At 42.8% G+C, this 144,179-nt stretch overlaps 1 protein-coding gene across 1 annotated transcript; it reads left to right on the forward strand.

Annotated features, from left to right (window-relative positions):
- The first annotated feature begins 561 nt into the window (after window positions 1-561).
- LOC126455491 (UDP-glucosyltransferase 2-like) lies at window positions 562-106,423 on the forward strand. Its single transcript, XM_050091242.1, has 7 exons — window positions 562-650; window positions 16,393-16,571; window positions 32,574-32,752; window positions 50,519-50,978; window positions 70,315-70,537; window positions 83,937-84,156; window positions 105,944-106,423. The coding sequence occupies exons 1-7, from the start codon at window positions 563-565 to the stop codon at window positions 106,224-106,226; spliced, it is 1,632 nt and encodes a 543-aa protein (XP_049947199.1). The 5' UTR covers window position 562; the 3' UTR covers window positions 106,227-106,423.
- The last annotated feature ends 37,756 nt before the right edge of the window (window positions 106,424-144,179 follow it).

Below are 144,179 nucleotides of genomic sequence, written 5' to 3' on the forward strand. Positions count from 1 at the left end.
AAAATTTTTCAAAAGCTTTTGAAGCTACAAATGCTTCACAGAAGTCGTTTAGCATACTTGTGGATGTAGCACTTCTTCCTGGAGTGCTAGTCCGACTAAGTGTGTGAAAGAACTGTTGTGAAGTTTGTGAGGTAGGAATCTACTGAGGTTCTACGCTTTATTCCCCGTCCGCCACCCAGTTTTAATCCGCCTGGGAATTCCAGACCAGCGCATATTCCGTTGTAGAGTGAAACTGTCTGTGTTATTTTGATATTTTTTAGCGATATGTCTGATTTGTGTCTAACTGGATGTCTCACTGTTTTAATTTGACGCCGATTTACGCTCTGGAAAAATCACGTCAGGTTACTCTTCGCACAAACTCTGCAAATGGTCTTGTAGTGTGAAGTGTCGTAATCGCAACTATTAGTGCTAGTTCCGATTTTGGTCACAGTTCGATTTCTCAGATAGTGGTGCCAAACATCTCGAGTCGGCAGACTTGGCTTAGCGAAGGCAAGATATGCAGAGTCACTGTCACGCGTATACCACTCCACATCTGCTATCGCGGAGCCGTTGAGTGAAGGATATGTCAGTAGCGTGTAAGCAGATTGCGAGACGCACATGTTCTAGCCTCGTGTGCGACATCCGGTCCAGCATGGCGTTCACCGTCTTCGGTAAGGAAAACAGTCTCTTCACTCTTGCACTAATATTTATTACGCATACAAAAGCTCGTTGTTTTTGTGTGGCGCATGCCACCGGCTCAGATAAACATAGCGTGCAATAAACTAGAGCTACAGGCTATGTGAGTCACCTATCTCTCTATTCCACCGCTGTACTTAACGCCTTAAAGTGCGAACAATCAGTGTGATTACATTTCACTCCTACGCTTCACCCCTGTTGTACACAGATCTATATTGTTGTTAATGAATTATTGCTCGCTGAACATCACACAGTATTCATATTCTTTTTGCAAATTAACATCCAGTTAATACTTAACTGGTAAATACGCTCTGATTGTAAACTTCACGTTTATTTCTTTCATTCTTGCTCCACTCGTTGTGTTTACCTATACGAAGCACAGTAACTCATAAGCTACTTCTGCGAGTTCACAATTAAACTGTACTGCATTCTCGTGATCTCTTAATTTTTCTCAGTGCGGTTTGTTAATAGTGTACTTTTGAGTCTTTTGCCGAGTTGCTGTTTCCATTTCATGCTCAATGCTTCGACGACCGACCCAGTTGCCTTTTTCAGGTTTTGCGAGTTTTACTGCTGCATGTACTCGCTGCTTGGGCTCTAACCTGTCTCTGAACTATAGTTGGGATCGCGCCGCTATTTAAAGCCCAGTTCGGTTCCCGGTGTCCTCTATGCCCTATCATGCCATTTTGTTTTTCAAAGCTCGCACTGATATTCTGCGAAACTCCAATTCTTATAGTGTTTTTCAACTCTGGTGGACGTGATGGTCGACAGTAATTTAATAATGTCAGTGCCAGACCTCAAGTGCTTTTTATATTGATACCGACTGTCGGTTCATTAGATTTATAAGATCTTTATTTCGATAGATTCCTTAGTTACGCTGTTCCAGAAACTTTACGTTTGCACCACGATACCACCTTCATCGTATTTCATTTCATGATTATATTTGAGGCAGTTCTCGGCGACAGCTGTCTTCATTGTCGTTTTAGTCGGGTGTGTCGCTGATGTTCCTTGCATCTCTCCTCGACTGTGCTAATGGCCAGCCCCACATAAGACCTGCCACGTTCGCATGGAATTTGATGCGCACCCAGCTTTCGTGGTCGTATATCGTCATTAACATCGCAAAGGATACTTTTTATCTAAGTTGAAGATAGCGAAATATACAGGGTGGTCCACTGATAGTGATCGGGCCAAATATCTCACGAATTAAGCGTCAAACGAAAAAACTACACAGAACGAAACTTGTCTAGCTTGAAGGTGGAAACCAGATGGCGCTATGGTTGGCCCGCTAGATGGCGCTACCATAGGTCAAACGGATATCAACTGCGTTTTTTTAAATAGGAACCCCCATTTTTATTACATATTCCTGTAGTACGTAAAGAAATATGAATGTTTTAGTTGGAACACTTTTTTCGCTTTGTGATAGATGGTGCTGTAATAGTCACAAACATATGGCTAACAATTTTAGACGAACAGTTGGTAACAGGTAGGTTTTTTAAATTAAAATACGCAACGTAGGTACGTTTAAACATTTTATTTCGGTTGTTCCAATGTGATACATGTACATTTCTGAACTTATCATTTCTGAGAACGCATACTGTTACAGCGTGATTACCTGTAAATATCACATTAATGCAATAAATGCTCAAAATTATGTCCGTCAACCTCAATGCATTTGACAATACGTGTAACGACGTTCCTCTCAACAGCGAGTAGTTCGCCTTCCGTAATGTTCGCACATGCATTGACAATACGCTTACGCATGTTGTCAGGCGTTGTCGGTGGATCACGATAGCAAATATCCTTCAACTTTCCCCACAGAAAGAAATCCGGGGAAATGAGATCCGGTGAACGTGCGGGGCATGATATGGTGCTTCGACGGCCAATCTACCTGTCGTGAAATATGCTATTCAACCGCACGCGATCTATGTGCCGGACATCCATCATGTTGGAAGTACATCGCCATTCTATCATGCAGTGAAACATCTTGTGGTAACATCGGTAGAACTTTACGTAGGAAATCAGCATACATTGCACCATTTAGATTGCCATCGATAAAATGGGGGCCAATTATCCTTCCTCCCATAATGCCGCACCATACATTAACCCGCCAAGTTCGCTGATGTTCCACTTGTCGCAGCCATCGTGGATTATCAATTGCCCACTAGTGCATATTATGCCGGTTTACGTTACCGCTGTTGGTGAATGACGCTTTGTCACTAATTAGAACGCGTGCAAAAAATTTGTTATCGTCCCGTAATTTCTCTTGTGCCCAGTGGCAGAAATGTACACGACGTTCAAAGTCGTTGCCATGCAATTCTTAGTGCGTAGAAATATGGTACGGGTGCAATCGATGTTGATGTACCATTCTCAACACCGACGTTTTTGAGATTCCCAATTATCGCGCAATTTGTCTGCTACTGATGTGCGGATTAGCCGCGACAGCAGCTAAAAACACCTACTTCGGCATCATCATTTGTTGCAGATAGTGGTTGACGTTTCACATGTGGCTGTACACTTCCTGTTTCCTTAAATAACTAAATATCCGGCGAACGGTCCGGACTCTTGGATGACGTTGTCCAGGATACCGAGCAGCATACACAGCACACGCCCGTTGGGCATTTTGATCACAATAGCCATCCATCAACACGATATCTACCTTTTCCGCAATTGGTAAACGGTCCATTTTAACACGGGTAATGTAGCACGAAGCAAATACCGTCCGCACTGGCGGAATGTTACGAGATACCACGTACTTATACGTTTATGACTATTACAGCGCCATCTATTACAAAGCGAAAAAAGTGGTCCAGCTAAAACATTCATGTTTCTTTACGTACTACACGAATATGTAATAAAAATGGGGGTTCCTATTTTAAAAAACGCAGTTGATGTCCGTTTGACCTATGGTAGCACCATCTAGCGGGCCGACCATAGCGCCATCTGGTTTCCCCCTTCAGGTAGACGAGTTTCGCTTTTTGTAGTTTTTTCGTTTGATGCTTATTTCGTGAAATATTTGGCCCGATCACTATCAGTGGACCACCCTGTATATCCGTAGGAGCCTACCGATCATTCCGGATATTGAGAAAACATAAGGTCGAGAAGCGATTTTTGATTGTTCTTCCTCGGTCTCAGTCTCAACCTCTTTCGGAGACGTTCTTGATTTTGACTGCAGTGCCCTTTAAATGTGATGACCCGTGTATCCACTCCTTTGGAACACTATTGGTGGGTGTTGTAACTCTTCGGCAAGACTGTCGAGTTGTATGGATATTCTTTGTGACGAATGGTGATGGCACGAGACGTGGTCATACATATTAGTGGGGGTATGGTTTCTTATTAACGCCATAACCAGCAGGTCGCTCCATGCTTCTCTTAAGTGACACGTCGAGAAAAGATACGTTTCACTCTTTTCCATCGTGAATTTCATATCACAATGAATGGAAACAGAATTTTACCCGTAGTGGATGCTGTTGAACTCCATGGCTGTTCCTTTATAGGGTGTAGAAAAATTTCCGCTACCAGTCTCATTAAAATATTTATTCGTCACACGACTGGTTTCGGGCTTGTGCCCATCCGCAGGTGTACATGGACATGTTTTTATTGCTGGAGATCACTCTTTGAATACAAAGAAAATTGGAAAATTATTTGCTATGACTAAACAGTTACAAGTGGGACAACTATAAGTGGTAAGGCAACATTTGTCAAAAATGTATCTGTACATATATAAAAACGAAGTATCCTTATTATAATCATGCTGTGGCGACAGTTTCTCCACTCAACTGCACATTTGTTACCATTTTCACGTCCATGTTTCAGTTTCTGAAATTTAGCTGTATATTTCACTTCTGTGTCGTGAACTCATGATATAAACTGTGTTTACATGCAAACATGCAAGTTATGGTCAAAGAACGTAGACGTAGGAGGTTCAAAGATGTTGCTCACACAGAAACATGTAGGCTATGGTAAACATACTTAAACATCGGAAGTGCAAAGATGTTGTACAGATAGAAACTTAAAAACCTATTATTACTTGCGAAATTTGAACCACATTATGAAATTTTGACCCACATTTTTGACAGAGAACTTAGATCTAGGAAGTACAATGATGTTATACATATAAAATTACACGAAAATGACAATTAAGAATTGTGTTTGCAATATGACTTTTACAAATTACGATAATTACAGTTGAACTGTTGTATGGATGCTTCGTCTGATTTCCATAGCATATTACTTTGTTATTAGATATCAGAAGATAATGAGTTTTTGATTTGGAATATTTCATGAAATATGTGGAGATAAGATTTGTTTGCAAGCTCCACTTGTTCATTGAGAATAAGATGTGGTGAGTTAGAGCTGTGGACGTAAATTTCTAGCTCTTCGAGCAAATTAATTTTCTTTCCTTTGTTGACAGTGTGTAGTATTTGTAAGTTGTCTGTAATGGCTGTGTCTGAGTGACCACGGTTTCTTAGATGCATTGCGAAGGTAGGTTTCTCAAAGCTGTTTAGCCGGAAAGCATCCATATGCTGATGGTACCTTGCAGTGAAACTCCTTCCAGTTTGGCCTATGTAGAACTGTGGGCAAATGTCAGACAAAACTTTGTAAATACCTGATTTGTGGTGGCATTGTTTATTTGTCTTACTGTTGTGGATTTTGTGCTATTGTAGCTTCTTGTTAGTGCTGATAGAAATTTGAACACCAGTTTTCCGAAAGAAGTTGGCAATTTGGTGTGAAATTTTAACTATAAAGAGCATGCGCTCAAATGTGTTTTCTGCCTTCTTGTGAATCTGATTTAGGTGTGCATTGTTTCTATTTGATTTTGTTGTTAGGTTTATAAATTGCATCTGGGTTGTATCCATTCCTATGTGCAATTTCTTTGTTAATGTTAATTTCTTTTTCTACAAGATACCAAGAGCATATGGATGCCTTCCAGCTAAATAACTTTGTCAAATCCACCTTTGCAGTGCATCTAAAAGGCCATGGTCAGTCAGCCACAGCCATTATAGGCAACTTACAAGTACTACACACTGTCAACAAAGGAAAGAAAATTAATTTCATCGAAGAGCTAGAAATTTGCATCCACAGTTCTAACTGACGACACCTTTGTCTCACCGAACAAGTGGAGCTTACATACAAATCTTATCTCCACATGCTTCATGAAATATTCAAAAACCAAAACTCATTATCCTATGATATCTAATAACAAAGTAGTATGCTATGGAAATCCGACGAAGCAACCATACAACAGTTCAACTGTAATTATCGTAATTTGTAAAAGTCATTTTGTAAACACAAGTCTTAAATGTCATTTTCGTAACTTGTAACAGCTTTCAAAATTTCATGTGTATAACATCATTACTTCCTATATAGAAGTTCTCTGACAACAGTGTCGCTCAAAACAGTTCTGTCATTTTCGTAATTCGTAGTAGCTCTCAGTAATTTCATATGTGTAACATCATTGTACTTCCTCTAAAAAATATGGATCAAAAATTGCATAATGTGGTTCAAAAACTTCGCAATTTATAATAGCTTTTTAAGTTTCTCTCTGTACAACGTCTTTGCACTTCCGATGTCTAGGTTTTTTTACCATAGCCTACATGTTTCTGTATGAGCAACATTTTTGCATCTCCTATATCTACGTACTTTGTCCATAACTTGCATGTTTCAATTTAAACGCAGTGTGGCACGAGTTCACGATACAGTAGTGAAATAAGCAGCTAAATTTTAAAAACTGAAACATTGACGTGAAAATGGTAACAAATGTGCAGCTGAGTGGAGAAACTGTCGCCACAGCGTAATCATAATAAGGATACTTCATCTTTATATAAGTGCAGATATATTTTCCACCAATGCCGCCTTGCCACTTATAATTGTTCCATTTGTGTCTGTTTAGTCATCAGCAAATAATTTTCTTCGTATTCAAACAGTGATCTCCAGCAATAGAAACATGTATATGAATGTATAAACACTTGAGGATGGGCACAAGCGATAAACCGGTCGTGTGACAAATAAATAATATTGTGACTGGTAGTGGGAGTTTTTCTACGCTCTGTAATGAATGGAGTTTAAATGTTCCAGGGAATCTTGAAACATTTCAGCTCCATGTGGCCGTACTCTAAATGTGTCGTCCACGTAGCAATAGATATACACTGCCTGATAAAAGTACACTGTTTTAGAGGTTCCCAGTTCACTCAATATTTATTGTTGCAACAGTGTATAAGGAATACGTGGAATGATTACATTTACAGAGCCAAAGCACAAGTGGTTTTGTGCTATCGACTCATGCTGAAACCCTTATTAGTACGTGTTGTAGCCACCATGGGTGGGAATACGGACACTGTCTCTGGCATCCAGTCGATCGTATAGATGGCGAATACTGTCCTGGGATACGTTATTGCGCGCCTGCCCGACCTGTTCAATTCGTTCTGCAAGAGTTGATGGTTGACGAGTCACACAAGGCATTTCTCATTCCATCACATCCCACACTTGTTCGATTGGAGACAAGTCTAGGGACTGGGCTGCCCCGATAAGTTACTGCGCGTCTTGCAGAGCACGTTGAGTTTCACGAGCGTTATCCTGTTGAAACGACATATCACCTTCCTGTTGCAAGAACCGCAAAAGAACGGATCTAACAACGTTCTGCACATGCTGAGCACTGGTTAGCGCCCTCTACAGAAACACCTGAGGTGAACCCCAGACGACTGGCCTTGAATGGGGCCAGTGTTTCTTCGTCGAATGCACTACGAGACAGCACTCACCAGGTATACATCGTTCGCGCAAATGACCGTCACTTGCGTTCAGGCAGAAACTGCTTTCTGTTTTCCCTCTCTGAAGTGATACACTCAAGGCACCAGTCAAGCCGTGCACATGGATGCTATGGCGTGAGTGGGAGACAGGCTAGAGGTTTACCCCGTAGTCCCACTGGTAACAACCGATTCGGAACAGTTTGTGTTGATACGTCTGGGCTCACAGATCATCTTGTCTGTGCCACTGCTACACTTACAATACGACGATCCTGGAGCGTGTGTATGTTGCGTGGTCGTCGAGAACCTCGTTATAGATGTCAGAATTTTCACGTGACCAATGATACCAGCATCGTTGCACAACTGATAGAGCACGTCCAACTTGAGTGGCAAGGCCATAATTTGACCCTTTTTAAATTTGTCTGGTTGGCTGTAGGAAGCCCGAGTGCGTCTCCCTGGCATGGTTGCCTACTTGCGTCACATGTTTCCACCAAACTGAGCCTTCTGGCTGTGAGCATTCCCTGATAAAAGGTAGATACAGATGGCGCTCTCGTAGCTGTACCACTACTCACTCAGGTGGCTGACAACGTTGAAACCATTATCAGTACATACACGAGGGTAAGTGAAATGAAAACCTTAAATATGTTTTTAAATATTATTTATTGTGCAGAAGTGGTACAAAGCTGTATCACTTTTCAACGTAATCTCCCCCACGCTCAATGCAAGTCCTCCAGCGCTTACTAAGTGCATAAATTCCTTTAGAAAAAAATTCTTTTAGTTGTCCGCGCAACCACTCAAGCACTGTGTGGCGTACCTCTTCATCAGAACGGAACTTCTTTCCTCCCATTGCGTCTTTGAGTGGTCCAAACATATGGAAATCCCTTGGGGCAAGGTCTCGTGAGTATGGTGGATGAGGAAGACACTCAAAATTGTGGTTGTTGCAACTGTTGTACTGGCAGTATGGGGCCTTGCATTTTCATGTTGCAAAAGGACACCTCCTGAGAGCAATCCACGTCGCTTTGATTTGATTGCAGGCCGAAGACGATTTTTTAGGAGATCTGTGTACGATGCACTGGTAAAAGTGGTCTCTCTCTAGGCATGTAATGCTTCAAAATGACGCCTTTTTCGTCCCAAAAGAGAGTCAGCATAACCTTCCCTGCTGATGGTTCTGTTCAAAACTTCTTTGGTTGGGTGATGAGGAGTGGCACCATTCCTTTCTCGCTCTCTTCGTTTCCGGTTGGGGGAAGTGAACCCAGGTTTCGTCTCCAGTAACGATTCTTGCAAGGAAGCCATCACCTTCTCGATCAAAGCGCCGAAGAAGTTCTTCACAAGCATCAACACGTCGTTCTCCCATTTCAGGAGTCAGCTGACGTGGTGACAATCTTGCAGACACTCTGTGAAACTGGAGCACATCATGGTGTGCTGACCCATGACTAATCTGGAAACATGCTGCAATGTCATTCAGTGTCACTCGGCGGTTTTCCTTCACTATGGCTTCAACTGCTGCAGTGTTCTGTGGAGTCACAACTCGTTGTGCCTGACCTGGACGAGGAGCATCTTCCACTGAAGTCACACCATTTGCGAATTTCCTACTCCAATCGTAGACTTGCTGCTGTGATAAACATGCATCGCCGTACTGAACCTTCATTCGTCGATGAATTTCAATAGGTTTCACAACTTCACTACGCAAAAACCGAATAACAGAACGCTGTTCTTCCCTGGTGCAAGTCGCAAATGGGGCGGCCATCTTTATACTAATACTGCGACGGTATGTATGCATCTGAACTATGCTGCCGCCTACAGGCCATTCTGCGTGCTGTTTGTAGCACGCTTACCAACTTACAGGATAACAGCGCGAAATTTCGATTTGTTATTACAAATTTAAGGTTTTCATTTGACTCACCCTCGTACTACCCCCATGTGACATGTTGACATCAGATCAAAATCGATGTCGTCTTTCCACATGTAAGACTTTTTATCCCCGGCAGTGTACATTGGTTTTAACTTGGCGGATTCTAGTGCCTGTGCTTCAAACAGTACACTGTGTAGGTGTGGCACGATAGGAGATAACGGACTATTCAATGGTCGAACTTTTCCGCTATTAGTTCCAAGGTATCAGAAAGATGAGCGCTCGTGAAGAGGGAGACTACTTCTAAACTGACCATAATACCATGATCCTGATCCGCAGTTAACTTCCACGGTGTTCAAAGGCACCGTAGTGGCGGATGCGGGTGTTCGAACGTCCACACATAATCGCTGAGCAAGCATTTCAGGTACTTTTCCAGATGGCACTTAGGTGCCCAAACATTAATAACTCTTTTATTGTTTGTGTACACCACGAAGTGGTGTCACTGTTACTCGTTTCTTAAGTCTTTTCGATTTTGTCAGTTGGATCGACATTTATCTGTCTGTATACAGCGTCATAAAAAAGATCGAAAATCATCTCATTGTAGTCCACACGAGACATTGGAAACTTCCCTTGTCGGCTGGCAGAATAGCACTATCGTTGTTATCCTGAGGATTTCTTAGCTCTACTCGTTTGCCCTTGAAGATGATTTTAGCGTTAGCACTTTGGGAAGTACTAAACAGGTTTCGCGGCGAACCTCTTAGTTGCTTCCCGGAGCGAGACGCGCCACGACATGTTCCACTAGCTGAAACAAGCTGCATTTTGGTTGGGGTGCGACATTTATCCGTTTAGTAAGGACGTTCACTATATCCACTTTAAGATTCTGATCAGTGAGATTAATTAGGATGCGGTTCCCTGTGTCTTGTCTTGGCTTTTTGTGCGGGATATCGAATTTTGCTTTCTGGCGTGCATACGTTTTCAGCTGCATTAACTGTGACTGTGATCATGTTGTGTTGTCAAACCACTTGTGGGAATCTGCAGAGTGTTCAGCCGATATGTAAAATGTAAACAACTGGGCGGAAATCCCGCACGCAAATTATTACTACTTTCTTTCAATGTGTTGACTATGATTTATCTTGGTCTCAGTTTTAGGGCTACTTTCAATGTCGCTACACTAATTTCTTCCGTTCGTTGTTTTTGTTTGAAAATAACAAACTCAGCAGGAAGTTGTTTAGGTCCTTGAACACTTCCTCCACTACAGCTGAGAATAATTTTGTTGATTTGTAGCCTCCCTGCGAATTTAAAAAATTAAAATGTTGTCATAATCTGCTCATTATGAGCCATGGTCTTATGTTCAAATTATCAAACAGACAATGTCCTTGGAGAAAAAAGATCACAGAGTAAAGATTTAACTTGATAACTCAATTGTTGCGTTCAGAAGCTCTACATCTGGAGGCAACATAACTCAGATACGCAGTTATCCAGACTAAATTCATGCAGTATTGAAAAATGAGGGCACTTAACGACTTACAGCACCCTTAATACATAATTCACAAAATCTACGACCGATATGAACATAGATTTGTCTTTCCTTAGCCGACGATCGGGTCGCTTCCGGTCTGCGACTGGTTTCAATCTGGCCTGTGGAAGAAATGCTGCATGAACATAAAATGAATGTTTTCTCAAAAACGCGTGTTTTGGGGCATAATTTGCTGTCGTGGCATGTCGGGGGAGGCGTGCCTTTCATAACAGTGTGTTACCCATTATGCGCTAATGTTATGGACACTGTAGTTTTGACTTAATGCGCTAGGCGAACTGTTGTGTCATGTGGCATGGCAGCTCGGGAGTTTAAGTGAGTATGTGAATCAGGCTCTCCGAATCACCAATTGTGGTACATGTCAGTCTTAGCTTATCTTCAAAGTCGTAAGGACAATAATGCCTCACCTGTTCCAACATTTCTCCCAAACTGATCTTCCCTGACATCGGCTTCTGCCCGTTTTTCCATCCTTTTTTAAATAATATGACAGGATTTTGCGACCATTACTTATTAAATTGATAGTTCTGTAAAATTTCTGACCTGACAGTACCAGCTTCCCTTGGAATTGAAGTTATTATATTCTTTTCGAAATCTTAGATAATTTCGTCCATCTCATAAACCTTCCAAACCAGATGGAATAGTTTAGTCAGGCTGATTCTACCAGGGGTATCAGCAGTTCTGAAGATTCATAGCTCTGTCAAATTCTTCAGGCACAATTATATCTCCCATTTCTGGCATTATACAGGGTAGTCCATTGATCGTGACCGGGCCAAATATCTCACGAAATAAGCGTCAAACGAAAAACCTACAAAGAACGAAACTCGTCTAGCTTGAAGAGGAAAAGCAGATGGCGCTATGGTTGGCCCACTAGATGGCGCTGCTTTTTTAAAAAAATAGGAACCCCCATTTTTATTACATATTCGTGTAGTACTTAAACAAATATGAATGTTTTAGTTGGACCACTTTTTTCGCTTTGTGATAGATGGCGCTGTAATAGTCACAAACATATAGCTCACAATTTTAGGCGAACAGTTGGTAACAGGTAGGTTTTTTCAATTAAAATACAGAACGTAGGTACGTTTCAACATTTTATTTCGGTTGTCCCAATGTGATACATGTACCTTTGTGAACTTATCATTTCTGAGAACGCATGCTGTTACAGTGTGATTACCTGTAAGTACCACATTAATGCAATAAATACTCAAAATAATGTCCGTCAACCTCAATGCATTTGGCAATACGTGTAACGACATTCCTCTCAACAGCGAATAGTTCGCCTTCCGTAAAGTTCGAACATGCATTGACAATACGCTGACACATGTTGTCAGGCGTTGTCGGTGGATCACGATAGCAAATGTCCTTCAACTTTCCCCACAGAAAGAACTCCGGCGATGTCAGATCCGGTGAACGTGCAGGCCATGATATGGTGCTTCGACGACCAATCCACCTGTCATGAAATATGCTATTCAATACCACTTCAACCGCACGCGAGCTATGTGCCGGAAATCTATCATGTTGGAAGTACATCGCCATTCTGTCATGCAGTGAAACATCTTGTAGTAACATCGGTAGAACATTACGTAGGAAATCAGAATGCATTTCACCATTTAGATTGCTATCGTTAAAATGGGGGCCAATTATCCTTCCTCCAATAATGCCGCACCATACATTAACCCGCCAAGGTCGCTGATGTTCCACTTGTCGCACCCATCGTGGATTTTTCGCTGCCCAATAGTGCATATTATGCCGGTTTACGTTACCGCTGTTGGTGAATGACGCTTCATCGCTAAATAGAACGCGTGCAAAAAATCTGTCATCGTCCTCTAGTTTCTCTTCTGCCCAGTGGCAGAACTGTACACGACGTTCAGAGTCGTCGCCATGCAATTCCTGGTGCATAGAAATATGGTACGGGTGAAATCGATGTTGATGTAGCATTCTCAACACCGACGTTTTTGAGATACCCGATTCTCGCGCAATTTCTCTGCTACTCATGTGCGGATTAGCCGCGATAGCAGCTAAAACACCTGCTTGGGCATCATCATTTGTTGTACTTCGTGGTTGACGTTTCACATGTGGCTGAACACTTCCTGTTTCCTTAAATAACGTAACTATCCGGACACTTGGATGATGTCGTCCAGGATACCGAGCAGCATACATAGCACACGCCCGTTGGGCATTTTGATCACAATAGCCATACATCAACACGATATCGACCTTTACCGCAATTGTTAAACGGTCTATTTTAACACGGGTAATGTATCACGAAGCAAATACCGTCAGCATTGACGGAATGTTACGTGTTACCATGTGCTTATGCGTTTGTGACTAATACAGCGCCATCTTTCAGAAGGCGAAAAATGTGGTCCAACTAAAACATACATATTTCTTAACGTAATACACGAATATGTAATAAAAAAATGGGGGTTCCTATTTAAAAAACGCAGTTGATATCCGTTTGACCTATGGCAGCGTCATCTAGCGAGCCAACCATAGCACCATTTGGTTTTCCCCTTCAAGGTAGATGAGTTTCGTTTTCTGTAGTTTTTTCGTTTGATGCTTATTACGTGAGATATTTGGCCTGGTCACTATCAATGTACCACCCTGTATACCCATACCCATGACAACATAAGTGGACTGAAACCTCCGATTTTTGCTGATTTGGCGTGAATTGTTTGTATGTAACTTATTTTATGAGTTGCTTAGTTAAACATAAGACCTGTAACTTTAATATGTCGGAATGCTGAGAAATGCGACAGTAGATGTGCATCTTTTCACTTCAGTGTCTCGCTTGTTGTACAGAATGGTAAGGTGAACTGAGCTACAATGTGGTGTGGCAACAGTCATCGAAGAAAGTTGAGCATGAGTTGAAATGGTTAGCGAACAAGTGTACAAAGTAAACAGAAGATTAACTTGTACTTTTTCAGGCGTACAAAGACTCATTACAAATAGTGCTGCAATAAGAATCCAGCTATCGCAGTGTAAACTTCGATGAGGTTTGCTGTACTAAGTGCAAATGATAGTAGTGTAGCAATGAGGTTCCAAGCGCAAGTGGGTTGAGGCGCTGCTGCTGGCCACCCCATATCGTGGCAGCAGAGGGCGCTCATGGTACAGAGCCACTGGAAGTGTGGCTCAGTGAGCATACACCATAGGATCCACCAGATCCCAGACGACCACTACAAGCAATTCCATTGCCAACATTGACGAACCTATGGTATCGATTTGTGATCCCTCGTCACTTACCTGTATACCATCACTTACAAACTAATTTATGCATTCATACAAAACCCATTAAGTACATAATAGATTAGCAACTTATCAGTCGTGAAACAGACAAGAGAGTCTTTGCAGTTCTGGAGGTTACAGACAGGGATGTGGAGCCATTCCAATTGTAGTGCCTTGGCCAACCGTGCTAGGAAATTGAAATTTGTGGTAAGTTCCTATGGGACCAAACTGCTAAGGTCATCAGTCCCTAGGCTTACACACTACTTAAACTAACTTACGCTAAGGATAACACACACATCCATGCCCGAGTGAGGACTTGAACCTCTGATGGGGTAGCCGCACATAGCTGTGCTAGATTTCTCAGTTGAAGACCCATGGTGCGAACAGCCTGATTGTGGTGGGTCCACAGATACTCTATTGCGCTTAAATCTGGGGAGTTTGGTGGCCAGGGGAGTACAGCAAACTCATCCTGGTGCACCTCGAATCACACACGTACACTTCTAGCTGTGTGACACGTTGCATTGTCCTGCTGGTCGATGCCATTGTGCCGAGGAATAACTAACTGCATTTGAGGCTGGACATGGTACCAAAGGATAGACGTACACCAGTGCCAATACACTGTATCTTCCAGAACGACGAGATCACACAGAGAATTCTCCAGATCCTAACGCTCCCTTCTCCAGCCTGGGCTGTGACCATTGTTGCAAGGCGTTTGCTTTGAGATATTTGACTGCTATGTAGCACATCACGTGATTCATCTACAAAGGCCACCTATGAGCACTCAGTGGGCGTCCAAGGCGGTATTAGCATGCAAATCCCAGTCTTCATCGCCGATGAACGGCAGTCCGCACTGGTGCGTCAAGCAGCTGCCTGCTGCAGGGGCCCATCCGCATTAACATTAGCTGAACTGTCGTTGTGGAAACGCTGTTGGTAGCCTCTTGGTTCTTCTGGACAGTCAGCTGCTCTACAGTCGCACGTCTATTCGTCGTTCGCATCTCCACGATGCACTCGACCAGTACACAATGCTGACCTTCAAGCTTCCCTCAAGGGCTAGAACCACCAGTTGACGTTTGTGAAAACAAATATGTATCTACAATAACGGACAATATGACTGGTCGCAAGTTTGTTTCACCTGTGAGAGAGTGTCTCAGAGATGGTTACAGAAGCGACTGTCACACGTTTGAAGACAGACATAACTATCCTAAGGAAGCCTGCTTACGAAGTTTGAAGAACATACTTTAAATGATAACTCTAGGAATATACTACAATCCCCTGCGTATCGCTCACATAGGAATCGTGAGGACAAGGACTAATTACAGCACTCATAGAGGCACTTAAACTATCATTCTTCCCATGCTCCGTACGTGAGCGGAACGGGATAAGGCCATGACTGGTACAATGTTACGCGTCGTCTTACATGCGTTTCGCGGTTTGCGGAGCACTGATGTGCATATAGATATAGATGTATTTGTAGCGGACATGACAGCATGTCGAGATTTAACCAATTTTGAACGTAGGATGATAATCGATGCAAGATGCATGAGTCAAGCATTCAAAGATGACGCAAATATTCCAGTTTTCTAGTTTCATATCGTGCAGGACGGACCTGCAGGACGGTAGAAACAATGTTTCGATGTGATTTGACAACTGAACAGGCGACCTCAGATGTCTGAAGGAGTGAAGTCACTTCACCTCTGCAGTGCTATTCCGAGCCATCGGCGGTGTACTGTGAGTCAGATCGCCACTGATTTGAATCTGGGGAACCTGTTTTCTACCAGGACTACACCAGGTCAAATGCACCCATAAGGTTTCAGTATCTGAAGACTGAACACAAAATCAGGTGTCTTCCCATGGCCACTCAGAGTACTTTTTCTCTTAGTGCAGTACGTAGCTCACAGAAACAGATGTCCAGAAACGTCATCAGAAAGTTGAAGTTACTAAAGAGAACCGCTAGCGCTGGGCCACCTTTTCTGCAGAAAACATTTGCTTGTACGCCCCTCTGTCCTGTTCAGAAAGGCGTGCATTCTAGGCGGTGTAACGTCCTTAATTCCGTCACGCCTGTTGCATGGAGTTCTGGCTGCACTGCGACACGGGCCAATTCACGTTTGCTGCCTGTAACTTCAACACTATACCGTCGTTGAATTTCTTTTGCGGCGTCAGCTAGTGTCATTAATTTCTGCCTCAAGACACTACCCACAAATCTTCGAGGTCTAACAGAGTGTTTTTGTTACACCATACGTATCGCTATATAAATTTTCTTTCTGTAATGACCTCTGACGAGATTACTAAATTTCTAAAGGCGACGAATCTATTGTAGACGTGTCTGTTTTGCTGCAATTTTGCTCACGCTGTAAACTTTTATTTAATTGTTTCAGAGAACAAACTTTTCCTGTTTGTTGCGTTGACGTCGCTGATAAATGGATGCGTCGCCTCCAAGATATTGGTGGTTGTTCCAGCGCCTTCCATCAGCCACCAAAAGCCGTTCCATATCTTGACAAAAGCTCTGCTGCAAAGGGGACACCAAGTAACTCTATTCACTGCAAATCCTATGAATGTGAGTTTAGAAAAATTGATAACTAGTCGAATCGAATAGAAACATTAACACTTGGTCTTGCTGTATTGTTAACTGGTAGAGCTAACAAAAATTGTGCCACCGATACAGAAACAAATTCTCATCGAGAGTGCTTCGCGATTCCATTCTATTGTTCCGGAGGGGTAGCCGCCTCAGTTGACTTTTTCCTGCCAGCCTTCGTACCGGGAGGCTATAATTAAAGTGCAGATACTCACTGAGGTCCAATGTGGGCTGTAATTATCGTGTGGCAGCGAACTTGGTAGATATGCTAATGCTTTAATGCAAAACCGATTTACATTGAAAAAAAAAACAAAAAAACAAAATAGTAGTTTCAATTTTGGCCACCAAGTGTAAATCTGGCGCTGTGCAGCATTTCGTCGACGTCTCCAGTGCTCGTGCGGAACAAATTATGTAAGCGGAGGTTGATAATGAAATCAACATTATACCTTTCTCACTTGTTTGAATTTTCCTTTCCACGTCCCATTCCTAAACCATTGTATCCGTAAACAGTTATATACGTCTTTCTTGTGTTCACAGGGCCAAATTAGCACCTGGTGGCCAAAACTGAAACTAATCTTTTTCCAGCGTAAATCGGTTTCGCATTAACGCATTACAATATCTACAAAGTTTCGCAGCTGTGCGGTAATTACAGCTCAGACTGGACCCATGTGAGTAGCTGCACTTAAATTATAACCACCTGGTGTATGGAGAAATGTTTATGAGAGATGTATATATATTATGAAAAACGTTGGTTTGTTTGGTATATATAACAGAGTATTTGTAATATTTACCACTTGGAGCAACTTTGCGTGCCGAGCATAAGATGTTTTCCTTGGTTTCCGGAAGTTGTGGTATTATTGACTAAACATAAGGCGAAGGAGTCGGAAGCAGCTGTCTGCCAGAGAGGGAGAGAGTGTTGTGTCATGGCAGGGAAAGGCGTGGATGGCGGACGTATCCAAGATGAATTCTTAGTCATGTACTCAGTATTCTAATTCGCTTTCTCCACCACAATTAATTTAAAGATATTTTACTAGGAATCTAAAAGAGTAATGGTTATGTTATTTGAAAAAGTGTTAGAAGTGTTTAGTATGGTGCATGAGAATGTTGACAAAGACAGTGTTGAGAAAGAGTAATAGTTCATGTTAGTTCGAGTGTTTCTGCGTTATTAAATGGTTTCAGTCTAATTGGAAAATACCCTCTTACTGATTTATGAAATATCTCACCGAAGTTTAACCTCAATGATTAAGTGATAAACGTGTTTGCTAAAAGTTGCACTTTTATACTGTTACGCCTTGCACCATTGCGTGCAGAGTGTTCAGTATTTTTCAAAAAGGATAAAAAGAAGCCATTTGTTACAGCAGGTTAATAATTAAGATAAGAAAAAATGCCTTGCAGTAATTTATTACTTCCTGTCGTTCAGTACATCATTATTGCAGCGCAGATTGAGCAGAGTCGAATTATCCGTTGCCAAGACAAGAAACAGTTGTAGGGTCTAAACAAACCTCTTGTGAGAATATTAGACCCATTTTACATCATCAGAATTTCATGTAAATGCAACACATGCGTTTCTTTTTAACTGGGCATAGCTTTCTTATGCACCCACCATCGTCTGTGCTTGTTCACGAGAAAGTACTTTAGAGTATTACTGAGAACCATTCTCAACATTCCGTTACAGCTAGTCACATGCACCTAATTATGTTTGTGTTTCAGAGTAAGGTAGCAACGGTGATTCTAGATCAGACACTGTAATCGTAATTTAAAAGTATTTCCTTCCACATTGCTACCAAGAGGTTGTGGCACACATACACAGTTTCCAGTTATTAAAAGTAAAAGTATATTAGTCTCAGTTTCAAGCGTTCCCATTCTTATGTGTTTAACACATAGCATGGCCTCGAAGTCTTTGCACGCAATAAGTGCAGGGGCAGTTATGCATATATCTGTGTATTGACTCATCAGTCTTCTGACTGGTTTGACGCGGCCCACCATAAATTCCTCTCCTGTGCAGATCTCCTCATTTCCGAGTAGCACGCGCGCACACTCACACACACACACACACACACACACACACACACACACAAACGCGCGCGCACGCACGCCCAACGGTCACATTTATTTTTTTGTTATAACCCAGTCTCTGCCTTCCCCTACAATTTTTACCATCTTTAGATCTCTCAAGTACTATCAGAGCTATTCCTAGACATATTAGCACAGCCTATATTCCTCTCACTTTTAGTCAGTTTTTTCACAGGTACCTCTCGTTGCTGAATATTATCTCACCAATCCACCTAACTTTCAACATCCTCCTACAACACCACATCTCGAACGCTGCGAATCTCTCTGTTCTGGTTTTCCCACAGTCGATAATCGCCCCCATACACTGCTGTGCTCCAAACGTCTATTCTCAAAACTGTCTTTCTTAAATTAAGGCGCATTATGTGCAATGTCATTATCTTTTTTGGCGGGAAGACAAACAGGAAACGGAAATCTCATTGAAAACTGTGCTTGGGAGAGTTACAATAACCGCTAGTTAATCCAATCACTCAATAAAGATAACAGAAAATGAGAGAAAATAGTAGCTACACGTACTTCCCAAGGTTTCATTACTTAGGAAAGACGTGGTAGATACAGGAAAAAATTGCGTGTTTAGGTAGTATTGCCAAACAGATTAACATTGAACTGATATATAATTTCTTCATGGCACATTTTACACTGTCAGTACCACAGTAAATAACACTGTCCACTAAAATACATAATTATGTTACCCTTTTTTTCTTTTATGACGTTTCCAACTGACAGTTTGTGGTAGTTGTTGTTGTTTTACTTTGTTTGATCCTTTCCTTAAACGAATGTTTCTTTCTCAGGCGTCTAGTGATGAACTATTGAATGTCAATGTCTGTGTCTGTCAAATTTCTGTTGTTGTATAAAACACTGGTAGCGCGTTTTGTGCAAATAGATCAAGGCTTCACGTTTCTTTGGACTTCCCAATACACACTTGGGGTATGGAGGGGGGTGGGGGTAGCGGCGGTAGTCTATGTGTTCCAGAAGCGTATGATATCAAAAAGAATTATTGGTTCTTTTTCCCATTTTTTGTCCTGGGACAGCCGTATCCTTTGGTGATGCTAATGATTTTATTGCCAACATCTTGAACTTGACACCCATGTCATCGGTGTTGTAATTTGCTCCTTAGTGGAACTTTGGGCGTCATCTTCAAACTCTGTTTTGAAAACAACAACCAATTCTGGGTCTCCAGATAACTTTTCTCCGTATACATTCAACTGAAGAATGCTGTAGCTAACGACCAAGAACTTGAGGAAGAATTTTTTCCTCACCTAAAAACTCAATTAACATTTTAGCTTTTTCGTGTAGTATCTAACCAGTCACAGGCATGCCTTTTTCTCTTGTTGGGTGGACCAAAGGTAAAGAGTTTTGTCTATTTTTTTGAAGTCGGATGTTAGCAGTATTTTTCTACGAAGATTATTCACAGTTAGCTCTAGAAATTTAAATCCCGACTTCAGCCTCCTCTGCAATGGTAGAAAAACCAGGTCCCCAATTGGCCACAACAGTTTTCAATAAACTTCCTTTTTCAACTACATTAATAGCACCTAATTTACCAGTGCAAGTAATTACAACACGTTTCCACTTAGGCCCGTTTCACACTGGGACACTGGTGACGGTCGGCACTGGCGGTCACCTGCAATTGTGGTGAACACTCCTGGATCACCAGTGTCTGACACCGCAGGTATTGCCAACTGATTAGTTACTGAGGTGGACTTTAGCGAGGAGGACCTTTTGTTAGTACTTCTAAGCAGGAGGACGAGAATGAAGACAAAATGATTATTACACATACATCCACTGCTACATGATCGGCTGGAGAAATGATTGTTTTATACTCTTTATATAATTTGAGGATACGTTAACTATTCAGTGATTGCAGGGCATGTCACCTTGTTTAGTCTGCTGGTTGGTTGTACCGGTTCCAAAACAGACATTCAATTTCATCTGCACAAATTTGTGGTGAAGCAAATATAGTTGATGAAGAAAGTGCGAACAACTGGTTGCTGGAATTAAACCGAGTGAGGGGAGGTATGCCTCGTGTGATGTGTTTAACATGGGTGAAACTGGGTTTTTCTACAATCTTTTTCCATATCACACCCTAGGGATAAAAGGTGATAAATGTCGCGGTGGAGCACGAAGCAAACAACGTGTGACTGTTGTACTGTGCTGTAATGCCGATTGCAGTAAGGAGTTTCGTGCCTGGGCTATCGGTAAATCCGAGAAACCACGTTGTTTTAAAAATATAAATATGGACACTTTACCTAGCATCTACTCTCACCACAAGAAAGCTTGGATCGATAGCACATCATTTCGCAAGTGGCTTCTTCGTTTCAACAGTCGAATGGTTGCTCAAAATAGACATGTTCTTCTTACATTGGACAGATGTACTGCCCATAACGTTCATGATCTGAACCTATCCAACATAAAGGTTCAGTTTTTTCCACCCAACGCCACAATCCGCCTTCAGCCTTTGGACCAAGGCATACTCTCTCTCATAAAGAGAGGTTCAGTTTTTTCCACCCAACGCCACAAGCCGCCTTCAGCCTTTGGATCAATGCATAACCTCTCTCATAAAGAGAGCTTATCGTAAGCGACTTGTAAGACTTGGAATTCGTGCTGCTGAAAACAATAGTGCAACCCCAAATTGGAATCTGCTTGACGCAACAAAAGCCATCGCAGCAGCCTGGAACTCAGTATCACCTCATCATATAGGGAAGTGCTTTAACACAGCTTGGAGACATAGCAACACTGAAGATGTCCAAGAGTTAGAAGATGCCACTTCACCTGATGAATGGACAGTTCTCCAGGACGTTGCGAACCCTGGGATTAGTTTCGAAGAATTCATTAGTGTAGACGACGATGTTGCCGTATGTGCTTCTGTGGAATCGGATGTGCCAGAAGCTGTGAACGAGGTGCAAGAAGGGCCATCAGAAGAAAGTGACGAGGAAGAGAATACGGATACCATTCCACCTACCCATCAGGAGATGTTTACAGCCCTGGTCTGTTTAGAACGGTTCGCTTCAACATCCGACGTCACTGTTGCGTTTACGGACGCTGTCATTACAACTGGTTGTGAAATTACAAAATATTATCGTTCCCATGAACGTCGGCGAACCATGACCGAATTTTTTCCAAGAAAGTAACGTACATAATTTGTGAGTACTTGGATTTTACAGTCACTTTATACTGTTATAAGTCTACAATAACGTGACTGATAGTGTAGTGTATTACACATTAGTGTACTGCTGCACATGTATACTTATTAAAATCTGTGTTTTTCACTTAATACGAATTTTTTTAACACGAACTCCTGATTTTTCGGTCCCTTCGGATTCCTGTCAACGAAGTTTTACTGTGTATCGACTGGGTTATAGGTGATGGTACATTGAGAAGGATCACAAACAGTAGTAGATGATCTGCTGATTTAGGTCGTATCGATATTTTGCTGTAAGCGTCTGAGAATATCGGAGATATGCTTTTTGCCGATATATCGATAACAAAAAGACAATATCGAATGCCGATATTTTGATTTTATATCTTTTCACAGTTTACGTTAAATATTTGAAATTGTAATAGAACATAATTGTACTTTCACTGTGTGAAGGACTCTTACCACTTTTTGAGCTTTCACCAGTCCAGGCTTTCTCTTTGACTGTGCAAAGCAAATACGAGCACAAATGTGTCACACAAAGAAAACGTCCGATTGTACTGGGTGGGTGAGGGAGGGGGGAGGGTTTGCTGTGTGAATGGAATAAGACGTTTTCCGATGTGAAGAAATAGCTCACCATTTACGTAAAAAAAATTAACGCAATTACTGTACTATTTCTGAACATCAACGTTCTTCAAAAACAATTGCTGAAACCGACAAACAAAAATCTAAATGGCAAGAGTGATGGTTGCAGTGGGCGGAGACGTGTGATTGGAAATGCTGATGTAATCGGTGCTCGGCGCTACCAACAGAAACTTCTTCGTTTAATTTCACCACGCAGTTTTGAGACTAAAACTGCTAGGTCGACGGCGTGTGCAGAAAGGAAAAAACAGAGAAGTGGACATAAAGTGTTGAGGACAAATTCGATATGTGACGGAACCGAAAGACAGACGCATTGGACATCTTTTATTGTGGAACTTGCATGAAGTTACCATCATTATCACTATCACCAAACGTAAATGTGCATCGTTATGTGTGTCGCGTGAGCAGCCGCGCATACAGAAAAACCTCAAGGAGGGGGCGCAAGAGATGTCTTGAGCTACCTTTACTTTTACCGCAATAAAAAATAATCAAGTCACATGTAAAGTTTAAGAAAGTTTTATTTAAAATGAACATACACATTTACAAGACAATGCAAAGTTATCGCGTCAGTGGCAGCTTTCAAACTGACTACGTGGCAGCGACTCTGTTTTGAGAACAAGCGATGCCAGAATGTTCGCTTCCAAACTTTTATGGAGTGTGAACAAATACCTACTTGTGAAAGCGACAAGCTAATATGTACCTTACGGCGAGTAATATAAGGGCGAGTTTCCAATGATGATGTCATCCGGCAATTTATGTGTGTGGAAATTTTACTGTCTATTCCGTTCCATTCTAGTACATTCAATAGGGGGCCTATATAGTAACAATGCGTTTTTAGAAATCTTCTCGGAAGTCACTATTACCGAAGATGTACGCATCAATAGTATTACGAGTTAGGTTTGAGAAATTATTGTTATTAGTAAAAATATTGTTAAGATACTTGTAACAGTATTTTTGCTGAGAAATTATTATGAATTACTATTATCAGTACTTCAAAATCAACTAATCACTATCACTCTTGACTAATTTTTGCATTTGCACTCGTTACAACTAGAAAGTTTTACTTATTCATTGCTGCACTGGATAGCCACGTGGTCCAAGACGCCTTCTCACAGTCCGTGCGGCTCCCTCCGTCGGAGGTTCGAGTCCTCCCTCGGGCATGGGTGTGTGTGTTGTCCATAGCGTAAGTTAGTTTAAGTTAGATTAAGTAGTGTGTAGGCCTAGGGACCGATGACCTCAGCAGTTTGGTCCCACAAGACCTCACCACAAATTTTCAAATTTTACTTATTCATCCTTCAGTATTAATATTTCTGCTTCTGAATGTAAACTGTCTTCCTATTCGGCGAATAGTCCGTATTTGTAACGCTACGTATCGAAGGTTCTCCGCACAAGAGAACAGTAGAATACTCGCGACTTTTCTCGGACAAATTCCAGACAGAATAACGTATTGAGATCACTAGAACGGCGGCGACTTTTCTCGTAGGTATGTTAGCCATCTATGTGCCAGACAGAAACGTATAAAATACGATGACGCGGACGCGCCTACTACACAGGAAAGTACAACTACTCGATAACTCGATTCAGTCGAGTCAACAGACGAAAGAAACGAACGAATAGCATGTTGGCTGAGTGGAAGGGGCGGCGCAGGTGTCAACGCGGGTGTCCCCTTGGGGGTGGGTAGCTGATCCACAGTGCACAGTTCATTTCCCAGCCGTGAATGGCTTCAGGTGGCAATTGGTGAAGCTCCTTGCACGCCCCTTGGCAGAGAGGGAGAGAGGGGGGAGGGGATGCGGGGATGGGAGAGGGAGTTTAGCGTGACAGGAAGTGAAGTGTATCGTATCGGACACAAAGAGGTATGCACTCTGAACTCTACTGTACTGTACACCAAGCTTCATTCATCAGGCTAAGTGTCAATCAGAGGCACACTTCCTATAATTTTCCTAATTCAACGTATCTCAGAGAGGAAGTTGTGTTAAAACTGCGTAAATTTCTTAGTCTTATCTTCTTTAGTCCCTTATGGGGTGAAGTCCGTGAGTTGTAAGCTCTGATACACCCAGCATCGTAGCTGTATCCGTGCATTTTCTTTTTCACCCAACAATCTTCTGACTGGTTTGATGCAACCCCAACGAATACCTCTCCTCCGCCAACGTCTTCGACTCAGAAGAGCACTGGCAACATAGGTCCTCAATTATTTGCTGGGTGTATTCCAGTCTCTGGCCCCCTTCTAAAGTTTATGCTCTCTACAGCTCCCTCAAGTACCATGGAAGTCATTCCCTGAGTTCTCAATAGATGTCCTACCATCCTGTTCCTTTTCCTTGTCAATGTTTCCCATATGTTTATTTCCTCTCCGATTTTGAGCAAAACCTCCTCATTCCTTACCCTATGAGTCCACTTACTGTCTGTAGCACCGCATCTCAAATGCTTCGATTCTCTCCTGTTCTGGTTGTTCTTCAGTCGAAGTTTCACTATCATACAATGGTGTGCTCCAAACGTATATTCTCAAAATTTCTTCCTCAAATTTAGGCCTATGTTCTATTGGTCAGGAATGCCCTTTTTGCCAGTTCTTTTGATGTGCTCCTTGCTCCGTCCATCACTGCTGCCTAGGTAGCAGAATTCCTTAGCTTCATCTACTTCGATACCATCAATCCTGATGTTAAGTCTCTCGCTGTTCACATTTCTGCTGCTTCTCATTGCTTTCGTCTTTCTCCGATTTAGTCTCAGTCCATATTCTGTACTCACTAGACTGTTCATTCCATCCATCAGATCCTGTAAGAACAACGTCACTTTCACTTATGATAGCAATGTCATCAGCGAATCGTATCATTAATACCCCTCCACCTTTAATTTTAATTCATCTCCTGAACGTTTCTTTTATTTCCATCGTGTCATCTTCGATGTACAGATTGAACAGCAGGGCCGAAAGACTACATCCCTGTCTTACACCCTTTTTAATCCGAGCACTTCTTTCTTGGTCGTCCGCTCTTACTATTCCCTCTTGGCTGTTATACATGTTGTATATTACCCATCTCTCCCTATAGCTTACCCCTATTTTTCTTAGAATTTCGAAGGTCTTGCACCATTCTACATTGTCTAACGCTTTTTCCAGGTCGACAAATCCTATGAACGTGTCTTCATTTTTCTTTAGTCCTGTCTCCATTATCAACCGCAACGCCCTTGCGTAACACAAAGTATTTCTCCATCTCCTTCTCAAATACGTCTCTAACTATCCAATAAACCAGAGGTGCGGCAGAAAAACCTGATTGGTTTTAAACGTTCATTCGCCAGACAGCCACCACGCGGTTCCGTAATACAGCGCACCATTGCAGGCAGTGTTCTCTGAAGTTTAGCTGTTGACACTACGTTGCGGCAGTAGAGGAATTTACAAAAACCGAGTCTATCACAACTGCACGAAGCACAAGTTTCGACGAAGGTTTGGTCGACGTGATGCCGCTAGCCGAAATACTCTGATACTACGTGTATAGAAATGGCGTCAAGATGGAACTGTGAAGGACAGTGAATCTGCAGGCAGTCTTCGTTCGGTACGTACACCGGAAAATGCGAACAGTGTACGAGATGCGACCTTGCAGTGGTCAGCACGGCAGCAAGCTATTGCTCTTGGAGTGGCGGATACCAGGGTTCGCCGTATCGTGAACAAAGATCTTCACTACCATGCGCACGAGCTCCTAGTTGTTCACTACCTTACTGAAAGAGACAACATGACGAGACTTCAATTTTGTAAAGAGCTCTTGGAACTTCTGCTAGTTGTAGAGACCATTGTGAACACTATATGTAAATTAAAGGGTACCACTGCTGTCAGCTGCAGTGGAACATTACTCGGTATCAGTGGCGACGAGTGTACCGGATCAGGATTCGAAGCCGGGATCTCCTGCTAACTAGGCTGGCGCGTTAACCGCTGCGCCATCCGGAACACGCTGTAAGAATTATCTTAAAACACCAGGGTCCGCAGCTCGTGGTCGTGCGGTAGCGTTCTCGCTTCCCACGCCCGGGTTCCCGGGTTCGATTCCCGGCGGGGTCAGGGATTTTCTCTGCCTCGTGATGACTGGGTGTTGTGTGATGTCCTTAGGTTAATTAGGTTTAAGTAGTTCCAAGTTCTAGGGGACTGATGACCATAGATGTTAAGTCCCATAGTGCTCAGAGCCATTTGAACCATTTCTTTGAAAACACCAGGAAGAGACAGTAACCTTTTCAAAACTTAAGAAAACAAGACGTACTCACTAAAATTCAGGTGTTAAACACGGGTGAATGCCCCTCCCATAGAAGATTAGCACAAAACGAGGCCAAATAACATCATATAGATGTTTGTTAATTTTTTCAAAGGGATAGCCCAGTACTCTTTGCCAAGTCAAACACTCTTAGAAATATACTAGAGAAAATAGATGATTATTAATTCCTAATGGCACTTGCAATCTTTAATTCTGGCATAACAGCAACGAAAACAGTGTAATGGTTCACTCAGAACTTTAAAAGAGTCCAACAAATATTTCTTACAGAAGAGTCTAAAAGCGGCAGAGATGATAAACAGGTAGTGACAATAAGTTGGGGCTCCAGCGTGATTAAATAGAACTCGTGCAGACAATTGTAACTCACCGTCAGGATAGAAGCATGTTTACGAAGCTCATTAGCAAAGGAATAAACTACTTGCAAAATTTGGTTCAAATGGTTCAAATGGCACTGAGCACTATGGGACTTAACTGCTGAGGTCATCAGTCCCCTAGAACTTAGATCTACTTAAACCTAACTAATCTAAGGACAGCACACACATCCGCGTCCGAGGCAGGATTCGAACCTGCGACCGTAGCGGTCGCGCGGTTCCAGACTGTAGCGCCTAGAACCGCTCGGCCACTTCAGCCGGCTGCAAAATTTCTTCAAGACCTAAAGCATTAAGGATACACACCTTAAAACAGTCAAAAATTACAGACGCACACGGGCTTTTGCACGCTGAGGACGAATAACTAACAGCGACGAAAGTTCTCAAAGGTACTCACCCGGAATAATGCAGAAACGTGAAGGCGGGAATGAAAAAGTCAGCACCTCCGGCTTCCTCCTGCATGCGTGTAATGGATCTGCACCCCAGTGGGATGTCTGACGGAAGAATTCCACGGAGAGACTAAAGGCCAATATCTGCCTGATGGCCGGACAGTTTCGTCTAGTTCCGTTTACGTTGCCTTTACTAACCGTCACCGAAGCACACCCCACGTGCTCGGGCTACACACACTGTAGCGAGCCTCACAATCCACAGATCTAGACTACGCTACCACAATACAGCAAACTGATCTGCTCCCCATTGTAATGTCTGACAGGAGAATCGCATGGAGGCTAACGACGAATGTCTTCTTGCTGGCCAGATGCTTTCTCCTTGATCCGCTTGCCTTGGCTTTACTAACCGTCAGAGAAGCACACTCTACGTACTTGGGCAACGCACAAGACACAGTACCTCGTAATCCACAGATCAGGCCCACGCGACCGCAAACAGCAAACTGATCTGCTCTCCATTGCATTTTCGGGTGGGAGAATCCCACAGTTGCTAACGAGCAATGTCTTCGTGACGACTGTACGGTTTCACCTTCATCTGTTTACATTGCCTTTGCTAACTGCCATCGAAGCACGACTCACCTGCTTGGATTACACACATGGCAACGAACCTCGGAATCCACAGAATGGGCCCACGCGACAACAACATAGACGGACCCAACATTTACTTTCTGCTGTCGTTTAGCCGCTGTCGTTCCCCTCTCCTCACTCCAAGCATCTCCAATCCCAAATCGCTCCGCGCCGTCTTCACAGACTATGCCTGGCGCTCGCTTCCTTTAGCCGACGCAAACCATATCCAGAGTGTGACGGGAGGAATCGAAACGCGGTATGGCTCATGGTTCCTGATGTTCCAGGATGCACCGTATCATACTACGCCTTCCTTTAAGTTGTACCATAAATTGCTTTTCTCTTTTATGTAGCTGCTACAACAGTATTTTAGAGATTCTGTGGAAGCCTAGTGGTAAAGCACGGCGGGCATGGTATGTTGACATGCTGCTTGCTGCAACGAAGTTGCTTCTTCATGCTGAGATTGGCCAGGGTGCGCGCTGCATTCCTGGCAACACGGCAGAAAGGTGTTGCCTTGTCATACCGAGCCAGGTAATTACTGTACCTTCAGGCCATGGAACTGTGTTGTACATGGTTTGGAGCGTTACCACATCACAACAGAGCTACTGACTTGTACATCAACTCACCAATTTAATTTAAAGTAAGAGCAATACGGTAACAATTCCAATCCCAAAGAAAGCAGGTGTTGACAGATGTGAAAATTACCGAAACATCACTTTAATAAGCCACGGCTGCAAAATACTAACAAGAATTCTTCACAGACGAATGGAAAAACTGGTAGAAGCCGACCTCGGGGAAGATCAGTTTGGATTCCGTAGAAATGTTGGAACACGTGATGCAATACTGACCCTACGACTTAGATTAAGGAAAGGCAAACCTACGTTTCTAGCAATTGTAGACTTAGAGAAAGCTTTTGACACTGTTGACTGGAATACTCTCTTTCAAATTCTGAAGGTGGCAGGGGTAAAATACAGGGAGCAAAATGAGACTGGGTTGCAGCCTATCCCCGATGTTATTCAATCTGTATATTGAGCAAGCAGTCAAGGAAACAAAAGAAAAATTTGGAGTAGGTATTAAAATCCATGGAGAAGAAATAAAAACTTTGAGGCTCGCCGATGACACTGTAATTCTGTCAGAGACAGCAAAGGACCTGGAAGAGCTGCTGAACGGAATGGACAGTGTCTTGAAAGGAGGATATAAGATGAACATCAACAAAAGCAAAACGACGATAATGGAATGTAGTCGAATTAAATGGGGTGATGCTGCGGGAATTAGATTAGGAAATGAGACACTTAAAGTAGTAAATGGGTTTGCTATTTGGGGAGCAAATTAGCTGATGATGATGGAAGTAGAGTGGATGTAAAATGTAGACTGGTAATGACAAGGAAAGCGTTTCTGAAGAAGAGAAATTTGTTAACATCGAGTATAGACTTAAGTGTCAGGAAGTCGTTTCTGAAAGTATTTGTATGAAGTGTAGGAATGTATGGAAGTGAAACGTGGACGATAAATAGTTTAGATAAGAAGAGAATATAAGCTTTCGAAATGTGGTGGTACAGAAGAATGCGGAAGATTAGATGGGTAGATCACAGAACTAATGAGGAGGTATTGAATAGAATTGGAGAGAAGAGAAATTTGTGGCACAACTTGAATATAAGAAGGAATCGGTTGGTAGGGCATATTCTGAGGCATCAAGGGATCACCAATTTAGTATTGGAGGGCAGCGCGGAGGGTAAAAATCGTAGAGGGAGACCAAGAGATGAATACACTAAACAAATTTAGAATGGTGTAGGTTGCAGTAGGTACTGGGAGATGAAGAAGCTTGCACAGGATAGAGTAGCATGGAGAGCTGCATCAAACTAGTCTCTGAACTGAAGACCACAACAACAAGAAGAGAAGTATGGTAGTGCCTGGTGGGGACGGAGGGCCACTCTGGGTGACGAGGGGACTTGTACCAACTAGCAGCCGCTATCAGTTCGGCCCTTCACTATGTCAGTGTCATCCCCTGGAACTGATCCCTCTCCTGGGGCAATGCCACTGAGAAGGCTTCTTCTTGGTCCACTGCCGCAGTAGCATAGTCCTGTCCAAGGGGGCCATGTGTTAGCCCATGGGCAGTGCAACTGCACATCTCACCCCTCTGGTGCGGGAGCCGTGGCTTCTCATGACGTTCGTACGGAACTTCTCACTGAGAGGCCGGCTTTCCCTACCAACATTCCGGCCATCAGCAGAACTGCCGATACTGTCAGTCTGTCAAGCAGCTTGCCATACTGCGTCGCGGGTGGCAAAGATGGACAGTGGTTTGGGCAATACTTGGTGCACGTTACAGCCACAAAGCGTGTAGCTGCTGTCAACGCCCCATACGTAGTGACCGGCCACTTGCCGAGAGGGGCATGGCCGCTGCGCCGAGACGTCCATTTGTAGCTACACAAGTCATAATAAAGAACTTACCTTGTTACTACTGTTTCCCTGAAGCTTCCACTGGCCAGCATCCTCATCTCGACCTCGAGCCGTCGTCCATTCCAGTGCACAAGAAGGCCGACACCCATAGGTCAAATTCACCTTCTTTAAAATCATCTTTAAATTGGACTCAACAGTTTCGATATGTTGTGCGAAAGATCTTTTTGGCGGTATTAGAAGCTAATATTAAATAATACTTTATCCTGATGCGACTGATTACAGCAAGCCGCTGTGGTCGAGGGGTTCTAGTCCCTTCAGTCCGGAACCACGCGGCTGCTACGGCCGCAGGTTCGTATCCTGCCTTGGGCATGGATGTGTGTGATGTCCTTAGGTTAGCTAGGTTTAAGTAGTTCTAAGTGTAGGGGACTGATGACCTCAGATGTTAAGTCCCATAGTGCTTAGAGCCATTTGACTGATTACGACATAACACCGTTAACTGGCGTAGAATATCACTACAATGAATCTCTCCAATTCCATGTGTGATTTTAGAGCGCTCCGAATAATGCTTTCTGGAATGGTGACATTTGTACTAACTTAAAACCAGAGAAGAGTTTGCGGATCAAAAAGTGTGTACACGTTCGTAGCGTTTTGGTTTCGCATGTTGCTATTTCTATCGTCATTTTTTATTTGTAGTTTACTGTTCCTATTAGAGTTTACATATTATCATTACGTCATTTTAAGATAGTGACTGGAGCTGTGTACGCTAGAAAACAGAGTGCCAAGTGGGGAAATCGGAAATTTTCCGACATATTCTTCTATTTGACTTCGTACAGGGGTGACAGCTGCGGAAGCAGCCGAAAAGATTTGCGCCGTGTATGGTGTTAATGCTATTCGACAGAGCAAAGCAATAAAATGGTTTTCTCGTTTTAAGGAAGATCGTTTTCAAATTAATGACTCTCCACGTTCAGGAAGAACTTCCGGGTTTGGCGAACATAGTTTAAACGCATTAAGGCACAATTGGCTACGTCGCTGTTCTCGAGAACCGGCAAATGTTATGAAAGATGACCATATCACCATCGTGCGACGTTTTCTTGCAGTGGGGAAGGTTCAAAAATCGGGTGGAGGGGTACCGCATGCTCCAAGCCAAAATCAGAAAAATCAGCGGATGGTCATATAAACATCTCTGCTTGCTCGTCATCAGTTGGTTCGTGAACAACACCGACCATTCCTATCCTGTATCGTTACTGGTGACGAGAAATGGTGTTTTATGCTAACAAAACGAAAAGAATGGTTGTGTCCAAGCAAAGCAGCATCTCCCCGTACGAATGCCTGCGCGGCCACAAAATAATGTTATGTATCTGGTAGAACAGCGATGTTGTGATGTACTACGAATTGGTTCCCGGAGGTCTGACCATCACTGCTGTCACCTATTGCCGACAACTGATACGTCTTACAGACCCAACACAATAACAACGACCAGGAAGACTGCGTGAAATGGTGTTACTCCACGATAACGCCCGTCCGCATTCTACTGGAGCGACAGGAAACACTATACGGGTCTTGGGTTGGGAAGTCACTCCGCACCCAGCCTATTCGCTTGGTCTTGCGCCCTCAGATTTTCACCTTTTCTGCTCTCTATCAAATAACCTCCAAGGAACTTATAATGCGTTCCGAACATGGCTCAACGAGTTCTTCGCCTGAAAACCACATGATTTCTACATTCGGAGGATAGGAAAGTTATCCCATCGTTGGCAGACTCTTGTAGACACCTTTTCTGCTCTCTATCAAATAACCTCCAAGGAACTTATAATGCGTTCCGAACATAGCTCGACGAGTTCTTCGCCTGAAAACCACATGATTTCTACATTCGGAGGATAGGAAAGTTATCCCATCGTTGGCAGACTCTTGTAGACAGTGAAAGTGAATACTTTATTGACGACTCAAGTCTATTATATGTATCTGTTGTGTTCATTGAACTTACTAAAACGTTGCGAACTTATTCAGCAGCCCAATAATTTTTTTTTATATTGTCCTTTTAGTAGTAACCTTTTAACATTTCTAGTATTTTTTCTCCTAAATCTAATTTTAGCATTTTTTTTTTACCTTTTCTTCTGTTTCATTCACAGATGTTGCACGAAAACCTGACGGAGATCGACCTATCTGTAGGCTACAAGATATTCAAGGAAGTGGACCTGGTAGAGGCGGCTAGGCAGACGCCTGTGGAGTCCCTCCCACTCATTCGAGAGCCTGCAAAAACTTTTGTTCGTTGGCAGCTTAGCGAACCCGCTGTACAAGACTTCATCAAGTGGGTATTTGCCATAATTTACAGTAACAGAGACGCTTACTTACATTAGCACCGTAACTCCACACGTAGCTTGGGCTGCATTTCGATTTCCTACGCTTTTCCTGCTGGGGGCTCCTCGGAAAAAGTCAGTTTGCACCTACATTCTTTAGTAAGGCAAAAGGCAGGTTGTTGAGAATTACAAGATGATAATTTATATATTACAGCGAAAAGTATCTTTTACTGAAGCTGCTATTTTAATTGTTTCAGTTAAATTATCTTTTGACACTTAAAAAACGGCAGTGACCTGTTTTTGCCTCGATAAATAGCAAGGAAGGGAATCGAACAATAATGACCAGTGTATTTCTGCAAACCCATCTGCCACCGAAATGACTTATGAAATTTATTTTTTTCAAATACAGTCATACAGCCTACGAGCAAGAACCTTCCCAGTATCTGAGCTGGACACGGACGTGCTACCAGTCAATGTCCATGGCATATTACTTTTCTCCAAAATGATATTGAAGTGATCTGAAATCTCACCTTCCAGAATACGTCTTAACCAAACACGTGAAAGGACTGGGCCACGGTTTTAAGTACTCATCATTCACCATTTGACGAATTTTGTTATCATTAAAAAATACTCTATATACCAAGATAAACAATTTCTGGTCCAACTAAAACATTCATATTTCTTTACGTACTACACGAATATGTAATAAAACTGGGCATTCCTATTTAAAAAGAAAACGCAGTTTATATCCATTTTACCTATGGCAGCGCAATCTAGTGGGGCAACCATAGCGCCACCTGGTTTCCCCCTTCAAGGTAGACGACTTTCGTCCTTTACAGTATTTTCGTTTGATGCTTATTTCGTGAGATATTTGTCCCGGTCACTATCAGTAGACCACCCCGTATACCGCGGCTGCGAATTCATGTGGAACAGGCGGCGAATTTGTGAAAGAAAAGAAGCCGACACGGCTCAGATAGCTCTGTTTGGTAAGGAAGATGAGAGTTCAGTTTGAGAAGTTTCTCTTTTCTAGTTGTAGGGTTGGGGTGCGAGATGAAGAACAACTGTCATCCTCTGCCTTTGCTAGGTACGTCCTTTCATACAAATTTTTGAATAGCAATTGTCACTGTGAAAAATTCGCTATTTTACCTACATCGTACATGTGTAAAAATTAATTTGAAATGTTTATTTTTCTGTCATTTTTGCATATGTGGAATCACGTCCCTAAATAGGTTTTTCCCAGGTTAGAAATTTGTCATTGCCTGCGGCCCTATGGAGGATATGAATGAAATTCTAAGGATTTCATTCATTCGTTCTTTCATTCACGCACCATGTTCCGCAGATCCCAGCAAGAAGTAGAGCCTTCAGAGTTGTATAACGAGTCAAGGTACACATTAAAATTAGAAAAGGTATCATAGAAATCTCATCTGTGTACTGTATTAACAATGTACTATTACTATACTGCCTAATGCTTTGACATTTTTGCCATCGAAATTTAATCGAGTAAGTTAGTAAGGAAGCTGATATTCTGGGTAAAGAAAGCTAGCCCTCTAGTTTTACTACAGCTTAGAGCTACTGTATTTGCTGTTAGTAGACGTTTAGTCAGTTAGTTAGTTACAAGTACCACAGAGCAACTGAAACATTGTTTTATCGAAATGATGTGGCACAAGCCAATTTACATGACATACGATGGTTGGAACTTTAATAGTGGCAACTATTTATTTACAGCTTTTACAAAATAGAGACGTGTTTCAAAGATTTACTGACCTTCAAAGTAGTCACCAGCGTTGTGTATAACCCGTTGCCAGCGATGTGGAATTCGTAGGATACTCTTAGCAGTGCCAGTTGTGTTGACAGTTCGAGCGGCGCGGTCTATTGCCGGACGAATTTGTAGCAGTTCTGAATCGAACGCCATGAAGTGTTTTCTTCAGTTTAGAAATCGAGTTGAACTCTCGAGGGCTTAATTCAGGGGAGTATAGTAGGTGGTATAGCACTTAGCTGCCCCATCAGTCAAACAAATCAGTAACAGCATGCACTGTTACGTGCTTGAGCATTGTCCTGCAAAATGATGGTCAGGTCCTGCAGAAAGTGTCATCACTTCTGTCTCCATGCTGTTCATTTTTGAAACACAACCTACAACCAGCTTAGAGACAGAAGTGATGCCACTTTCTGCAGGACCTGACCATCATTTCGCAGGACAATGCTCAAGCACGTAACAGTGCAAGCTGTTACTGATTTGTTTGACTGATGGGGCTGCTAAGTGCTATACCAGATACTGCAATCCCCTGAGGTAAGACCTCGTGACTTCAACTCGATTTCTATAATGAAGGAAACACTTCATGGCATTCGCTTCAGAACTGCTACAAATTTGTCGGGTAATAGACCGCGCCGCTCGAACAGTCAATACAACTGGCACTGCTAAGAGTATCCTACGACTTCCACATCGCTGGCAACGGGTTATACACAATGCTGGTGACTACTTTGTAGCTCAGTAAAACTTTGAAAAACATATCTATTTTGTAACGGCTGTAAATGAATAGTTGCCACTATTAAAGTTCCAACCCTCGTATGTACATGTTTAGCGTCGACATCAGTGAACACATTAGCTTTTAGACCAACTCGTGCACTCCAGAAAATTTTGTAACTGAGTCATGACGAGTAAGACTGCTTCAGCTATATGCTAAATCTTTATTTCTGATCCAACTAGTTTCGCAGCGTTAGAGCCACATCTTCAGGGATACAGATTTATTTCATAATTTATTCCAAATGCTAAGTTGTAGACTTTGTCCTTTTGTGATAAAACTTTTTAACCGTCAAGAGGTCGTGAGTCCAATTCAAAACAGAGTGAATGCAGGGAAAATCATCTCGATACCGAAAAACTAAGGCCTAAACGAACTAATTGGTCACTGCGGACCTCATGTTGTCACACCGATGCCAAGCCTTAGTTTTCCTGTATTGGGATGATGTTCCCTGTACTCTATTCTGTTTTAAATTGGGCTACCGATCTCTTGACGGTTAAACAGTTTTATCGCGAGTGGTTATCTACTGCTTATCACTTGGGATAGATTATGAAATGAACCTTTATCCGTGAGGCCGTGGCTGTGACGCTGCGAAACTAGTTGGATCAGAGATAAGGGTTTATCATGCAGCTGAAGTGGTCTTGTTTATTGGTTCATTCAACTGAAATTATAAACTAGTTTTTTTTTAAATATTTACTTGATTACAATCAAATTATTCAAGGAAAATATTTTTAAATCTTTAAATACTGCTTCCTATTTGTAGTAGGGCAGAGTGTTATACCAGAACGATAGTACACCTAGGAACATGTAATATTTCCCAGTCGAAGTTTCGGTCTAGAAACCGTTTACAGAATCACATGCTGTATAGCGTACTAGAGACCATCCCAAGCAGTTTCTAGTTTTTCTACCGTTTTTTCTGTTGTGATACACGAGGTATTACGCAAAGACCATATCGTGGCGGTTTTAGGTGGGAAGTGGTTCGAAGTATGGTTGCATAAGATACCCGTAGAGGTCGGACCTGAACTACCACTGCCAACCACAGCAAACAATTGCGCTGTAGCCACTACCAAATTCTGTGAGTTCTCCAATTTACTTTGCGTTATGGATTGCTTGTTTTATTTTCTTATTTTAAAGTGAGTGGTGATACTAAGCCTGGTTCTTAAACGAATTTCTATGCGACTCTCACCACAACAAAAGGAATCACTGATCCCTAATGACGGTCAGGTCTGCTTTCGTGGAAGCACACAACACGGACGTAGGGAGGCGGGGCTTATTCACCCGCACCACTCCTCTCGCTTGGGTTAGCCTTAAGTTCTCGTTTATTTGCGGTCCCTGCCATCTGCCACGATATATTGCCCACATAATAGTGTTCTACGCAGCGTTTATAAATATTGTGAGGTCTACATACGTAATTGCTGTATAATATATTAAATCTATTTTGAGGCTATTGTTAATTCTTTAGTTACAGACTTTTACCATGAGTAATACGCTGTATCTTTTTAACATTACATAACGTGTGGACGGTTAAGCGAAACTTTGTCGGTCGTGCAACATCTCGTACCTTGAAACGGAAGAAGACTTATACCACGGAATACGAGATAATTTCAAATGAACTGTTTCTTTAACGTCTTAAGAATTTTCCCTGACTTTAAAATGGAAATTTGTGTTATGTTATGTTATGTCAACCGGGGACCTAGAAACGACGGACAGGCTCCGTCCGCGCCGCAGCCGCAGTGGTCCGCAACCCCACGACGACTACCGCAGTCCACTTCACCCCCCACCGCCCCACACCGAACCCAGGGTTATTGTGCGGTTCGGCCCCCGGTGGACCCCCCAGGGAACGTCTCACACCAGACGAGTGTAACCCCTATGTTTGCGTGGCAGAGTAATGGTCGTGTACGCGTACGTGTAGAACTTGTTTGCGCAGCAATCGCCGACATAGTATAGCTGAGGCGGAATAAGGGGAACCAGCCCGCAGTTGCCGGGGCAGATGGAAAACCACCTAAAAGCCATCCACAGACTGGACGGCTAATCGGACCTCGACACAAATCCGCCGGGCGGATTCGTGCCGGGGACCAGGCGCTCCTTCCCGCCCGGAAAGACGTGCGTTAGACCGCGCGGCCAACAGGGCGGGCCAAATTTGTGTTACTTACTGATACCTTCGATTTCAAAATCTTTTCATCTTATAAATGGTTTTTGATGATAATTTTTCTTAATTTGATTTTACTTATTCAATGTTGGTGTGAATAGACTAATAATGTAACACACAGACTGTTGAATACACTATTGACAAGATTATCTCGATTCCAGAACTTATAATGGTTCCACTGTTTAGCTGTATTCCAAATATTTTGATGCTGTTGCATTTAACACAAATATATGACCAGTGACGGATCGGTTCTTCATAAATCCCACTTTTTTCTGATCTTTTACCTCTTTTAGATGTGATTCGAAACTTTCCTGGGGAATCTTGGAGAACAGTTTATAGGCTGTACTGAATAAAATGTTCTCGGTTTTCCAGCCGCGTCAATTCGACTAAAATGCTCGAGCTTTCGATGGCCATCTCCGCCATCGTCGTGAGGAGTTCACTGACTGCCGGGGCTGCTACGGTTCAAATCAAGTGGCTCTGAGCACTATGGGACTTAACATCTGAGGTTATCAGTCCCCTAGAACTTAGAATACTTAAACCTAACTAACCTAGGATAACACACACATCCATGGCCGAGGCAGGCCGTAGCGGTCGCGCGGGTACAGACTGAAGCGCCCAGAACCGCTCGGCCACCCCGACCGGCCCAGAACTTATAAATTTGAATGGAATACACTGGGGTGATGAAAGTCATGGGATACCTGATAACATCAAGACGAATCTCATTTTGCCCCGTTTAGTGCAGCAACTCGGCGTCTCATGGATTTAAAAAGTCGTTGCAAGTCCCCTACAGAAATATCAAGCCATGCCGCCTCTATAGGCGTCCATAACTGCCCAAGTGATGCATGATTTTGTGCCCGAGCTGACCCCTAGATTACGTCTCATAAATGTTCGATTTTGTACACGAACTGACCTCTAGATTACGTCTCATAAATGTTAGATTTTGTGCACGAACTGACCTCTAGATTACGTCTCATAAATGTTCTACGTCATTCATGTTGGAAGAATTGTCCGGAATATTCTTCATACCAATCGCGACCAATTGATTGCTTGGTGATAAGTTTCGGAACAATAACTCTATGAGTCGCTGCAAATGGTCTCCAAGTAGCCGAATCTAATTATTTACAGTCAGTGATCGGTTCAGATGGACCAGAGGACCAAGTCCATTCCACATAAACACAGCCATCATGAGCCATCAGCAGATACCACAGTGCCTTGTTGACAATTTGGGTCCACGGTTTCGTGGGGTCTACGCCTCAATCGAAGCTTAATCAGCTCTTACCAACTGAAATCGGAACTCATCTGACCAGGCCAAAAATTTCCAGTCTTGTAGTGTTCAACCGGTGTATTCACGAGCGCCGGAGAGGCGCTGCAGACGATGTAGTATTTTCAGAAAAGGCACTCGCGTCGGTCGTCTGCTATCATACCCCATTAAAGACAAATTTCACCGCACTGTCCTAAGGGATACGTTCATCGTACATCCCACACTGAATTTAAGCAATGTTGCAACTCTAACCAAATACACTACTGGCCATTAAAATTCCTACACCAAGAAGATGACGTGCTACAACGCGAAATTTAACCGACAGGAAGAAGATGCTGTGATATGCAAATGATTAGCTCTTCAGAGCATTCACACAAGGTCGACGCCGGTGGTGACACCTGCTACGTGCTGACATGAGAAAAGTTTCTAACCGATTTCTCATACACAAACAACAGTTGACCGGCGTTGCCTTGTGAAACGTTGTTGTGATGCTTCGTGTAAGGAGGAGGAATCCAGGTTCTGTTTACAGCATCATGTTAATCACATCAGTGTTTGGCGACATCGCGGTGAACGCACATTGGAAGCGTGTATTCGTCATCGCCATACAGGCCTATCACCCGGCGTGATGGTTTGTGGTGCCATAGGCTACACGTCTCGGTCACCTGTTGCTCGCATTGACAGCACTTTGAACAGTGGACGTTACATTTCAGATGTGTTACGACCCGTGGATCTACCCTTCATTCGATCCCTATGAAACCCTACATTTCAGCAGTATAATGCACGACCGCATGTTGCAGGTCCTATACGGGCCTTTCTGGATACAGAAAATGTTCGACTGCTGCCCTGGCCAGCACATTCTCCAGATCTCTCACCATATGGTATCGTGTTGAAGCTGCATGGACAGCTGTACATGTACACGCCATCCAAGAACTGACTCAATGCCCAGGCGTATCAAGGCCGTTATTACGGCCAGAGGTGGTTATTCTGGGTACCGATTTCTCAGGATCTATCTACACAAATTGCGTGAAAATGTAATCACATGTCAGTTCTAGTATAATATATTTGTCCAATGAATACCCGTTTATCATCTGCATTTCTTCTTGGTGTAGCAATTTTAATGGCCAGTAGTGTACCACTGCTCTCGGTCATTTAAGTGAACAGTGTCGGCCACCGAAATGTCCGTAGTGACAGGTAATGCCTCAAATCTGGCGTTCTCGGCACACTCTTGACATAGTGGATCTCAGAATATTGAATTGCCTAACGATTTACAAGATGGAATGTCCCATGCGTGTAGCTCCAACTAACATCCCGAGTTGAAAGTCTGTTAATTCCCGTCGTGCTGCCATAATCACGTCGTAAGCCTTTTCACATGAATCAACTGAGAACAAATGAGAGCTGCGCCACTGATCTGCCCTTTTATACCCTGTGTATGCAATCTACCGTCATTTTTATATGCGCGTATCGCTACCCTGTGACTTTTGACACCTCATTGTATGTTTTCCTATATACATGACTATGTTGAACCTTGAAACATTTTTTCACATTTAAAACAACTTTACTTTTCTGGAGTCATTATCATCGTCATCATCAAACAGCTTCCAACCCTGGTACGGATCTATTTGGAGCACAAGTGTCGTCATCTAATCCTGTTTTCCCACTATCTTTCTGCTTCACTCTGGTGCAATCGTTACCTCTTTTTTGAACACACTCCTCCGCACCTTTCAGCCATCTATTCCTTGGTATTCCTCATGGTCGTTTTCTTCGCATCTCCATTTCGTGTATCTTCTTGGGCATCCTCTTGATTTTCATTAAGTGCCCATGCCATATCAGTCTTGATGGTTCCATCTCGCTCTGCAAGAATTCCTCTTTCACTATGTCTCTTACTCTTTTATTCCTCATCCTATTTCTCCTTTTTACTCCTATCCTACTTCTGAGGAACTTCATTTCACATGTATGTAATCTGCTTATATCTCCCTTTTTCATTACCCTTTTCCAGATGCATCTGTCGACATTGGGATGTAGTAACTTCTTTATATTAGTTCTTTGCTTTTTTGTGGGAGATCTTTGTTCCAAACATATGAAAAGTAACATGCTCCTACCACTTCGTAGGAATGCTTCTGCCTGTCTGCCACGTTCACTGATCTCTTTCCCATTTCTTCTACTTTCCTCTATCACACTTCCAAGTACCTGATACTTTCCAACTAGTTCAATTGTCCACCTTCAATCCTTATTCCGCTAGTTGGTCTATCTTTATTTCTAACTGTAACCAAGATGTCACATTTGTTGACATTAAATTTCATTTCACGCTGTCTCACAGTTACCTCCTAAGCATTCAGCTGTTCCTAAATCTCCTCCTTCCTGTTACTCCATTGTTTTACTTTTGTCTTCTGAGGTTTCTAGAGTTTCTGGAGTAATTTTTTTTTTAATTTCAAAAAACGACTGCTGCAAACATAAATTGAATTCTGTCATTTCAAAATGAAATAAAAAATTATATTTAACTTCTGTTACGGCGATGGCTACAGGTGAATATCTGAAAAGTATTGTAAGGTACAACACTCTCCGTAGATTATTACTTTTCATACAGTTTTATAAGAAACACTGCTACTGAGCACAACAGCAATTTTCTGTCCTTGTATCTAGATACTGAGATAATCTGTAGAAAGACTGGATAGTGAAATATGTTTTAATTTTCTTTTGAACTGGTAGGGACTCCGATATTCTTGCTTTATGTTGAGGCGATCTTAGTCAGTATCTTACCATGATAGTACATAACTCCGTTCTGAACCCTAGACAGTGAAGCAAAGTCTAAATCGAAATTATTTAAAAATTATCCTTTCTTTCAGGAGTGCTAATCCTGCATGGTTCGCAGGAGAGCTTCTGTAAAGTATGGAAGGTAGGAGACGAGGTACTGGCGGAAGTTAAGCTGTGAGGACGGGGCGTGCATCGTGCTTGGGTAACTCAGTTGGTAGAGCGCTTGCCCCCCCCCCCCCCCCCCCAAAGGCAAAGGTCCCGAGTTCGAGTCTCGGTCCGGCACACAGTTTTAATCTGCCAGGAAGTTTCATATCAGCGCACACTCCGCTGCAGAGTGAAAATCTCATTCTGAAAATTGTTTAGCTTGTAGACATTGTCAACCAGAAGACATGCGATCTGTTGTGAATTTATTTACAACAGGGATTGAACACCCATGAAGTCAAGATAGCACAAGAAATTTTCTTCATTCAGATTGATTAGTAGCTTCGGCTAACAGTATATCCTTCTTCAAATCATAAAACATTATTGATCAGTGCTATTACGGCTTCACACATCATTAAAATCTATCTTAAAATGACAACATCCATACATGACGTAATAAAAAAAAACAGCTTTTCGTCGTTCGTAGCCAGTGAAATTGAACGATGATCGTAAAACAAAGGCTTTACATCGTTACAACTTAGTAATTACCATAATCAGTGTTTACATCATTTCGTAACATCGTCACATGCACGGATCATCCAGAACATTGTGACAACCGACCTTCTATCGATATTATCCCGTCCAGAAGATAGCAGGAATGACTGCTATTCAGACACACACACGGTACATGTAGCATCAGTGAGCGTGCTGTGCGGGTGTAGAATGGGGAAGGCGAGCGATCCACCTGAGTTTGACCGAGGGCGGATTGTGACGGGCCCGAAGGCTCGGCACAAGCATTTCGGAAACTGCACGACTTGTCGGGTGTTCGAGGAATGCTGGGATGAGTGTTTTCAACAGGTGGCGATACAAAGGAGAAACTATGTCCAGACGGGGTTGGGCGGCCACCTCTCATGATGGATGCTGTGGTCTTCGGATGGTCAGATTAGTAAGACACGACAGGCGGGGAACAGAGACGGAACTAACGTCAGACTTTAATGCTGTGCAAAGTGCAAGTGTGCCTGAACACACAGTGCACCGAACACTCCTAACGATGGGCCTCCATGCATGTTCTAAGTTCACACCACGACATCGGCAACTACGGCTGAAATGGTCACGTGACCATCGGCACTGGGTATAGGCGCAATGGCAGAGCGTTGTACGGTCTAATGAGTCCCAACTGCTTCTTCATCATGCCGGTGGGAGGGCGTGAATCTGTTGTCTTTCATGGTAAGAGCTCCTTGACACATGTAATGTGGGAAGGAGGCAAGCTGGCGGAAGCTTCATTATGCTCTGGGAAACATTCATGCGTCCAATGGAGCTACTGCAAGGCCACATGGTGACCGAGGAGTATCGTACATTGGTTGCAGACCACTTACATCCCTTCAGTAATATCATGATTCCCGACGGCAGTAGCACGTTTCAACAAAATTATGCGCCATATCACAAGCCCAAGAGTGTCATGGAATGGTTCGATGAACAGAGTGGCGAGTTCCAATTGATGTTCTGGCCCCCCCGTTCGCCAAATCTAAACCCAATCAAACACATCTGGGACGAGATTGAACATAGAGTCAGAGCTCACCACACTTCTTCCCGGAATTAACTCGAATCAGGTGACTTGTGTGTGCAGATGTGGTGCCAACTCCCTCTAGCGACTTTCCAAAGCCTCATTGCTTCCATGCCACGACCCGTCGCCATCGCCACTGTTATCCGTGCCAAAGGTGGACATCTCGGCTATTAGGTAGGTGATCATAAAGTCCTGGATGATCAATAATAAATCAGCTGTGACTGTGAATGTCACAGTCCAGTTGAAAATAGTTTTTATTATCGGCAAGAAAACCCATTGAGAAGTAAATGAATTTAAGAGTGACTGTAGAATTCCAAGACCCTTAAAAAGTCATCTGCAAGATGTACGATTATCTGCTTTACACAATATTGTTACTGTTCGCTACTGCTGAACAAACACTTTATTTAGGTACACTGCTCCAGTATACAATTCCCTAAGACAATAGGAACTGAAAACATACGACGTAAGGCACCACTTTTGTGTTAAATTCTAGGCAATGGGAAATGCTTCTACAGCATAACACGGTGAGCTGACCTTCATAATTATTTTGACCACGTGTTGGCTCCATTTCGACTTGTTGTGCAATTGGACGCCATAGAATTTTGCACACTGTTCCCCTTTCACTGTATGACCATTAATGTCTTCTTCTGCTATAAAAGGTCATTCTTGTTTGTTTCAAATTGCGTAAGATGACTGTTAGTGAGATTAAGACTTGACATTTACTGGCCTCTTCATCTAACATTTGAGCTGTGTCTGCTAGGGTTGAGTTTGGATTCTTGCAACGAGAGGTGCCGGAATTTGTTCTTTGTAGAAGAATTATTACGTTGTCAGTTCACTGTTAACTGACAAGTTCCTTCGATTTTACGAAGGCAGAATTGCTGATAATGATGTCAATTTACCGACAACGTCAACAATAATTAATGAGTAGTTTCTAAGATATAAAAAAAGTATGTATGCAACAATCATTCTCGCTGCTGCTATTTCATTGTATTACAAAATGTGGTTCAGTATCGTAATAGTCGTAGTTTAACAATAATGGCTATTCTGGACGTAAATAACGCAGTGTGTCAACAAAAGGGAAAAGCTAGCGTATTACAATTTCGGCCGCAACCGTCGAGATGTATATGCGTTGTGTTTTGCCTGCGTGTTTCGGTATCGCTAAAACAGCGATCTAATTGTGTGTAACTGTACTTCTTCAAGAGAAACCTAGCTCGCATTTTTCTCTCTCATTACATAATGAAAGCTTTGAATCAGGACCGTTAGGGAGATGCAGCATTTCTTGTTATCTCAAAAGCGTTTGACTCAGTAGCACATCAGCACTTATTAACGAAATTATGATTATATGGGGAATCAATCAAACTGGCGCCTTGTTTTAAATGTTCAGAGATGTAAAATTCTGCGTATGAAAAAGTACTATCCCATGACTACAACGTCATCAATGACTAACATCTGAAATCAGTCAAGCCATACATACACATGGACATAACAATTTGTAGGGATATGGAATGGAATATTTCCATAGGCTCAGTTGAAGGTAAGGCATGTGACAGACTTAGGTTCACTGACAGAGTTTTGGGAAAATGCAATCATTCTACGAGGCGATTTTGTTACAAAACAATCGTGCAACGCGCCAGAAATATTACTCAACCATGGAGGACCATTCCCAACAAGACTAACAGGTGAAGTGGGTATATTGAAAGTATACAACGAAGTGAAGCGTACGATAGTCTGACTCATGGTAAAGCGATACTGATGAGCCGAAGAACCGGAACTGGCAGTCGTTTCTAGACAGACGTCAACTATCCAGCGAAGGCCTCCTGACAATGTTTCAAGAACCAGTATGAAATGCGGAATCTATGGTGAAGATCCGTGGTTCCCAAGTATCGCTTCCGCAGCGACCGCGGGGACAAGATTAGACTAATTACAACACGCAGGCACGCGTTTAAGCAAACATTCTTCCCGCACTCCTAGCTTGAGTGGAACGGGAAGAAACTGAATACATGGTCCACGGTAATTATCCTCAGCCATGCACTTGACCGTGGTTTGCATATATGTAGGTGTCCACATTAGAAACTGTCCACATTCATCAAAAATTGCAACATATTCTGAGAAGGAAGAAATACTAAATAGTATGAACTACTACACTACTGGTCATTTAAATTGCTACACCACGAAGATGACGTGCTACAGACTCGAAATTTAACCGACAGGAAGAAGATGCTGTGATATGCAAATGATTAGCTTTTCAGAGCATTCACACAAGGTTGGCGTCGGTGGCGACACGTACAACCGATTTTTCACACACAAACAGCAGTTGACCGGCGTTGCCTGCTGAAACGTTGTTGTGATGCCTCGTGTAAGGAGGAGAAAAGCGTACCATCACGTTTCCGACTTTGGTAAAGGTTGGATTGTAGCCTATCGCGATTACGGTTTATCATATCGCGACATTGCTGCTCGCGTTGGTCGAGATCCAATCACTGTTAGCAGAATATAGAATCGGTGGGTTCAGGAGGGTAATACGGAACGCCGTGCTGGATCCTAACGGCCTCGTATCACTAGCAGTCGAGATGATAGGCATCTTATCTGCATGGCCGTTACGGATCGTGCAGCCACGTCTCGATCCCTGAGTCAACAGATGGGGGCGTTTGCAAGACAACAACCATCTGCACGAACAGTTCGACGATGTTTGCAGCAGCATGGACTATCAGCTCGGAGCCCATGGCTGCGGATACCCTTGACGTTGCATCACAGACAGGAGCGCGTGCGATGGTGTACTCAACGACGAACTTGTGTGAACGAATGGCAAAACGTCATTTTTTAGGATGAATCCAGATTCTGTTTACAGCATCATGATGGTCGCATCCGTGTTTGGCGACATAGGGATGAACGCACTGGCGTATCACCCAGCGTAATGGTATGGTGTGCCATTGGTTACACGTCTCGGTCACCTCTTGTTCGCGATGACGGCACTTTGAACAGTGGACGTTACATTTCAGATGTGTTACGACCCGTGGCTCTACCTTTCATTAGATCCCTGCGAAGCCCTACATTTCAGCAGGATAATGCACGACCGCATGCTGAAGGTCCAGTAAGGGCTTTTCTGGATACAGAAAATGTTCGACTGCTGCCCTGGCCAGCACATTCCACAGATCTATCACCAATTGAAAACGTCTGGTCAAAGGTGGCCGAGCAACTGGCTCGTCACAATATGCCAGTCACTACTCTTGATGAACTGTGGTATCGTGTTGAAGCTGCATGGGCAGCTGTACCTGTACACGCCATCCAAGCTCTGTTGACTCAATGCCGCCGGTCGGTGTGGCCGTGCGGTTCTAAGCGCGCCAGTTTGGAACCGCGTGACCGCTACGGTCGCAGGTTCGAATCCTGCCTCGGGCATGGATGTGTGTGATGTCCTTAGGTTAGTTAGGTTTAAGTAGTTCTAAGTTCTAGGGGACTGATGACCTCAGTAGTTAAGTCCCATAGTGCTCAGAGCCATTTTTTTTGACTCAATGCCCATGCGCATCAAGGCCGTTATTACGGCCAGAGGTGGTTGCTCTGGGTACTGATTTCTCAGGTTCTATCCACCCAAATTGCGTGAAAATGTAATCACATGTCAGTTCTAGTAAATATATTTGTGCAATGAATAGCCGTTTATCATCTGCATTTCTTCTTGATGTAGCAATTTTAATGGCCAATAGTGCATTATCCAACAGCTTCCCCCAGATTTACGTCGTGTATAGTATGGAATTGGGAAAAATTTTGAGATATTTTATAGAAGAACTCCCCCCCCCCCCCCCCCACTTTTTTTTGAGTCGTCATTCTTATAACAGGTTTGATGGAGCCGTCCACGAATTCCTCTCTTTATGACAATCTTTTCATCTCTGATAGGGAGCCCCTTGTGCGTGAGGTCGCAAATTGCCAATGATGTTTACGATTTACGGCGTTCGACACCCCACATATTGCCTACCATGCAACCACAATACTGGCTGCTAGTGGCAACAGGGGGCGAGACTCGAGGTATCCAATGGTGGGCACAGTATGAGGCTGAGGGTGGCTGAACTGCTTAGTCGACAAGTAACAACAGTGCGATAGGGCTAGTGGTGTTGACACAAAGCAGAGCAATAGCAATGATAAACAAAGCAATCATTGCATTGTATTCTCAACAGCAGAGGCCAAAGTTGAAATTTCGTCAGAAAGGAATCCAAGGACTTTCACAGAGTCCGAAAGAAGTAGCAAATTGAATATTAGCGTTTCTGCAAGATGAATCAGTGAATGCATACATTCGACCACGCGGACAATGTACATGGGAAGTAATATGGTAAACAGGTGTCGCAGCATGCAGTTCTTCATCCATGTCGGACAGGGTGCCACAAATCGCATCTCCAGTGAAGCAGTGAACGACAATCGCTATACAAGGAGTTAATACTAAACGTTATTACGTACGTAGAAGATAATCCGTAGCATAGTAAAAAAACAGTTATGAACGTATATCGAATAAGTCCGCAGCAACGTGACCGTGTAACTCCTCCCGAACAGGCCACGAAGGGCCAATGGTACTGACCGGCCGCCGTGTCATCCTCAGCTCATAGGCGTCACTGGATGCTGATATGGAGTGCATGTGGTCAGCACACCGCTCTCCCAGCCGTATGTCAGTTTCCGAGACCAGAGCCGCTACTTCTCAATCAAGTAGCTCCTCAGTTAACATGACCCTGTAGTGCATACTAAAAACTAGAAACATTCAAGAAAGGACAAGAAAGCTTGTTACAAATACTGGTATTTTCGAGTGTGCAGTTCATGATGCAGCATTCATTCTTCATTCTCCTATCTCTCAGGCCGTTTGCTTCGCAGAAAGACTTACCTGCGACAATCTGGCTACAGGGAATAAATTCCTAATGCACAATCCCATGAGTGCCAAAGAAATATAAGCATTGCGGCAGCGGCCTTCTTGCCTTCATTTAGGCATTATTCAAAGGGTGTGCATTTGCTGAAGTCACGTGACAACTGCTACACTGAAAGCGGATGTCCACGGCAGCAGCCAACATAAAGTTATCCTGAAGGTCCTCGGCTTTTGGCAAGACAAGTAAGCGGAATCAAGGGAGGCTCCTTGGAGCCCATAATATGCTATGGCATAGATAATATTAGAACAACATCTAAAAAGGTATATGAATTTCATCACATAATACGAGGGTGAGTAAAATGAAAACCTTAAATTTGCAATAACAAATCGAAATTTCGGGCCGTTATCCAGTAAGTTGGTAAGTGAGCTACAAACAGCGTGCATATGGCCTGTAGGTGGCAACACAGTGCAGATGCACACATACTGTCGAAGTAGCAGTATAAAGATGGCCGCCCCACTTGCGACTAACACCAGGGAAGAACAGCGTTCTGTTATTCGGTTTTTGCATCGTGAAGGTGTGAAACCTATTGAAATTCATCGACGAATGAAGGTTCAGTACGGTGTTGCATGTTTGTCACAGCAGCACGTCTACGAATAGAGTAGGAAGTTCGCAAATGGTGTGACTTCAGTGGAAGATGCTCCTCGTCTAGGTCAGGCACAACGAGTTGTGACTCCACAGAACATTGCAGCAGTTGAAGCCATAGTGAAGGAAAACCGCCAACTGACACTGAATGATACTGCAACTTGTTTACAGATTAGTCATGGGTCAGCACACCACATTGTACTCCAGTTTCACTAGGTGTCTGCAAGATGGGTGCCACGGCAGCTGACTCCTGAAACGAGAGAACGACGTATTTATGCTTGTGAAGAACTTATTCGGCGCTTTGAACGAGAAGGCGATGGCTTCCTTGCAAGAATCGTTACTGGGGACGAAACCTGGGTTCACTTCTACCAACCGGAAACGAGTGTCTTCCTCATCCACCATACTCACCAGACCTTGCCCCAAATGATTTCCATATGTCTGGACCACTCAAAGACGCAATGGGAGGAAAGAAGTTCCGTTCTTTTGAAGAGGTACGCCACGCGGTGCATAAGTGGTTGCGCGGACTACCAAAAGAATTTTTTTCTAAAGGAATTTATGCACTTTGTAAGCGCTGGAGGACTTGCATTGGGCCGTTGGTGGCCGAGCGGTTCTAGGCGCTTCAGTCTGGAACCGCGCGACCGCTACGGTCGCAGGTTCGAATCCTGCCTCGGGCGTGGATGTGTGTGATGTCCTTAGGTTAGTTAGGTTTAAGTAGTTCTAAGTTCTAGGGGACTGATGACCTCAGCTGTTAAGTCCCATAGTGCTCAGAGCAATTTGACTTGCATTGAGTGTGGGGGAGATTATGTTGAAAAGTGATAAGCTTTGTACCACTTCTGCACAATAAATAATATTTAAAAAAATATTTAACGTTTTCGTTTGACTCACCCTCGTATATGTGGTGTATGTACATTGTTTTGGAGTCTTACTTTTATAAGGGGGTTCAGTATGTACCACCCGCCCACTCCCACCTCGCTTCAGTAAGGTAGCATTGTACACGTGGCACGTATGCAACAGCTTTTTTTGCAGCAGCGGGTGAGTACCAGCTTATTTTCTAGGCAAGGTCACATAGTCCTGGCTATGCGTTTTCGGGCCACGGTGAGTTTCTTCCACTGTGATAATTCCTTTATTGTTTCAGAGACATAATCATAGACTCATGACTCAACGGCAGTTATGACCAAGGGCGGAAAATCTGGATCATTTCGAATTATCGTTTGTAACTCAGAGCATCCCTGATCCCAATGGCCTCTTTGATCGGCGTTCAAAAACCGACGAACGTCGCCACGTGTCTAATCCATGGGTTAGAATGTGATGACATGTCCGATATGAAATTCCAGCAACTTCACAAGGAGAGTGGATTGTCTCGTGGATCACTTCATGCACTCCTTCGAACGCTGTGAATTACGAAGATCGATCGGAATCTTTCTCATACTACCCACAACTCCAGCCATCTTTAAATTGCTTAAATCATTCAAATGTTGTTGCTTGGCTCTAGCTTTGTTCACCAAAAGCCTCGCTTAGTCTACGGTGGATTCTACCTGCGGTTTTACGGGACTTAAAAATAAAACTTAATACAGATCCTTTGCTCCTTCAAGTCATTCATTTCGAAATTCTCATCCACAGAAGCGCACGGTGTAAAGAGATCAACAACTACGTTCCCACCAATGCACTCACAATTGCTCCAGCAGAGGAATACAACTAGAGGCTCCCAAGCGGCGAACGTTTGTACTGCTGATTGTTTTGACGTCATATTCATATTCTTCGAAATCTTCGTAAATTCATGCTGATATACCGAAATGACCATTCCAACCATTGAATTGTTTGCTGTTGGCGATATTTATCTGTATTGTCTCGTATTCAAATGTAACAAAAACGGAGTTTTCCAGTTAGCAGGTCGATGAACTGAAGCCATGTGTTTCAGGGGGAACCACACGTTTGACCTGGTCATCATGGAGCTCATGCCGTTCCAGGCGTTCTACGGCCTGGTCCACAAAGTGGGATCTCCACCGTTGGTCGGAATGATTACGCTGTCTGCTTTCGCACCCAATTACCTCTCCCTGGGAAACCCAATGAACCCAGCATACGTGCCAGACGTCTGGGTCGGCTACTCGGACCACATGAACTTCTGGCAGCGTCTTTACAACACATACTTCTACCTCGTGTTCTATTACACGTGGTACTTCGATATACTGCCGAACCAGGAGGCCATCCGGAGGGAATATTTTGGACCAGATGGACCGCCGGTGTACGACACAAACCGTAACTTCAGCCTCTTCATCCTCAACAACCATTTCGCTACGGAATACCCCCGTCCGCATCTACCCAGCGTCGTAGAGATTACTGGAATTCACATTGAGGCCCAGGCCACGCCACTGCCTAAGGTAAGTGTTACATTGTTCTCTATGTAGTGACTCAGCAACACCACTAGAACAGGAAACTGTAGCACAGATACGGGTTCTGTGTAAAAGATAACAGATGTCATTAGTGTTGCACTCATCTGAGTATTTTTCATTTCCTTTGTCGCCTTAGACGTTTAATATATTTTATTGTGATAAGTATCGTAAACTGCCTACTCACAGCTTTATATGAATGATTAATTTATAACTTAATTATAGAAACAAGTTTCTTCCATACCTCTTCTTTTATTTCATATTAGTTTCCTTGAATATACCATTTTCCCACAGAGGTGAAGTCTGATAAATATAGTAGTGCATACCCAACATACTTCCGTTTCATGTGCTGCGTGCAGTGTCAGTAAGTCTCTAATAAGACTATATGTGATCTATCAAGATGATAAAGTCATTGTGTTACGACAAAGCAGTTACACATGCAAAATAAAATTATAGCCAGTGTAGAAAGCTAGAATGGAAGAGAATCGCGTATTTCACATTTGGAACATATTTATTTCAGTCTTGCACGTTAGTGTGCGTATTTTGCAAGTATTCCGCCAGTTGGCATTATTTTCCGTGGCTCGGGAACACCAACACCGTGCGGTTCAACTCTGGCTGGGCTAGTGTTGTCGACATCTCCTAACGAGCTCGCCCACATCCGTGGCTTTAGAGGCTGCGCACAGCACATGAAACTGACGCGTTGCTCTGCCCCTTCAATCAGTGTCGTCCGCACTATTAATCATATACGATCCGCTTACGGTAGAAAGAAAACGTGTCTATATTTACTACTCCTAAATTAGAGACAAAGAGCTGAATTAAATTAGTTTCAAAATGGCTCTGAGCACTATGCGACTTAACTTCTGAGGTCATCAGTCGCCTAGAACATAGAACTAATTAAACCTGACTTACCTAAGGACATCACACACATCTATGCCCGAGGCAGGATTCGAACCTGCGACCGTAGCGGTCGCTCGGCTCCAAACTGCAGCGCCTAGAACGGCACGGCCACTCCGGCCGGCCCAAATTAGTTTAATGCAATTTGTTTCCTTAAATATAATTCTCATTCCTTGATGTAGTAGGTATATGTCATGTATGTTGAAAGGGGTAGGAGGGAAACGGCTTAGTTGGTGTTCGACATGTTTCCTTTCTGCCGTACACAGGATTCACAAATTAATTTTAGAGTTAAGTTACTTGTTTTAAAACAGAAATGTACGTATAAACCTCTTTTATTGTAATAAAAGTTATCTGCCTCATATTTCTGAATGAAATTGACGTTTTGCATTGTTTCACTAGTCAGTTATCTTCACTCGTACATCACGAATGCAGTTGTTCTCGGCCATGATGTGAATGACTTCCAGTGCTGCAGCTTGTCTTGAGGGATATAGACCAAAGATTTATCAGTCTCATCTATTTTATTGTTATTTATTGCCAGTACTGAGACGTATATTTTCTGTCAATAGAGCTCTAAAAGTTGTACAGACTTTCTCCTCACCAAAGTGTCCATCATCAAACCAGCGATATTCATGTTGCACGTAACACTACTACGATTTTGAGCAGAAAAGTCATCTCGTGATGTTTTGAAATAGGAAGGCCCCTTTTAAGATGTTTAGGAACGACTTTAGCATACGAATCATCGCTCAGGCAGGTTGTTTTGTAAAATGTAGGCCACCAGGAACAGTAGTCAATAAAGGAATCCACCTTAATTTGAACAGTGGGAAACTCGTTATCGCTTTTTAAGGAATAATTTGCAAGTTCAATAGCGTCATCAACTGTAAGGTATCCTTCCTCTTTCTTAGACTTGCTCCTAATTATAGCACGCAACCAGCATCATGTCCAGGACAAGCTCCGTATCTACAATAAACAGAAAATTAACGGCGTTGCGTGGCCCGTAATATCGTGCAAACAGGTTTCTGTAATGTGGTAGACAAAGCATTTTTCCTCTCAGAACCATAATCGTCAAAGAGCGGAAATTTACATATTTCAGTCTTGTTGCCCTTCTGCAGTAGACGATTTATGCCTTTCAGATTAGTTATGCACGATTAAACTTAGCATGTCTTCTATCTGTTTTCACAGATCTGAAGATTTTCGGTACATGAACGAAACCGGATATCGTTATAAGGACAAATCTGACAAGAGACCATAGTAAGAGATGTCAGGACAATTATTTACTTGTCGCGGACTTACACTGACAATGAGCTGACAAAAGTCATGGCAAACCTCCTAATGTCGTGTCGGACCAGCTTTTGCACTGCGTAGTGCAGAAACTCGAGCGTAGCAAGGGCTCAACAAGTCGCTGGAAGTGCCCTGCAGAAATATTGAGTCATTCTGCCTCTATAGCAGTCCAAAATTGCTAAAGTGCTGCCGCTGCAGGATTTTGTGCAAAAATTGACCTCTCGTTTATGCACCATAAATGTCCGATGGGATTCATGTGAGGTGATCTGAGTGGCAAAATCAGTCGCTCTAACGGTCCAGAATGTTCTTCAAACAAATAGCGAACAATTATGCCAGCTAACATGGCGTACTGTCATCCGTAAAAATTCCATTTTTATTTGGGAACATGAAGTCGATGAATGGCTGCTGATGGTCTCCAAGTAGCCGAACATAACCATTCCCAGTCGATGATCCGTTTCACTCCATGGAAACACAGCCATCAGCAGCTTGCACAGAATCATGTTGACAACTAGTGTCCATGGTTTCCTGAGGTCTGCGCCACACTGGGACCTTACCATCAGCTCTTAACAACTGAAATCGGGACTCATCGGACCAGGGCAACGTTTCCCATCGTCTAGGGTCCAGCCAATATGGTCACTAGCACAGGAGAGGCGGGCAGTCGATGTCATGCCGTAAGCAAATTGACTTGCGTCGTTCGTCTACTACCTCAGCGCATCAACGACAAATTCCGCCGCACTTTCCTAACGTATGTCCCAGACTGATTTCTGCGGTTATTTCACCCAGTACTATTTGTCTTTCCTTGTGAAAACTCTAGGCAAACGCCGCTGCTCTCGGTCGTTAAGTGAAGGCCATCGGCCACTGCTTTGCCTGTGGTGAGATGTAATGCCTGTTTGGCGTTCTCAGCACACTCTTGACCCTGTAGATCTCGCATTATTGAATACTCTAACGATTTCCGAAATGGAATGTCGCACGCTTCTAGCTTCAACTACCATTCCGTTTTCAAAGTCTGTTAATTCTCGCCGTGCTGCCATAATCATGTTGGAAACAATTTCACATGAATCACTTGAAACGACAGCTTCGCGAATGTACTGCCCTTTTATACCTTGTGTACATGATACTACTGCCATCTGCATATGGGCATATCGCTATCGTATACTTATATCACCTCAGTGTATCTCCACTTGACATCATGTCAAGCTCAAATAAAATAGTTAGTGCTTCTCAGCTAATGGGCAACAGTTTGGTTTCGGAATAATTTCACTATAGAACAAGAGAGAGAATGCCACCAATTAAAACAGTACAAGAATAGTAGTTAGTCGGCCGTGTAGAATTACTGAAGTATTGAGTGTACATATTGATGGAAATTTGTACTAGCAGCTAAGCTAAGCAGGTTCAGCCCTTGACATACGAGGGTCACTCCAAAAGAAATGCGCGCTATTTTTGTAAAAATACAGTTTTCATTCTGCATGTGTGAAAGTTTTACAGTGTGTAGATACATCCTTCCCGCTTGTTTTCAAACTTGGTTCAACCTGTTCCCGTGAGTGGCGCCGTCACAGCATGTCTTCAAGACGGGTGCTACACTTGACGTTCGTCAGAAGGAACGTGTTGTCAGACAATTCCTGTGCTGTGAAAACGAGACAGTGGGAAACATCCACAAGAGGTTGAGAAAGTTGTATGGGGATGCTGCTGTCGATCGCAGTACAGTTAGTCGGTGGGCAAGCAGGTTGCGTGATGAAAGCGGGCACGGCAATATTGAGGATTGTCCTCGCAGCGGCAGGCCTCGTACTGCACACGCTCCAGACAATGTGCAGAGAGTTGACGAATTGGTGACTGCTGACAGACGCATCACAATGAACGAATTGTCACGCTACGTTGGGATAGGGGAAGGAAGCGCTTGCAGAATACTGAAAGTGTTGGCGTTAAAAAAGGTTTGTGCCAGGTGGGTTCCCGGGATGTTGACAGTGGCTCACAAAGAAACAAGAAAAACGATATGCAGCGAACTTTTGGAACAGTACGAGAATGGTGGAGATGAATTTCTTGGAAGAATTGTGACAGGTGACGAAACATGGCTCCATCATTTTTCACCAGAGACGAATAGGCAATCAATGGAGTGGCACCATGCAAATTCACCCAAGAAAAAACATTCAAAACCATACCTTATACTGAAAAAGTTATGGCTACAGTGTTTTTCAGTTCCGAAGGACTCTTGCTTGTGGACATTATGCCAAATAGAACCACCATAAATTCTGATGCATATGTGACGACACTGAAGAAACTTCAAGCTCGACTGAGTCGTGTTCGACCACATCGGCAAATCAGGATGTTTTGCTGTTGCACGACAATGCACGGCCACATGACAGTCAAAAAACCATGGAAGCGATCACAAAACTCGGATGGACAACACTGAAACACCCGCCTTACAGTCCTCACCTGGCTCCATGTGACTATCGTCTCTTTGGGAAACTGAAAGACTCTCTTCGTGGAACAAGGTTTGAAGCTGATGTCTCCCTTGTACGCGCTGCCCAACAGTGGCTCTAACGGGTTGGTCGAGAATTTTACCGTGCAGGTATACAGGCGCTGAAATAGATAACCTTGTTAACATCGAATATATATTTAAGTATTAGTAAACCTCTCCTTAAGGTGTTGGCGGAAAGTTTAGACATATTCGGAAGTAAAACGTGGCCGATAAATACACTGCCGGGAAAAAAAAATTTAGTACACCCTTTTAGAGGTTTCCAATTCACTCAAGATTTATTGTCGTTCCAACAGTGTGTATGGAGTACATGAAATGATTACCTTTACAGATGAATAGCACAAGCGGTTCTGAGTTACCAGGTTTCGACCCATGATGAAACACCTATATTAGTATAGGGTGCAGCCCCCACAGGCGGCTAAGCAGGCACCGACTGTGGCATCCAGTCGATTGCACAGATGACGAATACTGTCCCGGGACACATTATTGCGCGCCTGCTCGACCTGATCACATAGTTCTGAAAGAGTTGTTGGTCGATGGGTCGCACAAGTCACTTCTCGTTCCGTCATATCCCACACGTGCTCGACTGGAGACAAGTCTAAAGATGGTGCTGGCTAGGGAAGTCGCTGCACGTCTTGCAGCTCTCGTTGAGTTTCACGGGCAGTGTCTGGGTGAGCATTATCCCGTCGGAACAATAAATCACCTCCCTGTTCCAAGATAGGCAAAAGACCGGATCTAACAACATTCTGCATGTACCGAGCGCTGGGTAGCGTTCTCTCCAGAAACAACAAAGGTGGACGAGAAATGAAGCTTATTCCAGCCCAGACCATAAGGCCTGGGGTGACGCCAACGTGTCTTGAATGCGCTCTACGAGGTTGCGCTCAACGGGGCCACGTCGTAGGTTTAACGACCATTGCTTGCGTGTAGGCAGAGTCGGGTTTAATCGGTGAAGATCGCGGCGCGCTGTTCCATCTTCCAAGTGATCGTCTAACGGCAACAGTAAAGACGTGCGCGTCGATGCTATGGTGTGCATGGCAGATGGGCTAGATAGAGGTGAGCTTGCCCATAGTCCCACTGCTAATAACCAGTTCGCAGCAGTGTTCATTGACACATTTGTGCTCACAAGACCTATTGCGTGTACGATCTGCCACTGGTGCCCTGCACTGCATGGACGTCCAGTACCTCCTCTACAGGTGTGAGAATTTTGATGTGATCACTGACACCAGCATCGTCGGGCGAGTGACGCAACACCTTTAACTCGTGTGACAGCGTCCCGAAGGGACCATTCCGCCACTCAGAAGGCTACAATTTGACCACTTTCAAATTTGTTCAGTTGGCTGTAGGAAGCACGAGTGCATCACTGTGACATGGTTGCCTGCTTGCTTCACACGTCTGCGCCACACAGCCTTCTCGCTGCTATTAACGGTTAGACACAAATGATGTTCTGGTAGCTATCCCACTATGCTATCTGTTGGCGCACGACGTTCAAACCATTATCAGTACATCTACCATCCCCCAAGTGATATACGCCGTCATCGAATCAAAATCGACGTCGTCTTTCCAAATGTGCTATTTTTTTCTCTGTCTGTGTAGTTCAGGCAAGAAGAGAATAGAAACTTTTGAATTGTCATACTACAGAAGAATTCTGAAGATTAGGTATTAGATCGAATAACTAATGAATAGGTACTGAATCGAACTGAGAAGAAAAGAAAATTGTAGAACAGCTTGATCAAAAGAAGAGATCGGTTAATAAGAAACATCTTGTGCTAGCAATGAATCGTCTTTTTGGTAATGGCAGGAAGTGTAGAAGAAAAACTGAACAGTGAGACCAAGGCATGAATACCGTAAGCAGGTTCAAGTGGGTGTAGGATGCAGCAGTTACTCGGAGATGAAGAGGCTTGCACAGGATAGAGTGGAGAGCTGCAACAAACCTGTCTTCGAACTCAAGACCACACCACCACCACCACCACCGCCACTACCACCACCAACAACAACAACAACAACAACAATGAATGAATAATTTGTCAATAATCCATTGAAACTTGTAAAGAGTAATACTTTCCATGCTAGAAGAAATTATCTTCATTACACGTTCCTACAGCTATGACTGGCACGGAAAAGAGTCTAGTATCTAGTCGCAAAAATCTTTTTATCTCTTTCCCAATAACATCCAATGTCTGATAGACAGCAAAGCAGTTTTTCATTCTAACCTGAAATCATGTCTTCTGGAAATCCCTCTGGTTAGTTTGGTTTTATGTTACATATTGTTTCACTTGTAATATGAATAGTAACAATGACTAACATATTCACATATATTAAATTGAAGCTATTGCACTAGCAAGTAATCTTTAAATATTACTCACAGACAATTCATTTATACATAGCCTTTAAAGAGACTTGTTGCACTTCATTTTGTTAAAAATCATGCAAATGATGTATGACACATCTAAGTAACTGCAGGGATAGGTGGCAGCCATGTAGTTTTAAGGTGCCGGACCATGAATAAGCACTATTTCCATAAAGAATTTTACTTGCTTGGCCTTCTGTAAAAGTTTTGTTACTTAATATTTGTGAAACTGATAGGCAATGAAGACGTTCGAGTGACTAGTTGAATTAATAAAATAACATTTACTTCAGTGCTTCTGCGCAATTAAAGAAATATACTTCTGAAATAATTCCGTACACAGGCGTTGACTTAACAAACCCACTGGAGTCTTTGGAGAGTAGTAACAGTTACTCGGGATAAGAAATGATGCAGAACTATTACAGGGAGAGAGTTAAAATGAGCATTTACGTCGTTAAAATACCAGTTCAAACGGCTAGTGGGGATTGGCTTAAAAAAAAAAAAGACATGGAAGATGCCAACTGTTCTTGTTTAAATAACCCTAGGTGTAATGAGCCAAATATGCTCTGAAACATTTAAACGGTTATAGCAGAATATAAATTAAAGGTAGTTGTAGTTAAGAGCTGCTAAAACTATGTTCTGATTCGACACTGCCTAAATCTTCACAGAAACTTAATAAAAACAATAGTTACTGAAGGTTCCACAGCTGAATTAATACATTAAAAACATTAAACACTGTAATCATTTAGAAACCGACCCAGAGGAAGATAAAGTGTATACTGCAAATATCGGTAATCGATGTCACTTACCGATCTTCAAATGAAGTTGATAAACGCACAAGTAAAGTATTAACCACGGGAAGCAGGAAAGGTAAATGTTCTGTGCCAAATTTCGTGAAAGATCCGAAGCGATGGCAGCAACAAGTTTAACAAAGTATTCACCGAATAATTTTCCTCTGTGATCCTTCTGAAACGACTATTTCATAGCCATCGATGTCATGTGCCCGACTTAATACACTCAGAACAACTTCCCTCACCGGAGAGTTCACAAGTTACCAGCCAGGCCTAAACTGCAGGAAACACACCAGAAAAGGAAAGGCGCCAAGAACTTGGTATCTTGGTAGCAACATAGAGTAATGTCCCAATGTACCACGCCTAGCCCGTCACCGGTGATCGAGTCACCTGGGAAACATAAATTATCTTGAGACTGAGAAGGTTATGCGCAAGAGTCAACAGCGTTTTAGAAAGTATCCCTCACGCGAAACTTCGCTTGCCGTTTTCTCGCATGATATAGTGCGAATTGCGGATGAGGAGCAAGTGGGAGACTCCACATTTCATTTCCGGAAAGCATTTGACACGAAGCCCCAATCCAGACTGTTAACAAACATACGCCACATGGAATCGGTTCCCAGTTATGTGAGTGGCTCGAAGACTGTTTCAATAATAGAACCCGTACGTGGTTCTCGATAGCAAGTGCTCATCAGGGACAAGGATATCGCCAGCGGCGTCCTGCTTGACACATTCACGTCGTTTAAATATCTGGGTGTAACGTTGCAAAGCGATATGAAATGGAACGAGCATTGTGGTAGGGAAGGCGAATGGTCGACTTCGGTTTATTGGGAGAAATTTGGAAACGTGTGGTTCATCTGTAAAGGAGACTGCAAGTAGGACGCAAGTGTGACCTATTCTTGAGTAACGCTCGAGTTTTTCGTATCCGTACCGGATAGGATTGAAGGCAGACATCGAAGAAATTCAGAGGCGGGCTGCTAGATTTGTTACCAGTTGGTTCCAACAACATGAAAGTGCCACGGAGATTTTTTTTGGAACTCAAATGGGAATCCCGGGGGGAGGGGGGGGGGGCGGTATGGCATTTGAAGCTGAAGGGGCTGAAAGATTCTACTGCTGCCAACACACATTTCGGTTAAGAACTACGAAAATAAAAAAATTAAAATAAACTAGGGCTCATGCAGAGACATATAGGCAGTCGTTTCTCCTCGCAAGTTTTTCAGGTGGAACAGGGAAGGAAATGACTATTAATGATACGGAGTACTCTCTGCCACGCACCGCACGGTGGCTTGGGGAGTATGTGCATTGTTTCAAGTGACAGAAATATCAGTGATGATGATGCGAAAGTAAGGACGCCACGTACCTAAGCGGAGCAAATATTCGACCCGGCCGGGAATCGAACGAGAGCCATTTTCCTTATCAATCTACCACGCTGACTGCGGGATAAGTATTTAGATGTAGATGTCGACTCACTGCTGCACGTGACACTCCAAGCGTGTTTGACCGATCCGCGTAAGTCGGCGCTTTGCTAGCTGCCCCCTGTGGACGCAGAAACTATAGGCGGTCTCGCCATTTCGGTAAAGATTTACTGACGTATACTAGCGATCCTGCGCATTTTTCCGGATCAAGCAACTTTCTCATAAAAATCTCAGTTCCCCAATATCATACAGATAAACTGAGGCCTTCAATTTGGTTTAACCATAACAAAGCCAAAATGACTGGCCTACTCCGTCTCATCATACACTGTTACTCTAAAATGTACCTGACTTGACTGACCCCAGTTGTGACTAATATGTCTGAAGCCAGGCACTACAACATTTTGCTTTTCACTTCGTTCACAAGCTTGCATATTTATACGTCAAGTGCTAATTCCCTGTGTTTGCAGCATGCTAATACTGTATTTTATTCTTGACATTGTTATAAATTTTATTGGATGAACTTCCTTATAGACAGTCGCGTCGGCTTCCAAAAGTTAAAGATTGTAAATAACTGCTAAAACTGCCAGATAAGGCAGGATGTTCATAAAAAACACGCACACCATTTAAAAGTCGTACCAGATCCACAATTTTCAAGATACGGCAATGAAATTTTGTACCGTGGATTAAATGAAGTTAACACATTTACTGTTCTTTGGACTATATATAATTTTTTTTACGGAATTTAAAATTTTATTTCGGAATAGTATACGTACCTTTTTCCCAGAAACTATTCAAGAGATTTCTACAAAATTTTCTCTATTTAATCTCTTTCTAGATAGTAAGCTTCTCTCATGAGGTTTTATAATATATCAAATAGGAGAATTTTTTATAATTTTCTAATTATAGTTCTGTAAGTACAATATAGGGTTTATAGAAATAAGTGTACGAAATTTTGTAACTCTAGCCTTCATAGTTTCTGAGAAAAAGGCACATAAACCTAAAAAAACATAATTTTCAGAAAGTGCAACTTAAAGTTCAACCTAAAGTTTTTTTTCTGATGCCATCTTTTCAGAAGGCTCCAGATTTGTACTAAGGGTCCACTTTCCCCTCAAGGCTTGTCTTCTGGTTTCTTGTTCTGTGCCTTATTTTCTTTACCAAGTCTTCAACTAACGTTTCAGTTGCAGAGAGGCACTGTATATTTATTTTTCTCATGACATTTTGAGTAAAAGTTCTTAGAATAAAGCCCACTCTCTCTAATACCTTGATTCTCCCTACGTTCCCATCATTAAATACAAGAACTGCATTATAAAGTTTTGAACATGGCTTCGTTGACAGCGACCGCTTACAAAGTAAAGTTAAAGCTATAACAGCCCTCGGTCGTAAAAATGAAGTCTTTGAACCTAGGTTTCGACACTACTGAGAGTGCCTTCATCGGAAGTAAAAAACTCAAATTGGCATGTCACGTATAAAATAAATATCAAGGAGTGTGATGCTACCGTAGCTCGACATGTGTGAGCAGCCCATAGTGGCTTGCCTTCTATGTTTCCTATTTTAAATTGTTGTGACTAGAGGTTTATCGCTTGATATTTATTTTATAAGTGACGTTTCAGTTTGAGATTTTTACTTCTGATGAAGGCACTCTTAGTAATGCCAAGACCTAGATCAAAAGACGTCATTTTTGCGACCGAGGGCTGTTATTGCTTTAATTTTTCTGCGTTATAAGTTGCAATTCTAACGACTGTAGCAGATTAAAATGTGGCAAAACAACGATTGCTTCCTCATAAACAAAGCGCTGGTTTGTTATTGTTGCTAAGATATGGAATTGTGTCACAGATAATCTATAAGAATAATGAATATATTTCACAGAATTCTAGATGCATCCCGTGCAAGAATACTGGAAAGAAGTCCACGGAATTGTTGTTCACCTAGCTAGTATTGAAATGTTGCTTCAAAAAGCAGACGTGGCAGGAAGGTCGCGTCATACGTTTAATTATTTTTCATGCACTTCGTGTGCGATTTGATTACTGAAACTTCGGGAACTTATTGTCCGTGAGTTATTCTAATAAATAAAAAAAGAAACTGAAAATTGACATTTTTGGTCAGTTTCATGAACGTCCCCCCTTAACATGAAGAGTAATGGCTTCCTTGGAACACAGTTACGTTTGAGAAAGCCTCTCTATTCGGGCTGCCTCTGACTGGCAAAATGCTTTCAATCCAGCCGAAAACCTAGCAATTTGTAGCGGACAAAAATGTTTTCTTTTATAAACATCTGTGTGATACGGCTTCGATAGTTTATTTCAGCGTGTGGAAACACTGAATCTAGTGCGTTGCTCTGTCCATGGCTCTTCGGTAGAATTAAATGTAAAATTTTGGCGCAAGTCCGTGGTCGTGCTATTAGCCAAACTTCAGGTGGAGTGCACATTTTCATCGCTGCAGCACTAGCAGGGGAGGAGGGTGGAACCATACCCCGGTAGCCTTTTACCGCAGAGAAAAGATCACAGTACCCACTTGCTAGAAGGAAAAGTGAACCTGCGGCCATTCTGGAGGAACTGGAACGAAGGATAATAGCGCTCCTATCCAAGTTTGAATCCGTGACCTCCCGAGCAAGAGTCTATTGTTCTATCCACTAGACCACCACGGCCACAACACTGGCTTTTAGTGTATCATATGTGAACACGTGAATTGGATTTAACATGACCGATGTATTCGGAATCCATGTTGCTTACTGTTGTGAGGGTCCACTATGTTCGAACACAAAGTAAGTTCTTGATCTCCAAATATACGCGAGTAGTATAGGATACCTATATGCCCTGATAGTGTTGTTATAAATGTTATCTACGTTATTAATACTATGGAAAAACCAGAAAAGAAGCGAAATGTTTGGTATGTGCTTAAGGTGTTGAAAATTAGGTAGATTGATAAATGAGGGGGCAACCTGACGAACCGGCGAGGAAAGAAACATGTGCAAAGAACTGAGAAGAAGTTAGGACATATTTATAGGACTTCTGTTAAGACGTAAGGGAATAACTCTCATGCTACCGGAGGGAGTAATAGAGCGTAAAATCTGTGGGGGAAGACAGAGATTGCAATACAACCAACAAATAATTGGGCACTTTCGGTGCAAATGCTACTCGGAGGCGATGAGATGAGGCTGGTGTAAGATAGATATTTTGTGAGAGGGGTGGGGGGAGGGCATATAAACCCAGTCAGTTTAATTATGAGAAGGAAGGAAGCACCCATAAGACAGGAGAACATAATAAGAAACTTCATGGGTTGAGAGTATGATTGTAGTGGTAACAAAATCGACTCAAATTTACAAAGAAAGTGGCAGTACCAGCCCACATAACAGTATGAAGTTACCAGTATGAAGACAGATCTAGGGATATTGCTGGCCACGGATTAACTGAAGATAACGCTGACAATTAATGTAGACACGTGCCATATGTGGACGAGCATTATCTTTTGTGTGAGAGTTAAGAGAAGAGGGCAGAAGATGCCCATGACTTACTATTCTCTCAGCCACTACCAGCCTTGACCTTCCTTAAGTTCTGACTGGTGGCTTGCTCACCATGTCACCAGAAGTTGCTTGTTGTGCCTCACCAAAACAACGGTCACTGCCGCACTCACCAACAATAGTCATGTGCAGAACCACAATTCATTGCTGTTCTCAATTCAACGCCATTCATTAGCATTCCATGTTTCTAGATTTTGGGACTACCCCAAATGCAGCCTTTAGTGGAGTGATGTTAACAGTAGCCCACACTTGGGATGGTAATTCCCTAGACTGGTCTCAGACCGGTGGTGTAAGATGACACAGAATATTGCAGAGAGTCCATTATTACTTCTTGTACGTCAAATGCTGAAGTGAAAAAGTCACGATGTGCCTTGTGCACAATACGGCGATCCTCTGTTGTGGTGGTGAGACGTGGTTGGCCACAAGTTTGACGACGAATATGGCTGTCCTCACGTTTGGACGCAGTCCAATATCCGGTCACTGTCGTATCCTAATCCCCCGAAAATCTGAATACAGCACGATTCGATTAGCCGGCTAAACGGAGACCCACAGTGAGCCCCTTTCAAACTCAGCTGCCAATAACGTTGTCTCAAATGGGTAATGGTGTCTTCGTGTCCTTCACAGTGATCACTCAATATTTATCACTTTTCACGTCCTTTGCCGACCGCGGTGGCCACACGGTTCTAGGCGCTGCAGTCCGGAACCGCGCGACTGCTACGGTCGCAGGTTCGAATTCAGCCTCGGGCATGGATGTGTGTGATGTCCTTAGGTTAGTTAGGTTTAAGTAGTTCTAAGATCTAGGGGACTGATGACCTCAGATGTTAAGTCCCATAGTGCTCAGAGCCATTTGAACCATTTTTCACGTCCTTTATATATCCTTCGGGGCATGGTAACAACATTAAACAGGAAAAACACTATTTCGGACGTTCTTTCTGTCATAGAGAATTGCAGCGTCCCCTCCTTTTGACAGGCAGCGTAATATAAAGTTCTCGGGTCTCAAGCTCCACGTTTCGAAGACTATCACTGCTGTCACCTTGTGGTGAAGCGTCTTTTCGTAGATGATCCGCCGACTCCGGCCACTACACGGCAACTGGGAATTGTGGCAGGGTCCGAGCTCGAGACCTAGAGTGTTCCATCATACTCTACATCGCGTGCCGTCTGGATGCTTCTCGCCTTGGGGATCTGTAACAGGTCCCAAGCGCATTTCGGTTAGTAACAACCGTCTCTGTTTGGCAGGTCATCATCCGTGCTAATTCCTAAGTCATCCTTTACTATGTCTCAAAATTCAATGGCCGTGCACAGTACTCTGTCCCATTCCCAATCAAACATATGGCCTGCTGTCAAAGCTATATTCAGCAACTCCCGAGTTACGTATGCCGGACAAAAAATTACTCAGCTGCAGGAGACATCATGCTATATATACAGGGTGGTCCATTGATAGTGACCAGGCCAAATATCTCACGAAATAAGCGTCAAACGAAAAAACTACAGAGAACGAAACTCGTCTAGCTTGAATGGGGAAACCAGATGGCGCTATGGTTGGCCCGCTAGATGGCGCTGCAATAGGTCAAACGAATATCAACTGCGTTTTTTTAAATAGGAACCCCCATTTTTATTACATATTCGTGTAGTACGTAAAGAAATATGAATGTTTTAGTTGGACCACTTTTTTCGCTTTGTGATAGATGGCTCTGTAATAGTCACAAACATATGGCTCACAATTTTACACGAACGGTTGGTAACAGGTAGGTTTTTTAAATTAAAATACAGAATCTGTACGTTTGAACCTTTTATTTCGGTTGTTCCAATGTGATACATGTACCTTCGTGAACTCCTCATTTCTGAGAACGCATGCTGCTACAGCGTGATTATCTGTAAATACCACATTGATACAATAAATGTTCAAAATTATGTCCGTCAACCTCAATGCATTTGGCAATACGCGTAACGACATTCCGCTCAACAGCGAGTAGCTCGCCTTCCGTAATGTTCGCACATACATTGGCATGTTGCAGGCGTTGTCGGTGGATCACGATAGCAAATATCCTTCAACTTTCCCCACAGAAAGAAATCCGGGAACGTCAGATCCGGTGAACGTGCGGGCCATGCTATGGTGTTACGACGACCATTCTACCTGTCATGAAATATGCTATTCAATACCGCTTCAACTGCATGCGAGCTATGTGCCGGACATCCATCATATTGGAAGTACATCGCCATTCTGTCATGCAGTGAAACATCTTGTAGTAACATCGGTAGAACTTTACGTAGGAAATCAGCATACATTGCACCATTTAGATTTCCATCGATAAAATGGGGGCCAATTATCCTTCCTCCCACAATACCGCACCATAAATTAACCCGCCAAGTTCGCTGATGTTCCACTTGTCGCAGCCATCGTCGATTTTCCGTTGCCCAATAGTGCATATTATGCCGGTATACGTTACCGCTGTTGGTGAATGACGCTTCGTCGCTAAATAGAACGCGTGCAAAAAATCTGTCATCGTCCAGTAATTTCTCTTGTACCCAGTGGCAGAACTGTACACGACGTTCAAAGTCGCCGCCATGCAATTCCTGGTGCATAGAAATATGGTACGGGTGCAATCGATGTTGATGTAGCCTTCTCAAAACCGACGTTTGTGAGATTCCTGATTCTCGCGCAATTTGTCTGCTACTGATGTGTGGATTAGCCGTGACAGCAGCTGAAACAGCCACTTGGGCATCATCATTTGTTGCACGTCGTGGTCGACGTTTCACGTGTGGCCGAACACTTGCTGTTTCCTTAAATAACGGAACTATCCGGCGAACGGTCCGGACACTTGGATGATGTCGTCCAGGATACCGCGCAGCATACATAGCACACGCGCGTTGGGCATTTTGATCACAGTAGCCATACATCAACACGATATCGATCTTTTCCGCAGTTGGTAAACGGTCCATTTTAACACGGGTAGTGTATCACGAAGCAATACCGTCTGCACTGGCGGAATGTTACGTGATACCACGTGCTTATACGTTTGTGACTATTACAGCGCCATTTATCACAAAGCGAAAAAGTGGTCCAACTAGAACATATTTCTTTACGTACTACACGAATATGTAATCAAAAATGGGGGTTCCCATTTTAAAAAACGCAGTTGATATCCTTTCGACCTATGGCAGCGCCATCTGACGGGCCAACCATAGCGCCATCTGGTTTCCCTCTACAAGCTAGACGAATTTCGTTCTTTATAGTTTTTTCGTTTGATGCTTATTTTGAGATATTTGACCCGGTCACTATCAATGGGCCACCCTATATATATATATATATATATATATATATATATATATATATATATATATATATATATATATATATATATATAACATCGTGACTATCTTTAATGACAGCCTCATTTCGGCGAGGAAATTTATCTACAGGTTTCTTTTTGCATGCTCTGTCCAACTGAAGTCACTCATTGATGATTAGGTCGGCAAAGGCATGAAATTACGGTGACGTTAGCAACGTTTCAACTTGTTTTCTATTGCATTAAGAACGGGCGAATTAGTAGAACACTCTAGATAAGAGAGAGTGCCTGCGTATTTGTCAAAGCAAAACAGTATGTCAGGAGGCCTGTCAAAAAGACTGTCGGCATCTTGGAATATAGGGGTGTCCACAGCACACACTTCTTAAAGATGTAGAAGCAACGACAACATTTGATGACAAAAATGGTTCAAATGGCTCTGAGCACTATGGGACTCAACTGCTGAGGTCATCAGTCCCCTAGAACTTAGAACTAGTTAAACCTAACTAACCTAAGGACATCACAAACATCCATGCCCGAGGCAGAATTCGAACCTGCGACCGTAGCGGTCTTGCGGTTCCAGGCTGCAGCGCCTTTAACCGCACGGCCACTTCGGCCGGCCATTGGATCACAGATAATGTAGAAATAGTCCTGTTTCATGTTCAACGTAATCTGAATTAATTGGCCGAGGTCATGGTACGAAAATGACACCCGAAACAGCACATAAGTACGCTGTGGATATATTCCAGTTTCAACGCCGCAACTACACTGAACGCCTATCATATGAAAAGCAACAACAACGTGACTCCTCAAACAATAGACACGCCTGAATCTTCCTGGCAGATTAGACACGCCTGCAGTCATTTACTATCCAGTTTCAAAGTTTCTTGACCCACTGAAATTCGTGTACCACGTTTTGCGAGATGCCGACTTGAAAATACATTGCATTCAGGTTTGTTCACAGATCGGTTTCTGGTTGAGACGCATCTTCGTCAACTGAAAGCAGCAATTCGTGTCGGGTTTATAATCGATTAGCACTGAAAAAGGGATTCCAAGAGGGGAACCGGCTGCTAGGGGATAAAATTACTCTTTCCCAAAATTTTTAAATTTTAAATAACGTCGTAATTACACAAACAGATAAAATATTCCTATTCCTAAGACTGTTTATGATCTTTAAATTTTTCAAATGCTTTTACACAACTGCTAAAATGGACAACGAGCTGACAAGTCATGGGATAGCAATATGCACATATACACATGCTGATAGTCTCGCGTACACGAGGTATGAAAGGGCAGCGCTTTGGTGGAGTTGGAATTTGTACTCATGAGATCCATGTGAAAAGGCTTCCGAAGTGACGGGAACTGACAGACTTTGAACGCGGAATGGTACTGGAGCAAAACGCACGGGACATTTCATTTTGGAAATTGTTAAGGAATTCAATATTCCGGTGTCCACAGTGTTACGAGTGTGCCGAGAACACCAAATTTCCGGCATTACCTCTCACACGGATAACGCAGTGGCCGACAGAATTCACATAACGACCTAAAGTTGTCAGTGGTAACAGGCAAGCAACACTGAATGAAATAACCACAGAAATAGATGTGGGACGTACGACGAACGTATCGATTAGGACAATGTGGCAAATTCTGGAGCGAATTGGCTATGGCAGTAGACGACCGACGCGAGTGCCTTTGCTAACAGCACAACATCGTCTGCTGTGCCTCTCCTGCGCTCGTGACCATACCGGTTGGAGCCTAGACGACTGGTCAGATGAGTCCCGATTTCAGCTGGTCAGAGCTGATGGTAGGGTTCGACTGTGGTGCTGACCTCACAAAGCCATGTGTCGAAGTTGTCGACAAGGCACTGTGCAAGCTGGTGGTGGCTCTACAATGGTGTGGGCTTTGTTTATGTGGCGTGAACTGGATCCTCTGGTCCAACTGAACCGATCTTTGATTGGGAATGGTCATATTCGGTTACCTGGAGACCATTTGCAGCCATTCGTATACTTCATTTTCCCAAACAACGATGAAATTTTTATGGTTTAATGTGCCATGTTACTAGGCCACAATTGTTCGCGACTTGTTTTAAGAACATTCTGGACAGTTCGAGCGAATGATTTGACTACCCATATCAGTGAGATTTATCTCACTGAATATTCAGTGGACATAATCGTAAGGTCGATTCATGCAGAAAATCCTGCACCGGCAACACTTTCGCTTTTGTGGGCGGCTATAGTGGCAGCATGGGTCAATATTTCTGCAGGGGACGTACACCATGCCACGTCGATTTACTGCACTATGCCACGAAAAAGGAGGACGGACACGACATTAGGAGGTAGCCCATGACTTTTGTCATCTCTGTGTTATCATGGATGACGATGTTGATGCTGTTATGATGTAATGATTGTGCTGCTGGCGCATCAAGAAGGTCATGCCCATGATTCAGTTGGAATAATGAGTAGACCCTACTACAATGGAGCTCGGTGGAGCCATAGGAAACCACTAACATAACTTGAGAGGGAGGGAGGAAGAGGGACAAAACCGAAAAATGGGGTGAACAGGAGCGTTGGTGATGAAGGCAAGGAGGGTATATCTTGGAGCGGATTTCATCTCTGGGTAGTGGATGTTGGTCGAACCTTCGGTGGGAGAGAATGAATAAGGCATGAAGGTGCTTGGAAGGTAAGATATTAGCGTTATGGCGCAACGAGGTACCTGAATAGGGGATTGGTGGGTAGCAAATTGATTGTTATGACCTTTTTTCAGTTAAAGTGATGGATTCGAATGTGCTCCAAGAAAAGAAGGTGTGTGAAATGGAGAGTTAGTGTGGGAATAGAACTTATTAACGTAGGTAGTTCCGGGACGTGAAGCGATGTGTATGTCTTTCTAGGATTTAAGGGGATTCCCAGAACTTAGGAGAGACGAAGTTGTAGACAACATTGTCATAAGCTTGAATTGGGAAGATGATAGGTTTTTCGCCAAGGATAATGATAGAATGATGTAGATTTCAGGTCTTGCCTGTTGGTAGCTTAAGCCTGTATAGGGCTTCGTGTACGATGTTGAGAAGGTGTGCTTTCCATATTAGTTTTCTGTCGAAGGTTAGTCTAAAATATTTTCTTTACTTTCTTTGTTAGTTAGAGTGATGAACTGGCTGTAGATGGAGAGGTGGAAATCTGCAAGGAAGCAATTGTAGAGTGATGTGGCCAAGGATTGTGGCTTTGTTTCTCTGTTGATTTGCTTGACGGTCCCACTTGTTACACCACTCGATGAAGAGTGACATTCGGACGAAAGGCAATGAGATTGTAATTATTCAGCTGTTGTGTTATTTCCACTATTGCAGAACATCCAGGAGTTCATGGACGGGGCGGAACACGGAGTGATCTACTTCAGTCTCGGCTCCAACGTCAAGAGTAATGCGTTGCCTTGGGAGAAGATACAGGCCTTCCTGGATGCGTTTCGAGAGCTGCCACAGCGAGTCCTTTGGAAATGGGAGAACGACTCGTTGCCTGGACAACCAGACAATGTGATGATCAACAAGTGGCTGCCACAGCAGGGTGTCCTAAGTGAGTTGTGTTTACTAGTTTTTGTTTTTGTACGTCCAGTCTTCTGACTGAAGGTTTGAGGGACTTTGGCCATTCACTTATGTAAAAATTAACTGGAAAGCTGCAGCCGTCCTTCCGATGTTATTTATTATACAGCTACCAGTTCCGGTGATTCAGTACACCATCTTTAGGCCTTAACTGTATACACAGTCCTATCTGTGGCTGCTGGTTTCCGTAGACTGTAACAACGATGTTATGACTCTAGCCACCAGGCAGCTACTACGATCTATCTACATAACAAATGAAGGAACTCCCATATATTTAGTGAATTAAAGATTCTTCCAAAATGCTTTTTTATTCCAGTCTCTGATCACAAATGAATTCTTTAGACGATGACCATCTTCAGAACTAAAATATATACATCTAGTGAGCAGTGTGTCTTTTAACATAAAACAGCAATGTTTATTACAATATACTGTGGGCTTGCTTATATGTAGTCATCATTTACGCAAAAACATAATCTGATAAAAGCACATTAGATAAAATGCATGTAGCAGACTTATTAAAATTAATGACTATCATAGAAACCAATTGTGATACATTGAAAGATGAATGCAGTTACCCATGTAAAATTATTAAAAGAAAATATATGAAGAATATAGATCCTACCCTTATTTTTTTATGGTGAATTTACGGTCAACAATTCATATCGCGTAATACATTGCCTGTGGCAACCTATAAATTACTTAAGAAAGATAAAATGTCTATATGACAGCTGAAAAAGAGACAGATCAATGAACAGCGCCCTCTGTTGGGTCGGCCGCTAGGATCTTATGTAGGCGCGCACCGATCGTAAGAACTTAACCAATAGAGGGCTTCACATACATCGTGACATGTCTCCCACAGAAAACTTTTACACAACGTATAAGCATTCAATAAATAAAATTATATAGTTTGGCTATACATTCCACGAGTAGGTAGGAGACTATCAGTTACAAGATTAGAGCGACTACTGTGCGGAAGTAAGGGAACTGCCTTCTGTCATCAACATAACTCATCAAGTAAGGCCAGGTATAAATACGCGAGGCATCCTGTGGTTATTGTAGTGTGTTATCAAACAAAGCAAAGCAGGCGTGGGGTATCCTAGGGGATTCACGCCTTTTGGTATTGTAAATTTTTGATTTCAACAAGTCGAGAGAGCGACCCTTCTCTGTCCTGTGTAAAATACGCATACAACTCTCGCTATTTCTTCCAAAACTTCAAAGACGATTTTCTCGAGAATTTCTGAGAGCTGTATCGAAATGCTTCGGTTGATTGATATTCGAGCTATGAACTTCACGTACCGTAAAAATAAAAAATTATCATGTAGGCTTGTTGTTAGCCGCTCGCGAAGGCAGTCAGGCGAGTCGATGTCTGCATGTTGCAGTGGTAGCCGGTGGTGCAGCCTTCACGGCTGCCGCTCGAAGGGCTCCCGCCGCTCTCGCTAGCGACCGTCCGCCTTCTCCCGAACAAGACGCCCTGTCTGGTGTCTCCTACACCACCGTGTCCCACAGAGAGCCTTTCTGACTGTCCCTCACATTTCTCTTTATAAATGTCTTGTGGCTAGGGCCTGCCGTCGGATAGACCGTTCGCCGGGTGCAGATCTTTCGATTTGACACCACTTCGGTGACTTCTGCGTCGATGGGGATGATATGATGATGATTAGGATAACCCAACACCCAGTCCCAGAGCAGAGAAAATCTCCTACCCAGCCAGGAATCGAACCCGGGCCCCTAGGATTGCCATTTTGTCGCGCTGACCACTTTTTTTTATCTCATTTTGTTCGCTTTTGGTCGTTGTATTTATTCTGGAACAATGTCCCTTCACACTTGTTCAAATTCGTCGTTCACCCATTCACTCAGTTATTTTGTTACAGAGAGCAGCTATCCGTCCCACCGAACACGCTGAGCTACCGTGCCGGCTATTGCATATTAATGTGGCAAACGCCTGTGTTCGAGGTCGACATGCAACAACAGCTCGCAGACGTCAGGTGGTAGCACTAGCAATGGAAGATATACAGGGTCTAAATTTTAAGTTGACAAACCGGAATAACTCGAAAAATAAGCTTCACACGAAAAAATGCGTAGATTCCAAAGTTGATTATTTTCGAGGGTGCTAAAATTAGAACGCCACCCGAGCCTCATGACGGTGGGGCGGGAGGCAACTTCAAAATTTCAAATGGGAACACCCACTTTTTATTGCAGAATCAGATTCTACATAAAAAGTACGTCCATTTTGTCTTAAATATTTGTTTTGATTCTTGGTAGTTTGCTCTATAATTCAAGAAAATCCATGTTCTCATTTTTGCGTGGAAAATGGTTACGGATAAATAAAAAATACTTATTTACTTCGTAAACTTTGATTCGCTGAAACTAAAACTCTCCCTCTCTCCCCCATCGGATGGGGTTTGAGAGAGAGGAATTAGAGTTTCACAAATGTTAACCCAAATAAGAGTGATTACTCCGAATCTAATAAAAAATTAGGTTCGTGAGTCAGTTAGTTTTTTAGTTAATGAGTTCACTCGTTAGTAAGTAGGATCTTTCATTATTTAGTTAGGTAGTCAAACAATCTGTTTGATAATTAAAAGTTGTGTAGCCTCATGACCACGAAACAAACAAAACTTAGCCGAATCTGTGCAAAAAATCAATATTTCGGTCAACACTTGTAAAACTCTAATTCCTCTCTCTCAAACCCCACTCTATGGGAAGAGAGAGAGAGTTTTAGTTTTAGCGAATCAAAATTTGCGAAGTAAATAAGCATTTTTTATTCATCCGTAACCATTTTCCAAGTCGAAATGAGAACATGAATTTTCTTGAATTACAGCGCCAAATACTAAGAACCAAAACATGTTCAAGACAAAATGTACGTAATTTTTTAAGTAGAATCTGCGGCGGCGCAGTTCTTTCCGTCCGTTTACGACGAACCTGCACATACCTGTGAACATTGTCTCAGCAGATCATCAGTAGGAAAGCCGAGTGAAACGTACTGTACTTCGACGTGAACCAGGCTGCAATTTAAGTCACTAATCTACGTTTAGGGAGAAACACGAAATGAAAGGTCGGAAATTCTGTCCTCAATTAATATATTCTGAAACTCAGGTGAACAAGTATCACAGCCAAGCCCGAGCTAGTCTTAACACAGTCACTCACAATCCCTTTCACTCACATTAACAAGTTTTTCGTGTTGCATTTACCGAAAACGCAATAGCTACAAAAATACTGAATGTTTTTGTTTTAGAATGCTCGCAAAATATTAAGTCTGTCGGTATCCACTGTAGTCACAGTTTTTAGCCATCGACCTGCTCAATACGCCACGCGGAATATATGTCTTATCTCGTCAAAAAATTCACTTAAAAATTCCGAAATTTCTACACACGCATCGGAATAATTATGCCATCACTTTCCAATACTTCTGATGTATGAAACACTGCTAGATCCGGCAACTTATCATTTACATCGGAACTGCTACTGCACACGTCAGAACTGTTTCATGGCTAGGCTTTGGCTCTTTCACTAGAACACTTAGTCTTCTCTACCAGCAGAGAAAGGCGCGCGAAGAATATTGCTTTACCATTGGTCAGTTTACTCAACAGCCAATAGCACAACAACATTCTCCCACGTCAATCCGCGCTTTTCATCAATAACCAATCGCAAAATAGTAAACCTAATGACTGCACTTTTTTACCGACGTAATTATCTAATATGCTGAAGTTTTGCTTATGCATAAAGTTATTTACTATTGTTATTTATACCTGAATTAACTTTCCCTTTACCATAAACATACTTTATAAATCTATTCTACAAAAATCTCCTTTGTTCATGTCCATACTCCTTCGAAATGTTCCCAAACTAAATCCTACTACATAACTCGTTAAGCAATTATCTTCATATTAACATAATCCACACTCAGGTATCATTGATACTGCTAAAACACATTTCTAACATTTTATATACACAAAAAGACATAATAACAGTTTATGAAAATAGTATAACAGTTTATGAAAAACATCCTATTACTTTAGTGCACTCTACTGGGCACAATCGAAACTAAATCAGTGCCCTACCCAATACTGTCCTCTATTCGCTGATACATAAACTACGTGCACATCCAGTCTCGCGTCACCATCCGTCACTATTCAGCTCTGATACACATCTCCCGCTTAACCGCCTCCAAAAAAATGGCTCTGAGCACTATGGGACTCAACATCTTAGGTCATAAGTCCCCTAGAACTTAGAACTACTTGAACGTAACCAACCTAAGGACATCACACACACCCCTGCCCGAGGCAGGATTCAAACCTGCGACCGTAGCAGTCCCGCGGTTCCGGACTGCAGCGCCAGAACCGCACGGCCACCGCGGCCGGCTAACCGCCTCCAAGGCAGGATCGTTATACGGCGCTACGCCTGAAATCTGATACTGCAATCAGAAATGGCGGTTCCCATTTGAAATTTAAGGTTGCCTCCCGCCCCACCCCCAAGGGACTGGGGTGGCGGGCTAATTTTAGCACCAGCAGATGTCCCCCTCGGAAATAATCAACTTTGGAATCTACGCGTTTTTTCGTGTGACGCTTATTTTTCGAGTTATTCTGGTTTGTCAACTTAAGATTTACACCCTGTATACATCTACATCTACATCTACATTGATACTCCGCAAGCCACCCAACGGTGTGTGGCGGAGGGCACTTTACGTGCCACTGTCATTACCTCCCTTTCCTGTTCCAGTCGCGTATGGTTCGCGGGAAGAACGACTGTCTGAAAGTCTCCGTGCGCGCTCTAATCTCTCTAATTTTACATTCGTGATCTCCTCGGGAAGTATAAGTAGGGGGAAGCAATATATTCGATACCTCATCCTGAAACGCACCCTCTCGAAACCTGGCGAGCAAGCTACACCGCGATGCAGAGCGCCTCTCTTGCAGAGTCTGCCACTTGAGTTTATTAAACATCTCCGTAACGCTATCACGGTTACCAAATAACCCAGTGACGAAACGCGCCGCTCTTCTTTGGATCTTCTCTATCTCCTCCGTCAACCCGACCTGGTACGGATCCCACACTGATGAGCAATACTCAAGTATAGGTCGAACGAGTGTTTTGTAAGCCACCTCCTTTGTTGATGGACTACATTTTCTAAGCACTCTCCCAATGAATCTCAACCTGGTACCCGCCTTACCAACAATTAGTTTTATATGATCATTCCACTTCAAATCGTTCCGTACGCATACTCCCAGATATTTTACAGAAGTAACTGCTACCAGTGTTTGTTCCGCTATCATATAATCATACAATAAAGGATCCTTCTTTCTATGTATTCGCAATACATTACATTTGTCTATGTTAAGGGTCAGTTGCCACTCCCTGCACCAAGTGCCTATCCGCTGCAGATCTTCCTGTATTTCGCTACAATTTTCTAATGCAGCAACTTCTCTGTATACTACAGCATCATCCGCGAAAAGCCGCATGGAACTTCCGACACTATCTACTAAGTCATTTATATATATTGTGGAAAGCAATGGTCCCATAACACTCCCCTGTGGCACGCCAGAGGTTACTTTAACGTCTGTAGACGTCTCTCCATTGATAACAACATGCTGTGTTCTGTTTGCCAAAAACTCCTCAATCCAGCCACACAGCTGGTCTGATATTCCGTAGGCTCTTACTTTGCTTATCAGGCGACAGTGCGGAACTGTATCGAACGCCTTCCGGAAGTCAAGAGAAATAGCATCTACCTGGGAGCCTGTATCTAATATTTTCTGGGTCTCATGAACAAATAAGGCGAGTTGGGTCTCACACGATCGGTGTTCCCGGAATCCATGTTGATTCGTACATAGTAGATTCTGGGTTTCCAGAAATGATATGATACGCGAGCAAAAAACATGTTCTAAAATTCTACAAGAGATCGACGTAAGAGATATAGGTCTATAGTTTTGCGCATCTGCTCGACGACCCTTCTTGAAGACTGGGACTATCTGTGCTCTTTTCCAATCATTTGGAACCCTCCGTTCCTCTAGAGACTTGCGGTACACGGCTGTTAGAAGGGGGGCAAGTTCTTTCGCGTGTCGAGGGGATGTAGAAAATATTTCAGTCGTTGTCGTAATGCGGAAACAAAACGTTGTCTGACATCGAGAAGGTCATTATCATTGACTTCCGGGCCAAGGGTGGAAGCTTATCCGAAACGATAAGGTTGAGGACTGTTTGCATGCTGCCGTTGTTAAAATATACCATGCACAGCAAAATGGCGTTATCCAAATCAGGCGCCGAGAATGGCGTTATCCAAATCAGGCGCCGAGGCAACTGTGTAGCACTATGGGCCATAGATGACAGGGGAGAATGACGGCTACAGAATGGGTGTGCTACTGGTGAGCAACTGAAAGCCCAGACGGACCACGGGGCTAACAACTGCGTTTCCTCAACGACTGTCAGCGAACGTTGCTCCATATGGTGGTCTGCAGCAGGTGCGTGGTTTATGCACCCATGCTGACTTCCGTTCATCGGCGACGAAGGCTGGAATTTGCACTCCAGTACCGTAAGTTGACTTCTGCAGAGTGGTGCCAGGTGGCCATTTGAGGTGAATCACGTTTTATGCTTTACTGGACAGATGGCCGTTCGGTTCTACGGCTTAAAAATCTCACAGCAAACACTGAAGCCGGAGGAGGGGCCGTTATGGTTTGGGGAATGTTTTAGTGGCATTCCCAGTGTGATATCGTCATTATCGAAAACACACTGGATCAACACAAGAATGTTTCTATCCTTGCCGACCATGTCCACGCGTATATGTAGTTTGATTCTCCGTGGCACGACAGCACCTACACTACTGGCTATTAAAATTGCTACACCAAGAAGAAATGCAGATGATAAACGGGTATTCCCTGGACAAATATATTATACTAGAACTGACATGTCATTACATTTTCACGCAATTTGGGTGCATAGATCCTGAGAAATCAGTACCCAGAACAACCACCTCTGGCCTTAATAACGGCCTTCATACGCCTGGGCATTAACTCAAACAGAGCTTGGATGGCGTGTACAGGTACAGCTGCCCATGCAGCTTCAACACGATACCACAGTTCATCAAGAGTAGTGACTGGCGTATTGTGACGAGCCAGTTGCTCGGCCACCATTGACCAGACGTTTTGAATTGTTGAGATATCTGGAGAATGTGCTGGACAGGGCAGCAGTCGAACATTTTCTGTATCCAGAAAGGACCATACAGGGCCAGCAACATGCGGTCGTGCATTATCCTGCAGAAATGTAGGGTTTCGCAGGGATCGAATGAAGGGTAGAGCCAAGGGTCGTAACACATCTGAAATGTAACGTCCACTGTTCAAAGTGCCGTCAATGCGAACAAGAGGGACCCCATACCATCACGCCGGGTGATACGCCAGTATGGCGATGACGAATACACGCTTCCAATGTGCATTCACCGCGATGTCGCCACACACGGATGCGATCATCATGATGCTGTAAACAGAACCTGGATTCATCCGAAAAACTGACGTGTTGCCATTCGAGCACCCAGGTTCGTCGTTGAGAACACCATCGCAGGCGCTCCTGTCTGTGATGCAGCGTAAACGGTAACCGCAGCCATGATCTCCGAGCTGATAACCCATGCTGCTGCAAACGTCGTCGAACTGTTCGTGCAGATGGTTGATGTCTTGCAGACGTCCCCATCTGTTGACTCAGGGATCGAGACGTGGCTGCACGATCCGTTACAGCCATGCAGATAAGATGCCTGTTATCTCGACTGCTAGTGATACGAGGCCGTTGGGATCCAGCACGGCGTTCCGTATTACCTTCCTGAAACCACCGATTCCATATTCAACTAACAGTCATTGGATCTCGACCAACGCGAGCAGCAATGTCACGATACCATAAAGCGCAATCGCGATAGGCTACAATCCGACCGTTATCAAAGTCGGAAACGTGATGGTATGCATTTCTCCTCCTTACACGAGGCATCACAACAACGTTTCACCAGGCAGCGCCGGTCAACTGCTGTTTGTGTATGAGAAATCGGTTGGAAACTTTCCTCATGTTGGCACGTTGTAGGTGTCGCCACCGGCGCCAACCTTGTGTGAATGCTCTGAAAAGCTAATCATTTGCATATCACAGCATCTTCTTCCTGTCGGTTAAATTTCGCGTCTGTAGCACGTCACCTTCGTGGTGTAGCAATTTTAATGGCCAGTAGTGTACCAGCAGGACAATGAAACGTGTCTCGCAGCACGCAGTGTAGGTGTGCAGTTCGAAGAGAGTCAGGATGCGTTTACCGCGCTCACCTGGCCACCAAACTTCCCGCTTTTAAACCCAATCGAGAATCCGTGGGACCACCTCGATCGGGCTGTTTCTCAATTCGGAAACCTAGCAAGCGCAGTTGGATACGGCGCTGTCGGCGGCATGGATCCACATCCCTGCCGTCACCTTGCAGAACCTCACCAAATGTCTTCCTATATGTCTCGCAGCGGTCCAAGCTGCAAAAGGTGGTTATTCAGGCTTTTGGCAGGTGGTCGCATTAATGTGACTGGCCAGTGTTTTAACTCTCCGCGTGTTTTACAAAACAAATATGCGTGTTTTTCTTTACAAAAGAAAGTAATGACATTCTTAATTGTTTATAATTATCAGCAGTTTGAAAGTTTAACACAATAAAGAAAGTCTCGCAGAATGAATTTACCTTCTAGGGTTTCCACCAATGCTGGTGGGTCTCGTCGTAGTGTTCCTGTGTCGGCTGTGTAGGACACTTGAACACGTCCATCTTGGTAAACGTACGCTACGCACTATTATGTACGGAAATTGTTGAAAACGGTTTGGATCTCATCTTCGCAGAATTGTTACACACTGAATATTGACCATTTTCAACACAGTAGGATCAGTTTTTCCATTTTCAATCAGCTCTATATCCTGAACGAATATGGGCCTCATTTTTAGAGTTCCGTACCTGAGTCGATAAAAACGGAACCCTTACAGGATTGCTTCATTGTCCACCTTCCTGTCCGTCTGTCTCTCAGACCCACTGTTAAGACCGCTTTCTCCCAGGAAAGGGAAAAGATATGACGCTGAATTAATGCCAGGTACTAAGGGACGATCCTTCGGGGCTGTGAAAAGTTTAAGATCCTAAATCATTGCTGTGAGAAGATATGGTAATTCATGTCACATATTTCGATACTCACACTGTAGGGTATTCCTGTTGACGTAGCAACATGAAATTTGACGATCAGCAAGGTTTCGACATACAAGTAAAAGGAAAATCCGTAAATTGTTAATTTGTAATTATATCACTTTTTAATTTTTGCTGTTTGTTATCCATCTGTCCATCCGTCTGTTAGGCCCGCCTTTTTCCAGGAATGGGTAGAGGTTAAAACTTCTTTATTTAAATGAGTGTGTCTGTACTTAAATTGCAGAATGACTGAGAAGATGCAACTTCTATGTTATTTGATTCTGAAACACATGAGTAAAACTTAACGTACTGAGCCAACTTCCTCTTTACTTTTTCTTATCATGTCAACACTGACCGACAATATTCTAGCGCAACGCAATCTGACTGCTCAAAAAAATTACAACCTGACTTCATATAATTAATGCAACAGAATGGCCCTGACTAAAAAGAAATATTAACAATAACCTATACATTTCATTAAGCACTTACCTCACAAAAATCTTCGTTACACGAACTACTGCAATACGGCGAAATAAAAGATTCTAGCTACTAAAGCCACTAACTACTAATAGGCATGTGGTTAGCAAAGGAAAAAATTTTGTTGCAAACCAAATAATGTTTTTTTTTTTACCTTAATAATGTGACATTCAGTTCAGACACGAATATAAATCGTCATTGATATCTAGTGCAAAGGTATATAATCATGAATAATATTCAATCTCCAAGTCGAACATGTACAGATCGTTAGCCTACGCTAACACTTCAGACCTCTAACCTCCATCAATGCTAACTTCTCACATCTAACATCCATCACTGCTGGCTGTTCACCTCCAACTGCCCAACAATACTGGCGATTAACTTCCAACAACGAGTCCGACCAGCCACAGAGTCTCTTAGAAAGAGCCGGCCACTGTGGCTGAGCGGTTCTAGCCACTTCAGTCCGGAACCGCGCTGCTGCTACGGTAGCAGGTTCGAATGCTGCCTCTGGCATGGATGTGTGTGATGTCCTTAGGTTAGTTAGGTTTAAGTAGTTCTAAGTCTAGGGGACTGATGACCTCAGATGTTAAGTCCCATAACGCAGTCAGAGATCCAATTCAAACCGCTACACAGCGCTGCCAACACAGAAGCAGCCCACATACAATGTGTGCAGTTGAAATTAGCCACAAATACTAAGGTCTGCGGTCTCTTGTCGGTGTAATAAATTTAAGCTTCTAACTCAACGCAGTGAAAAGACACGGCCAAGTAAACCACATATTTTGAGACTCGGAAACTCAATGATCAAAACCAGTCCATGAACTATTTATATACATGTCGTGCCTGGTGGTCTAGCGGTAAAACGTGTGCACGGAAATATGGAGGGTGTTGGGAGCCCCCGGCAACAACAATAGGTGGTTCGGATTCCACCTCCATTTTCCCGAGTTGGATGACTGGGGTGGGTTGGGGACACGCAAATCGGCGAAGGGGCGTCCAGGCAGGCGGCTGAGAGACACGAAATTATCATCATTATGTACAAATTGAACTCTCAAAGCGCCGATCATATTCGTACTTAACCTGTTTCTTATACACCCTGTGTATGGGTTTCCGTACTACTCTTGCACAGTGCCAAAGAGGCCGCCAGCATAATGTCCCCCTCCAGGGATGATTCCACGTCAACAGTCGCTAGATGGCCCAACTCCATGATACACTAAAAAGGTGTTTACGGCTCTCCTGGATCATCAGCAACTGTTACAACAGTACCACCTGGTGTTGCTGATCGCCGGCCGGGGTGGCCGAGCGGGTCTAGGCGCTACAGTCTGGAACCGCGCGACCGCTACGGTCGCAGGTTCGAATCCTGCCTCGGGCATGGATGTGTGTGATGTCCTTAGGTTAGTTAGGTTTAAGTAGTTATAAGTTCTAGGGGACTGATGACCTCAGAAGTTAAGTCTCATAGTGCTCAGAGCCATTTGAACCATTTTTTTGTTGCTGATCAAAGACATTTGAGGAAAATATCTTCCATTTCAAACTGGACATCTCTCGGAATAGAGCTACTACACGAGCGACGTCAGCGATTTTAGATACGGATGGGAATGTTCCGTAAAACTGTGGTTGCAGAAAACTACATGCCATACAGGCAAGTGACACTTTACAGTGCATAGAGCATCTTTCCAAGTTTCGATTCATAGTACGCCCCCGTGATGCAGTGCGCTCTACTAGCAGCAGGCGTGTCAGAGCATAGCAGATAATGTAAAGATGAGTGCGTTTTGTGTCCCTGAAATCGATAAACGTGAATTAATTCTGACGGTTCAGCGACGATTTCACACCAAATATCAGGTGAAAGCTCTAACAGGCAAAACAGTTCGTGGGGGGTACACAACATACCGTGGACAGGGCGACATAAATGATGCGAAGGAAACGGGCCGGCCGGGAGAGTCAGCAGAAACGCTGGAGCGCGTGTGGGAAACATTCGTCAGGAACCTGAAGAAACTAACGAAATGTACGAGCAGAGAACTGCAGACACCTCAGTAACTGGCACGTTCTACACAAACGGTCGTGTGTGAAACTCCTCCAGCTTCATTTGTTACACGCGCCGACTATTCGGGACAAGCAGCCCCGTTTTTTGACTGTTGCAATGGCTTACATTGGCTACTGGAGGAAGATGGTTTTTCACAGAAGCTGGTTTTCAGTGACGAAGCTACGTTTCATTTGTCTGTAAAGGTGAATAGACCTAACGCGCCTGTTTGTGGCACAGAACACCCACACAAGACTGAGGAACACCTTTATATCTTTCCTAAAGACAACACCTTTCGTGCTACGTCCTCTTCGAAAGTGAAACTGACTAGACATACTGCGGTAGAGCCTTGAACCACAACTAAAGTAGCTCACCGCCTGCTGCTTCGCTCGCGTAGACTGTAAGGCCCGCACAGATTTTTTTTGTTTTGTTTTGTTTGCCTTTAATGGAATTTTAATATTGTTCAGTAGTTACTGCACTAAACACTTCATGCCAATTAAGGCCGTAGACGAATAATCTCTTCCGAATGTACTTCTGACCACAAAATTATTCTGGTAGATAGAGTGGGAGACTTTCCTTAAACCTGTCTTTTGAGTTCCTGTGGTGATATTTCCATACAAACTTTATCCTCTAACACATTTCTTTAAGTCTAGCCAAGAAGTGAAATTACAATTTTCATACATTTAGCTTTCAAATTTTTTTAAATGCAAAGGCATATTTTCTCAAAAATTTTCATCCCCTTAGGAGTTGAATTTCGAAAAACACCGAAACACGCGTTTTTTTTTAAATTTCTAACAGAGAAGTCAAATACCAACTTTCATACATGTAGCTTCAAAAATGCTTTGATAATTGATTTGAAAAAATGTTCACCTGCTATTACACTCTCTTAGTGGTCGAATTTCCAAATAAGGCTGAAACATGTATTTTTTTTCTGACTGGGAAGCCAAATACCAATTTTCTGCCTTCAGAATTGCCTTAAGAGCAACATATTCCAAATAGCCTTTTATTCTCTATTTCACCGCCTTAGAGCTGGAATTTCGAACAATTCCTTCTTAAACAGTGCCAACAGTTTGGGCTGGGCGATGACGAATCACTCAATGAGTCATTCAGGATATTTCCTTTTATTTATACAGATTACAGCGAGACAGTAGATACTTCGTCTTGTAACAAGAGAGTGATCCCCCACATATTTTTTCAGACGCTCCTGGTTACCTTAATGCTGAATTGCCTCAGCTTTGAAATGGACATTCTTCCCATCTTCACTCTTCTTTTCAGTAGCCCCCATGGTCATCTGAATTTACTCCATATGATTTCTTCTCGTGGGGTATGTCGAACATCTTGTGTTCCTCCATCCACTACCGTTTAAGCTGGAAGATCTGAAAATCGCCGATATCTGCCATGGCGTGTTGAGGCGTATACAGAAAGAGTTTGCTATCATATTTACGCTTGCCACGTTACAGTCATAGCCCATACTAATAATATGTAATGTGCGCTAAAACTTAGAGAGATGATCCATCCACTGATATGTCTCTATACCCAGTACGTCTTCTAGTATTCATGTAGCGTGGGAAGGTACTTATGAGTAAGTCGATATAATTCTGCCTACTCCATGTTCTGATAACATATATGAAGCGTTCCAGACTGACTAGTGTACAGAAGGCACTCTGTCCAGTTTCACTGTTGATTGTCAGAGAAAATCGCAAGGATGAACTTTATTATATTAGGTGTCATGATTGCTGTCTACAGGTCATCCGAAGGTCCGCCTCTTCATCACGCAGGGAGGTCTTCAGAGCATGAACGAAGCAACGTACCACGCAGTCCCGTTCCTTGCCATCCCGTTCTTCTCTGACCAGGCGCACAATGCAGCCAAGATTGTGCAGGCGCAGCTGGGAGTCAGGCTGGACTTCGAGGACGTCACGAAAGAAACATTGCTGCGCAGTTCGCGTTCAGTTCTGGAGGATCCAAAGTAGGTATTCCTCCCTGTTTTCACTCACGCTTTGAGATGGAACTTCTGGAAGAGTGTAAAGCACCTGTTCCTTCCTGCCTCGATTTCTTTCTCATGCTGCTCTAAAAACTTACGGGAATGCAGCCTTCGACAACTACCGACATTTCAACAGGTATACACCCTGTCATTTTCAAGGCACAAATGCAACCAGAGATCGCTGTGCAAGGGGATTTAAAACCTCGGTATGCGAGGCATATGCCGACAGACAACACACACACACACACACACATACATACAAACACACTGTAAACACAAGTGCAACCACACAATGAAAGATGACCAACATCAGAAGTTATCGATAGTGAATACTGATTACCAATGAGTGAGGTAGCTTTACTCCTATGCCCATCTGTTGTTTGGCCAGAAAGAAAGCCGGATTCCAAGCACAAACTTCCATCTTTGTTTATGTTAATTGCTAAAATATTAATTTACATTGTTTCCTTAACATTCTCCCAATAGCTGGAAGTTAAATCTGGGATCTCCATGTTGTTATATTCCGCAGGATGACCGGTGTAAAGGCAATGTTCTGTAGTTTGTTCGGCTGTTTGTAAGCGTTTGTGTTATGCTTGGCACCCCGATAGTTCACGGCACTGTAAGTCCGACCAATGCATGACATATATACCTACCAAAACTGCAAGGGATTCGGTGGACATCTTATAAAGTAGCTATACTCACCAGTGTATAAAAAGGTATTCCGTGACCCGTGTGCTTTACGTACCGTAATTAATGGAAAGAACGCGTCGAATCCGAAGATATATGCTTATCAACAGAATCTAGACAGCCACAACCTGATCGTTATCGCACGGGTGTTTAGAGTAAACAATAACGATCCAAATGCAAATAAATAAATAAATAAATGATAATAATAATATTTCAAATTGCTCTGAGCACTATGTGACTTAACTTCTGAGGTCATCAGTCCCCTAGAACTTAGAACTACTTAAACTTAACCAACCTAAGGACATCACACACATCCATGTCTGAGGCGGGATTCGAACCTGCGACCGTTGCGGTCACGCGGTTCCAGACTGAAGCGCCTAGAACCGCACGGTCACTCCGGCCGGCAAATGATAATAAGTTACAGTTTCACTGTAGTTAGCCTAATCTCGTATAAGAAAATTGTTGGAATGAATTTAGGTTGCAGAATAAAAACGGTCGCCAGCCCCAAAACGAGCAAAGGTTAAATTTGGTAAATGATTGCAATGAGTTCGAAATCACGCAAATACTAGGCAGGAATGATAGTGGGGAACTAATCAAAATGCACTCGCGTGATCTTAGATGTAGAAAACGAGTGTAACATGAACGCTAAAGACGTTAATTTGGAATACAATTATAACTGCGAAAACCAATAACGTGGAATGACTAGCAACACTTACTGGAAACTTAACTGTACTACGGAACTCACGGTAATGCTGTTAGGATGTTTGTATGATCGTGACCAAATTTAATTACTGCTCTTGACTGGTTACTGTTCGTATGTTGTTGTAAAAACTTTCGTTCATAGCAACAACTATTTGTCCGTACTATAGATACGTAGACTTACGCACACAACATCATTTACAGAAAACAACATAAACCCATAAAATTACTATGACTACAAGAGAGCCAGCATATTTTTGTCATACAAGTATAAATTGTCTTTACATCTTTTTTAGTTTGAACTGAAAGTCTGCAGTAGTTGTGAAATACTATATGGACAACTATAGTTACTACTGCTTTTATTACACTAATTACTTGATTGAAAATCAACTGTAAATATTGCTGAATCTGTTTTCTTTTAACTACACTGGTGCCAAAATTTAAAGAAGCAAATGAAAATTTTGCAAGATTGCGTTTATTTTGCCACAAAACAGTGTAAACAGGTGAAAGTAAAGTAGAAACAATGTGAAGAATACAGAACGTAATCAACTGCAACATGCATAACAATAGACAAAAATGTTCTTCGTTTTTTTCCAACTTAACGGATTTTCACACACATTCTGACAACTGGCTAATGTATGGGGTGTAACCACCTCTGTCATCAATACAGGCCTGACAACGACGGGATATGCTGTGGATGACGTCATAAATCTCACGTTGAGGCAGTAACACCCATTCTTCTTGCATAGTTGCTCGTAGTCTTAGAGAGTGGCTGCTGGATGCCGAAGTAATACAATCCGTATCCTTAGTGCATCCCAGACATGCTCTATGGAATTCAAATGGAGCGACTGAGCAGACCACGCCATGCGTTCAATATCTTCCGTTTCCAAGAAAACATCAATCACCCGTGCTCTATGACGTCGAGCATTTTCGCCAATCAGTAGAAGTCTGGGCCGTCAGCACGTCGCAACAGTCGCAAATGATGTCCCAAGACTCCTCACGGTACATGATAGCAGTTAAACCTCGCCGATTAAACCGTACAATTTCATGAAGAGGTGTTCGAATGGTCAGCATAATCGCTTCCCACACCATTAGGGATCCTCGTCGATATCGGTGTCATTCCACAATTCTTGTGTCCCGAAGTCGTCCTCTACGTTCCTTCCAGATTTGAAAGCTTGGAGAATCACTCCTCGGACCAAATCGGGACTCATCTGTGAAAAGAACATTGGCCCACTGTTCGACATCCAGGTGGTATGTTGACGATTCCGCTCTAGAAGTTCCCTTCTGTGAAGACGCATCACAGGTACACATACGGCAGGCCTTCGACAACAAAGGCCCCTCTGCCGAAGCCTTCTATACACCGTTTGTCTCGATACAACACGTCCAGCGGATGCTGCGAGGTGAAATGCCAGTTGCCGTTCAGTACTAAGGCGGTACCGTCGTGCCCTTATAGCCAAACAACATTCCTGTCTTTCTGATATCACACATGGTGGGCCATGGTCTAGTCTTGGGAATACTGTTTCGGTCTCTATAAATTGGCGCCACATCCGAGAAACAACAGAACGATTCGCATTAAGCCATCGGGCCACATCAGTTTGCGAGTTTCCTACTTCCATTCTTGCTATGGCCCTCCACAGCAGAGAATCTGTAGGCATGTTCTATATGCCATACGCCCCTGCCTGTGACTGTGTACACAGCGATTGTGGAAGTAGGACTACCCTGCAAACAATACCCTGCTAGATAGGTGCCCTGACGTCATAGTTGCCGTGGTTGTCGATGGACCGGAATGCCATCTTCCGTGCAAAACACTATCGCAACGAGATCTTTCGACAGTTTGTAGGGTTATATCGTGATTTAGACGCAGGGCGGGGAAGTAGCAGTTTGTTGCTTTAATTTTGGACACCAGGGTATTTCATTCATTCATTACTTGCTCGGAACTTATGGTGAGGAGGAGAGGATCCTGATGATGCTCAACGACTTAGGACAATTAAGTTCCACTCGCAAAATTTATACTTTTACTAAACACACACTAATGTTCCAAAAAACACTGGCATGTTTATTCCACAGCTCCAAAATACTGGTTGGGCCTTACTTTGCGATGAGCTGCTTGTGGTGCGATGTAAAGATTACTATGCAATTTGTTATTGGCAATAGGCTCTTCTTGATTAACGAGCAACTTGAATAAATTTGAGCCACGCAATATTCTTCATTCATTCCAAAACCTTCTTGCGACCAGATACTGTGACATGCTTGCTGACTTATATTTTGCCTTGCCACGTGTTACAACACCATTTCCAGTAGAATCTCCGCTTGATATTTGCGCGCCAATACACACCTCTGTACTACACCATACATGCTTCGCAACTCTACTCTGCTCTCACTTCGACTGCTCGCACTCGCGCCAACTATGTCATTGTTACTTTTTTGATCAGGAAATTGCAATTGTCAATAGAAGAGCAAAATAGTCAAGAGCAAAATAGTCCAGCGATGAGTCCACGGACGGTAGTTAATGGCGAATGTGCAGAGACGAGAAAGCAGCAGATGATAGTGGGAACGCCGCAGTTCCTCCCGCAAAAACCGGAAACTTGGTTCACGATGCTTGAACTGGCATTCGAGCAAAAAGAAATAACTGATGAACACACGAGATTTGCGGTGCCGTAAACACATTAGAGGCAAAAGCTGCTATTATTACCGCGGACGTAGTACTTCAGCCCACGAAGGAACTGCAGTACACAATTTTAGAGAAGTTACTGATCGACAGAATGTCTAAACCACATGAGGAACGCATACAACATGTGGTGAAGAATGAACAGATGGGCGACAGGACCTCCTCCGAGTACTGGCGACACCTGCGAGGCATCGTCGGAGAAGAAGGCTTGCCAAACGTGACACTGTGGCACATTTGGCTGGGACAGATACCCGGTGCAGTCAAGAAGGCGGTAGTTACCTGTGCAAAAGACGATGTCCAGACATTGATAACGATAGCAGACAATGTTTACGCGACAATGGACAATACTCAAACGGCATGTATGACAGTTGTTGCGGAAGGTTCAGCACAACAAGAGATCGCAGCTTTACGGAAGAACAAGCCTGGGGATTTGGCCGTACAACTGTAGGACCCTATGGATAAAGCTGACGCGTTACGATAAGAGTCCCAGTTTTTATTGTATAGGAAGAGCTCAACTGGTCAGAAGAAAGATAACAACTAGATTAACAGCGGCAGCTAGCAGGAGAAGATGTGTTGGTACCACCGGCAATTTGGTGACAAGGCAATGAGATGGGCTAGACCGTGTGCGTAGGCACGGCCGGCAGTAGGCACGGCAGGCTGCGGGACCTAACAGCAGGGAGGTGAGCACGTCAAGGGGTACGGGATGGTGAGTAATTTTCCAACGTTATCCACCCCTTCACAGAGGTTTATGTTAAAGACGTGACACTGTGTCGTTACTATATGACTGACTCGCGGTCAAATGTCAGTGCACTGCCATTCAAGGATTATCAGATTACCACCACAACCTCACAGGTGCATCTCGCGGCGGCAATTTGCGTCACCGATAACGACTTATGGCGCCTACGACATGGAGGTGGATTTAGGATATAGACAGAGTTCATTTAGAACTTTCAGCTACCGCAGGTGTCAGAGTCCAAATTAGGTGCCGACTTCCTCTGTAATGTGGGAATCGAGATGACCATCATTGCTGAATAGATTCAAAGAGATGGTACGCTTGTATGAAAGATACGTCGCACGGCAGGTTGCATGCACAAAGGGGTGGCACAGTGCTAAAATGGCAGCATAAGGGCACTTCATCCAACGGTGACGCGTAACACAGTGCAAAACATTAGAACCACGACCGGTCAGCCAGTATCACAACGAGCAAGAAGCTTAGCCTCAAATCGCTTTACAGCGGCGAAGGCCGAATCCGAGGGTTTATTAAAAGCGAGTGTGATAAGTACGAGGGTTGACGGGAAAGTAATGCCTCCACATTCGTAACTCTTCAACAGTTGGCAGCATTGGTATTCGGCAGGTACTGGCTTGTTCCATGGCCTCTTCTCTACAGGTCCAGTTGACGAGAAGCCTTAGCATTGAGCGGTTGTGTTGTTACACTGTAAAGTATGGAACACTGCGCAGACATTCGGTCAATGCGAATTAAGCAACGTGCAGTCATTGAATTCTTGACAGCAGAAATTGTCACACCAAATGAGATTCATCAGAGAATGAAAGCAGTTTATGGTGACTGTGTTGATGTGAGCAGTGTGAGTCGTTGGGCGAGTAAGTTTAAAGATGTTGAGGCGGGAACATCTGACCGGCGTGACAAAGAGTTGGACGTCCTGTGACAGTAACCACCGAGTTTCACATGCAAAATGTTGACATATTGATTCAGGACGATCGTCGTATTACTTAAAGAGAAGCTGCAAGCACAATCGGCATTTCACAAGAACGTGTGGGTAACATTATTGCTTTCATTGGCTATCGGAAGATATGTGCACGATGGGTACCCCGGATGCTGACTCCTGAAATGAAAGAGCACAGACTTGAAATCTGCCAGGAACTCCCCTCGCGTTACGAGAATGAAGGTGACGCCTTTCTCCATTCAATTGTGACAGGGGACGAAATCTGGGTACACCATTACGACCCGGAGACTAAATGTCAGTCTATAGAATATAGACGCAAATATTCTCCCCAGAAAAAGAAATTCAAGACGCAGCCCTCAGCTGGAAAAATCATGACCACAGCGTTCTGGGACGCAGATGATATTATCCATGTTGATTTCTTTGGCCGCGGAACAACAATAAATTGAGAGCGTTACATCACAACGCTGCGAACTCAGAAACGAACGCTGACAAGGGTCCGAAAGGAAAAGGGAAATGTTATCCTGCAGCATGACAATGGCAAACCACACACTTCACGTGCCACAACACAGCACTTCAGAGACTGAATCTCACCACTGTACGGCATCCTCCATACAGTCCAGATTTAGCACCGTCTGACTTCCATCTGTTCCCGATAATGAAAGACGATCTGCGGGGACACCATTATGCTTCTGATGAAGACATTGAGAGAACTGTGAGACTGTGGTTGCGGAAACAGAGTGTCGACTTATTCCGAGACGGCTTCAGAAAATTTGTTCATTGTTGGCAGAAATGTATCCGATTGGCTCGTGATAATGTGGAAAAGTGAATATTGGTAATTAAGGATCACATTCTAAGGATTATTTCTGTGTTTGATTTATTAAAATATTCCCATCCAAACCGAATTAACGAAGGTGGAGGCATTACTTTCCATTCAACACTCGTACATCCGATAGCCCATGGGCATCGCCGCTACACCATCTAAAAAAGGAGGACAGCACTTGGAGACCTTGAGGTGACTATCGGGAGATAAACACCCGCAGGGTTTCAGACAGTTACCCGACACCCAACCTCAGATTTTACTACTGTTCTCACAGTATCGCAAACCATGCCATAAGCATAACCTTCTGAAGAAGGACAGTAAGTGTCCGAAACCGGTCAAAAATTTACATTTCTTATGTGTGACTGGCTGCATATTATTTCATTATACCTTTCGGGTTATTCGAGTACGCCCGAACGCCTTTCTACATCTGCAAGGATAGTCTGCAAACCACATTTGTCTGTCAGAGGGTTCATCGAACCACTTTCACAATTCTCTGTTATTCCAATCTCGTATACCACGCGGAAAGAACGAACATCTATATCTTTTCGTACGAACTCTGATTTCCCTTATTTTATCGTGATGATCGTTTCTTCCTATTCAGGTTGGTGTCAACATAATATTTTCGCATTCGGAGAAGATTCCGTCGCAACGAAAATCGCCTTTCTTTTAATGAGGTCCCGCCCAAATCCTGTATCATTTCAGTGACACCCTCTCCCGTATTTCGCGATAATACAACACGTGCTGCCCCTCTCTGAACTTTTTCGATGTACTCCGTCAGTCTTATCTGGTAAAGATCCCACACCGCGCAGCAGTATTCTAAAAGAGGATGGATGTTCGTAGTGTAAGCAGTCTCTTTAGTAGATCTGTTACATTTTCTAAGTGTCCTGCCGATAAAACGCAGTATTTGGTTAGCCTTCCCAGCACCATTTTCTATGTGTTCCTTGCAATTTAAGTTTCGGACTTCAAAAAGCGGTGCAGAGGTTTGTGGACTAGGTACTACTGAAGTGTTGTTTCGCGTACCCAGATGATATTTTGGTGTACACAGAGACAAAAGAGTTGCATGAAGAATACCTAAGGTCCGGTTTCGAAAAAATTAAGCAGTGTGGAATAGTTGTCAACGAGGAAAAACGCACCTTCCGACAGCAGCAGGTGTCATTTTTGGGTCACATGATGTCGGCATATGTAATATACCTCCTGGCAGCTAAAATAGCGGCCTATTTCCGAGGACTTAGACTATTTTCAGGGGCAGTAAATTTCTTCCGTCATTCCTGCTGGGCGGAGCCAACTTTCAGGTACCACTGACAGTGGCGCAGCCCTTGAAGTGGACCCCAGATATGCAAAAGGTATTCCACCAAATGAAAGCAGATGTGAAGAAAGCGGTTCTCTTAGTACATCCGATACTACATGAATCATTGGCCTTAGTGGTATACGCAAGTCAACGGGCAATAGGAGCAGCCCTCCGACAAATTGCAGAAACCCCTGGCACCATCTGGGTTACTTTTCAAGCAAACTCACATAATTGCAGGTCAAAGAGAGCGCATAGGATACAGAACTTCTGACAATGTAAGAAGCCGTAAAGTATTTTCGTCCCTACATTGATGCCAGAGCATTCACTATTTATACGGATCACAAACCTACGCTACCGGGCATTGAAATTGCTACACCATGAAGATGACGTGCTACAGACGCGAAATTTAACCGACAGGAAGAAGATGCTGTGATATGCAAATGATTAGCCTTTCAGAGCAGTCACACAAATTGGCGCCGGTGGCGACACCTACAACGTGCTAACATGACGAAAGTTTCCAACCGATTTCTCATACACATACACCAGTTGACCGGCGTTGCCTGGTGAAACGTTGTTGTGATGCCTCGTGTAAGGAGGAGAAATGCGGAACATCATGTTTCCGACTTTGACAAAGGTCGGATTGTAGCCTATCGCGATTGCGGTTTATCGTATTGCGACATTGCTGCTCGCGTTGGTTGAGATCCAATTATTGTTAGCAGAATATGGAATCGGTGCGTTCAGGATGGTAATACGGAACTCCGTGGTGCATCCCAACCGCCTTGTATCACTAGCAGTCGAGATGAGAGGCATCTTATCCGCATGGCTGTAACAGATCGTGCAGCCACGTCTCAATCCCTGAGTCAACAGATGGGGACGTTTGCAAAACAGTAACCATCTGCACGAATAGTTCGACGACGTTTGCAGCAGCATGGACTATCAGCTCGGATACCATGGCTGCGGATAGCCTCTACGCTGCATCACAGACAGGATCGCGTGCGATGGTGTACTCAACGACGAACCTGGATACATTAATGGCAAAACGTCATTTTTTCGGATGAATCCAGGTTCTGTTTACATCATCATGATGGTCGCATCCGTGTTCGGTGACATCGTGGTGAACGCACATTCGTCATCGCCATACTGGCGTATCACCCGGCTTGGTGGTATGGGGTGTCATTGGTTACACGCAATATTGGTTGCTCGCATTGACGGCACTTTGAACAGTGGACGTTACATTTCAGATGTGTTACGACCCGTGGCTCTAACCTTCATTCGATCCCTGCGAAACCCTACATTTCAGCAGGATAATGCACGACCGCATACTGTAGGTCCGGTACGGGCCTTTCTGGATACAGAAAATCATCTACTGCTGCCATGGCCAGAACATTCTCCATATCTCTCACCTATTGAAAACGTCTGGTCAATGGTGACCGAGCAACTGGCTCGTCACAATACCCCAGTCACTACTCTCGATGAACTGTGGTATCGTGTTGAATCTGCATGGGCAGCTGTACCTGTACACGCCATCCAAGTTCTGTTTGACTCAATGCCCAGGCTTATCAAGTCCGTTATTACGGCGAGAGGTGGTTGTTCTGGGTACTGACTTCCTAGGATCTATGCACCCAAATTTCGTGAAAATGTAATCATATGTCAGTTCTAGTATAATATATTTTTTCCAATGAATACCCGTTTATCATCTGTATGTCTTCTTGGTGTAGCAATTTTAATGGCCAGTAGTGTATTACATTCGCATTAAGCAACTCTAATGGCGACTGCTCCCCACGACCAGCCCGACAACTAGAGCTCATTGGCCAGTTCACGACTGATTTGCGTCATATTAAGGGAGCGGAAAACATCGTGGCAGAGGTTCGATCAGGGGTCAATACCATCTCGCAGACAACCGATTAAGAACATTTGGCGCCGGCCGGAGTGGCCGAGCGGTTCTAGGCACTTCAGTCTTGACCTGCGCGACCGCTGCGGTCGCAGGTTCGAATGCTGCCTCGGCATGTGTGTGATGTCCTTAGGTTAGTTTGGTTTAAGTAGTTCTAAGTGTAGGGGACTGATGACCTCAGATATTAAGTCCCATAGTGCTCAGAGCCAATTGAAAGACGTCACTACTGCACTGGAACTTCAGCAAATGGGGACGGCGGGGACGAAGGTTGGCATTTGGTGTGACATGTCACAAGACAAACCTCAACCTGCTGCTGCAGAAGGTGATCTTCGATAGCATCCACGGACAGGCGCACCTCAGTGCGAGCATTACTGTGAGACTGCTGGCGGACCATTTTGTGTGGCTAAACATTAAGAAAGATTGCCGAAGGTGGGCAAAAAAGCGCGTGGCATGTCAAAAATGCAAGATCGGACGACGTGTGCACAAACTAGTAGAAGAGTTTCCACCATTTATGGAGCGGTTTGAACCCGTTCAACTAGATGGTAGGACCGCTGCCACCCTCAAGAGGCTACCGTTATTTGTTTTCTGCTGTAGACCGGTTCACGCGATGGGCATAAGAGGTGCCGTTGGCTGACATATCGTTGGAAACAGTGACAGGACCGCTTCTGGCAACTTGGATTGCTCGTTTCGATTGCCCTCTACATGTGACCACAGACCAAGGCCGCCAATTTGAATCGACCTCATTTTTAGAGCTGGCAAAGTTATGTGGATTCCGGCACCACCACTCGACAGCGTACCACCCTGAAAGTAATGGCACGGTCGAGTGTTGGCGCAGGAACTGGAAGGCTAACTTGATGGGCCGTGCCAAGAGATGAACTCCAGTCTTACCAGTTATGCTTTTGGGATTACGGACCTCTTCCATTTCAGATTTGGGAGCTTCCACAGCAGAATTGGTTTATGGGGAAGCCCTACGCCTGCCAGCAGAATTTTTTGCTGCACTATCGGAAGCAACGGTAAGAGACATGGCCTGCGTTCTGCAGCAACTGCGAGGACACGTTTCCAAACTACATCCGTCACCGGGTTCTCGGCACGGAGACAGGTGCAGCATGATGGATCCTGCAATCGCCTTACTCTGGGTTGTATTAGATATTACCAAAAGACAGGTTTCACGGAAAGCAGCTATCCCTCTCTGTAGACGGGGTGAAACCTGCCCACATGCTGTTGCCCGAGGGAGAGGCAGGACAACAGCGACAAACAGAGACGGCCCCTGCGCCGCTGGAACGGCAGGAAGAATAGACGGCGTGGGTTGAGAGCCCACTAGCTTCAACGAACGAATCTGACAGCGTTGGAGAAGGAGGCCCAGATGCCTCTGAGACGTTCTAAACCTGGCAGACGCATAGCATTCAAGTATCCCTATGTCCCTGGAGCTCCGCTCTACTGTGGAGCGGTAGGAGGGGGGGGGGGGGGGGGGGAGAGGGGGGGCGGCAGGGAACTGCGTGGGAATCTCCGCCATCAGACTGAGCGCACAGTGCACATTGTTGTTTATTCCGTCGGAGAAAACAGATACTGTTGTTTATTCTTTATTCTGATTGTATTTCTTTGTTTTTAAAATAATCTTCGCTCATTGTATGGAACTGAGGGAGCGTTTTGCGAATAAAGCTATAGCTTCCCTGAAACAATGTTTGTCGAAATTAATTACATGGATACTGAAGAGCACTATAAACGAAATTCTTTGCGTTTCGTGTAGTATTAATTTCCCTGACATTGCCAGTGTGTTTACTACAACGACATAACATAGTTATTTCTTACTTATTCTTTCAACACAGATTACATTTTATGCAAACACTAATTACCGAAAAAAGCATAAATACATGTGCTTATCAAAACGGATTTAAACTTATGAAATGAAGTAGCTGAAAAATACGTGAGACACTGTGTTTTACTGTTACAACCTGCCTCACGCAAACCAAGATCATCATCTACCGACCCTGAAATGGCCCTAATCTTAGCTGTTGGACCAAAAACGCATTTCACATCATGTTTCCACAGAATACTACCAAACCAGTTGGAAATGCTAACTGCGTAAGGAAAAAATACCGTAGACTCTGGTGCCACCTCTTTATTAGCAACACTCACTGACTCACTGTTTGCCTATAGCGCAACGCCTGGCTCATGTATCTTCCACTACAGCCATTCTCAAGGAAGGTAATTTCAAAGTGTTTTAACTGAGGCGACGTACTTTCAGAGTCTGAGATAACGTTGGCTTATGTACCAAAGTACGAAGTACCTCTTCACACTGACCCGGATGGTGACAGATATCAGCCTGAAGATAGAGATCAACGTGTGTCGGCTTCCTGTAAACAGTTTTTCTAAGCGTACAATCAATACCTTCCTCCTGGTCAAGGGAACGCGTCATCTCAGACCTTTAAAGAGTATTAACCGACAGTATTACTTGACTGCCTGTACAGATATTGTAAATTCATGTATATCTTGCTACTATTCAAATTATTAAGATTTATACGAATAATGCCAACACTATATCTTCCGAAATTGACTATTTAACTACGAATCAACAATATTTTCGTTAAAATGAAAAATAAGAGATATATTGCGCAAGTCAACTACGAGAAATTTAGATCACTACTCTAATGAAAATAATAACTAGCTATTGGTTTAAAATTATGCCTGTAGGACTTTTACACTCTCTGCTACCACATAGACTCCACAGAGACTATAATGAATTCCCTTTTTGAATGGACTCCCTAAAGGAAGCGTAAGGACTGTTGCTGAGGCGCCGGCCGGAGTGGCCGTGCGGTTCTAGGCGCTGCAGTCCGGAACCGCGCTGCTTCTACGGTCGCAGGTTCGAATCCTGCCTCGGTCATGGATGTGTGTGATGTCCTTAGGTTAGTTAGGTTTAAGTAGTTCTAAGTCTAGGGGACTGATGACCTCAGATGTTAAGTCCCATAGTGCTTACTGCTGACGGTAGAAGGGAGGCACCAGCTGCAGAACCCTCCTGTCTTTTAGGCATTGCGTGATGAGGCGAAATTGGGCTTCCTTAATGTAATAGCTACTATTTGCCCACACACAGCAAAAGGGAGTGTGTTGATCAACTAACGTGTGTTCAGGGCAGAAAGATGTGACTTGCCGTGCATGAAGAGAACAACTCGACATCGAGAGAGGAACACAAACACGATGGCAATATAGTCCACTAAAACTGCAACTTATTTTTCGATCTGAAATTGAGCCTGAAAGGGAGAGTGGGTCTTGAATAAATAACTTGCCCCACAGGTGGCGCAATGGGAGATACTACAGAACACAATCGACTTAATTTTGAATTGCGAGGTTTGTGAAGTTGGTGCGAAAAGAAACTTAGAAGTAGAGTATCCTTCAAATGAGATTATTACACCTACTTTATAATTATCGTAGAATTGTCGCCTTCTCTTAGTACTAGTAATAGTGACAAATTTTACGGTCAAGTCCCTTGTTTCGCTACTACAAGATCTGAAAATGGCTGTAAAGCCGAAACCAGGTATCTGCACAAATAAACTAAAATGTTACCAATACAACGAGTATTACAGTTTAGTGACAATTTTCTATCTTATTTTTATTTCTGCATTTTTTCGTTACAGCATTCCATCTCACATTTTATTGCTAACAGATTCATATTGATAATTCTGGTTCTACAGATGCACGAAAACATGGCCGCAAAAACTTATCTCACCTCTGCAAGGCTATACTTGAAACAACAAACGTCTTCAGGAACTAAGACGGCTGAACATACACACACCAGTTTAACATAATTCAAGCAATAAACTTTGCATTGAATTTGGAAAGCTGTTCAACACGACCCCATTACAGCCCTACTCGCTCCACAGAAGAACGTAGGCCCAAACCATTTAAGCAAGACTTTACGATTTTCAAATATTTTTATAACTTTGCGCCATCGTTTTCATCCTCCAAGATTCCAAGTGCTGATATCACATTTTGTGCATGCTAAGTAAGTACAGGGAGGCACAAACTGTTGGTAGAAAGTTTTTGTCTACTAGGACGTGGTAAATGGTGATACATTCTTATTATAATATTTACGGTATAGCAGACAATCTGAAAATTAATGCAGTATGTATTCAAAGTTGTTTCTTTCCGCGGCAATGAGTGTGTAGAGCCTTGAACTTAATTCCGTGATGACTTTCTGGACAACATTTCCGGCTGCGCAAATCTCTCTGGAAATTGCAGTACGAAGATCGTGGAGTGTTGCAGGAATATCGGCGAAGACCCTGTCCTTTAGGTAAGCCCATAAGAAAAAAATCACAGGGTTCAGATCGGGACTATAAAGGCGCCATTCCACACCACGTCCAGTGAATGCTAAGGTGTCCAGGACGACGACCCGATGTCTAAATGTCCCCTGAAGAAAATGGAAGACGTCTGCAATAGGGTGTGGACGTCCTCAATGCTGCGTGAGCCAGTAGTTTCAGAGCACTCGGCGGCTTTGTGCAGCCGGTACAAGTTCATGTTCCAGGCCTTGTCTGTGTTTGTCATCTTTGACAAGTCCCTGGATAAAAAGCGGCCCACACAGTGGACAGATTGCGCACCAAACAGTGACTTTTTGTGAATGAAGCGGAGCAGCAGCCTGAACGTGTGGGTTGCTGTTCCGCTGTTAGTGCTTGTACTCTCAAATGTGAACTCTCGCATCAGTGAGTGAGTTCCAGAATTTTCAGAGCTATAATACAACAATAAAAAATTTGGGAACTTGTGGTAAAGTCTTATGGGACCAAACTGCTGAGGTCATCGGTCCCTAAGCTTACACACTACTTAATCTAACTTAAAGTGACGATTAAACCACAGTCGACGAACACGTTCTAACGCGTATTTTGCGCCACTGAGTAATAACAACACTAGGTAACAACTGGGGGAATACAACTGGGGAGAATACAATATTGAAGCCGGCGTCTGTGGCCGAGCGGTTCTAGGCGCTTCAGTTTGGAACCGCTCTGCTGCTGCGGTCGCAGGTGCGAACCCTGCCTCAGGCATGGATGTGTGTGATGTCCTTAGGATTGTTAGGTTTAAGTAATTTTAAGTCTAGGGGACTGATGACCTCAGATGTTAAGTCCCATAGAGCTTAGAGCCGTTTGAACCATTTGAATATACTATATAGTATAACGCAAAATTTATTATAAGAACAATATCAGTGATGGTGAACCTGTGCCACATTTGACAGTACAACAGATCTTCTGCTACTAAAAATAGCTCTACTGAAAGATTTAATGACGAGCTCATTACAGACACAACTTCGGATTGGGGAAGATTTGTAAGGTAAATCGGCCGTGTTCTCTCCACAGAAACCACACAGACGTTTTTTTAACTGTTGTAGCGAAATTGCCACAAGCTGCCAACAGTGGTATAGTTACCTTGAGCCATTAACAGAAAATATTTATCGCAATAACCGATATAAAAACCGTCTTAAGTTGCACAGGAAGAACATGTATTTATTGATGACCGGTTTCGGACAGCTTGTTCGTTATCAAATCAATCGTAAATGTAAGTCTTGCATTACACCAGTCATACAAATGGGAACGTGGCCAGATATCAACAAGTGTGATAGTAGATAACGTGGTCTCACGTGTTTCATTGCCAACTGTCAGAGCGAAATCTTTGTGTCGCGTTATCCACTATCACACTTATTGATTTCATAGCCACTTTCCAAATTTCATAGCTAGTGTAACCAAGACTTACATTTATGGCTGATTTTATATCTGACAAACAGTCCGAAACTAGTCATCAATAAATAAATGTTCTTCCTGTGCAATTTAGACGGTTTTCATAACGGTTATTGTTATCAGACAATAAAGTTGCTGATCAGTTCCAACCCCATCATGCTGGAGCTACAGAAAATACTGTTTTTTTTTTTGGTTGAGGTTGACTAAATTTAATCATCATGCTTATTTATAAGACTGGTTAAGAACGAACTTAAGTCCACAGCCTCAACTTTAAGGGTATGCTTCATTCCGCAGAACTTACTTTCTCATAATAACATGTAATGTGTGCACAGCGGAAAATAATGGTTAGCTTATTTTTATATTCGTTATAAAGCTGAGCATTGAATCTATCTCTATGGTTTTACATCAGTGCTTCATTATTTTAAAATGTATGTATATAATTTCTGTGTCAGAATCACTAAAATTCCCTTATTGTTTACTAGTCTGAGATCAATGACGTGCCATCTATAGGTCTAACATACAGAAAATTGCATAAATGAGGTGAACAATAGTACCATACATTTTGTTTTTAAACCTCCGTTTTATGTGGCATACCAATAAAAATTATTTCTCAGTTCAATCTATATCAGCCATTATGCTTTGCACAACGACATAATCTGTTGAGCTAAATTGCTCTTGTTGTTATGCATATAGTGAAAATTTTTATAGATCGTGACTAAAATAAAGACTTACAAAGTTCATTTGGTAAGTGGTATAAAGCTATAATCTTACCTAGCTTCATACGACTTACCACAGTACCTTGTCATGACTTATGCGATTTTTCAGTGTGTAAAAGGCAACAAGAGCGATTCAGGAAAATAGAGTATGACGATATGTAATACCTGGTGGCTGATATACACTGAATTAAGTGATATTTTTACTGGTATGTATCGTAAATGGAGGTTTAAATACAAAATGTATGTTGTTCACCTCATTTAAGAAACTTTCTGTATTTAAAAACTGAAGATGGCGCTTCAGTGAGGTGAAATAGTAATCAATATTGTAATTCTGTCAGAGACAGCAAAGGACTTGGAAGAGCAGTTGAATGGAATGGACAGTGTCTTGAAAGGAGGATATAAGATGAACATCAACAAAAGCAAAACAAGGATAATGGAATGTAGTCTAATTAAGTCGGGTGATGCTGAGGGAATTAGATTAGGAAATGAGACACTTGAAGTAGTAAAGGAGTTTTGCTATTTGGGGAGCAAAATAACTGATGATGGTCGAAGTAGAGAGGATATAAAATGTAGGCTGGCAATGGCAAGGAAAGCGTTTCTGAAGAAGAGAAATTTGTTAACATCCAGTATAGATTTAAGTGTCAGGAAGTCATTTCTGAAAGTATTCGTATGGAGTGTAGCCATGTATGGAAGTGAAACATGGACGATAAATAGTTTGGACAAGAAGAGAATAGAAGCTTTCGAAATGTGGTGCTACAGAAGAATGCTGAAGATTAGGTGGGTAGATCACATAACTAATGAGGAAGTATTGAATAGGATTGGGGAGAAGAGAAGTTTGTGGCACAACTTGACCAGAAGAAGGGATCGGTTGGTAGGACATGTTCTGAGGCATCAAGGGATCACCAATTTAGTATTAGAGGGCAGCGTGGAGGGTAAAAATCGTAGAGGGAGACCAAGAGATGAATACACTAAGCAGATTCAGAAGGATGTAGGTTGCAGTAGGTACTGGGAGATGAAAAAGCTTGCACAGGATAGAGCAGCACGGAGAGCTGCATCAAACCAGTCTCAGGACTGAAGACCACAACAACAAGGGAGTTGTAGTTACATAACAGATCGTCTGTCTTCCGATTTTACAATGTCAGTTAGCAACGCTTCATTGCATATTGTAAGCGGAGAGATTTACCATGGAGTACACCAACGGGTGAAATTTTTTACTTCTCAAGACCAGAAGCTGAAGCCCAGAGAACGAAGATCAGTGTATTTCAGCTGAAAAACAACAAGACAATAAGGAAATTATTTGTACCCTACTAATGTCATCACTTATTTCACCAACAGATACCCAGATATAGTCCAGGTTGATTGTACTTTTACATTCAACTATCGCTGCCAGAGTATAAAGTTTTGAACCGGGAATAAAGTCACTAAAACGCCACTTGAGGAGCACATCCTGACCATCTTCTCAGTTTTAGCCTTTGCTTTTCACTTCTGGGCTGTAGGGAACTTTTTACAAGTTTACACGAACTCTGGCCACGCTTACCAATCTTTGTCACTCTTAAAGACACAGAGGAGATCGTGAGATATTGTTTAAAACGAACTGCTACCTTTCAAACCTCATTAGTAACGGAAATAACACCCTTAATTGTCAAAATAGCAATATTAGTGGAAATGGGAAAGTAAAATACGCAGGTGCATGAACTACGGAACAGATTTATGCTAATGCGTTTCACTTCAAGCTTGAGATCGCATGAAATCTATCATATGGAACCGCGAAGATACAGACCACAGACCATCTCGAGTACACTGGGGAGCTAAGGAGGTGTTTAAGATTTCTCGCCATCCCCTATATGGGACATGCAAGGAACTCGAACGATTGAGAACTTGAACTTTGAAGGGCAGACGGCACGTGAAGAAATTCTGTAGCAAAGAAAATAAGATTTATGATTGAGGTCAAGAACAATGAAAGTTGACTGTGACATTAAGTACTAATTTTCTTTCACGTATTGTTCAATTGCAGACCGACCGAGCGATCGATCTCTGAAAGCCGGCCGGAGTGACATCCTGCTATACATTAGTGCTTATTTTGTGGTTCGTAGTGCAATTGTCCTTAGGATAATTTAGGTTAAGTAGTGTGTAAGCTTAGGGACTGATAACCTTAGCAGTTAAGTCCCATAAGATTTCACACACATTTGAACATTTGTTTTTTAGGACCAAAGGTGAATCAGCCACTGGGTTTGTTAAGGGAACTCGAATTTAATTACTGTATATAATACGTGGCTATTGTAAGTTTCTGTATTCACAGCTTTCTAAACAGAAACCTTATGATAAGAGGCTGGGCCAAGCATACGCAAAGTGCGTAACCTCGCTACAGACTTGGTTACTCAAATTTTTATGCCAGCTTAGTATGCTCATGCAGCTCATTGAATTGCTTGCATATGCCCATTAGTATTACGTTGCACAAATTAAGTAACTTCTGTTCTTATTGCGCCATATTTCTTTCTTTCAGGTGCAATCGGAGAGCGCTGATATATGATTTCATGGCTCTAAATTTTTTGTGGAAGAGGACATTTCATTCAGAGCACATTTAAAGATACTTGTCAACATGTAATTCAATTTGAAGAATGAACAGGAGGCTGAAAAAATGACACTAAACAACTTTCGGCCTGTAACACTCTGGAAGAAATGTGTGTGAGGCCTATTTCATCTCTGGAAATAACAAGTGCATTAAGGCTGATGAAGAGATGTCGAGAGAGAATTCACTCGAGAAAACTGTAAATGTTCAAGGAAAATTCCAATTGCTTCCAATAGCCCCATATAAAAGAAGAAAAAAATAATCCAGCTTTAGAAACTGTTAGTTTCTTCCTCAAAGAGGAAAGAGGGACAGATTGGACAGTAGGGTCAGATCACTTTCGCGCTTACTGATCACCATCTTTGCTCGTTCTCACAACAGCTGTGTCCCTGTACACCTTATGTCTAACCTGCCCTAGTTTCCATCTTTCCCCAACGTACCATCTTTCTATCTTGAGGAGTGAAGTCATAGTTTCTTTCAATATTTGAACTTGTCTGTCGGCAGACTTTCACCTGTTGAAAGTTAGTTACTGGCTAGCTATTCTGCCTCCTTGTATTTTTACAGAACGTCAGCTACAATCCATCGTCATGAGACACTAAAGGCAATGTCTCGCTGATGTAGCCGTCCTTCTCTGGTCTACGTCATCTTTGTCATTTGGTTTTAGTTGCGGCAGTTCATTCTACTCACAATTGTAATATAGATGTTCTGTGTCTGCCCTATGATATTTTTCTCAGGGTTTTTCCTTCCAACGTATGTTTTTTTACGAACCAGTTTTCCCTAATTAGGTGCCCAGTTGATGTACATTTTCTTTTGTGTATCATTTAAATCAGTGTCGTTCTCTATTAAATTTCTTTTAGTATTTGTTCATTAGATTTTCTTTCGTACCGGATTCTTTTTGTGACTCCTCTTCATATCCACATCTCTAATACTCACAATTTTTTCTCTTCTTATTTCTCCAGAGTCCACACTTCATAACAGTAGTACGAGGGGGTGGAGATCTCTTCTGAACAGCACATTGCAAGGCATCCCAGATATGCTCATTAATATTTATGTCTGGGGAGTTTGGTGGCCAGAGGAAGTGTTTAAATTCAGAAGCGTGCTCCTGGAGCTACTCTGTAGCAATTCTGGACGTGAGGGTGTAGCATTGTCCTGCAGGAATTGTCCAAGTCCGTCGGAATGCATAATGGACGTGAATGGATGCACGTGATCAGACAGGATGATTACGTACATGTCATCTATCAGAGTCGTATCTAGGCATTACTCCAACTGCACACCGCCTACACCGTCATGAAGCCTCCAGCAGCTTGAACAGTCCCCTGCTGACATTCAGGGATCCATGGATTCATGAAGTTGTCTCCATACCCACACACGTCCATCCGCTCAATACAATCTGAAACGAGACTCGTCTGACCAGGCAACATGTTTCCAGTCATCAACAGTCCGTTGTCGGTGTTGACAGGTCGAGGCGAGGGTAAAGCTTTGTGTCGTGCAGTCATCAAGGGTACACGAGTGGACCTTCGGCTCAGAAAGCCCATATCGACGATGCTTCAGTGAATGGTTCGCAAGCTGACACTTGTTGATGGCCCAGCTCTGAAATTTGCAGCAGTTTGCGGTAGGGTTGCACTCCTGTCACATTGAACGATTGTCTTGAGCCGTCGTTGGTCCTGTTCTTGCAAGATCTTTTTCCGGCAGCAACGATGTCGGAGATTTGATGTTTTACCGGATTCCTGATATTCACGGGACACTCGTGAAGTGGTCGTACGGAAAATCCCCACTTCATGGCTACCTCGAAGATACTGTATCCCATCGCTCGTGCGCCAACTATAACACCATATTGGTTCAAATGGCTTTGATCACTATGGGACTTAACTGCTGTGGTCATCAGTCCCCTAGAACTTAGAACTACTTAAACCTAACTAACTTAAGGACATCACACACATCCATGCCCGAGGCAGCATTCGAACCTGCGACCGTAGCGGTCGCGCGGTTCCAGACTGTAGCGCTTAGAACCGCTCGGCCACTCCGGCCGGCCCGTTGCCGACCGCATCGCCGTATTCTGCCTGGTTACACACTCCTGTATTTGAATACGCATGCCTATACGAGTTTTTTGGGCGCTTCAGTGTATTTATGATGTCGTCTGTTGTTGCAGTTCCCAAGTATCAAACTTATTTACTTGTAGTAGCACGAGGGGACTTCAAAAAGCAATTATTATTGTGGATCGGGTACATGGTATTAAAGTGACACAAATACTTGACCTGTTTTTGAAACAACGTCACCAGATCTCTGGAAGCAGTAGTTGGAACGTTCTACCAGATATTCAGTTCCTCAATGACAGGAATCCACTTCGTGATCATGAAGCCATTCGAGAATTGCTGTGTGAATGTCCTTAGCGTTGGAAGTCTGCGACTGCTGCCAGTCGATTCCTTGATTGCCTGGACATCATCTGTGATCAATGTCGACGACCTAGCTTCCTGATGAGCATCACTCAAGTCTTCACGGCCTTGGTCAAATAATTACCATTATTTCACTACTGGTGTACATGGTATGGGGTTCGTTCTATATGCCACCAGAATTTCACGCTGAATCTGTGGTCAAATTAGGTTTTTGCCCACAAGAATTGTACTGTCCAGCGTACTTCCACTCTAGAACACGTTCCCGAGGTTGCACCAATTCAGTCATTCACTGCGATGCACCTCGTAAATGTAACATAGCAGAACTACGTCTACAGGAAAGCAAGAACATGTATTCTCTTCTAACAATGCACCACTCTTGTTGCACAATGGTCTTAGTTCGGGCAATATGTGTTACCTGCTTTTTGAACTCTGCTATTGTATTTCCAACCTTAGCTTTTGCCCTTTCTTGTCTGTTTGATTCATCTATTGCCATTCTTTTAGTCCTGTTTGTATTTACCTTCACTCTGTGACTACTATCTCATTAAAAAATCGCATACACTAGTTTACATTTATGGAAACTGTATTTTTATTTTAAATTTGCTCTCCATCTGTGTTATAGTCTTAATAAATAACCTCAATATTTTCTTTCAGGTACAGAGAGAACATGAGGAGGATGTCAGCAATATTCCGCGAGCACCAGGCGGACTCATTGGAGCGCGCCGTGTGGTGGGTGGAGTACGTGATACGTCACAAGGGGGCCCCGCACATGCGCAGTGCTGCCCTCGACCTGCACTGGTGGCAGTTTCTGCTGCTCGACGTCATAGCCTTCATTCTGGTGGCAGCGACTGCGGTAGCTGGTGCCACGTTCTACCTCGGACGGGGAGTGATTGTGACGGTGAAGAAGGGTTTCAGACAGAAACAAAAGAAGCAGTGACGCATCCTCTGTGTTCTCTAACAATAATTGCTCTTTGATTACAGGAAATATTATGTATATTAGTGCAAATAATTTATTGACGGCCTACTTACATTTTCCACACATGTGCGATCACTGTATATCAATGCAAATAATTTATTGATGGCCTAGTTACATGTTCCATATGTGTGTGATCACGATAAAATAATCATCATTAACCGTTTTGTGATCTTTATTTTATAGTACATTGTCGTCTGTATTCTCACTGAACTACCATAGTTGATACACAAGTTCAAGGGGAATTTTCTAGGGTTCTTCAAGGGGAGAGTGGTGTTACAGCATTTCCCACGTCAGTCATCAGATATCACAAGTACAGATAAATTCTTTTCCACGAACATAAAATGTACTACACTTATCTTCTAATAAAATTCTTCAGCCGTATCAACTTATGGGGGCTACACTTCGAATGTTAGAAATTCCTGAGAACAACATGTGATTTATTTATAGTCGAAAAGTTTTTAGTTGAAAGACGAAAACAAATGCGAAGTGACTTATCGTCGAAGAGACAGAGAATACATAGAAAGGCTGCCCCACGTTACATTGCGCAATAACTGCTGGATCCTTGGTGCGTCATCATGTCATGTGATTAAGCAAAAGTAGTTACAGCAAGCCTCAGCTTAACGAGATGTTTGCTACGATTCCTTAATGGTAGCAGCTGAACGCTGAGATTATTAAGTAAACACTTGCTGTGACAGGACGCATTACAATAGAGATGTGGTAACACAATAAGAAATAACAAATAACATTTACTTAGCGTACGTTACAGTTGGTACTTTGGTACAGTTTGATGCGTGGCACTTCATGTCCTAAACCTGATACAATGATATCTAAATAACTTTTCTGTCTCTTGCCAATCTATACACTGATAAGCCAAAACACAATGTCCTCGAGGTTGGATGCTGTCTGGTGACGTTGTGGGCACATGATGCATTATGAAAAGTAACAAGTAGAGAAATCCATTCAGTTAGTGACATGGCCAAAGGACAGATTATTACTATGCAAAGCCTGTGAACGAGTATCTCGACAACTGCGAAGCTGGTCGAATATTCACGTGCTACTGTTGTGAAGAGGTAGGAGGACAGTGAAACTACCACAAGGCACTAAATGGTTGGACGGCCAGGACTCCTCACAGAACGAGAGGTTTGGTGGCTTGTCTGCTCTGTAAAGTAGTATAGATGGTGATCTTTGGCGTCTTTGTCGTCACAATGTTGGTGCATGTACAAGTGTTTGCGAGCATTCTATTCATCGTACATTCTTGAACATTGAGCTCTGCAACAGACCACCCCTAAGTGTTCACATGCTGACCCAATGACACCGCCAATTACGATTGCAGTGGGCACGGCACCATCGGGACTCGACCGTCGATCAATGGAAACGTGTCGGCTCTGGGGGCGAACCACGTTTTCGCTATACTAGGTCTATGGTTGTCTCCACAAACGCTGTCATCAAGGTGAATGGTGGCTCGACATGTGCAGTAGGAGACATTCTCCTGCGCTGGGGTAGGTCCGGTGGTTATAACTGAAGACACTCTGCCAACTGCAAACCACCTGCGTGCCTTCATGCTTGATAACTATCCCTTCGGCGACTTCACCTTTAAGCAGGATAACTGTCCTCGACTCGGACCCAGTACCGTGCTACAGTGGTTTGAGGAGCATTATTGAATTCATATTCATGTCCCGGTAACAAAATTCACCTGATGTAAATCCAATGGAATCCATCTGGGTCGCTATCTGCATCTACATCCATACTGTGCAAGCCACCTGACGGTGTGTGGCGGAGGGTACTTTGAGTACCTCTTATCGGTTCTCCCTTCTATTCCAGTCTCGTAAATAGGTGGTCATAATGTTTTGACTCGTCAGTGTATTATTGTCACTACGACCGTACATAATTTTGTAGACACTCTCTCGTGGTCCTTGTTCTCCGAAAACAGCGATTGCTAAGTCGGGAGATAGTCTGCCGAGTACTGTACTGAGCGAGTTGCAGACACTGAACTGAAGTGTCTAACTGCTGGTATGGAACTGTGTGTGCGTCCACAGCACATCATGTTTTGAAGTGTGTTGTCAGGAGAATTCCAATGTTTGCCAGTACAAGACAGAAGCAAAGTAGTTCATAGTTGGCAGTGTCCCCTATTGGCTGCTGTCCACCCTACTGGCAGGCATAACCAAAGTGTTCGACGACGTGGTGCTGAAGCAGGAATAGTTCCAGGTCTGTGAGCACCATCCAAACGTTACCGTTCGGAACTGAAGGGCGCCAGGCGAGTGGTTATGCTTGTGGGTGAGTGCATTTCGTGGTACTTCTTGTGTAGCTCTTGCTGCTATCACTAGCTGTTTCCTTTTCCATACCTTGAACTAAATCAAAATCCGTCCGAACAGGTCTCGAAAGACCCTAACGGTAATGACTGTTGATGGAGCCTTTATTTCTCAATCAAGTAGCTCCTCAATTTGCCTCATAAGGGCTGATTGCATCCTTCTTGCCAATAGCTCTTGGCAGACCATACAGCCAAACCCAACACCGCTTAACTTCGGTGATCTAATGGGAACAGGTGTTATCAGTGTGACCTATTTTAGTACCCGCAATGAGTTATTAGCTCACCACGACAGGTCTGGGATGAAACAGGTGCAGATTAAGCTGCAAGCAATGATATATTACGATCACTATAATAAATTAAGTTTCATCTCTGCCGTACTACAAATTAAATAGAGTGGCACAACATTTTGTTATGTCGACAACCAGCAACAATGTTAAGTTTAGCCTCGTGTCTGCTATACTCTTAGAGATACACAGAAACGTAGAGAACAATTGAATTTAGAACTTCTATGAATCAGTATCTTCCTGATAAGTTCATAAGTGTTAGCTAACAGTAAGTGGAGAAGCTTCAGGGTATACACATCTCTTCAGTTACAGGGAAATAAGTTCCCAGTAAAACAATTTTTTTCGAAATACTTTTTTTCTTAATTGATATTATGTTTCATGTTAAATAATGTCAATTTCATCTGTTTTATTACCTGAGTGAATGAAAGAATAAGTTGTTATGGATGTGACATTTGAATCTTTACAATTGCAACTGAGTGCATAAAGCGCGGCAACCCAGACGTGAGATGCTGATTGTAAGGCATACTGATATAAGTAGGGAAAGCTGTGAACTGTGAAGCACCCAGTTTACGGGACTTCATTATCATAATACACAGTTCAGTATTTCAGACAATCGATTTTATATATCTACAAAATTAAGTTCCCTAAACTGGGAGCTTCAAGTTTACCGCGACATATAGATAACGAAGTCCCATAAACAGGGAGCTTCACAGTTTACAGCGATATATATAACTCATGGAGGATAGATATATTAAAGTGAATCTTAAATCGTAGATTGACAGGCATATTGCATCCTTGGTTAGTAAAGCGATACGTACTACAAATCTCACGTGATTGTAATCCAACACGGGATTTTGTCAACTAACAGGCGAAGTGCTTTAATGGCTGCAAGCAACTGATCAGAACGTCCACCACCAACAAATGCTCTTTTTGATGAGAGTTAACTGTACCAGTGGCAAAAGCCTCTAGGAAGTTATAGCTGATGCTAGCGATAGTTGCCACTGCATCACCACAAATAAACATGTTTCCCAGTCTTCGGTCAATCGACCAATGGCAAAAATCCGACCTAGTAAATTGGGTACCGAATCGGTTTTCCCGTAATTATCGACGCCACCAAAAACAAAGACTTGTAAAATAAAGTAGTACCTCATGTTTAAAAAATTGGCAACAAACCTAAAGAGCGATTTTCTCGATGTGAGACATATGTGGGAGGAGTAATATGTTGCCGCTGTACAGATGCCCTGATCCTGGCTATGCTACATGTTTTGACAGAACCTTAACCAAACTTACTCTATCAGTACAGAAATAATCCACGCTAAGAGGAAAAACTTTCTAAAGATCTGTGTACTGTATGTATACGATGCCTCTACACACGAAACACAGTGACGCATGAAATACGCAGGCCTTCTCCCGTTTTAATAATACGCACAACATGTCAGCAGGCAGTTTTCTCTCCAAGCTCACGTAAAATTACTTCCAGGCGCCTTGTGGCACTGTACCATACGAAACGAATCTTAGTGACTCTGCCTAGAATCGCCCTCCATGACGAACGAAACCTGGATATATATTTGACAGTACCATATAATACTATTTCGTCTTTCTTAACAATCTCCTCTTGCTGGTTTATAGGTATAAAATTAAAAATATAACTGTAAGCAGTCTGAGAATTCCTCCCAGTAGACACAACTGCAGAATGGCGGTAGTGGCACACATTCAGCTTAAACTCTAAAGACCGATCATGGAAGCACATACAAGTACGTGGTCTTCTTGTCATACCACCTAAATTTGGTTGTACGCGCAATCCATTTGTAAACTTCAAGCCCAACTACACTATATTGTGCGTACTGCGACGTGGATACCCCAAGGTCACGGTAAGGGTTCAGGACCCGATCCACCAGCAATGACAAGAAACTTGCATGTATCCTTTCTATGCACAGCGTTATTCTAAACACCAAAACGCACACTTACAAGGGAACCTCCCCATCGCACCCCCCTCAGATTTAGTTAGAAGTTGGCACAGGGATAGGCCTTGAAAAACTGAACACAGATCAATCGAGAAAACAGGAAGAAGTTGTGTGGAACTATGAAAAAAATAAGCAAAATATACAAACTGAGTAAGCCATGCGCAAGGTTCGCAACATTTAGGACACTGTCAGCTTGCGAGCGCCATGGTCCCGTGGTTAGCGTGAGCAACTACGAAATGGGAGGTCTTTGGTTCAAATCTTCTCTCGAGTGAAAACTTTAATTTTTTATTTTCAGACAATTATTAAAGTTCAGGCACTCACACATAATCAACTTCGCTCTCCAAAATTCCAGGACATGTTTAGATTTGCTTGGACATATGCAGGATTTGACGGTCTACACACGGAAACATTTGAAAACGTAAAAAACATATGTTTTGACAGAGCACAGGGAAAACTGTGCGACTGTGAAACTCATTTGTTCAGTTTATGTGACAACTCTTATGTTTTCATCACTTTTTTGGGAGTGATTATCACATCCACAAGAAAACCTAAATCGGGCAAGGTAGAAGAATCTTTTTACCCATTCGCCAAGTGTGCAAGTTAGGTGGGTCGACAACATATTCCTGTCATGTGATGCACATGCCGTCACCAGTGTCGTATAGAATATATCAGACGTGTTTTCCTGTGGAGGAATCGGTTGACCTATGACCTTGCGATCAAATGTTTTCGGTTCCTATTGGAGAGGCACGTCCTTTCGTCTACTAATCGCACGGTTTTGCGGTGCGATCGCAAAACACAGACACTAAACTTATTACAGTGAACAGAGACGTCAATGAATGAACGGACAGATCGTAACTTTGCGAAAATAAAGAAAATAAAATTTTCAATCGAGGGATGACGCGAACCAAGGACCTCTCGTTCCGCAGCCGTTCACTCTAACCACGGGACCACGGAGCTCCTGAGCTCAGATTGTCCTTGATGTTGCCTATCTTGCGCATGGACTACTCAGTTTGTATATTTTGCTTATTTTTTCATAGTTTCTCGATTGATCTGTGTTCAGTTTTTCAGGGCCTATCCACTGCGTCAATTTATAACTAAATCTGAGGGGGGTGCGATGGGGAGGTTCCCTTGTTAGAAAGAAAATTTAATGGTGTACGTGTTTTAAAGTATCAGCCCCGATGACTTTAAAGTTCTAGATGTCACTCCCAAGAGAGTATAATCAGCCTGGCAACTGTAAATAAGAACAGAAGTAAGAAACGCAGTAATGCCTATTAAGTACTAACGTAAGTTATCTAATCTTGCAGGGTCATCAAATGTGTGGATGACACTGATATCGCCGGCCGAAGTGGCCGCGCGGTTCTGGCGCTGCAGTCTGGAACCGCGAGACCGCTACGGTCGCAGGTTCGAATCCTGCCTCGGGCATGGATGTGTGTGATGTCCTTAGGTTAGTTAGGTTTAACTAGTTCTAAGTTCTACGGGACTAATGACCTCAGCAGTTGAGTCCCATAGTGCTCAGAGCCATTTGAACCATTTGACACTGATATCGTTTTTTAAGTAGAACTGAGACGAGCATTGTGACAAAATAATACGAGCAATCGAGACTTTGGCACAACCACACACAAAACAGTGTAGTCATTTCAACCATATGCTGCCAGAAGTTATACCATACTCCATATAACCATATCCTATGTCACGTGGAATAGAAGACCAAACACTCAGAAGACGTATCAAACTACTAATATTGTCTGTACTCATAGGTTACGGCTCTGCAGTATGGTAACCTTTCTTAGAGGACATAGCCGACTCACAACCACCATCCTTACCTAGACCTAACATGCATATTCTTTAGTAAAAGTCCCAAAAACCATTATTTTACACTGCGCCAACTGTACGAGTTTGTATAATTGATATACACGTTAAAAAATGCAAAACTATACAGGGTGGTCATTTAATAGAGACCGGGCCAAATATCTCATGAAATAAGCGTCAAACGAAAAAACTACAAAGAACGAAACTCGTCTAGCTTGAAAGGGGAAACTAGATGGCGCTTTGGTTGGCCCGCTAGATGGCGCTGCCATAGGTCAAACGGATATCCACTGCGTTTTTCAAATAGGAACCCCCATATTTTATTACATATTCGTGCAGTACGTAAAGAAATACTAATGTTTTAGTTGAACCACTTTTCTCGCTTTGTGACAGATGGCGCCATAGTAGTCACAAACTGTTAAGTACGTGGTATCACGTAACATTCCGCCAGTGCGAACGGTATTTGCTTCGTGATACACTACCCGTGTTAAAATGGACCGTTTACCAATTGCGGAAAAGGTCGATATCGTGTTGATGTATGGCTATTGTGATCAAAATGCCCAACGGGCGTGTACTATGTATGTTGCTCGTTATACTGAACGACATCATCCAAGTGTCCGGACCGTTCGCCGGGTAGTTACATTATTTAAGGAAACAGGAAGTGCTCAGCCACATGGGTAACGTCAACCACGACCTGAAACAAATGATGATGCCCAAGTAGGTGTTTTAGCTGCTATCGTTGCTAATCCGCAAATCAGTACCAGACAAATTGCGTGAGAATCGGGAATCTCGAAAACGTCGGCGTTGAGAATGCTACATCAACATCGATTGCACCCGTACCATATTTCTATGCACCAGGAATTGCATGGCGACGACTTTGAGCGTCGTGTACAGTTCTGTCACTGGGCAGAACTGAACATTTTGTTACCGATACAGCCGCAGCGTTCATGAATCGTGAAGCGGGGCTACAAGATTCAACAAGGTGGCAGCCGTGAAATTTGGCATGGTGTAGTTCCACAATACAAAGAATGACAAGGTACTTACTGAAATAAATCGGGAAGAAGTAGATTGATAAGAAATTATATTATATGAATGTGTGGTGTCTGTCATTTCGAACGTGTTCGAAAGAACAGACACTACGCCCAATATTCAGTTGTGGTGTATATTATGTAAACTGAAGGTGAAGGAGGGAGAAAGGAAAGGGCTCCTTGCCTTCAAATAACTGATTGGTCTCGAGGGACAAGGAAGCCACCGCCTTCAGTGAGGATGCATAACTACGTGCGACCTCCTGCGAGCATGGAATACATGGGCAGGGACCGTGGATAGGTGGCGCTAGGTGGCAGTGTAGGTTGGCAGAGAGGCGTGCCGAGATACGCCGCTCAGGGGTGGTAAACACTGTGCCAGGGTGGCACAGTGGTTGGCGTAACTGGCCAGTAAGCAGGAGATCTCGGATTTGAATGCCGGTCCCGTACACATTTCCACTCGTCGCCGCTGATTCCGTATAAAATACCGTTGCAGCTGATATCAGTAGTCCCTTTCCTTTCCTTTCTCCCTCCTCAACCTTTAATTTACGTAATATCAATCATATTGTAACTGAACACAAACAAATGCTTTTACAAGGCCGCATGTGCACTCAAACCTACACATGCAAGATACAGATTCACGACAGCAATTGGTACATCATATTCTCATCTCGCAGTTTTGAACAAATAAAAAATTGTGCTATACTTAAGGAGAGGGTACCAACTTTGAATTTACAGAACGTCGAAGTGAAAAGTTAATCTACGGCACTTCCATTTTAATCCACTCAAGTGCACGGGCTCATTCAAACTCGCAGAGTAACCCAACCAAGTAATACCAATATAACTTCACCACTTTAACAAAACGGCAAGCAAATTGAAATGATTGAAAAGCCACGATCGCTTCAATATCGTTTACTAGATGACCGGTTTCAGCACTCTGAAGGTGCCATTATCGGGTCTGTGAAGGTATAACATAACAGGTTTGGGGGAGGGCTTACATGAGTTAACTATACACATTACAATTATTACAGAACCACATAGGTGAAACGTGCATTAACATTTATAAAACCATACGGACATCATGGCACATGAGGCACATGTCGGAGCCAACGTCGTACTGCATCAGTAACTTCTTCATCATCCGCGTAGTGCCTCCCACGGATTGCGTCGTTCATTGGGCCAAACATATGGAAATCGGACGGTGCGAGATCGGGGCTGAAGGGTGCTTGAGGAAGAACAATCCACTGAAGTTTTGTGAGCTCCTCTCGGGTGCGAAGACTTGTGTGAGGTCTTGCGTTGTCATGAAGAAGGAGAAGTTCGTTCAGATTTTTGTGCCTACGAACACGCTGAAGTCGTTTCTTCAATTTCTGAAGAGTAGCACAATACACTTCAGAGTTGATCGTTTGACCATGGGGAAGGACATCGAACAGAATAACCCCTTCAGCGTCCCAGAAGACTGTAACCATGACTTTACCGGCTGAGGGCATGGCTTTAAACTTTTTCTTGGTAGGGGAGTGGGCGTGGCGCCACTCCATTGATTGCCGTTTTGTTTCAGGTTCGAAGTGATGAACCCATGTTTCATCGCCTGTAACAATCTTTGACAAGAAATTGTCACCCTCAGCCACATGACGAGCAAGCGATTCCGCACAGATGGTTCTCCTTTGCTCTTTATGGTGTTCGGTTAGACAACGAGGGACCCAGCGGGAACAAACCTTTGAATATCCCAACTGGTGGACAATTGTGACAGCACTACCAACAGAGATGTCAAGTTGAGCACTGAGTTGTTTGATGGTGATCCGTCGATCATCTCGAACGAGTGTGTTCGCACGCTCCGCCATTGCAGGAGTCACAGCTGTGCACGGCCGGCCCGCACGCGGGAGATCAGACAGTTTGCTTGACCTTGCGGCGATGATGACACACGCTTTGCCCAACGACTCACCGTGCTTTTGTCCACTGCCAGATCACCGTAGACATTCTGCAAGCGCCTATGAATATCTGAGATGCCCTGGTTTTCCGCCAAAAGAAACTCGATCACTGCCCGTTGTTTGCAACGCACATCCGTTACAGACGCCATTTTAACAGCTCCGTACAGGGCTGCCACCTGTCGGAAGTCAATGAAACTATACGAGACGAAGCGGGAATGTTTGAAAATATTCCACAAGAAATTTCCGATTTTTTCAACCAAAATTGGCCGAGAAAAAAAATGTGTTGCATTACTTATTGAACTGCCCTCGTACTTTATAGTGATTATAGTATGTACAGGAAATGTATGCTCAAATGTGGGCTTTGCATGGGTATGTGACAAACAGTTATAGTAAAGTTGTGTTTTAATAGTAATGAGTGCTTATAAGGTGGGACTGTGTATGCGCTGCTTGGACAGCGCTATCTGGTGGCCGGTTGTGAACCGCTAGAAACACAGCAGGTAAGCCAGCGCGGAATAGGGCAGTGACGATGCCGACCGGTGATAGGCGAGGAGTGGTAGTTTCATCTGGTGACTTCAGTTTTATATTTTATGGAAAGAACGACCATGAAAGCAGTTTATTACTATTTTTTATTGGTTGTGACAATGAGTTTTATCAGATGGTCTGCCTCATGTGCCATGATGTCCATATGGTTTCATAAATGTTAATCTACATTTCAGCTATGTGGTTCTGTAATAATTGTAATGTGTATAGTAAACTCATGTAAGCCCTCCCTCAAACCTGTTGTGTTATGCCTTCACATATCCGATGATGGCACCTTCAGAGTGCTGAAACCGGTCATCTAGTAAACGATATCGAAGCGATCGTGGCTATTCAATTATTTTAAAAACAGAGTGATCGCCCCACGACACACCATGTGTTCACTGCTAAATTGAAATGGTCTCACCTAACTGTTTACTCATTATAGAATCTCCCCAACAGCATGGGCGTCAACCAGACAAATGCCTCCAAACACGGCGGCACCAACTAGCACCCAACAGAACCTGGAACGGAATACTGACTGCAATGGAACGGCGAATTCTCATTCAAACGAGAAGGACCTCATGGTGTGCAACCCGCGACTGATTCCCACTGGGCGACAACAAACAGACTCGTCAAAGATATAAAATTGCTGCAGTGGTTCAAAGTGGTTACTGAAATGCTTATATCTATTAACTGAAACTCACTATAGCAGACTCGCGTAAAGTAGTGCAAAGATAAATATCGCGATCTGCTAAATGCAAAATATCAAGAGCAGACGTTACCTGCAGAGGGAGTGACTGTTAAAACTAAGTTTTTGGAAACAGCCACAGGTCGCACTTTGTATTTTTATTGACCTGTTTCACTCTCCTAATGAACAAGAGCATCATCAAAATATACATTGTACAAATTACAAACTAAGATCATACGGGAAACTTACATTGACGTTACGTAAATTACATATTCGAGTTTCAGTTAGGTGACTTACATTCAAAGTTTGTTGACAGCATTAAAAACAGTAACTTTGAATGCATTTTTGTATAAACATTTTTAATTCTGCATTCTTTATCATGTATTTTGAAAGATGTTTCGATTTTTACAGATGTATGCGTATTTTTTGAAAGATAAGTAGATATGTACAGATATAAGATAGCTATAAATGCATAAAAGAGGCGATTGAAATGCAAATTTCGTTTTCTGCAGTTGTAAATTGCTGTACCATGGACGTTACGAATACTATTGTGCCGTCAATTACATCTTTGGCGCTGTCAAAATCATCGTTTACTATTGCACTTTAAACGTAAATACTGTAGTACAGCCAGTTTAGTCTTCAGAACCGTCAGTAAACTTTAAACGCAATCTTTAAGCTGTCAGCCAACTTTAAACGTAACCACACCGGAAGTAGGATATGTACTTCACGTAACGCCAACGCAAGGTTTCCGTATTATCTCAACCATATCTTGTACAGTGTATATTTTGATGATGCTCACTTTCATTTGAAGAAAGAAGCTGGACAGTAAAAAATACAATGTGCGAGTTGTGAGTCGTTTCAAAAACTTACTTAAAAGCAGATTTACCGGAAAGAAATGAAAGTGCTAAATGAAAAGGTACTTTCCAGTTGGTACGTTGTCATAGACATTCTGTGAATCTGTGAAGATATGTGTCTCTTTCCATGGCTCATATTTTTTCAGTCGTCTGCTTTATACACTACTGGCCATTAAAATTGTACACCATGAAGATGACGTGCTACAGACGCGAAATTTAACCGACAGGAAGTAGATGCTGTGATATGCAAATGATTAGCTTTTCAGAGCATTCACACAAGGTTGACGCCGGTGGCAACACCTAGAACGTGCTGACATGAATAAAGTTTCCAACCGATTTCTCATACACAAACAGCAGTTGACCGGCGTTGCTTGGTGAAACGTTGTTGTGACGCCTCCTGTAAGGAGTAGAAACGCGTACCATCACGTTTCCGACTTTGATAAAGGTCGGATTGTAGCCTATCGCGATTGCGGTTTATCTTATCGCGACATTGCTGCTCGCGTTGGTCGAGATCCAATGACTGTTTGCAGAATATGAAATCGGTGGGTTGAGGACGGTAATACGGAACGCCGTGCTGGATCCCAACGGCCTCGTATCACTAGCAGTCGAGATGAGAGGCATCTTACAAGGGAACCTCCCCATCCCACCCCCCTCAGATTTAGTTATAAGTTGGCACAGTGGATAGGCCTTGAAAAACTGAACACAGATCAATCGAGAAAACAGGAAGAAGTTGTGTGGAACTATGAAAAAAATAAGCAAAATATACAAACTGAGTAGACCACGCGTACCCATAGGCGTCATTTAGGAGAACGTGAGTTAAGGAGCGCCGTGGTCCCGTGGTTAGCGTGAGCAGCTGCGGAACGAGAGGTCCTTGGTTCAAGTCTTCCCTCTTGTGAAAAGTTTAATTTTTTATTTTCAGACATTTATCAGAGTTCAGGCACTCACACATAATCAACTTCGCTCTCCAAAATTCCAGGACATGTTCATATTTGCTTGGACATATGCAGGATTTGACGGTCTACACACGGAAAAATTTGAAAACGTTAAAAACATATGTTTTGACAGAGCACAGGCAAAACTGTGCGACTGTGAAACTCATTTGTTCAGTTTATGTGACAACTCTTATGTTTTCATCACTTTTTTGGGAGTGATTATCACATCCACAAGAAAACCTAAATCGGGCAAGGTAGAAGAATCTTTTTACCCATTCGCCAAGTGTGCAAGTTAGGTGGGTCGACAACATATTCCTGTCATGTGATGCACATGCCGTCACCAGTGTCGTATAGAATATATCAGACGTGTTTTCCTGTGGAGGAATCGGTTGACCTATGACCTTGCGATCAAATGTTTTCGGTTCCTATTGGAGAGGCACGTCATTTCGTCTACTAATCGCACGGTTTTGTGGTGCGGTCGCAAAACACAGACACTAAACTTATTACAGTGAACAGAGACGTCAGTGAACGAACGTACAGATCATAACTTTGCAGAAATAAAGTAAGTAAACTTTTCGCTCGAGGGAAGACTTGAACCCAGGACTTCCGGCACCGCAGCTGCTCACGCTAACCACGGGACCACGTCGCTCTTGTGCGCACATCATCCTTGATGTTGCATATGTTGCCCATGGACTACTCAGTTTGTATATTTTGCATATTTTTTCATAATTGCGCACAACTTCTTCCTGTTTTCTCGATTGATCTGTGTTCAGCTTTTCAAGGCCTATCCACTGTGCCAAATTATAACTAATTCTGAGGGGGGTGCGATGGGGAGGTTCTCTTGTTAGCCGCATGGCTGTAACGGATCGTTCAGCCACGTCTCGATCCCTGAGTCAACAGATGGGGACGTTTGGAGGACAACAACCATCTGCACGAACAGTTTGACGACGTTTGCAGCAGCATGGACTATCAGCTCGGAGACTATGGCTGCTGTTACCCTTGACGCTGCATCACAGACAGGAGCGCCTGCGATGGTGTACTCAACGGCGGACCTGCGTGCACGAATGGTAAAACGTCATTTTTTCGGATGAATCCAGGTTCTGTTTATAGCATCATGATGGTCGCATCCGTGTTTGGCCACATCGCGGTGAACGCACGTTGGAAGCGTGTATTCGTCATCGCCATACTGGCGTAACAACCGGCGTGATGGTATGGGGTGCCATTGGCTACACGTCTCGGTCACCTCTTGTTCGCATTGACATCACTTTGAACAGTGGACGTTAGATTTCAGATGTGTTACGACCCGTGGCTCGACTCTTCATTCGATAACTGCGAAATCCTACATTTCAGCAGGATAATGCACGACCGCATGTTGCAGGTCCTGTACGGGCCTTTCTGGATACAGAAAATGTTGGACTGCTGCCCTGGCCAGCACATTCTCCAGATCTCTGTTCATCATACGACAGTCACTACTCTTGATGAACGGTGGTATCGTGTTGAAGCTGTATGGGCAGCTGTACCTGTACACGAAATCCAAGCTCTGTTTGACTCAATGGCCAGGCGTATCAAGGCTTTTATTACGGCCAGAGGTGGTTGTTCTGGGTACTGATTTCTCAGGATCTATGCACGCAAATTGCGTGAAAATGTAATCACATGTCAGTTCTAGTATAATATATTTGTCCAATGAATACCCGTTTGTCATCTGCATTTCTTTTTGGTGTAGCAATTTTAATGGCCAGTAATGTAGTAAATAAAGTAATAAGCAAATCTCTTTTGCTCCTACTATAATTTCATTCTTCAGACATTCATTTATAATTCGACCACAAAGTCTTCCCACTGAAGCAGTTATCCTAATGCCCCAACAGTCATTGCAATGTTATTTTTGTCCTTTCTTATGAAGTGGTATCAAGTATGCTTTACTTCACATTGTTTTTCATTTTTTTGAAGGGGTCTTCTTGCGTAATAAAATACTTGTTAAAGATAAGTTGAACAGTTTTTAGTGTGTTTTCTGTTGCATATTTTACCTGATCAATGGGAATTCCTTCTCGACCTGGATATTTTTCATTTTTCATTTTTTATTCATTTTTGTAATTCTTGGTATCCTACTAAAACTTTTCACAAAATGGCCAGGATGCAGCGCCTCCGCGAACGCTTCAGGAGCTCGACGCGACAGTTCTATAAAAAGAAGAAGCTGTTCACCCCCACAGTGTAAAAATTCGTGGTCTGTGCAACAACTCGCACCTGCGCGAGGCAACAAACTCGCAAGACCTGCTGCGCACATACGTAAAGCGTTACTGCGCCATCTGTTCATCACGAAATGACGATGCCAGCAACTAGCAATTAATGCTCAACACACCCGTTAGGCCCAATTTTTCACTGTTCTACTCACAACTGGAGGAACAGCGCAATGCGCTTAGCCTCCATCCGCATCTGAAATTTCAGGTAGTTTATCAGCTACGGACGTCCACCTGCCTCTACCTTGCGCACTGTCGTTGACATCTCTGTGACCTGTACTCTGCTTACGGATTAACCTTTGGACTAACGAGTGATTGCTGTGCATCAGACACTGACCAGACAGCCTTTCGGTCTGTTAATAGACAAAGTAGCTTTACTAGTGAGTGCTGTTCCTAGCCTTCGCTCTGGATCTGCACCGGCCTCTGTATGCTTTCGTGCTATTTACTGTGGCGTATGTACTATAAATACTTGTTGAAATATGAAAAGATAATGGTACAGAATCAATGTACGGAGAGTCAGTGTTTAGGCTAGTGACAGACAATTTTATACCACCTTCCTTAAACGTATTATATGGGACCAAATTAATACGTTTAAAACCAAAAAGTATACATTTCTGAAAAGAGTAACCCGCAGTTTATCAATGCTACGGATCTCACGCAACCAAAAACTGATTGAGGCCATCACAACTATAAAAGTATGTAGACAGAGATTTGTTTGTAACAAACACAATCTCTGCACGCCACCAGCGGACGAGATCGTGGGCACGAGCGAAAGTGTCACAGTTAAGGACGCAAACGTACATTCGTGTTTGAGTCACTATGCCATCTGCTAAGCAACGCTTTCGAAAGTATAATAACGCCTCTACGCTTCACGAAACTAAGCACCAGATTTTTGTTTTACACACGTCGTGTTTGCTTTCTGCCACTGCTTAATTTTTGCTGCAAGTCTTATAGTAACAATACTGAAGCTCTCAGCGAAAATTAAATCTTAAAGGTTGCACTTACACGTCAGACAAAGCGATTAATGGTGGCAAGTGTGACATTCACACGCAAATCTACAACTAGGCACACGAACGTAATGGTGTCTGTCTTTGAGATATTCGAAATTTGTAAAAAACAATAGCAGAAAAAAAACCAAAAGAAAGATCTTATCAATTACATGATTAGACACAGCCTAGGAGATTCTAGGTCCGACAAGGTAATGTCGGATCAGCAAAAACGCCACTGCAGAGCGAAAGCTCATTCTGGAAACAGTACTCCAGCCTGCAACTAGGACATGTCTCCGCAATGTCCTTCCTTTCAGGAGAGATGGGCCCGTAAGGCAGCAGCAGAACATCTGTGAAATTGGGAAGATAAAAAGTGAAGTACTGGTGACAATAAGGCTGCGAGGAGAGGGTGCGAGTCGTGCGTGGATAGCCCATTCGGTACATCGTTTTACCGAGAAAAGCAAAGGACCTAGGTTCGATTCCCGGTCCGACGGGCAGTTTTAATCGGCCGGAAAGTTTCAAACCAACACACATTCTACTAGAGAATGAAAACTTTAGTACGGAGACTAGCAATAACTGTAAATAACCAGTGTTTCCTGTTTACCTTGATAGGCAAATGAGTAAATGTGTGGTACCACGTAATTCCGTGTATAAGTTTCATATAACTACATTTTGTTTCTCTTTTTTTCTTCTGGTAAGCTTCGCGGCTGGAAGTTTCATTCTTTACCTCCTTTGATGAGGCTGATTTTTAAAGACATTGCTGCTTGTAATGAATTCGTTCAGTTACTGGCATTTCACTGCCTTCACTTTTCAGTGAATGAATGAGTGACGTATTGTCTTGCTAAGTACAGTTCATGAGGACGCTGGATGCACTAACTTTTGTTTCCGTCTGAGCGGAATTTATGTATGAAATACAATGACGGAAAAAAATTGCAGCTACAAAAAATAATTAATGAAGAATAATGGAATTTCGCGAATACGTTTGTCTCGGTAACATACTTACGTGATTAACACTGCGAGATCACTGGTAAACATAAGCACGAGATAAACCACTGAGAACGTGAAATGCTAGCACATTAATAACCGATGTAATCGGCAGAATGTTGAATGCAAGCGTGCAGACTTGCACGCACTGAGTTGTACAGGTACTAAATGTCAGTTTGTGGGACTGACTTTCGTGACTGTAGCACCTGGTCAGTCAATACAGGGACAGCTAACACTGGTTTTAGATTACCCTGGTGTTGTCGTCCGATGACATCCCATATTTGCTTGATTGGAGGCAGATCTAGTGAACGAGAAAGTCAAGGCTACATGTCGACGCTCTGCAGAGCATGTTGGGTTACAACAGCCATATGTCGTAGTGCGTTATCGTGTTGGAAAACACCCCTTGAAATTCTGTTCATGAATGGCAGCACAACAAGACAAATCACCAGACCGACGTACAAATTTGCAATAAGGTTGCGTGAGATAACGAGAGTGCTCTTGTAATACGAAATTGCGCGCCAGACCATAGCTCCAAGTATAGGTCCAGTGTGTCTACCACGTAACAGGTTGGTTGCAGGTCCTCAACTGGCCTCCTCCTGACCAACACACAGTATTCAATGGCACCGAGGCAGAACCAGCTTTCATCAGAAAACACAACAGACCTCCATCCTGCCCTCCAGTAAACTCCAGCTTGACACCACCCGAAGTCGGAAATGGCGCTGGTTTGGGATCAGTGGAATGCACGCTACCGTATGTCTGGCTCGGAGCTGACCTTGAATTAACCTATTATAACAGATCTTCGTGTCACTGTGGTGGCAACTACTGCTATAACTGTTGCTGCAGGTGCAGTATGACGCGCCACGGCATACGCCGAACACAATGGTCTTCCCTCTCAGTAATGCCAAGTGATCGTTCGGACCCCAGTCACCTTGCGACCATGCATTCTCGTGACCACCGCTATCAGCAATCACGTACAGTGGGTAAATACAGCGGCTACATCACTTCCACGTTTATCAGCTATATCGTAGAAGGGACATTCAGATTCTCATAGTCCTATTAAACGATGTCGTTTAAACACAGTGGGGTGTTGATAACGGCTTCCTTGACGCCCGAAAGGTATTCCTGAGTAGCATCAATTCAACACGTACAATCTCAAAGGTAACCACCGCTCCCGAGCGTTGCAGCGTGTATTTAAAGCAAACTTCTTTGGGCTCTCATAGTGGCGCTATGGCACCACTCTCATGCGACAGATGCGAAATTTGAATAGACTTAATCTTTCAGGTGTAGAAACACGCCTACCAAATTTCTTTTATACCATATAATACCTCCTTGGAGTTGATATTTTTTCCCGTCAATCATTAATACTCCGGTCACCAAATTTCTTTTATACCATATAATACCTTCTTGGAGTTGCAATTTTTTTCCCGTCAGTCATTAATACTCCGGTCACTCAGATGATCTCCCCTCACCGAAAAAAATTGTAAATGATAAAATTTCGTAACAAATATAAAAGCATCAGATGAACTCTTACCTATATGTCACTCAACTACTCTTGAACGATGCGTAAACATGTATGAAAGGTGCTGCAATGGGGAGGGAGTAAATTTTTTTGATTCACTGTTGGGAACTTCTACATCTACATTACAGCCATACTCCGGAAGCCACCTGACGGTGTGTGGCGGAGGGTACCTTGAGTACCTCTATCGGTTCTCCCTTCTATTCCAGTCTCGTATTGTTCGTGGAAAGTAAGATTGCCGGTATGCCTCCTTGGGAGCTCTAATCTCTCTGATTTTATCCTCATGGTCTCTTCGCGAGATATACGTAGGAGGGAGCAATATACTGCTTGACTCCTCGGTGAAGGTATGTTCTCGAAATTTCAACAAAAGCCCGTACCGAGCTACTGAACATCTCTCCTGTAGAGCTGTAGAGTCTTCCACTGGAGTTTATCTATCATCTCCGTAACAGTTTCGCGATTACTAAATGATCCTGTGACGAAGCGCGCTGCTCTCCGTTAGATCTTCTTTATCTCTCCTATCAACCCTCTCTGGTACGGATACCACACTGGTGAGCAATATTCAAGCAATGGGCGAACAAGTGTTCTGTAACCTACTTCCTTTGTTTTCGGATTGCATTTCCTTAGGATTCTTCCAATGAATCTCAGTCTGGCATCTGCTTTACTGACGATCATCTTTGTATGATCATTCCATTTTAAATCACTCCTAATGCCTACTCCCAGATAATTTATGGAATTAACTGCTTCCAGTTGCTGACCTGCTATATTGTAGCTAAATGATAAGGGATCTTTCTTTCTATGTATTCGCAGCAAATAACACTTGTCTACATTGAGATTCCCTGCACCATGCGTCAATTCGTTGCAGATCCTCCAGCATTTCAGTACAATTTTCCATTGTTACAACCTCTCGATATACCACAGCACCATCCGCATAAAGCGTCAGTGAACTTCCGATGTTATCCACAAGGTCATTTATGTATATTGTGAATAGCAACGGTCCTACGACACTCCCCTGCGGCACCCCTGAAATCGCTCTTACTTCAGAATACTTCTCTCCATTGAGAATGACATGCTGCGTTGTTCTGTTACATAGGAACTCTTCAATCCAATCACACAATTGGTCTGATAGTCCATAAGCTCTTACTTTGTTCATTGAACGACTGTGGGGAACTGTATCGAATGCCTTGCGAAAGTCAAGAAACGCGGCATCTATCTGGGAACCTGTGCCTATGGTCGTCTGAGTCTCGGGGACGAATAGCGAGAGCTGGGTTTCACACGATCTATTTCGAAACCCATGCTGATTCCTACAGAATCGATTTCTAGTTCCAGAAAAGTCATTATATTCGAACGTAATACGTGTTCCAATATTCTACAACTAATCGACGTTAGAGATATAGGTCTATAGTTCTGCACATGTTTGACGTCCCTTCTTGAAAACGGGAATGACCTGTGCCCTATTCCAATCCTTGGAACGCTAAGCTCTTCAAGAGACCTACGGTACACCGCTGCAGGAAGGGGGGGGGGGGGGGGTAAGTTCATTCTCGTACTCTGTGTAAAATGGAGCTGGTATCCCATCAGGTCCAGCGGCCTTTCCTCTTTTGAGCGATTTTACTTGTTTCTCTATCCCTCTGTCGTCTGTTTCGATATCTACCATTTTGTTATCTGTGCGACAATCTAGAGAAGGAAGTACAGTGCAGTCTTCCTCTGTGAAACAGCTTTGGAAAAAGACATTTAGTATTTCGGCCTTTAGTCTGTCATCCTCTGTTTCAGTACCATTTTGGTCACAGAGTGTCTGGACATTTTGTTTTGATCCACCTACCGCTTTGACATAAGACCAAAATTTCTTAGGATTTTCTGCCAAGTCAGTACATAGAACCGTACTTATTGTATTATGTGCATATAGGACAGTCTGTGATTTATAAAAAGTGAAGCACTGATAACACAGCTCTACAAAATAAAATTTTTTTTTCGTTGCCAGGGAAGTTTGAACGAAAATGGGATATTGTTATGATACTCATTCCGAGTATATTTGTACTTTTTCCAAATTGGCTCTGGCTTTTGAGATATAGGTTATTTGTGGAAATGAGAGTTTCATGTGGATAATATCGACTGCAGGGTCCATATATGGTGTAATGTATTTGCTACCTGTTTTTTAATTAGTGATATTGTACTATCTTTATTAAACAATTGTGCTCAGGGAGTGTATCTGTGTGGTTGAGGATTACATCATGCAAACATCACACTGTCAGCATGTGTTCAGTCCTGTTGTGCGGTGCGTGTGTTGAAGATATTGAGGGTTGTGCAGATTTGAATTCGGCGGTACTCGACATTCATTTGTTGGCCGAGGTAATCCCCGCAACAGCCGATAGGCAGCGTTCAGTGTAAACAAGAAAAATGGCGATGGTCGAAAGTCACACACATGTGCAGTGCAGCTTCAAGGAGATAGAACCTTTTCATCGTGACGTAGCAAATAAGAGGTGAGTATTCATTTCACACAAAACAATTAATGATGTTTGTTTGATGTGATTGACATGCAAATACAAGAAAGTTCTGCATAATATGTAGTATTTGTGCAATTTTGTTTTAGGAAAACATGAGTTCTTCACGCCGTCTTTGCGTGAACCATCCAGATGAGTTCTGCTACATTTGTGGTGAATACGTTCTTCAAAAGAACAGGAAGAATATCACTCCTTTTGTGAAGGAAGCGTATCTGGCATATTTCGGAATTAAACTTGGAGATCAAGACAAGGCGTGGGCAGCCCATAAAGTTTGTAAATGCTGTGTGGAGTGCTTACGGCAGTGGACAAAACGAAAAAGGAAAAGCTTAAACTTCGGAGTGCCTATGGTATGGCGAGAGCAGAAGAACCATACAGATGATTGCTATTTTTGCATTGTTAATGTGAAAGGTTTTAATAGGTTCAAAAAACGAAAGTGGGAATATCCCGATTTGGAGTCAGCAAGAAGACCGGTGGTGCACAGCAACGATGTTCCTGTACCAACCTTCACAACATTACCCACGCTAACATCATCAGATGACGATGTGCACGGCGAGGAATGTACAAGTAGTGGTTCGGAATACGAAGGACGTGAGACACAACCCCAGCAGTTCGACCAGAAGGAGCTCAGTGACTTGATACGAGAACTCAATCTTTCAAAGCAAGCGTCAGAACTCTTAGCATCCAGGCTTAAGGAAAAGAACTGTCTTCATCCAAGTGTTAAAATAACAGCTTACCGGACGAGAGAAGAAAACCTTCTTCCATACTTCAACCAAGAAGAGGTTATAGTGTATTGCAGCAATATACCTGGACTTTTACTTGAATTGGGGCTGCCGGAATATAGACCAGAGGACTGGCGTCTCTTCATAGACAGTTCCACTAGAAGTTTAAAATGTGTTCTCCTACACAATGGCAATCGTTACGCATCTATTCCAATTGCCCACTCAACAAAACTTTGTGAAGCATATGCTAACATCAAGATGGTTCTGCAGAAAATTCAGTATATGCAGCACCAGTGGTTGATTTGTGTTGATTTGAAAATGGTGAACTTCTTGCTTGGACAACAAAGTGGATACACAAAGCACCCATCTTTTATCTGCATGTGGGATAGTAGGGCAAAGCACGAACATTGGAAGCAGAAAACATGGCCTCCAAGGGAACATATGGCTGTTGGTGAAGCAAACATCATTAATGAACCTCTGGTTAGTAGGGACAAGATTGTTCTTCCACCATTACATATTAAGTTAGGACTAATGAAGCAATTCACCAAAGCTTTAGACAGAAATGGTAATTGCTTCACATACATCTGCAATACGTTCCCTGGACTCAGTAGTGATAAACTTAAGGCAGGAATCCAGAATGAGATTTTTTAAGGCAGGAATATTTGATGGTCCTCAAATTCGCAGGCTCATCAACGATACCAATTTTACAAGTGTCATGACTGTCACTGAAGCATCGGCCTGGAACAGTTTTGTCGCTGTTGTAAAATGTTTTTTGGGCAATCATAAAGCTCCCAATTACGAGGAACTGGTCAAAAACATGCTCACTAACTTTCAAAACTTAGGAGCTAACATGAGCATAAAATTGCACTTCCTTCACAGCCACTTGGATCGATTTCCTCGTAATCTAGGTGATTTCAGTGAGGAACAAGGAGAGCGGTTCCATCAAGATATGAAAGGAATAGAGGAAAGATATAAAGGAAGATGGGACAGGCATATGATGGCAGATTATTGCTGGAATCTGCAACGTGACTGTTCTGAAGAGACCTATAAAAGGAAAGCATGCAGGAAGCGGTTCGTCATGGACGGAAAATGATATACTTATAGAGAAACTTTTCAGTTATGTTTTATACGTGGACAAATGTCTATCAGGTTTTCATAGAAGCTATTTATAAAGATTATTTTCTTTTTTCATTGTAGTTTGTAGCGCTCGAGTTCAGTATTAGCAATTTTTTCTAATTTTTTGAATAAATCATGCATTATCTCAAAAACTAGAGCCAAACTGCATAAATGGTTGCTATATTCGTCCTCAGCACCACTAACCCATCCTAAAGGCACTCAAATATCCTTGGCAAGAAAATGAGTGTTGACCAGTGTAATTGGCGCTATGAAGTAACTATGTTGCATTCAAAATAAACTATGCGAATACGGAAGTACCTTTCGCTCACAGTGGTGGGACATTGGAGAAGCGAGCGGCAGTTGCAGTCACAAAAGAAGTTTTCGCTTCGTCCAGTAAATAATGCCAAATACTGTGAATTACTGGTGATACACACGTCTTGAACGTTCATATTGTGAATTACTGGTGATACACACGTCGTGAGCATTCACTACATCAACGGCATGTGTGTACGCGCCAGTCAGTCGACTGCCCGGTGTGATGACGTAAGATACAGTTGTCGTCGGTGTTCTGATTCGGACGCCTATATTCTTACCGTTCAAAGGACAAATAAAATGTGTTTTAAAATGACGAAACAATGCGCAGAGACACCGTATGCTACGCCTATATTTAGTTGTCCTTAGGCTGCACATTCACAAATGAAAATGATCTAAGAACCATCTACAGTATTCCATAAATAAACTGTGCTAAAGTAAGATTGGCAAAGTCGTACAAGAATCTAGGCAGCCTCAAATTTACACTCACGAGAATGCCTTATAAATAAATTCTGATGCGAGTAAGAACGAAAATTATCAGACCAGGAGAAAATGAATTAACTGTACCCTGCACACGCACGTATCTCATGTATGCAACTATTCTAACACGCGTCTGTCTATTTTTTCATGTAATCTACCGAATGTGGACGTCATCATAATCTCCTGGAGTCCTTTCCCGAACAGCTTCGAGGTATCCTGTGCATTACTTCCGAGAAAACTTTCCTGGTGGTTCCTGAGATATCATGCGTTTTGTTTGCAGTCCTACGCACCTGCCCCGTCGTCTGAATGCACATATCACTTGTCGTGTCCAGTTGAAGCTCCCATTAAGAAAAGAAAAAAAAGAGGAGAGAGAGAGAGAGATTGTTGTGACTAACCAGCTTGTATCCCTACCTTTTAAAGAAAAGTCTAAGACAGTAACAAAGTCACTTGTGTTTTGATGCTACGCATTGAAAAATCATAAGAGCTACTTGTAGTGGGCAGTACTTGTGATAATTTTGTCACTGATGTGACTCTTGAAAATTTAAAAACTATTGAACCGTTGACAACTCATTACAATGAAGAACGGTAGTATCTTTTATCTATATGTATCTGAACAACGCGTGGGTCTAATAAAGAAAATAGTGAAAGCTTCATTTCTGCCACAGGTAAACACTTATCTGAACTTTCCGTCTATTTAAGATACTAAATGTTTATCATTTGTGGACTTCTGGAAATAAGTCAAAGACTTTAGAGTTTGAGTTCGTCAAGCAAAGATGATCATTTCCTTGTCTCAATCGAAGGGGGCTGTATAACAACATATTGGTAATTTTCTCTTTGTTTCACATTTTAATAATGGTATATTTTAGAGCAAATATAATAGTCTGATTACAAATATATTATATGTGATGAAGCAAAGACACATGTATATGAAAGATACAGTCATGATGCATAAAGTCTGGAGTAGTTAGTTCAGTAAATATGTTACCTTTGTAGGGCAATACCCACCTTTTGTCTTACATACTTTACTTGTGACTTCCCTCTTCACTTTTTCTCCTCCTAGCTGCCATCTATTAAGACGTATCAATGTTGTTCCGTCAAGTGAGAATAATGACTAATTTTTGCTCAAACGTTATGTCATATACTTTTATTTTGTACCGCTAATATCCTTAGCATGTTATTGACAGGTTTAATAGTGGAAGTGAGGATGAGTCAGACCGTTTGAAGACGAAGAATGGGTTTGGGCGATGTCTGTTTAACCACTATTCGGCTGCTTCACTGAGATCTTTACGAGTTTTACTAATTATTCAGGACCTGCTTGCTATTTAATTTTACGAAATCTGATTTGCTAGTGCGAACTATATTTGCGTAGGGTGTACCTAAGAAATTCGAAGCTGACATGGCCCTGGAAATAAAAAAGCAAGCTACTTATTCCCGAAACAGAATATATCGTCCAATTTGAAGAATTTCGCCGTCCCCTGTAGCCGGTTCTAGGCGCTTCAGTCTGGAACCGCGCTGCTCCTACGGTCGCAGGTTCGAATCCTGCCCCGAGCATGGATGTGTGAGATGTCCTTAGGTTAGTTAGGTTTAAGTAGTTCTAAGTTCTAGGGGACTGATGACCTCAGATGTTAAGTCCTATAGTGCTTAGAGCAATTTGAACAATTTTTGAAGAATTTCTTTTGATCGTCTGTTTAACTTTCCAGTAGAGTTAAAGCATCTTCTGTGGTCTATCTGCAAATATGTAGGCGTAATATGTTTGTACATTTTCGTTTTTATAGATTCAAAACATAATTTATAAAGTTGGTGTGCAGTTTACTCACAGTGTTTCTGCCTCTTGTTTACATTGCAAACCAGTCGTTTTTCCTTCGTTCTACGCTCACTCTTGTCAGTTTTTCGCCTGTTTTGAAGTAACTTTTTCTACGCTGAACTGACATTATTTCCACTTTGCAGCACTTCTCAACAGAAACTGATCTGCAGTTACATCGTGTTCCGCAGTCAACACAGTGTTTATGTTTTTTCATCTGTTTCTCGGTGTAGGGTGAAACCGTTGTCAACTTGCGAATGACGGAAGTAGAGGGGGAGAGAAAGAGAGATTATAGTGAGGGGGGGGGCAGAGAGAGAAAAAACCAACATTTTCAAAATACAATAAATAAAAATAGCCCACCAAACCAACAATTCAGTGCAAAAGTGTTTTCTAAAAGCAACGGGAAAATCAGATCTATATTAGGAATTAGGAATATACCAACTGAAATGTAATACAAATGATGGAAGAAGATATGTAGGTCAACCAGGAGAACGTTTGATAGCAGATACCACGAGCGTTTAAGAGCACTGAAGTATAGGGCAAAGCATTCACGTTTTACAGAACACATACACCAGCACCATCATAAAATTACCACCAGAGGCGCAGATATGGAAGTCGTAGAGGTAAACAATAATAAGAAACACCTTCTCACCGCCGAGCAGGATAGCCGTGCGGTCTGAGGCGCCTTGTCACGGTCCGTGCGGCTCCCCCCGTCAGCATTTAGAGTCATCGCTCGGGCAAGGGTGTGTGCATTGCCCACAGTCCATAGCGTAAGTTAAAGTTAGTTAAAGTAGTGTGTAGACTTAGGGACCGATGACCTCAGCAGTTTGGTCCCATAATACCTTACCACAAATTTCCAAATTTTTCCACCTTCTCACCCTACGAGAAAACTATCACTTTCCGAAATGTACAACTGTAAAAAAGGAATTCAAAAATGATCAGACCAACCAGAATACCACACAATTTTTAAACTAGCAGACCACTTACTATAAGATTAAATATAAGCATATGGCCCCCACCACTACTCACGGGACCCACTCACTACCACCGAACCCTCCTCAGTTCCTATTCAGCCACTACCATCTTCTCCCAGTTAATTTACTTATAATCACTGCCTCACCACCATCCCCTTTTCCAAAAACCCGAACTGTTACGCTCCATCCCCTCTCAACTCACGTAACTGCTGAGAATACAAGACGTCCTGAATAATTAACACTCACTCACATCCACATTTACACTCATATGCAGTCACATACACACTTGTTACCTCCATTCAGTCTCATACATTAAAAAAATTAAAAAGTTTGGTCACAGGTTGGCAGCGGTCACAACCCTCACAACCTACAAGGAAAACAAATGAGGAAACATAAACACAGTGCTGAGTCCGAAACAGGTGTAACTGCAGTTCTATTCCTGTTGAGATATTCTACAAAGTGAGGTGGAGTGGAAGTAACGCCTATGTAGCGTAGTAAAAATTGATTTCAGGGAAGGCAACAAATTGCCAAGAGTGAGAGTACAGCAAAGTTTCGTTCGCCCTCATCCTCTGCTAACAACGAAGGAAAAGCCAGAGGTTTGCGGTGCCTGTAAACAGGCAGATACACAGTAAGTAAACTGCACGCCAACTTTACGTATTGATATCTTGAAGTACTGCAATACTGCACTATGAATATTAGTTTGCAAATATTTGACAGCAAATGAAAATAAAACAAGTTATTTTAGAAAATAATTTTTAATATCAGCGAAATATATATTACTATTTATATTTTTATTGCAACACTATCCATCCTCAATAGATGTTTCATTATAACAGAAAGTTAATACCATTACGAATATTTTCGATATTGTAAAATCTTTATCAACAGCTATTACTCCTCAAAGGATCTGATACTCTTGATAAACACTTATTAAGTTATCGTTGAATTAAAATGTGATAAAGGAAGGTGCATAAACGACGTTTTGAGTCATAAATAAACTGGAAGCTTGGAGTATAATTATCATTTTCGTCATACTCATTTAGATTCGTTTTGTTGTTGAAAGGGTTAACATCATATGAAGTTCTTTGAAGATGGTAGTTTTGAGAAAGACAATGAAAGTGTTCTCAAATAATTATATTCGATCAGAATGTTTGTTTTCTTGGATATGGAATTGTGATTGTGGATTAGTTTACGGACAACGAAAATAAAATCACATATTTTGAAAACAAAAATTATTGCTTCAAGCCAGCAGTAATAACGATCCAGGACTTCACCGTTGGAATTAATTCGATGCAGATACCTAGACGAACTGAAAGTCAAGTGTTTTGGATTGTCCTTGGGCTTGCGACCATTTGTTCACCCAACGTCATCTTGAAGTTAAGTAAAACTTTTAATATACTGTGTGATGTCACCATCCTTACATAAGTAAATACATTGCTTGTTTAGTGATCGTTTTACAATGTCGTCGTGAAGAAAAAGAACTTCTTTCTACTTGCTGTATTAAGGGAGGAGCATTACAACTGTCAGCTATGTTCCACTGGCACTGTTTGTGGGGTGGCTCTCCATAACGAATAAATATTTTTGATAACGGAAAGATGGCACTTCTAGATAAATACCTAGAGAATATACCGTTAAAATTTGAAGAATTTGCTGCGGTTATTTATTATTTAAATTTCGCCTCACACTGGATTTTACGTGCGCATTTTACGTGTGCATGAAGGTAACTTTGAACGTCTATACCTCGTAAACAGGTAAACATATCGATAAAATATTCAAGGTTGGGATCGGGAACCTTGGAATATGTCTTAAAAATTTCAGCCGTTTGCTATGTATAGCCGTATTGGAGTCCGCGGCTAGATTTCCGAACCCAAAAACCAGGTGTTTACGGTGTTTCTCGATAAAGAATAAAGATTTTTGAAAACGGGAAGATGGTACTTCTAGATAAATGCTTAGAGAACATACCGCTAAAATTTGAGCAATTTGCTGCGGTTTGTTATTCAGGTATCCGTTGCTGGCGGCGAAAACATGGTAAAAAACCCTTTTTTTGTTTTCTAAGGGAGCGTCCATGAACCAAATGGTGCCTTCATAAGCGCCTTAAGGTGCACAGTTGACCACATAATGCTAAAAGAACCAACAGATTTGCTCCATTTGCCTAATGGATGAAGTGTGTAATATTCAAACTTTGATTCTGAACTGTAGAATGGTTACAATAAGACAATCCTTTGTTGGGTATACAAAAAGTCCCTAGCCTAAGGGCTATCCAAAAGACTCGACCATACCTTTCTATCACCAATAGAACACAAAGTATGAGTCCCAGAAAAATGCCGTTTTTATGCGCGGCGTTTTGGAACGTATTGGTGGTGAATGCTGTCCATGCGTGCCGGTTTAGTGACTATCAAGTGAAAATACAATGTGAACAATTTAGCTAATCATGTTCTCTGAATATAAAATCTTGCTCCTCCCAAGAAATCGGGGAGACTATTTGTGGGCATTGTTGTCAGGCGAGATGTTTTCTTTGTAGTCTTCAGTCCTGCTCAGAATAGGCACACTACTGAGATCTTCTTTCTGGTGGTTCACAGACCTGTTCTCCCACACCTGCGTAACAGAAATCGTCTACTAAGTCAAGTAACGAATGTGCGTTTCCCAGCTAAAAAGAAATTTATGTTGATTTAACGAGGGTGAGCTGGCCCATGATGATAAGGTATGTGACAGCAAAGGTCAGCGCATTGACCAGTAGCGAGCGGTCGATGGTGAAGAACCCAGCAGCGCTGAAGCAGAGTGGCGGACTGTACGTGGTCCACCGCAGAAAGGCCCTCAGGTCGGGGGGGTGTCGATCACACGACACTGACGCCCTCAGCAGCATCGCGCCGGTGGCTGCGTCTGCATCTCCGACCGCCGCGCACGCCAGCGTCATCGTGCACAGCTTGATACACATGTAGGCGAGCAACACGATCGGGAAGAACACTGACGAACACATGTCAAACTGGGAAAACAACTTCGGTGACAGTACCGCAACCACGAGCACTACGTACGCACTGATCGTGGAGAGGCAAACGGCATACACTACGACGGTAACCATTGGCAGACCAAAGTGGTTCTGGAGCAACTCGGCAGCGCGCCGTAGAGCCATGTGTGCTACCAGCAGCTGGCGAAGTCTGCCGTACTCTGGAGGCGGCTGAGACACCCGTGCTGGTGGCGTTGCGACGGCTACAGGGAGTAGCTCCTGAAGAGTAGAGTTGAGCGTAATGAACCTGGTCCAGAGTTCCAGTACCATAGCGACGAAATGTAGCGTTATCAGTGAGTCAAAGCACACATACAAGGCGTGCAAGAAGAACGAGGCAAGTCCGACACAGTTCGGAGCTGCATTGAGGAGCACCCCAGTTATAGCTGCGCAGTTAACAGCCAGGAGCAAGCCTCCCATTATCTTCCCCTTTCGCTTGTTCTTTTCTGGCAGGTGAATATCCGCAACACTCAGTTCTTTGGAGAAACGCCGAAGGTTGTCCAGGCCCGTCGCAGTGCACAGTCCCAAAGTCAAGAGAAAACTGACCGTTCCTATGAAGCCAGCAACTATAAATACGAACGCGAGGATACTGGTGCCTTTTCCCAGCTGACCCACAAACAGATACTGCTTTATTGTAAAGAGAAACACCAGGAACCAGAAAAAGGAAGGTGTCATCAGTTTCTTACACAGATTCTTCTTTCGATTTTTGCAGCAAATCGTTGGAAGAGGTGCCAGGCCACACGCCTGCCACAATCTGTATAATGGTGTGAAGGTCACACGAAACTCCATAACGTAGAAGTAAGGCAACGTCTCCACTAAGTGTTTCAAGATAATTTACTACTTCCTGCAGCTGGGAAGGCTTTAAGTAACGTCTGTGAAGATCACAAGTGGTGACTTTCACGAGCAAACAGGTATTAATATCCATTTGAACGCGCATGCGTCAGCCGTTTGCTGATGGGACGCAGACATGAATGTACGTTTTCGTGCTATGCTGTGACACAGTTCCTAGTGACCACGCTCTCGCTTGCTGATGGAGTGCAGAGACAACGTGAATTTCAAATAAACCGCTCTCACGCACAATCCGACGCTACGTTTATCGTACTAACGCGATGTTTGAGCATGATTAACTCTCATCTGCAGTGAGAATAATTGTTTCAGCCAAATAAGCTGCAAGCTGCGGCCGAAGCATTCTCCACTAATTTTGGTTAAGTAGTTGACTTTATACTCCGTGGATCATTTGTATGAATAATCCTAATGATGTGCAATGAGTCATTTTACGTTTATAATAGGTATTCAGATGTAAATATCGCATCGTGCTGACAAGTTAAAGCTTTTTAATTTCTTTGACTGTAGTGGAATATTTACAACACGCTGAAGAGGGAATAACTATAGTGCGAAACAACAACCAAAATGGCTAGCTTCTCAACCGAATGCCTACACGGTGATCGTGGATGAGCGCAACATGTTATTTTTATAGCAACTTCTCATTAGCAAAAATTTTCTTTTCTTGAAAATGAGTTACCAGAGAACGTTATTCTACGTTACTACTGAATGAAAATACCCAAAATATGTTAATTTACTGATTTTTATCTTCAAAATCTTCTGTGATTCGAAGCGCAAAAGTGTCGGAACTTTATTTTAGAAGGTCAAAAATGTATTCCTTTAAGTTTAAATTCTCATCTATATGGACACCCAAACATTCTGACATTTTTGGCTCAGTTAATATGTCGTAACCATGAGTTACATTTATCATTAACGTAGTACCTCTACACGTGCGGAACTGAACATGTTGCGTCTTTTGTAAATAAAGAGTGAGACCACTTGCAAATGCCACTCCATTATACTTTTAAGCCGTGCGGGGTAGCCGTGGGGTCTTGGGCGCCTTGCCATGGTTCGCGCGGCTCCCACCGCCGGAGGTTCGAGTCCTCCCTCTGTCATGGGTGTGTGTTTTGTCCTTCGGGTAAGTTAGTTTAAGTTTGATTCAGTAGTGTGTAAGACTAGGGGCCGATGACCTCAGCAGTTTGGTCCCACAGAACTTACCACAAATTTCCAATTTGTACTTTTAAGAATATTATTTACCCTTTTTCCTGTTGCTGTGTGCGTCTTTAGATTGGTTACATACTAGTGTCACTTACGAAAAGACGTAATTCTACTTGTTGCATGTTAGACGAAAAGTCGTTTACATATATGAGATACAATAGTGGTCTCAAATGGTTCAAATGGCTCTGAGCACTATGGGACTTAACTTCTGAGGTCATCAGTCCCCTAGAACTTAGAACTACTTAAACCTAACTAACCTAAGGACATCACACACATCCATGCCCGAAGCAGGATTCGAACCTGCGACCGTAGCGGTCGCGCGGTTCCAGACTGTAGCGCCTAGAACGGCTCGGCCACCCCGGCCGGCGGTGGTCTCAAGATCACCCGCCTAAGTGATTTCTCCCCAGTGAGAAGAACCTCCCCTGCTTACATTGGATAAATAATTAACTACAACTTTCTCCATTCGTTTGGTTAGATACGACATTATCCACTGGTTGACCATGTTATCACTCGATTTATTTATTCTTTCTGCATTTACAAAGCTAATAATAAGAAAGAGACTACAGCATAAAATAAGACAATTTAGAACTTCACAATGCTATATTTTCCACAATAAGACTTATTTTTTAGAGCCAATCAATGGCATTGCAGTGAGTTTAAGTCTGTCCTCAAGTTCACCACTAAAGCCATGCACCAAGCATTCGATCAGATGGTCCATCGATTGGTTAATTCCACTCTGGCACTGAAGGCCGTTCGGGAGGCCCCATGTTGTCATCATCTTCCTCCAGGTTCCGACGCCTGTCCATACTCTTCTCGAAAGGATAAAATCCTCAGCTAGTATGTCAGGATCATCAACTAGACATCTATTCTTGACTTTGTTTGTATTCCACAGTCTTTTCCGTTCTATTCCTGTATCGTAGGAAAACACCTCTTCACCTGTTTCGCTTAGGGGTGACCTTGATTTCAAGCGGTTTTTAAGTGTCAGTGCCTGATGTATAGAAAGATTTGGGTCCGACAGTATTTTACTAAATTTTCGGAATAGTAACTGATGTCTTTTGATTTCAATTGGTGCTGTATTAGTTAGTACGGATAGCCAATCAATAGCTGTAGTTCTAAACGTTTCCGACATTATTCTCGTTGCTATTCTTAGTTGATTGTGTAACACCATAGCTCTAATGCTGTAATGATTTATTTTGCCTTTTGTTTTGTTTAGTGTTTTTCTGCAACTATTCTGTGATGAATTCGGTACTGTATAAAAATGTGTACTTTTTTCTTTGTAGAAACTTTGATGTCCTACTTTAATCATATATAATGTATTGTCTTTATCATTTAAATACTTTGTCTCATTTGGAAGAGACAAAACTTACTGTATATATTTGGAATTTGGGTGAATAATTTTTTGTAGAAATGTCAATATGTGCAAATGTTCTGTTTTATTTAATATGTTTGGTTGCTTCTATGTAAACTGCTGACATTCACTTAGGGTTTTTAGTTATTTTGTATGTAAAAGGTGGTGTGGTTCCCCTCGGGAACGGAACTTTGTAGCGCGCGCAAATTGTGGTTAGCATGGATAGAAAGGTGGAACCAAGAGTTAGTCGGGGATGAGCTACTGAATCATCAACAGCTCACGAAAAGGTTGTGAATTTTGCTGGTGCCGAGAGGGGCCTTCTGTGCCGTTTTCCAACGTGCTAATGACTCGGATGGATGGATAAAGAGCTGGAACTATTCTGGAATTGGCATCTATCATCGTCACCAAGAAATGACAGAGTCCAGGATTTCTACCCGCAAATCCACCTACCAACATGCACTCGCCACCACATTGCGCAATCACTGTAATGGAACAGAAGAATTATAGTAATGTACAGTGAAGGGTCAGCTCATAGGATGTTATAGTGTACTCAAATATAAGGTAAATTTTAACTGAATTCTTGTACCTACCGTGATTTATCCTCAGTCACATATCCACTTAGGGTCCCTCCCACGCTAAATTGCTTACCGCGTGCTCTTTATTGAAAGCATATTAAAATTAATATGACAATCGAGTGTGCTAAACTTAATATTGTTTGTTGAGATATTGAGATATTTGTAATCTTACAAATATCTCAATTTTGTGTTTCACTGCAGTAAAAGTTCAGAACTGCAACTGTTGAGAGTTATATGTTCATGCTTGCTAAGGGCTTGTTTCACTAATATAATGAAAGCGCATTTATTGCTCTACTAAAGCGGTCAAGATTAAGCCCCCCCCCCCCAATTGAAAGTAGTCCAAATGCTCAGAGTTACTTAATTATAGAAAGCTTCAATTACTCTTGCTATTCCTGTCTAGTTCTGTACAATATTGGGTTCCTCTTGTATTTTAAAGGTGCATATTAATGGTGTAACAGGATCCACAGTTTGTCTATTGTGCTCATGCTAGATATCAATTAATAGAAAGACCACTATCTATGAAAACATTAACTTCTTTATTCAAAAGACAGTGAGAAGTAATTTGTTAGTGAACTCCATTTAATTTTCATTCTAAGTAAAAAGGTGTTTAGTAGTGAGAGACTTAATCCATGCACATAAACTAATTTTGCTGTGAACCACATCCATATTTCATGTCAAATAGGAATATGTTTGAAAAGTAATATTGAACCTATGTCCTATTTACGATTCTACAGTGAATATTAATAGTAACGTTATTGAGACCATTCAGTTTGACTAAGTCCTCAAGGTAATAGTGTGTTTCGCTATCTGTTATATTTATTCAAATAGTTTGTTCTGCTCTAACTATCAGCTCCAACCTTAACGTTAACATATGCAGGTGCCAGAGTTCATTGCACTCTCGTGTGGCAAAATATAGGTTGTGTTTGCCCATTTAAGTTACTCATACCTATTTTCTTGAACAAGAATGTTAATCATTCTCATGCCTAATTAGGCTGGCGACCGTTTTCTTTATCCTTTGAACGGTGTGGATAGGTAAAATATTGTTTGTTACTGTTTAAATATTTACGTAGTTCTGAATTTCACTTCCGATAAGCCACCTCCGTTAGGTACATGGCGGTCAGCATAACAAAATTCCTTTCAGAGGGGAACATTGCTCTGTTGCTTTATACCATAATTGTTTTAACAAGATAGTTTTATTTCGTGACCTGCCTCCAATTTTAAGGTTAATATCAGTAGCATACGGTAGTGTTATAAGTACCAGTTTTGATACGTGTGCACTTCTGGCTCGTACAGGTGTACAATCCTCGGCCGCGCTATATACCAACACGAAGGCTGAAACTCGTATTTGCATCGCAACCTATAAAATAAATAAAAAAAAAAATAAAAAATAAATGTTGTTTTAAATATGTTAATTATTCTATCTGTATGATGGTGATTGTGATTGCAATTGTATTTGCTTATCTGGAACGTGGACGTTTAATTATTCGATATCAGACGCTTGACAATGGCTTTTTCGTAAAGGCAATGTTACTCGTAGTTGACCGTGAAATAAAACTGAATAATCGGACTTCGTAATTAAATCGTTTCCAAAGACTGCTGCGGTAGGTGCGGACTCATAATCTAAATCTCAATATTACAATAATTTGCCAGCCATGCCAATACGTCGTACAGAGGTGATTGTCTACTAAACATAAAAAGTTACACAGTTAGTTAAATCAGATATATTCAATGAATAAGCCTACAGTTCATAATCCTACTTACTTTTATAAATATAATTCTTTACAGAATCGAGTGCCTAGTGTGGTTGCAACTCGCAGTATTCTTCTATAACATGAAATATGGCGGTGTGCCAGACAATAAAATAAAATACGTGCTTCTCGCACCACTTCAACCAGAGCTCTCCCTTTCTTAATCAAACATAAGAGTAACGTAATTGTGCTTTTGTTTTATCAGCGACACAGCGCTGCAGTTGTGTGCCATAGGCTTTATTTATTTGTCACTGATCATTTATTTAATTAGTATTTCGCGTTTCCGCGGAAACTCACGCTCGGCATGCAAATGTGCCTTTATAAACCCTAAGTTGTTCCAGTGCGTTTGGAATGGATGGTATTTCTAGATTTCAGTTTTTGTTTTGTATCTTCCGCATGGACTCTATGTGTTGGGGTCCGATTGGGCTTTACTCCAAGATATCGAGCATTGTCTTCGCTTTAAATGATCTGGTTATTCATGCTGATATTCAAATTTCTTTCGATTTCTCTATTGTTAAGATGCTTGTTTACACTGACTGTCTTGTCTGGATTGGGTTGTAGGTGACATTTATTGTAATATACAGGGTGTTTCTGTAAGAATGTGCAAAAATGTAGCAGTACGTAGAGAATGCTTCACTGAACAACCTGGGGTTGGAGAAGCTAGCTTAAGGAGATATGGAAGTAAACTTGTCTACCGCTTTGTCTAGCATTACCATTGTCCAGTTAATTTACAACTAACATGCGCACAAGTTCACACGTAGTGTTCTGTATATTTACGTGTACATTCTTATTTCCGGCAAGGAAACAATGAGGACGAGCCTGATTGTTAGGAAGTTACTTGGACCTCTGAAAGACTACTTCTTGAGGTTCGTGCAAGGAGTTGTACCTGAGCTGTCGGAGGACGTACCCTTGGCTGTTGGTGAGAGGATGTGGATAGAACAGCGCCTCACTTCAGTGTGGATGTTCGCAGCCGTCTCAGTGCTGTATTTCCTGGTCGCTGAATAAGGGGAGATGCTATTCCATGACGTGCGAGGTCACCTGACCTGAATCTCCTTGATTATTTCCGATGGGGATATCTAAAGTGATTTGTGTGTGAGACCCCAGTGAATACGGAGATGGAATTAGTTGTCAGAATTGTAGCTGCCTGTAATGTGATCTGAAACACACGAGGGATATTTGTCAGGGTGCATCAGAATGTTGTCCGCCGATGTCATGCTTGCATTCAGGTCGAGGGCCGTCAGTTTCAGAACATTTTATAAGATACAGTACAAGTGGTACCTTCATTGTGTCAGTGGTGGTAATGGCAGTTAACTTTAACTAATTTAAATAAAAAAGTACACAGTAATGTGATTTTATTCCTATTATCTCCTTAAGCTGGCCTCTCCGACCCCAGGTTACCTACCTCAAATTAATCAGAGTAGCATCTTCTATGTCCTGTTAAATTTTTGCACGCTCTTGCGGAAACACCCTGTCGCTGCTGCAGGTTCAGAGCTTCGTTCAGTTTCTACTCTACTTCTCTGAAAGACTGACTTGATAAACCACTGTCGTATAATCCGCATATAAAAACTTACGGGAAGTTGCATACGGAACATCCGCAATGTAGCAGTTAAATAATAAAGAAGCCAGTACCGATACCTACGGAAGCCCATTGTTGAGCACTGTGCATCTGATGGTCTTGCCGCTAAGTGTTATTCTCATTTTTCTTCCATTTAAAATATTCGTCTGTTTATATTACTGGTTGCATCGAGTTTTTCTATCAGTTTATAATGTACCGGTACGCCATTGCTGCGCACTGTATCGTATGCTGATGTTGGACCCATCAGTACAATGCCCCTTTTCTTTTTATCGACGAAACGGCGGTAAGTGTAGGAGAATATCGTGATTTACACAGAAAATACCAGCTGGTGCTATTTTGTTACATAAAACTTGTTCAATTTTCGAGAGTGAACGTGAAACGGCATTCTTAGTTGAGCAGCTCTTCTGAAATCCTAACTGTGATTTACGATTGATACTATTACTGCTCAGATGGGGTACTACTGCAGAGTGTGAGACTTTTCAAAAATTTCGGAAAATGATAACGGGGTAGTAATTGACATCTCTCCTCTTACCTTCATTTTAGAGTCGTTTAACTATGGCACATTCCAATCTCTCTGGAAAAATACCCTGAGTTACATGTTTCGGAGAAGACGACACTTATTATGTGGGAAAAAGTCTATAGTACACTGCTGGAAACATCATCAAATTCAGGTGAGTTTTGAGTGAATGCATAATTTTCTTAATTTCCGGAGGAGAAGTGGGTGAGTCACACATTTGATTAAGTTTTACGTGACTTATTTTTCAACATATTGCTTTGATTTTTCTCTTGAAATAATTATCCTCACATTTCCTGCTACATTTAAAAAATGGGCTTTTTAATAATTACGCTGAGAAACTACCAGAACAAGCATTAGAAATATTAATAGCTATCAACATAGGAGGAGAAGGATAAACACAATTAAATATGCAGACGACCCATATTCCTACATTTCCGAAAACCATTGGGCCCGGCTTTCCACTTCAGACTGTTAATGAAGGTACGAGCATACGGAACAGGTTCCTGGATATATGAGTGGCTAAGACTTCTTAAGTAATAGAACACAGTGTGTTAACCTCGACGGCGAGTGTTCATCATAGACAAGGGTACAGGAAGTGCCCCAGAGAAGTGTGATAGGACCGCCATTATTCTCTATATACATAAATGGTCTGACGGAGAGTGCGAGCAGCAATCTGCGCCTATTTGCTGATGATGCTGTGGTGTACGGAAAGTGTCGTCGTGGAGTGACTGTAGGAGGATACAGAATAAGCAATTTCTTGTTGGTGTGATGAGTGGATGTAGAAAATGTAAGTCACTGCAGATGAGTAGGAAAAACAATCCCCTAATACTCGAATACAGCTTTAGTAATGCGCTACTTGGCACAGTCAGATCAGGCGTAACATATCAAAGCAATATGAAATGGAATGAGCAAGTAAGGATTGTAGTAGAGAAGGTGAATGGTCGACTTCGTTTTATTGAGGGAATTTTAGGAAAGGGTGGTTCATTTATAAAGCAGACCGCATATAAAACACTAGTGCGACCAGTTCTTGAGTACAGCTCGAGTGTTTGGGATCCCCACCGGACCGGATGAGAGTGAGACATCAGGGCAATTCAGAAGCATGCTGCTATATGTGTTACCTGTGGGTGGATCAAACCGGCAAGTATTACAGAGATGTTTAGGGAAGTCTAACGGGAATCCCTGGACAGAAG

Source organism: Schistocerca serialis, chromosome 2, assembly GCF_023864345.2.
Source record: "Schistocerca serialis cubense isolate TAMUIC-IGC-003099 chromosome 2, iqSchSeri2.2, whole genome shotgun sequence".
Taxonomy (NCBI): Eukaryota; Metazoa; Arthropoda; class Insecta; order Orthoptera; family Acrididae; genus Schistocerca; species Schistocerca serialis.

Bases quoted from the DNA above. Each gene is read 5' to 3' on its own strand.
- LOC126455491 (XM_050091242.1), top strand. From the start codon at position 563: ATGTCAGTAGCGTGTAAGCAGATTGCGAGACGCACATGTTCTAGCCTC. The intron at 16,572-32,573 runs GTGAGTTTAGAA...TTTCATTCACAG, and splicing joins TCACTGCAAATCCTATGAAT to ATGTTGCACGAAAACCTGAC. The intron at 70,538-83,936 runs GTGAGTTGTGTT...TGCTGTCTACAG, and splicing joins GCCACAGCAGGGTGTCCTAA to GTCATCCGAAGGTCCGCCTC.